This window comes from Agelaius phoeniceus, chromosome 5 (assembly GCF_051311805.1).
Source record: "Agelaius phoeniceus isolate bAgePho1 chromosome 5, bAgePho1.hap1, whole genome shotgun sequence".
Lineage (NCBI taxonomy): Eukaryota > Metazoa > Chordata > Aves > Passeriformes > Icteridae > Agelaius > Agelaius phoeniceus.
The window spans coordinates 22,853,335-22,986,714 of record NC_135269.1 but is presented as its reverse complement, the minus strand read 5'-3'; the positions used below and the strand labels follow the sequence as shown (position 1 = coordinate 22,986,714).

Genomic DNA, 133,380 nt, shown 5'->3' with positions numbered 1-133,380 from the left:
GCGTGGGATAATGGGATCTCAATTTCAGTTGCAGAAAATAATTTTCATTTAGAGGAGCCCAGGGAACTCCCTGACACCACTCTGGTTGGGATTTAGCCAGGGGATCATGGAAAATGGGGTCCATGCCAATATCTTACGGATCTGAATTTGTCTGGTGAGGAGGTCTTGGCTGCCTTTCACTGTTTTTGGTGCTTTTTAAAAATGGGAGCCCTTGTGGCAGTGACAGGCCCATCCAGTGACAGATAAATGGACTGCAGATGGAGATTGAGTGGATAGGTCTGGAAAAATAGCAGTTGTGTTCCACCTTGCTTGCTCAACAAGCCATGGCATGGCATCCAAAAAAGCTCACAAAGTGTTTGGAAGAGGTAGTGGATTTTCTGTCAAATTGTAGTTGTCCTCTGTAAAGTGACATTTACATTTTTACCAGGCAAAGTGGCTTTTCTGCCCTGCAATCCTTCCAGCACTTTGGGTTAATAGGAGCAGAGGTTGGCTCCTCATTGTCTGTGGCTCGACATTTAGATGACTATCAGACAGGGAGAGAGGGCAGTGGTTTCAGCGGTGCTTAATGAAAAGCTGAGGGAAAGGGAAGTTTTTACTTCACTGTGGATGCTGTCAGCTTATTTTTTACATTACTCTAACGAAGGCCAGGAAAGGATGGTATCCACTCATACTCCTTCCCTGGCAGAGAGCTGCCATGCAGCTTGGCATTTCAAGACCACAAGGAGTCCCAGTGAGGGTGGCAACACTTTGTGTTAGTCCCATGATGAAGTCTTTTGATGTACTGCATATCTAAGCAATTTGAATGTTTTCTTCCAGTGCAAGATGCAGCACTGCTCCCCTTGATGAGGCTGCAGGACACCTTCCACTGCATATGTTTTTTTTTTTTTTGCTGTCAATGTTCTGTAATATTTATAAAGGGCAGTTCCTGATGGAAGAGCATGCAGGGCTCAGCTGCCTACCCATGACATGTGGGAGGAAATTTCTCCTCAGGGATTCTCCTCCAGGGCTCCTCTGGGACTCCTCTCTGCTCTGTCAGACCTGCTCATACTGGCATGTTCAGCACCTTGCTGCATCTCTCCCTCAGAGGCCCCCAGATACCCCAACACACCCCCAGACCCAAACTCAAGTCATCTCACTGGATAACCATTCTCTATTGCCTCTTTCCAACTAACAATTGTCCTGGATCATGACTAGACCTGGTATTCAGCATTTCTGCAGCACCTGTGCTTGGAAGGAGCCTGAGAAGAGCACTGCTAATTAGCTCACCTCGTATCTGTCAGGTCAGTGTGATCCCTGCTTGAAAGGCTAATGTGCTGAAGCACCCAGTGACTAGCTCCAAGGAGAGACCCGAGCTCCTTGGACTGTCATCTCACTCCTTTTCTCCATTCCTGAGAGCAACTCAATGTCACCTTAGTTCCAGAGGCCAGAGACAGCATGTTTTCTGCTGGTTTAAATCAACATTGATCCACAGGGACTTCAGACCCCCACTCTGCATACTCAGTCTTGGGAGCTTTCTTAGCATAACTCAGAAATCCACAGGTGGGTCTGAATCCTGGTGTCCTGGGTCTAGGCTTCCAGTCTTCCCAGCCAGTTTCACCATGGAAGGTTGGCATAGTCAAAACACTAGGACTTATCTAGGGGAGCTCTGCAGGAAGATTTGGCATGAGGAATAAGAGAATAATATGCACACACATCCCAGTGTGATGGAAGATCCCAACCACCTGGAACAGGTAAATGGTCGGGATGTTTTGCCCCAGGTCTGTGGAGACTCGTTCACAGGATCAACCAATGGCACCAAGCCTGAAGGGAGAGAGAGTTCTCTTCCTCTGCCCCTCCCACCACAATTCATTTTTGTGCCTCTTGGGGCTAAGGAGGATGGGACAGACTGTTCCTTCCACGGAATGGGGCACATATCCCACAGAGAGTCTCTGCTGCAAGGCCACCGTAGCACTGGGTAAGCAGGAGAGCAATTGCTGACTTGCAGTCATTTCTGTCCCCCTTCCCCACCATGCCGGCTCCTCTGGGGCTCTGTCCCAGCACGGGCAGGGCTCCGTGCTGCCCGTGGGCTGGCTCCTGTGGGCTGCAGTGTGCCCGCCATGGCAGGGGTGTCGGGGCACGGTGGGGGCAGGCCGAGACCCAGCTCTCCGGGGCTGCTGGAGGGTGTGCGAGCCTCGGGCCGGCCAGATAGTCCGGCCATGGGGCCAGCAGAGGGCACTCCGATACCACCGCTCAGGCCGAGCCCTCAGAGGGGGAACGGGGCCGCCCCCGAAACCCTACGGCCCTGAGGGGCTCTGCCCTGGCTGAAGGAGGACGTGATGATGAAGTGCAGCAGCCTTGCAAGCCGTGTTTTCATCCCTGCCGGAAGGGGAAGGAAAAAATGGGTGAGGAGGATGCAAAGGAGAGAAGTCCTAGGAATCTCCCATGTCTGTCTCCCTGTACACACAGCCCAGGGTTTTCCCCACCAAGGCAGTGGCATAGCTCTGGCACGGGGCAGCTGAGTGAAAGGGCAGCTGTCTTTCACTCCCCGGAGCCTCAGGCTCAATAGTAGGACCCATCAATCCCTTCCTTTCCCAGCTGCCTATCCTGGTGATGCCACTGTGGCAGACCAGCTCTGGGCACATCCCAGCCATGCTCACCTTGCAGACAGTGTCAGCAGGACTGACTTGCAGGTGGGAAATGGTCACGGCTGGTCCTGGGCAGATCAGAGCATGACCCTGCATGGAGAAGACAGGAGCCATTTCAGCCCTGCTGCTCATGGCATGGGTGCCCACGGCCATGGAGACGAGCCCTGGTGGGTTGAGATGCCCCTGTGAGAGGTGCCTGGCAGCAGGCTCTTCTGGAGAAGTGTTTTGCACAGGCCGCAGTGCAGCAAAACCATTCAGGAGACTTGGCAAACCTCTCAGGAAGCCGAGGATCACTGCGGTGAGCCCTCTCCTGTCTCCTCATCACCTGGAAGCAGCTCAAGGAGTTCCACACGCAGTGCAGGAGGGATGGCTGGAGCTGTGCTCATGGCACAACTGACCAGCAGGACACCTCACAGATGTCACTGGGCTGCAACCACAGAGCCAGAGGTGCCTGAGTTGGCCTCCTGCTCCTGCCTGAGGTCTGGACACCTTCCCCATCATAAAGTCAGTGTGACAGCTACATGGGAAACTGGGATTCCCTGGAGTTTTGGGGGGGTGGGGGTCTCCCTGTCTCATCTGCAGAGATGGCAGGAGCGGAGCACCTTCCTACGTGCTCTGAGAGCCTGAGTGCCTTGTGGTTTTGCTGCAATAAATCTGGAGCAGCTATAAATCTGGAGCAGCTGGCTTAAGTTCCTCCAGGGTTCAGAAGAAAACACATCCAGCCTGATGTGTTTTGTTTGCCCACTCACTGTGTTTCTAATTGGAATGTTTGTAGCTTGGAAAATTGCTTCTTAGACTACAGTACCCACAGTCCTCCATTGGCACAGCCTTTTCAGGCAAAGCAAGACCCAGACATGAACTGGGGCTTTCCTTACCTGAGCCATGCAGGTGGCTGGAGGCCTTCAGTCAGCCTGCTAACCAGCAGGTGCACATACTCACTGTGAAAAGACTGGTGAGATCAGTGAGTGAGAAACATGCTGTGGCTCCCCACCTTCCCTCAGAAGCCATTTCCAGACCCTGATCCTAGCAAGCAGGGTCTTCTAAGTCTATTTCTCCTCCATTTCTGCACAGCCCTGTCCAGATTTTTTTTTCTAAATGAACCCTGAAGTCCAGTTTGAGAGAGCTCACAAGACAGAAAAAACAAGCATAATGAACCATATTTAAAATGATATTTTTTCTGCCTTTGGAGTTTGGTTAATTTATAATCTATAAAAGTCTCTGCATAATTGTATCTTGATTAAAATGGTATAATTAGGTGCTCTGGATCTCTTTCCCCTTTCCCTAAGATTATTTCTGTCTAATTGCTTTAATCTGTGTTTTCATGCACCCACTAGAAAATCAAAGCATGCTCCCATGAGGATGCGGGTGAGAGTGAATAAAGCTGACGACTCATTAAGTGCAGCAGAGAGAGGAAACTGCATCTAAATCACCACTACATTAACGAGGTAAAATAAAAAATCAAACTGAATAACTAACAAAAAAAGGAGGATTAAAAAAAAGCAACAACCACAACAAAACAACCTGACACATATTTTATTATTAATTAAGAACATACTGAATAGAAAATTGTGTGTTGTTAAAACAAACTTTCTCCATTGTTGAAGGAGAGCAAAAGGTCTGGCAATTTTAATTCTCCAGATCTGGAGGTGTTTCGTGGAGGGTGCAGAATGCAGCCGTGCTAGGGAGAGAATAAAGTTCACTGAGCAAAGGTTGGAAGACCCAGATAGGGAGGACATCAGTTCAATACATCAGTTTAACAGAAGTGCCACAATTATTCTCAGTTTGAATGAGAACTGGATTGGACTCCAGGGAGAAAGGTGATAGCTGGCTGACTGCATTGCTGGGGAGGCTTGGCAAATCCCAAGAGCTGATGAAGTCAAGTCACTGTCCTAAGACCAGAACAGATTTGCCTCTCCCTTCCAAGTGGCTTTCTGTCTTATTATCAATGATGATCAGGTACAGACCCTAGCAACTAGCTCCAGTACCCTACAAACAGGTAACTTATTTCTTTCTAAGTGAGAAGTCAGACAAACAAGGTACTTTAAAAAAGATTCTGGCTGCGTATATGATTTATTAACAAATGCTCTAGTCTCCTGAGAAGACCAAGGTAGTGCTGTCCTCTGGTCTCCTTTTGCAGAGGGGACTGACTGTGCTGTTTGCTATTTGCCTAGCTCAAGTGTAATTCCCACCTGTTGCAGTGCAGAGAGGCTGATTTGTGCCCCAAATGTGACAGAAGAGCTTTGTCATCACCTGTGCACAGCACTGTTTACTTTCAGCACTGCTGAGCAGCCCAGACAGGGCACTGTGCTGGTGCAGCCACTCTCTCCTGGGACCTGGAGCTCTGCACTTTGTGGCACAGATGTGGTTGGTGATCCAGCTGCCCAAGACATGGGTGACTACAATAATTTCCTGCATGGCAGCTGATGGGGTAATACTGAAAAAGAAAGGAGGATCAGCTGCTTTCAGCCCTTGAGTTCAAGAAGAGCCTAATCTAATTAAGTGGAGACCACTATCAAATTACCAGCTCTCTTTTAACGTAGCCATTTAAAGTGGTTTGGTGTATTTATAGCAGGCAAGTTAGGGAGGGCTTTTCTCCCTTGAGGTTATATTTGTGTGTAAGGGAGAGATGTATAATGTTAAGACTTCTGCTTTGAATTACTTCTCATCCCTAGCCTAGAAAACATTTTGCTCAAGGTTTAAGATACCGAAATCTGATCCCAGCTAGTCTCTTCCTATGCTTGTGATAGGAATGTCTGTCTGGCCTGTTCCTGAATCTTACTGCAAGCCAGCAGCCCAGAAGTTTCCTTTGGGGATCAAGCTTTCCTTAAAGCAAATCCTTGTGCATCTGTCTTGGGTCAGTTGACAGCCTTGAAAGGGCAAGAGGAGGGGCAGGCTTGCCATGGTCAGAAGTCAGCAGCTTTTTCCTGCTGAACTTCGACGGGAGTGGGCACGGACCTGTCACCAGTCATTAGAGAGTGAGTGGAGAGGCTCTCAGCCCCACAGCCCAGCACGTTGCTGGTTGATGGAGTGGCCCCAATTTGTCTTCCCCTGATTAATGTCTGGCAGCCCGCAGCCCGCTCCCTGTAATTCCATCTCTGGGGGAGCTCCTGTGTGGCAGGATCTGTGTCAGATGATCCCCCAGGCTCGAAGGAGGGAGGAGATGGGAAATGCTCCTTAGGAGTTGTTTCCATGCATAACAACAGTAATAATCCTTAGCCTTTTATCTAAAGCTTTTACAAATGTTAATTCATTAACCTCTTTCAATCACCCTCTGAGGTGAGGATTGTTATCCACGGGATTGGACAGATGGGAGAAGCTGAGATGTGGAGTGCCCAGCCTGAGGCTGTGGGACAAGACAGTCAGTGCCACCAGGTCCTCCTTTGCCCTCCAAAAACTTGTCTCTCCTCTCCTGATGAGGGGTGGGCTGGCTTCTGCAGGTCACCCTGTCTCTGACAAGAGGAAACCTGGCTGGCAATGTTTGCTGTTTGTCTCTCTGGCTGCAAAAGGACTTTTCAAGTCCTGACACACTGAGCCTCATGCCTGTGTGTTACCACAGAGTGCCACCAAGGGAGGGCTTGACCTGCACCACACCTAGGCTATGGCACTGCCCTTCCTCCAGCTGCTGAGGCCCCCAGTGTGTTCTGTGTCTGTCAGGTCACCTATATTATTGCTTGTAAGCAGAGAGGAAAAAGGAAGGAGGGGAGAGAGAGACATAGAGAAAGGGAACAAAGCAGAAGACTTAGAAGCAAGAGGACTTTCTGTCTCTTTCACCATCCCCATCTCCCTTCCAACTGGGATTTCTTCTACTCTTAATGATGTGTCTCATTCTTGATGTGAAAGATTAAAAACCAAGAGATTAAAAGATTACACAAAATGGATGAGATGGACTTTGCTGTCTTGCTCCCTCTTGCTGGGACAGACCACTGGGAAGCCTCTCCTGCTTTTCCTGTCTTGATTCCCCTCCCTTCCCCTCCCACACCTTGATCTTTGCAGATCAAAAGGCCCTTGCCTTCTGATGGTTTGAGCTGTCCTGGCCACCTTCAAGGCCACTCTCTGATGCTTGTGCAGGGGCAGGTGGAGAGAAAGGATATGTGTGAGCTTGGGGGAGCCCAATGACACAATGCTTTAGCTGTCTGTCTTCAGACATCTGTCCTCTGAGGAACACTCCTTCCCTAGGTGGTCTGTATTGATGGAGAGATCTGGAATCAGGCAGGAGAAAGCTCCAGGATGTCCTGAATCCGTTGCAATGGAAGTACCACCCATTGTGATGTGTCCCCCTTGTGGGAAGAAGGTTGGAGCAGGCCAAACTGGTGTTGGACTCCTTTGGCTATTTCTCCTTTTACAGAGCAGGTGCCAGCAAAGGTGAGGGGCCCTCTGAGTAGATCTTCAGTTCTGACAAAGTGATTTTTTCAGAAGCAAGTCTGATAGAGCAGATATTCACTCCTATTCACTCCTAAGATGTTGGGAGTGTGGAGAGGAACATTTGTTGCACTTTGGTTGGTCCCGCTGTTCTCTGCTCTTCTGTTTCCAGACTGCTTCAACAGTCTGGCTTGAGCTGTCCCACTGCAGTTCCAGGTCAGAGCTGGAAAAACCCAACACCTTTCTGCCCTTTGATTTTGTTGCTCTATTCTTGCTTGAGTTCTGTTGTTCTTCTTGACAGTACAAGAACTAGGAGAGTTAAAACTAGCTTTCTCTGAGCAACCACAGCCAGGAGAGGGAAGAAGGTCAATTCCATACCTAGAGGTGCTACTTCATTCCAGGAGAACCTTGTGTCTGCTCTGAGACCTCCTGGGGACAGCAGGGTACAGCCCTTGCCCCCTCCTCTACATCCACAGCTATAAGAAGAGAACCTGGAACCACTTCCATGCTGGAGTCTGAAAGCAGGTTAGTGTCCAATGCACTCATGGATTGAGTGCATTGTTATTTCCAAACATGCTGTCCCTTGCATTGAAAACTGGGCCCCCCTCCATTTGGCAAGGATTGAGTCATTGTCACAGCGGAGCAGGAGCCGTTCATGCTGTGCAGTGCCTGTGCAGTCCTTGCTGTCTCCCGCAGCCACTGCAACATGCATCTGCCCATGCAGAAGGAGCCTCATGTCTTTATTCCTGATAGATGTCAGTTCCTGGAAAACAATCCCTTCCCTCCCTCCTCCTGGAGTCCCAAAGCCAGGCTGGGAGGCTGGGAGCACAAGAGCAGGGAAGGAAATCTGCCAACTTCATGTTTCTCCCTGTCGCTCCCTCTTTAGCTGCCTGTGAGCGAGGTTGCAGTAAAATAATGAAATAAAAGCCAAGGACCAGAGAAAGCTGATTCATCCACAGCCCAGGGCCAGCGGCCGGCTCCAAGCAGAGCCGTAAAATCAATCTGTCACTGCTCACCGCAGTATAGATCAGCGGAGAGATTCTGACTGCAACGAGGGCAGAGCCCAGCCTTCCCCCTTGGCCTGTTTTCCCCATCCGTGGGACCCACTTGTGCCCCGGTGGGAGACGGGCAGATGGGCAGGGGAAGAGAGAGAGAGGGAGAAGGGCTGATCCGCCGGCTCGGTGAGCTGGAAGCGCTGCCAGCGAGGCTCCCCTCCCTGGCAGCACACCCCAGGTAGTGCAGGAGACTGCGTGGCTGCCTTCCCTGCCCGGCCCTCCCTCCTGCTGGGGATAAACGGCACAGGGTGATGGGTGAGAGGGGGATGGTTGGCTGCACTCCCCGCCCCTACTCCTTACCTGGAGTGTAGGTACCATCCCCACAGAACTGATAATCCCTAGGCGGGGCAGAGAGGGTTAAAAAATCAGTTTTATCATCACTTTGGAGATTCCCAGATTCTGGGCTGTTCTAGGACTTAACAACTCCCTGGCATATGTTGGAAAAACACTAGGGAATTGCTCTAATAAGGTCAGCTCCCTTGTTCACCCCTAACAGCATCTCCAGCCTTAGAGGATGTGGCAGCCCAACAGAGCAGGAGCTCAGCAGAAAGGTATAAACCAAAGTGGTTTTGGGGGCTGTTTTCATCCCCATTAAGGGGGCAGAGAGGTCAGGTCTGACTGTAGGTAGTGGTCTCAAAGACATCGGCACAAAAGAATTAGAAGGTGATTCTTTTTCTGTACCGCCGGACATAGGGAATGAGGCACCTCTGCAGCTGACTTAAAGTATCTATGACGTCCTTAGGAGGTTTTTTTTCCTCTCTCAGTGATTTTTTTTTTCCTTTTTATTTGTGAAATAAAAAACAACAGAGTTTTTCCAGGGCTTTTTGCAAGGTCAGAGCCTCTGCAAAATAAACATGGGGGTGAGCTTCTGTACCATCCAGATCATCTGCAATGGGACAAATACACATGGAGGGACTGGCTTTGAATCAGATTGAGGACCCAAATGTCCCACACTGCTGGAAATGTGGTATTTGCTTCTGCTTGTCTCTTGGGGCACTTCTGTTCTGCTGGAGTTAAATGTTGTTCCTGGGTCAGTGGGAGTATGAGCAAATACCGTTTGACCCCCAGAAGAAGCCCTGGTTGTACAAGGATCCTGCCCTAGCCCCTCTGAGTCTTGAAAGGATGTGTGCCAGCAGGAGAGCCTCTGGGAGACTCATCACAAACAGACTGCAAGATGATCCTGGAGGAACTCAAGCAGGAACAAATCCTGCATTAATTTGGAGTTGGAAACCTTTTCTCCTACTTCAACACCCTCCAAAATTAGATACTGTCTGTCCTTGGAGGAAGTAGAGAGAGATGGAAGCAAGTCTATGTTCCTTTAGCTTTTAGCTTCAAAAGAGCTTGGAGGAAACACCCCACAGTCATAACACCCCAAAGTGATAAAGGCAAGGAAATTTGAGCCTGTAGTTGCCAAGACAAGCTTCCTTCTCTGATTCTGGGAGGTGTGAGTAGTTTTGGCATTTAATTCACTGGGAACAGATGTCTACAGATGGTCCAGGGAACATCCAGAAGTGTCCTCAGAGCTGCATGCCCGTCTGCCTGAGGAATGCGTGGGTCTTTGTGTGTATTTTTGTGTCTGGGTGATTTTTCCCACTTGGGCTTGCAGATTTGGAGTACAAGAGGGCACAGCAAGCTTCCTATGTGTCATTTTCAAGAGGATTGATGGCTTGTATGTTTGTGTCTAGTGTGCCAACTTGTTTCTTCAGGCCACACAGCTGATGTTTGCGATCCTGGGCCTCCTTCTGTAGATGGGTCCTTTGTACTTGCCTGTGTTTTGAGGGAGGCAGTTCATTCCCTTGGGGCTATTTATTGTTTGCCTCCCCATGCAGAGCTTTATTGGTTTGGTGTTCTGTCCATGAGGCTTTTGCAGGCCTGTGAGAAGATTAGGGGCAGTCCTCTGCTTGCTGGGTTTGGATTTACATGAGATGATTATGCATGACCCCTCATGCAGGGGGGTCAGAAGAGCTCACCTTCCTTCTATAAAGCTGCAGGCATGAGACAGATGGAGCAATTACATTGCTCTGTGCTCATTTATTAACTGGAAGGATGGGGAGGTGGGCCACAGGTGAGCTTCTTCAGAGGCAATGGATGTCACAATATAGAATAGAATAGAATAGAATAGAATAGAATAGAATAGAATAGAATAGAATAGAATATCCTGAATTTGAAGGGATCCACAAGAAACATTTGGTCCATCTCCTGGTTCTGCACAAGACAACCCAAAAATCACACCATGTGGCTCACAGTATTGCTCAAATGCCTCTGAACTCTGTCAGGCTGGTGCTGTGACCATTTCCCTGGGGACTCAATTCAAGTGTCAGCCACCTTCTGGGTGAAAAATCTTTTCCTAATATCCAACCAAAACCTCCCCTGCTGCAGTTTCATGCCATTAATATAATATATTTAATAGCAGTGCTGCTTGCAGTGGTGTGTGAGTGTGTCAGCCTAATTCTTCTTCAATTTCTGGACTGCATGAAGAAAATCATTAGTTTGCCATTAGAGGTTACACATGTTTGTATATTCTGTACCTGAGTGCAAATGAGTGCTGAGGGTGGCAGGCTTAGATGTCTGTTTACCTAGAAGCTGTTGCAAGCATGTTGGTATTTATGCTGAGGGGAAGGTCTTCACCCAGCTGTTGCGTGTGTGTTATGTTTGTGTGAAGTAGGGGGGCAGCAGGTGTCTGTTCAGGTGGGAGTGGAGGTTTCAGGGCACTTCCATTTGTTCTTGCAACCTCTATGCATGCCCAGGTGAAGAATGTGGCCAGCTGGCCCAGGAACATGTGGGGTTGAATTGGGCCTGGGTAAATGCAGATGTTGGGGCAGGCTTTTAATTTCAATGTAGCTTCTGAGCAGGAAGCAAATAGTCTCACAGTAGTCAGATGGACCTGGAGACATTTATGAGCAAGACTGTATGATGTGGTTGCCTGGAATAGCAGGAGGCTGGATTGTACATCCCAGGAAGCCCATCCAATGTCTGTAAGTTTTTTCAGCTGTTGCATGTGTGCATGTCTCTGAGTGAGCCAGGCAGTCCCTCCACTGCCATGGTGAATGTGAGGGGTGCATCGTGTCCCTTCAGCTGTGATCTTGCTGTCTGTGCAGGGATTATTTTATGTCTGTCAGGTGTGCTTCTGCTTTCTGTCAAGGAACTGGGGAGTAATTTCTTAAGAGTGACCCTGTGTTTGGTAATTTGCTTTCCTAGCAGGTATTGCCTGTGTGAAGTATTTGGGGGCCAAGCTGTGGCTGAGTCCCCAACACTTGGTGCACATGGATGCTTGTTTCTGACTGTGAGCAAGATCTCCATTGGTCATGGCATGTGTGGGGTTGGGGAGAGGGAGATGGAAGGTCTTCCAGACGTACAGGAGGGTATATGGCTCCAGGAGCTTCCTGAGGAGCTGTTGTGTTTCTGTGGTGGTGATTTGAGGAGGTGTGTGATAGACAATGTCCCCAGAGCAGTCACATGCATGTGTTTGTGTGTGGATGAAAGGTTTTCTCCACCTCCTGTTACGTTTTTATGTGTAAATTTTTTTAGCAAATAACATAGGGGCTTGTATCCAGGTGTAGTTTCCCATGGCTGTTGCACGTACCTGTGTCAGTAGGTGTACAGCTGTTGTATGTATCCGTGTGTGTATTTGTGTGTGTGTGTGTGTAGCTCCTCAGCAGCTGTTGCTTGTAGCTGTGTGGTTCCTAGAAGCTGTTGTATTTTCATGTGGGTGACTTAATCCTGAGAAGCTGTAGCCTCTGTGTGTGATTCCCCAGCAGCTGTTGTTTGTGTGTATTCCCGGGAAGCTGTTGTGTGTTGTTTGTAGCTCCCGAGCAGCTGTTGTGGGGAATTGTGTCTGTGTGTGTGTGTTTGTGCGTGTGTGTGCAGTTCCCAGCAGCTGTTGCATGCGTGTGCTCATGTCTCCGGTGGAGGCCCACCCCTTTCCGCCTGCACCGGAGCAGTGGCTGTGCAGGCGAGGAGAGCTCGGAACTGGCTCCATGGGAGAGGGTCCTTTGCCTGTCAGAGCCTTCCCAGCCGGGAGAAGCAGTGCCGCCGGCTCTGGTCCCTGAGCCCTATCAGCCGAGCCTGTGGCGAATTAATCACTTGCGTTTTAAATGCCAATACAGCCCTTTCTGCCTTCTTCCCCCAGTGATGCGGATGCGGCGAAGGCAGCAAATCCTCCGGCTGTGCGTGCCCTCCCTGGACTGCTGCTCCATCCCCGCCTGTCGTGCTCGCGCGTGTGCATGGCTGGGAGCGCTGCCTAGGTGCGGCCGGGAATGAGCCAGCTGCGGGGCAGGGAACGCTACAGCTCCGAGGGGTGACACCAGTGGGGGACACCCCCCCGCACAAACACATCTGCAGGGCTGCAAGTTGCTCGAGGACCGGGGTCTTTTGTGCCTCCGCTTCGTCTCTGTCATGCCCCGTATGGAAGCTGGGAGCAGTCACCCCTCCAGAAGCAGGTACGAGTATATGTGTGTGTGTGTGTGTGTGTGTGTGTGTGTGTGTGTGTGTGTGTGTGTGAGTGACACGTTTTTGTGTGCAGTCCTTGTGCTGCTGCCTCGCGTGTCCTCGGCTCCCGGCTGCCGGCCGTGTTGCCTCTCGGAGAAGCAGCTGAGATTGGAAAAGGGGGAGAAGGGCAGGATGCATGGATTGCCCTTTTCCTCCAGCTTGTGCACGCACTCCCTGGGGGTTGGATGCCTCTGATCCGAGGATGAAGGCGAGGGGTGAGTGCAAAGGAGATGGGGAAGTGGCCCAGGGTGTGTGTGTCTGTGGGGGGGGGGGGGAGATTATGCCTACATGGGGTGATGGGAGGGAGGGAGAGAGGCTTGGAGACGGGTCTCCCTTTCACCGTGTGTGTGTGTGTGTGTGTGTGTGTGTGTGTGTGTGTGTGTGTGTGTGTGTGTGTGAGTGTGTGCGCGTGTGTGTGTGTGTGTGCCCTGCTTAGGATTGGGATGCTGAATAGGTTCAGGGCTTGCTGCACACAGCTGGGTTTGACCCGTCTGCATCTATTTGGACCTTGCAAAAGGAGATGATATATGTATGTATATGTACATGTATCTGTGCATATAGATATGTGTGAATAGACATGAATATATGATCTGTGTGAGTTCATGTGTGTATCCATGTATAGCTGTAGCTATAGGTGTGTGTATATACCCCCCCACACACATGCACACATGTGCATGTTCAGACAGACAGACAGTCCCCTCTGTGTATCGCCTGCAGTTATGGGACAGAAGGAGTCAGTCTCATCCCTCAGCCCCCTGTTCCCTGTCTCTCTGTAAACTTTGCAGGGGAGCCTCTGCGGACAGTGGTTGGTCTGTGTCTGTGTGTCTGTCCGTTGTGTGGTGTGTGGATATTCGCCTGGTTTGCATGCAAGGGAGTGAGTAAATCTCTCCTCTGCTCTTACACTGCTCTGCTGGGAGACTGGCTGGCTGCAGAAAAGTCATTGCGTGGTGTCTGTAGGGTGTGTGAATGTGTCTGTGCTGGTGGTGTGAGCCGGGTGTTTATGTAGGGGCCCAGGACAGCTACTCGAATGCATATGTAAGTCTATATGTATTGCCTGCAGGGTGTCTGCATGCCCGTTTATTCCACCAGAGAAAGCATGCCCACATTTTTATGCATAAGGATCTTCCTGCTTTGGGGCATGGGATGGGGGGGGAGGAGAAGCTGAATGAATGAATGGGAGCAAAAGGAGGGGGAAGGAGGAGTGATGGGGGGTGGGGGAGAGAGACGAACAGGCGCATCCTATTCTCATCCCAGGACAGGCAGGAGTGCACAGCTGCCGCTGCTCCCATTCCAGAGCTTGGATCTGGCTGGGGAAAGGCAGCATAAATCAGCTAATACTGCAGGAGGCAGCACATTCGGGAGCTGCTGTGCGTAATGCCCTCTCGCGTGTGTGTGCTGGTGTGCCCCAGCCCTGCACCGTGCATGCAGCACACGCGTGCGTGTCCCGCGTCCGAGTGTGCACAGAGCCGGGCTGGCTGTGCACAGACACCAAACAGCCTCCCCAGTGCCTCGGGAACAAACAGGGTGTCTGTGATGGGGAGGGAAAGCATCGCTCCTGTGCTGCGGGCAAATACAGCTGGCACAGGCCCTTGGGCACCCACTCTGGGCTCACACGAACACAGTAGGTGCAAACAAAAGGGGTGTACACGGTGCAGGCCGGACTTAGGAACTGCTCCCCTTCCTTCCCCCTAAAGGCTGCAGAGCAGGACCCTCCTCCCCACTCTGGAGGCACAGAGCTATAAACCAAGCTGTGGAGCAGGGAGAGCATTGCTGAGATTGGAGCGGGGTAAAGATGATGTAGGGAGTGGAGGGGGGCCCCATGCCACTGGAGGGGCCTGGGGACTGGGGAGCCTGGCTGCATTGCATGCTGCGAGCCAAGGAATTTGTCATGCACGGAGAACGGGAGGGAGTGGGAGTGTGTGTAATGTGGGGGAGCTGGGGTGGAGGGGGAGGAAGGAGGTTGTGTTGGGGTATGAGGGAATTTCTGGTGAGCCCTACCTTCTCACACCCCCCCCTTCCGGGTCCCCACACATCCCGTCACTCCTGGGTCCCAAGAAGCGCAGCCTGACAGCATCGCTAATGTAATATTCAAAGGAAGCTTCATTTGCATGGAACATGCATTATTAATATATTTAAATACAGCCCCCCTCTCGCCTCCCTGCTCTGTGCAGACCGTACCAGCAGCAGTGAGGAAGGTGCAGGGAGTGGAAGGGTGCCGATGCAGTGCCAGGGGTGAGAAGCAGACACTTTAATCCCACTGATTTCCCCAACCTACCAACCTTCCCCCCACCCCCAACCCCTTCCCCACCTGCCACCCTCCTCACGCTGTTGTTTTCCCTGGGGGGAGATTGGCTTTCAGGGCACCCATCCCACAAAGCATGCAGATTTGTCGGGCATGAAGCAAACTGCCTTCATTGCTCTTCCCCCATCAAAAACTACAACACCAAGGGAAGAACTGTGCATGCACGGCCTTTCCCACTCTGCCCCAGCTCCAGGCAAATGGGTGTTTGGGAATGTGCCGTCTGATCCACTGCACTGGTGCAAAGCTACGCTGTGGAGCAGAAGCCACTCGGAGGATAGGGAGGGCATTTGGGGAAGGGGGGCATACAGAGGTGGAGGTTTTGCTGGGGGGCAGCTTGCAGTTAAAATGGGAAAGGTAACAACTGCAGGGAAGGCAGAGGGAGGGAAGCATAGCTGTGATGATGTCCGCGGTGTTTGTTCTTACCTGGGTCATGTCAGAAGCCAGATGCAGCTCCAGGCAGAGTGCAGCTGCCTCATCTGACCCTGTTGAAGAGTGGTGAAAAGCTCTGCCCACCTGGAAAAAAGCTACTGGTCATATCAGGGCCTGTTGAAACCACCCAGTGCTCTTATCAGCTGTGTTAGAAAATATCAGCACATTTGCTGAGGAGAGAGACCTGGCTGCTCTCTCCTTCATCCTAAATACTGTGGGTTTTTTTCCCTTGGTCTCCTGTAAGCATGGACCTGGGCTAAGCTGTTTCTTTTATTAGTGTGAGGGAGGGCAAAGGACATGTAAGGAACACCTCTGTCCTCACACTCTTGTGAGCTCATGAGGGCTGCCTTGCTCTGGTAAAGGGATGTGATGTCCCAAAAAACACTTGCAGCCCTTGCCCATGCCTGTGCACCAGAGCAGACAGCAGCAGCTTAGGTGCAGAGCAAATGTGTTCCAGCAAAATATCCCCTTTTCTGGGAACAAAGGTGGTTTTACTTTTCTCCTACATGGAGGAGCAGAGCTGTCCTGAGCAGTGAGGGATCCCAGGCTGCTGGCAGCTATGGGGAAAGCTGGAGTTTGCCTGGTAGCTCTGCAGGTTCTGCTGGTGAGGATTGCCCAGACTGGAGTTACAGCAGGTGCTTGAACACTTCCAAAGGAGCACTGTGTCCCCCAGTGCCTTTCCATGTGGGAAGAGGGTGAGGGAGGACATGGAGTGAGCTACTGAAGGAGAGGCAAGCTGCAGGCATGGGAGCCACCTCTTTTGCCAGGGTAGTGGGGCACTGAAATCCCTTCTGTGGTCTGGAAAGGGAGAATGCAGAACTCAGGGAGCAGACCACAGGGCTGTGACCCACCTCCAGCCCTTTCTCTCTCCTGGGTCAGGATGAGTTTCTCACAGCTGCGAACCAGATGAGTGCTGTATTTAAATCCTCAGATGAGTCAAGCTTGACACTATGGAGGTGACAATGACTGTGGCACTGCTGTTGTGTTTGCTTCAGTGGTGAGCTGGTCTGGCAGCAGTTACAGCCCCACTTTAGCAGCACTGCATTTGTGCCCTGACTCTCCTGTGCTCCCCAGCTGGTGCTGGTTTCGTGCCTTGCTTTGCCCTGACCTCCTCTTTAAGGGTCTCCTGGGTAGTTCAGGGGTACATAGCCATTGCCTGAGATGAACTGCTTTCCTCACTAAATAATTTTCTGTCACTGAGGAGAAATGACCTCATTTTCTCAACATTCATAAGCCAAGAGGAAACCCAGTTCCAGCTGACCAGCTGAGGTACAGAAGGAGGGAAGGGCAGTTGTCACTCTTTCCCTGGCATTTTAAGAGGTGGCAAACAAGCTACCAGGAGTCAGGTTGAGGTGAGTGACTTGATGGGTTTTGTCCCTAGATGTTGCCACTTGCAGGGAGTCTTTAAAGGTCTCTAGGCATCACTGGTGTGCTGAGTCTCAGTGGCTACATGGTACCCTACAGCATAGCATCAGATGCCATGGAGATAGGCATGGGATCAAATCCCCACAGGTGAGTCTGTTCTGCTGTTGAAGGTGAAGCCCATTCTGTGCTGACCTGACTGATGTGCTGGGGCTGTTCTTTCTTGTCTGCAATCACCCTGGGGAGCACATCTCCAGCTTTTTCAGCCCTTTAGTACAGAATTTCTTTCCAGGTGATGCTCTGGGGAGCTGATGGTGCAGTATGAATTTCACAGAAATGAGAAGATGTGTCTAGGGGCCAAGAATTTGTGTTCTCTATACATTGAAACTCACAAAATGTTAATACCTGTCTGGTTTAGGTAAGCTGTAGGGGAAAGACTGTTTGCAAGAAACTGTGGGTGCTTTTGATTCCTTTGGATGTCTGATAGCAGAGAGATGGAGCAAATACATCCTTGTGAGGAAGGATCATCAGTAACATGACTCAGGGAGGGGAGGTCACAGAGTAGGAGGCAGGATCCCTAGCTCTGCCACAACTGCCCTGTAGAGAGTCCCTTTCTTCCCCTCTCTGGTCCTCAGCTTTCACCTCACTTCTGAATAGCTTTGGTGATAATGTAATCACTATGGAAGGGTCTGTAGATATGAAGACTGGCTCAGTATGATGCATGTGCTACCAGTTGCCTTAAGGCAAGGTGTCATATGTTTGTCTTCATTCTTTCCATGGCTCATAGGCTCAATCTGCAGACCAGATGGGTCAGAGCTGCCTGTGTATTTTTAGGCTACTATAAGGACTCCATGAGCTGCTATCTTTTCTCTGGGAGCATTGGTTTATGCATGAGAACATGTATGTTTGTGAGCAGGGAGAGCACCATTTTCTGCTAGACTTTGTCCTGTCCTCTTGTGTGCACCGGTTACGTGTGCATGCCCAAAGTCTCCATACACATGGCTGTCATTCCTGCCTCGTGGCATTATCCCTGTGTGTGTGTTCCTGTGTGCACTCGTGTGTGATGCAGGTCACTGGGGGTTTATTTGTGGAGTGAACACATGTTTATGTGTGTGTGCATATGTACCTTTTCCATATCCAGGATCTGATGTCTCTTCTTGAGATGTGTGAGTATGTAAGAGTTTGTAGTCATGTCCCTTGCTCAGCTGCAGGACATCTGTCCCACCTGTCCATGTGTCTTCTTCTCCCCACCTCTCATGAACCTTCTTCCTCCTCTCTCTGGGGAGACAGCCTTGAGTTATATCAGCTGGTGCCACCTGTATGAAGTGAGACAGCTTACCTGACATCCAGAAACTCAAGGACACCCAGAAACATCAAGCTTTGAAGCACTAGGGAGATTGAATTCATGTTACCTCCAAGGCCTTAGTAAGATCAGTCTGGAAAATCTAGCATACAGACCTGGGTGCTGTGCTAGCTGAAGGAAGGTGATAAATAGGAGGGAGTTCAGAGAAGAGCAATAAAAATTATGAAAGAGCTGAAGATATTTATTTATGAGGAGAGATTAAAAGAACAAAATATGTAGAGCTTGACTAAACGATGATATGTAACAATTTGTGTGTATTGAGGACTGTAAACACCAAGGAAAGGAGGAGATTGTTTAAAGTGGGAAAAAATGGGCAAAGTCAGAGGTATGGAAGAAACTGAGCAAAGAGGAGAATATTTGTCTCTTGAGAATACATGCAAGCTTCCTGCTGTGAGTCCTCAAGCTGTCTATGAAATAGTGTGGCAGGTTCATGGAGATGCAGCTGCTGGCAGCAAGGAAACATGGTGGTGGGAAGGGGTAGAGGGAACAGGCTACACTCAGCCCTTGGTGGAAGTGGAGTGAGCTGCAAGGCCTCCTCTCTATATGCAGCACTGCCAGGGAAATTCTGTGAGATGTTTGATTGTCTTTCACCTTTTATTGATTCCCTGTCTCGTGGCTGGGAAGAACCCACAGACAGTGCTGTTGAGGGAGCAGAGAGGTGATACAGGAGGAATAAGTAAACAGAGTCTGATGGAGGTGGAGGACATTATTCCCTCTACCCTCTCTGGCTGGAAAGGTAGTCTAGGAAGCAATCTCATAGAAAGTACCTGTAAGTGAAAAGGGGCTTTTCCACAACATCTTTCTAGGACAGTACAAACTGAACCTCCCAAAGCAAGGGGTTGATAGTGGGGTCAGGAGGATCAGACTTCCCTCCTCTGAATTCCTAGTCACAGATGGCCCAGAATTGGGACAACAAGGTCAGAAGGATTAATACCCCTCCCTTTTTTCCTCATTGCAGTCATAGGCCAGGAAAATTGAGCGAGATCATAATAAAAGGATTAGTGTGGAGAGCCTGCCATGAATGGTGTGATAGACAGGTCAGGGAGATGGAAGGGAATTCAAGGGGGTTGGACCTGTTACAGATGGTTTGTTTAAAGAGTTCTGTGTTTATCAACACAGGGAAAGGGGATTTAGAAAAATCTGGAAATAGGCATTGAGGGAGCTAGGGCTCAAGCAGAGATTTTATTCCCAACAAGGATCCATACTGGAATGACTGGTTGAAATGACACCTGACATCCTTCCAGCTTTTGGTCAGGGAAGAAGAAAAATCTTTCTTGGAATGAGCTATGTCATTTGCTGCCTTGTCCATCCATCTCCAAAATGATCTGATGCACCAAAATGATACTGTTACTCAGAGCTACTCTTCCCCATGACTTCTGGGTGAGCCTAGCTATGGAAAGCCATAGGAATACAAAAAGGACCTTACCAAGCCAGGTCTGTGAGCCTTACAGTGCAGTATCTCCAGCTGCAGCAGAAAAAAGGAATAGCATATAGGCAGGACAACTGTGTAGCAGCACTTCCTCTGAACACCCTTTCAGCCTCAGTATATTTGAAAGACCCAGTGCTGGAAGATCTGTTGTGCACTTTTAGTTCTCAGTGGATTTATTTCCTCCCTGAATTTGTCCTGCTGATTTTTGAGGTCAGATAAGTTTTAGCATCCTCAGAATCTCACAGTAGGAAGTGGTGCAGCACACACATGCAGTTTGTCTTGAACCTGTAACTTTCTGGTTTAATTTCCTGACCCTTGATCTTTGAGTGGGAAGAGGCTGTTAACACCTCTTTCCCCTGCCCTTCCTTTGTCATGTGTGGTGTTATAGACCTGTTTCATTTCACGGTCTCTGTTGTCTCTTTTCCTGTATCTCTTCACCTTTCATCTCTCTGCATCCTTCTTGGCTACAGTGGTGTAGCTTTTATCAGCAGGACATGGGGCATTGCTGGGTGGGAAGTGACATCACAGCAATGAGCTGCACCAGGTCCCACTCAGGTGAAAATGTTTCAGTCAGCTGCAGTGCCCATACATGGTACAGGAGGAGCTGAACAAGGTGGGCAAAAATTCTGAAACCAGCTGAAGGTGCCTTGGTCATCAAGATAGAAGTGGGCAGGCTCTGAGGAGGCTTGAAAAAGAGGAAGGGGATCTTCCATGATCTTCCCAGGCACAGAAGTGAGGCTGACAGGTTTGTAGTTCCCAGGGTTCTCCTTTCTACCTTTTTAAAGATGGGTACAGTGCTTCCCTTTTCCCAGTCACCTGGAACTTCATTTTACTGCCATGACTTTTTAGATATCATGGCAACTACACTGGGACAATTCTCTCAGGGATGCATCTTGTCAGGGCCCATAGACTTATGTATGTTCAGGTTCCTTGGGTGCCCATGAACCTGAACTTGGAGTGGGAAGCACTTTGCTCTCCAAGTCCCCATCCTCCTGTCCATCCACTCAAGAGAAGTGGGAAGAAATGTTGTTATTGAAGACTGAGACAAAAAATGTTGTTGAGTACTTTTAGCCTTTTCCTCATCCATTGTTAACAGTTTTCCAACATTTTTTATGAGATGTGTACACCTGCTTTAAGCTTCCTTTTCTGGTTAACATACCTGTAAAAGGAGAATGAAAATGAAATATCAGCCATCTTGTGAGTGATCCAACCTATTCTTCAAAAAGAATAGGTTCAGGAGGGGGAAACAGGCTCATGCCAGGGACCAAAGGGCCCTTGTGGGGTGAACAAATGTTGGAGGGTACAGAGAAAGAAGGTATTGTCACTAGTCCTTATGACATTATGACAGAGGAAATTCTGGAATGACATTATGACATTCCTACAGAGGAAAATTGTTCTGAGTAACCTTTGAGTCAAGGGCTGTAGGGGACTGAGATGGGTGGTAGGAAGTCTGTTTAGATGCTGCCAGATGTGATGTGGGCCAGGGCAAGCAGCAGGGAGAGTGAGAGCACTGTCAGGAAGGGAAGGAGATGAGCTGAGAGGTCTGCTGTGAAGGGAGGGCGAAGGGGTGGAGGAAGAAAAGTCTGAACAACTTCGTAAGCAGAGATAGTGATGACAATCTCTTTAGCAGGCACTTGTGCCTTGGGATTAGTCAGGTACCCCACTGGATGCTTCTGACAGGGCAAGGAGCTCATCTCCAGCCCCAGCACCCTGTCCCCAGCCTGGTCACACCATGGAGAGTACAGCTGCCTCGGTCTTCCTTACAGACCAGTAAAGGTGGTGGGACATTGTATAACATCATGAATGCACAAAGCTTTTCTACCATTAGTCAAGTATGGAGATGGCAAGGGAGAAGTTATTTTTCTTCCTCCCCTCTCATTTTCTGTCCTTTCTTTCATTTTGTCTCCTCCCCCATGCTGGTTGTAACCTTTCTCCCCTCCCTGTCTGCTCACCTAGCACTAGCTGCATCCTGTGTCTCTGTTTGTTTCCCCTAAATCCACGCAATGGATCAGTGACAGACCCTCACTGTAATTTTTTAAATCGTAGCCCTTTATCTTGAATTGAGCAAGGTCAGGGGAAGCTTCTTAGGGCATCTTTGTATTTTTCTATCTCTGCCTCAGAGCAACTTAAAGGATGGCTCAACAGGATTAGTAGAAAGCACAAGATTGGACAAATGGATTTGGCAGGGGCTGGCTGGTGGGCCTGGGGGAGTGGGAACTTGCTGTGCTGGAAAGTGGAAGAGCTGGGCTCTGCTCAGGGCCTCTGCTGCACCTCTGGGCATGTGAAGGCAGCTGGGCTGATGCTGAGTGCAGCCCTGGGAGAGAGCCCAGCCTGAGGCACTGCTCCTTGCTAAGCAAGGCTAGTTAGCACTGGCGGAGTGCTCCAGGGCCCAGGCACAGGGATATCACTCTGTGCTTCAGGGATCGGTTGTTCTCGGTGCAAGCCCTGCTGCAAAGCCCGGAGGGACACACTGAGCACAGTGGAGCCAGGCTGGAACAGCATGGGTCAGACCTCAGGGACAAGCCAGACTCAGGAAGCCATTCCCTGCACTTGTGTGTCCCTGAGACATGCTTCTCTCCTTGCCCCCATCCTGCTGGGTGCTGCTGGAAGCGAATTAGCAGTCCAGAGGTCCTGTCATTAGGCTCTGCTTCCTTGGCTTAGCTGCTTCTGCTTCTCTCCTCCCCTGTTTTGCCTTATGATTTTGCAAGTGCTTGTATTAGAAGAAAGTGTCATGCTTGCAATTTTTCCTGGCTGATACTCAGTGCATCTCTGACCCTTTGCTGCCCCAGCCCCTCACGGCTGCTGGCAGCACCAGTCCTCCCCTCCTCTACTCAAACCCGTGCTGGCTCTGCCTGGCCTGGGACAGGGTCTGCCCCAGACTGACCCTTCACCTGTAATGACCAAGCTCTTTTGAGCAGCCACCTGTGCAGTGAGTCACCAGCCGGTGTCAGAAGGGACCTGTCCCTTCCCCACCACATGGTCAGTCTGCACCAAGCTGGAACCCCCATCATTTATTCTCTGGTCCCTCAAATGACTGCTTCTCTCCTTCAGCTGAAGCCCCTCTGTCCTGTCCTGTATTCCCAGTGCACTGGGGCTCAGTGGTCAGAAAGGAGACTCACGAGGAGCGTTTTGCACAGCTGCAGCTGGTTCCTGCAGCCTGCTCCCCTCAGACAGATATCCCCTCCCTGCCCATGGTGTTTGAGCCATACAACCATGGTGTTATCCTGTGTGCACGCACATGGCAGCATGAATTCAATGTGCAGGGGTGCAGAGATACCTTGGCCTTGCTTTGCCAAGCCTCCCAGAAACATGGGGTGGCTGGGTTAGCCAAGGACATGACTGCTCCTTCCTGGTGCAAGGATTTGCCTCACAGGACTTGCCACGTTGTGGTCTTCCCATTGTCAGCCCCTCATCTCCCAGGCAGATGAAGGGTCATTCCAGGATCTCATTTCCTCCCCATCATCCTCCTGCAGCAGCCTGGCTGTATGCTCCAGGGTTTGTCTTTGGTCTGGGGCACCCCAGCCTTTCACGTGTGCTGCTCATGGGGGAAGCTCACGCTGTTTCTGCACAGAAGAGGATTTGCATGCATGGTGGGGGAGAGACAGCCTGGCCTGTTTATTCTTAATGCTCCATATTATCTCCATTAATAATGCCACCTCTGCCTCACATGCTAATTAAGGCTCAAGATTGTTAATGTAATAGGGAATTTGGGCAGAGACCACACAAGACTGGCTGGATTAAGTTAACCTTATGGACTGTTAATGGATCTCCTGGAGGGGCATTTCAGCCTAATGAGAATCCAGCTTGAATGGTAATCAGGGGCTCACTCTCTGCATGCCTGGTGGGGCCTGGAAAGCTGGCAGGGCTGCAGGGCAGGATGTGGGAAAAGCATCGACAGGAGCTGCTCATGAAGCTGAGCAGGGAAGAGAAGGATGCAAGGCTGGAGGGAAAGACCTCAGTGTGAGGGAAGAATTGGAGTAGCAATGCTGTGGGGCTGCACAGGGGAGAGCCCACAGTAGGTGCTGAGGCTGGTTCTGTGCTTTTCATGGTGGACATTTAAATATTAGCACAGAGGGCTATTTTCCTGGTTGTGATTGCCAGCAGTGAAAAGGTCACCCAAACTGTCTAAGCCATGAGCAGGGCTCCTCTGTAGGGAAAAAATATCTGGCAAATATTGTCCTGCCTCCTGGAGACCTGCACTGTAGGTCGTGACTACTGCTAGGCAGTGGATCAGACAGCCAGACTTTCCCAGTCTGTCGTCTTGTACGGTGTGGAGAAAACATCAGAGAAGGGATTTGGTACGGAACACTCTCATGTGTTAAGTGGAAGGCTGAATTCAGAAGAAAACTGGCGACAAAGGGCTCAAAATGGAGCTTAGAGATGAGGCTTTCAGTGCATGGGATTGAGTAAAGTTTGGGGATACCCCAGATTCAGGACTGCAGTTGAGAAAGAAACAGATGGTACTTAAGTGTGAAGGCTCCATTTCATGCTAAAACTGTATATTTCTGGTCCTGGGTGAAACTGGGTATTACTGGGAGCCCATGGAGCCTTCCAGGGAAGGTGTGCATATTTTCACAAGTGGGTCCTTTGTGCTAGTTTTGTCCTCCGGAGGGAATAGGTGCGAAGTGGGATGTAGGGCAAAAGCAAAGCCTGAAATGGAGGCCAGTTGTTTGCATTTCAGTTTGGGGAGTTGAGTAATTTAGATCAGCCTCAGAACAAACAGTAGAGCTCTGGGCAGGATGTTTGGGAGGGAGGTAGTGATCTGCAGAATTGGCTAAAGAAATAAAGAAATGTCTTTGGGGTTTTCTTCTTACTCAAGTCCCACTGCCCCAGGATGTGCTCCAAGTGGACAGGCTCTATGCTTTGGAACCCAGCCTGGAAGTTCCCCTGGAAGTGGGATCTGGCTGAAGGTTTAGCCTTCTGATAGGAGCAATAACAGAGCAGCTAAGACATGTTGCTTTGGCTCCAGAAGAGTGAGTTTGAGCTGTGCTGACTGCAATTCCTGCATGAAATTTCTTACTCCAACCCCAGTTATGGGTGATTCTGGCTGGGGAACTGAAAGTCAGACAGGTATGGCTGCAGCTGCAGGAGCTTCTCCATATTCCCAGCTACAGGGACTGCTCTCTCCTAACTCTGTTACCTTGAGCTGCCCTACCTAAGCTGTGTCAGCCTGAGATGGCTCATGGCTGACACAGCTCAGGTATGTGAGCTGAGTCTGGTTTGTAGTGTTTGGGGCTTGGGGGTGGAAGTTTGTTAGTTTGGGTGAAAAATCTGTGAGTTTTTAATGCAGTTAAGAGGAATAAGGACATGGAAAGGAAATGGGTCCAGTTCAGGTTGCCCAGTGAGTTTTTTTCTTTACTTTCTGGCTCTCAGTATGGGAAAATACCAGGGAGCTGCTAAGAAAGGAGTTCCCTCCCAGTGTGGTGAGTGGGAGTTGGTTCCCAGGGCAGAGCATGCTGCTGCCAGTGAGCAAGGGGAGCTGAGGGAAGGCGAGAAAGGAAAGCGGAGTCCAGGAGGAGAGGCAGTGCAGGAGCCAGACAGACTGTTCCATCCAGAGAGGGGATCCCATCCCTGGAACCTGGATGCTCCCAGGGTTGCTCTCCAGTACATGCACACTCCCATAGTTTTGTGCTGCTGCACTGCACTGCTTTCCCAAGGCTCTGCGGGTCTGCAGTACCACACCAGTGTCTCACCGAGGCAGAGGCTGCCATGCACACACAAGGCAGGGGGCCCACCGCCCCCTGACACCTCACAAATGCACCAGTGTTTTCAGCAAGGAGCAGACTCATACACACAGTCACTACTCAGCCTGCTCTGCAGCACTTGATGCACACACGCACATCCCAGACATCCATACCTGGCATCCACTCCCCACAGCAGGCACATGCACAGTACCAACACACAGGTTCTCACCAGAGGCCACGCATTCCTGCACACGTGATGCCACATTGTCCATGTTGCCCCCTTCCAACATTATCCTATACAGATGGGCTCACACAGGGCAGCACTCACAGACCTGTGTTTGTGTCCTCCAGGTCCCCCTGCATGCCACCACAAAACTGTGATGTGGCATCTGTTTGAGGGGAACACCAAAGTGCACATCCAAACACACATCTGCATCCCACTCAGCTCCTGTTTGCTGTGCTTTCTCTTGTTTAGCCAGTCGTAGTACTTCTTCCATGCTTCTGAAGCACAGGAGCATATGGTTTGCCAGTCAGTTTAGGATGATGGTTCCCATTTCCACTAGTGGCTCTCTTCAGCTGCTTAGGTCAGAGCTAAGTGTCTCAGAGATGAAGATCCTCCTTGCCCATCCACACACAACACCTCTGTGTCACTCTCAGCACCTATTAGAAATTCTGAGTCCAAAGGCCTCTTTAAATTGCCCTCATGACCGTACTTTAACCCAAGTAGCTCTTCAGGCCATAGTGGCTTTTCTAGGTTTGGCAGCATCTGTTAGCGTTGACCAAATGAGGCAGCTCCATCTCCACTCTGCTTTGTACATGTGCCTTGCTGAGACCCAAAAGACTCTCTCACTTGTCCCCTTTCAGCCTAAATTATTCATCTGCTGTAATGCACAATGGATGTTTGTGGGAAGAGGCACGCAGGTACAATTGAGCACAGTGCCGAGGCACTGACGTTACTAGCAAGCTGAAATTGCCTCGATGCACGGGCCATGCTTAGCTGAGAGAGACAGGAAATTTCTACTCCTTCAAAGCACTTCAGAAAAGTGAATGGTGGTGGCACTGGTGAAGGCAGAGGGGAAGAGGGGCTGTTTGGGATTGAGGTGGCAGTGGGGGCTTCCCTACATGTTTCTTCTGGCTCCTCTGATGCTGCCACATGGACATGGGTCTGGTGCAAGCATGGGGAGGTGGGAGTGTGCTGAAGTAGGTGGCCTTGAGGAGTGGAGAGTTGTCATGCCAGAATGTGGAAAGTGCACATGAACTGGGAAGGCGCTGAGGCTGCTGGGGCATGTAATGTGTGTGAGGCCATTGCAATGCATACTCCACTGACCTATGCTGAGGTGTATCCATACGTGCTGGAAGCCCGTGCTGTCCAATAGCACAGGACAAGAGCTTATGGGACTCTTTTCACACTTCCTCCATGTGGCTGGGGCTAGACCCGACTGCAACCCCCGCATTGCCTGTGTCTAAGCCACGCCTATGCCAGCCTTTTTCTGCCTGTGAGCTCTTCCTTTTTTATCTGTGCCACCACTGCTCCAATGATCCCAGTGCACCCATGGACCCCTGTGCCATATAAGCTACAGCTGCTCTTCCCCACTGCAAAGCCCATGCTTTCCCTTGCCTTTCCCATTTCCCAGGGGCACACAGGTATGCTTGCCTGCCCTGATGTCGAACCCTGATTGTTGTCCGTCATTGCTGGCAGCATCACGCTGTGACACTGCCGAGCTTGTTAAACAACCCTGGCGGAGTGCTCGCTGTGCTGTCCCTGGTGCTGGGCCGATCTCCCTTCATTCCCTTGCCCCTTCTTTCCCACCTCGGGAACCTCTTTGTCTTTCCTGGGGCCTGGGGGAAGCCGGTGCCTTCCTGGCCAATTCTCAACTTCCCATAAGGATTTATGCACTTCTTTGCCATGCTTAGGTTTTGCAGTCACATCCCCTGATGCCACTATCAGCCAATTTCAGAGCACTCGGGGCTGGTGGGACTGCACACTCTTCTTTGCATGCAAATTATGCACATCTAACACCAGAACGGAGGGAAAGAGAAGGGATGAGTGTGGCTGCTTTTGCAGGCTTTCTGCTCCAGAGACTTTGCCCCCCAGAGTGGCAACTCTAGTCCATGTACAGACACATGGGAGATTGTAGAATGGGCAGAATTAGCAGTAGTGTGGAAAAAAAGAAGGGGAATATCTTATTCATAGATGGGGCAGTTAAAGCAGATTTGGTGTGGCAGTGGAAAGTGTGTGTGGTGAATTTGCACCTGTGCACTTGCACAGAATAACACAGCTGTCTCCAAAGTGAGTTCAAGCTTCATAACTTTCAAGAATGTCTTTTTTTTTTTTTTTTTTGGTGAGTGGTGCTGGCTGCCTGTGTTTCACGTCTAGTTTGTGTTTGTCTGCCTGTGTTGGATGTTGATGAGTATTTGTGTTTTCCATGTGACAGAATATGTCTGGGGCTAATGTTTAGGATCCAGAAGGATGCTATGCCACTGTGTGGGCTGAGTTTAGGTAGGTACCAGTATCTGATACAATCAGTTTGTATGCTGCAGGCAATTCATAAGCAGAGTATATTTGTGTGTGATATACAGCCACTGGTGCTTGCTTGACTTATGTTCCTGAGTGCATGAGGATGTTTTACGTGCCCTCATTTTCTTACAGATACATCATTTGCTAATGTGGTGTTTGCACTGACATGGATGTGTGTGTGTGTGCATGGCACTTTTTCTGTTCTCTGCTATGGGAGTGGGATCATTAAATTCTGTGTGTTTGTGCAGTGAGAGTTTTGTTTAAGGGGTCAGGAGCTGGCGGTAGACATGTTTGGGTATTCCGTGTGCATTTGTGCAGTGATCACTATTTGCTGTGCTGTATAAAATGTTTTTGCTGGGTACTTATAGGAATGGTTGAATAGGCTGGATGGAGCTGATGTGGCGTTGTATGATGGTTGTCTGAGTTATCACGTGTGCATCTTAATACAGATATGCAACCTTGTAGGTAGGTGCAGGGTGTATGTGAAGAAGTAAAGCACCTCATCCTTTAGAGGAGCTCTGAGTTTTTAGGGGTTGTATGCAAGGTGGTGTGGAAAGACCAGTGAGTAAATGTGTGTGTGTGTCCAGTGCGTGTGCGTGTGTGTGTGTGTGTCCTGAGTGTGCAGAGTGTCGTTGCAGCGGGTGTGCCTGGGTGACTGTGTGGGCTGGGAGGTGATGTGTGTGCGAGTCGTGTGGCCGTGTGTGTAGGCACACTTCACCTTCTGCCGGAGCAGCTCTGTCAGCACCTTGCCCTGTGCTGGGTCAGGTGCTCTCTCCTTTTGTGTGCAGTGGGACAGCCAGGCTCTTAGCACACAGGCGAACCTCTTTCCCATGCTTTCAGTCTCTTTCCATCTGGCTGTCTGTCTACTCTGCTGCCCGTGTCCAGTTGTCTGTTCCCATAATCACCGATACGCCTTGACTAGCTCACACCCTACACTGCCTGTGGACTCAGCAGCTGTGCATCTCTCCGTCCCTCCCACACACACACATTCACACACACACACACACCCTGGATCTTCATATGTGGCATATTCAGTTGCCATTGGAAACCTAAGAAAGAAGTGAATCTACCCTCCAAGTCTTAAGCTGGTGGTTTTTTTCCTTTTTTTTTTTTTCCCTCCCCTTTCCTCCTCTCCTCACAGAAGGCGAAGTCGTTCGCAATGAATCCATGGCAGCTTCGATCGAGCGGTGAGCTGGAGCACCTACTCACAGGCCACTCCTTCATGTGACTGAACAGAGACCTTTCCCAGCACTCGCCAAGGAGAGCAGAGCCCTGGATTTACCTCCCGCGCAGCCGAGCACCCCCAGCGCAGGCACTACGAGGTAAGGCAACCTCGGCACCTCTGTCTGTGCCTCTCTCCATCCCGCCCGCTCTCCCTCCCTCTTGTTCCTCGCTCCCCAGAGGTGTGAGGGAGGAGAAGGGCAGGGGTTTCTGCTATGCTGTGAACACAATCTAGGCTTTCATCAGCACCCTCCCCACAACGGAGAGCTGCTCCCTCCCCTGTGAGCCCCTTCCCTTGCAGCTCTGCATGCGTGTGCAGGGAGGGGTTGTTTGCAGAGCAGCCGAGGGATGCACTGAGGGTCCCCCGCACGCAGTCCCGAGTGCATTCCACCCCTTTCCCACCCCTCCCTGGGCACACACCTGTCTGCTCTTCTCCATTCGTCATTTTCCTCCACCTCCCCTATTTCTCGGGAGAAGGGGCAGCCAGGCTGACTCTGCTGCAGCCTGGCCAGCAGCAAAGCTGGGCTCCGCAGCCCTGGCCTGGGTCACCTCAGGGATGCAGCTTGCAGCAGAGCAGGAGTGGGCATCGTGCTACCGGGAGTGGGCCATAGAGGGGAGGATTCCCCCTCCCTCCTCATCTCACAGATATTTTGGGGATTCCAATTCCCCACAGAAGATGCCGGCCTCCATTTCCTAGCCAGGTACCTCCTCTGAATACCCACCCAGCCTGCCACAGCTTTTGGGGTGATGGGCATGCTCTTTGTCACTGCTTATCTGCTGTCCCCTGGTGCTCCTTCTCAACTGGAAGGGATGTTTTCCTACTGGAGACAGTGTGTTTCATAAGCTGGGAACGCTGTGTGCCCTGCACAGGCAGTGAAGGGGCCCTGTGCCGAGCCTGACCCATTTTGGGGCGCAAAGCTCTTGGGAGCACCTGAAAGGGCCTCCTGCTGCCTGGGGCTGCCCTCAGTGCCCCTTTCCTCAGCTCCTCTGCAGGCAAAGCAGGAAGATCAGCTGCACTATTTCCATGCCATGTCTCCGTGCTGCTGGAGCTGCTGTGGTGTGGGGGTGGGAGGGGAGTGGGAGCAGCTGTTTCTCCCAGTGCCTGGGCAGGCCCAGACGTGCTGCCAGTCCTCAAGGAGCATGAACGTGCCTGGAGATGCCTCTCCCCAAAATAGACCCTAAAGCAATGAGCTGCTGGCAAAGTAGTGGGTAACCTCAGAGGAGTGGATTTTAAAGGGGAGGTCTGGGAGTTTGCAACCTGCCAGGCTGTAGTTTCAGGCTCTGAACAGACTCTGGCAGAGACCAGAGTTTTTCTGAGTCAGATTTTGGGGGCTGTTGTGTTTCTCTGAGGGGAAGGGATTAGCAGGGTCTGTGCTACTGTGCAGCCCCAACAGCGGTGCTGGTGTGGTGTCCCCTGAAGGAGGTGATGGGTTCCCTCCTGCCCAGGTCCCACCTGGTGATGCTGACAAGGAGGTAACTTCCACTCCATCTTCCAGTGCATCTTCCACTGCACCTCTCTGCTGCCACTGCAGGACCCTGCCATCGATTTTCCCCATCTGCAGTTCCTCAAGGCCCCCTGACCCACTACTCCAATACCTACCCTTCTACACAGACTGCTGCCTTCAACTTCTCTTTGCTGCCTCTTGCTATTGTTCTTCCTTCTCTGGGGTGCCCTGACCCCTACCTTTCCCTCTTGCCTGTTCCTTCCTTCTCCTCCTTTGTGACCACCATGCCGGGCAGAAGCAGCTTTGGTCAGCCTTGGGAAGGGCTGATGCTGCCCGGTGGGGTTGTTTCTGGATGCTGGAGCCAGCTGGTGACACTGTGAAGTGATCCTTTCCCCTGTGGTTCACACCCTCCAGCGCGCGCAGGCGTGTGTTGCGGGTGACAAGTGACCGTGGTGTTGTTGATGTGTCATTCTTCCTCCTGGCTGGAGCCTGGCAGGGAGCGTGCCCATGCAGTCACATTCGGTGTCATTGTTGAGGAGTTTGCAGAAGAAAGCAAGCTCTTCCCATATGGAGCCTCCAAAGTCATTTGGCATTGGTTAAATTCCTCAGTCCTCCCAGGACATGGCTTTGGCACTGGCTCAGGGTGGACAAGACAATAAATCCAGCTCTAGGGAGCTTGGTACTGGGTCAAAACTGCTGCAGCTACATGGTAGAAAATGCTGATCCAGTATGAATTTACTCTGCTGTTTGAGATTTGTTTAGAAAACAATGCTGGCTTAACTCTGTACTGGCAAGATTTATGTTGTGTTGGGTATTATCTGTCTGCACAACCCTCTCTTGGTGCTGGCTGAGTGCTGTTTGTGTGCCACATCTGGCACGTGCTCCGGATCATGCATGCTATGGCTAATCTGAGAGATGTAATTGCATGCTGCAGCCAGCCTAGTTCAGTCCCTCCTGTCAGGCAAGCCAGTCTGAAAGAGGGTTAAATTACAGTCTGGGAGCAAGCCTTGTCCCACACCAGGCAGATGCTGGAGAGGATGGCATTGGTTGGGAGGAGGGCAGACATCGTGCTGAAAAGGAAGAGGAAGGGGAGGGAAGCATTGTCTCAGCAGGAGAATGTTATTCTCCAGCCCATACCACTCCACAGGTCAGTGCACAGGCTCCAGGAGAGGCATTATCATTCCTCATAGGATCGTGTTGGCAGAAAATGGTGTTGCACCATGGATGGAGGCTGAGCCAGCCCCACTGGAGGCAGGTGCTCATTTGGGACAGAGTATGAGTGCAAACCCTCACTGTTATGCTGCAGGGACTTGTTCCAGGTCTGCCACTCAGGTGCTTGTCTTCTGAAGGAGGTAATTTTGTTTGTGCTGAAGGGCCAAAGGGCAGGAAGGTAGTGAGGGGTGATTTGCCTCGTGCTTTTGTGTGGATGTGTGCAAGTCTCTGGTGATTAGGAAGGGAATTTGTTGACCAGGTTAGCAGTCTGAAGTCAGTTTTACTGTAAATCCCAGCAAAATGCGCTTTTGGAGGTTAAAGTCAAGAGATGACAGTGTCTACCAAGTCACTAGTAGAGTCCTAATCTTTGCTGCTAAGGGTCCTAATCCTAGCAAACTCTCACACTGGTCACCATGCTGTGCCACAGCTTCCCCTGCCTTTACATGGAACAGGCAGTAGCCACAAACACAGTGGGAGAGAAGGGGGTTGGGGAGTAGGGATGTGAAGGAGCAGAGCTTGAGGCTGCACAGAGAGATGCTGTGGGGACAGGGAGGTTCAGCTTGTGGCCTCTGCTGACATGGCTGAGTGCTGTCATTCGCAGGGGCTGGATGCTGCAGGAGAATCCGTAATGACCAGGGGCTGCGTGCCAGGCAGAGGCAGGGATTCACTCAAGCCTCTGTTTGTTTGGGAAGAGAAAGGGAGTTTGTGGCTTGTCACTTGGGAAACAGAGTAGAGATTCAGTGGAGAAGGACAGGCTTCTTGGCTGGGCCTCCCCGAGCAGCCGTGCCACGTGTCTGTGTGTGTCAGGGGACTGAGGGGACCCTGGTACAGGCCATGACTGGCAGCTGGCCATCCCCAACCCCTGTCATTTCACCTCCCCCTTGCACCCTCTGCACAGCCACTGCCAGGCAGCTGAGGACAGCCCCGAGATACACACACATGAGAGACCAGTGCGTGTGAAGAGAGGGAGACAAGTCAAAAGCCTTGCTAGAAGAGCAGCTGAATGGGATTCGTGCTACCTCCCTGCCTGGTTTATGCCTTGTGCAGTAGAACAGCATCTGTGTGAGTGTCCATGTTACTTCATTTCAGCCCAAACAGGCACCTTCAGCAGGGCTGTGTCTGGTGTCTGGGGAATCTTGTTGGGCTAAGTTGGAAGAAGACCTCTTTCTTCCCCAAGTTCCTTCTCTGTCTCATCACAGTGTGAGCCCTGTCTTGCTTCATGGAGTGGAGACCTGCAGGCAGTGGAGGGAGGTGTTGAAGAGGGAAAGGGGAATCTGAGACATACAGAGCATGGAGAGGATGCAGACATTGAGATGAGAAAGAGGGAGGACCTAAGAGAAAAAGGATAGAAGCAGCAAAGGAAAAAAGGGATGGAAAGGGAGGCAGAAAAAGAGCAGCATGCCCCTACAGTCACAATGTGGTATGGAAGTATCTTATATTGATATTACAGACTAGACTTTGACCTGACGATATTTGTACTGGGCAGGGATGTGGTCTCAAAAGCTCTGTGGCAGGAGGACCAGCTCTGCACAGTAAACTGCTCATCTTCAACCACCGCCTTAATTAAGGGAATAGCCAGCCTGTGATTGTCCTGCTCTGAGATGCCTTCTCCTTGTGCATATTTTTCTGCTCCCAATATGGAGGAGGGAACATGGCTGAGAAACCCCTCCTCATGTCCTCTGTCCTCCTGGCCCTCACCCCACGGAGCCAGAGGAAGTGAATGTGCTGCCCAGACTGCTGAGAACTGCCTTGCTCTGTACTGGAGGGATGTTGGTGAGGCCTTAGAGGGAGGCACAGACTTGCCTTTAGATGGCTCCCCAGAAAAACTTATGGCCACATTGCCCCACATAGGCAATGTCTGCCGGGAATGAATTCAACAAGCTATACAATTTTTTCTGCAGTTTTTTCCACAATTGCCCCATCAACATGTCCCACAAGAACTGAACAGCAGCAAATAGATAAGGGGGATTTATGGAAATTTCTCTTCCTCTTTTATGAAATATACTTGAGTACGTATCTGTCAGGTAAGGTAGGAATGCCAGGTCTGTCACAGGGTAGGTAGATTTCATACAGATGTTCCAAGTGTCACTTTTGATGGGGCTGTGATGGTTTCCAGAAGCTGGAATGCCAGTGTTGGCTTGCAGGCAGGTTGACAGGTGAACAAGTATCCACAGCTGGTTGTGTGTTCATTGTGACATAAACCTGGGGGTGCTTCTTCTCCATCTCAAGCTTCGTCCCTGACTCCCCGTTGTAGGACCAGCAGAAGATATGGCTTAAAGTGAGTGGCACATCAGGGCCTCAGGACTGTGCCCCATTCTTAACTGCCATGCCTTTAAAAGCCAGCCAGCATGGTGAAATCTATGGAGAACCAGTTTGGCACAAAGGGAGAAATACTCATATAATGGGGCTGCTTATTTGAGTTTTCCAGCATTGCCCATTACATTTCATGTCTTGTGGCGGATGCAGTTGAAAGGCAATCACTGGAGCTAACAGCCCAGCAATGTTCTGCTCACCTTCTGATTTACTTCCTTTCATCCTTGCTGAGTTTCATCTCCTCCCAGGTTCATGCATCCCCCAGCACTGAGGTCACTTTCTTTTCATCACACCTTAGGCTGTATATAATCAAGCTAGCACTGTTCCTGCCCTGAATCTTCTGGGGTCAAGATGGAAATCACTATTCAGCAAGAGACCCAAACAAATGAGCAAAACTACCCTGGTTGGTCAGAACAGAGTGGATGTTATCCAAGAAAACTCGCATTGATCAATTCCAGTCACCTCCTGTGCTTAAAGTGACTCAGTATCTCCATTTTTAGGATGTTGCTGGGGAGCTGAATTCTCTTATGATTTCTCTTGTATCAGCTGTCCCTACCAACAGTATTTGTGAGATTCTTTTCCTATATCTGCTTAGATGAGGATCTGCTGGAAAATGCTCTGGTAGAATAATGGGTGCTGGGACAAAGCAACTCATGAAAAACCCACAAACCCAGTGAAAAAAAGCCCAAACAACTACAAAACCTCCACCCCCCCTTTCCCTGAACAATAAGTTATCAAGTCCAGATGGTTAAATCCGAGAGTTTGGAAGGAGCTTAAGTGATTGAGCTGCTAACAAAAATACGCAATCTCTTGTGGAAAAAAAAAAAGCTACTGATTCGGGGAATTGGAGAAGACCAAATGTTGTACCTATATTTAAAAAAAGGCTTCAGTGATGATCCAGGGAATTAAAGATCAGTAGGCTTTGCATCTGTGTCTGCTAAACTGGTGGGAATGATAATTAAAAAGCAGTGCTTGAAGACATCTGGAAGAGTGTGGTCTGATAGGGCCTATCCAGCGTGGGTTCAGCAGGGGAAAACTGCATCATGCTAATCTCCTACAACTTTTTGAATGTGTCAATAATGCAGTGGATAAAGGAGAACCAAGTGATATAACGTATTTAGACTTCCAAAAGGCTTTTGAAAGATCCTGCACTTGAGCTGCTAAAGAAGCTAAGCAGTCTGTGAGAGACGAAATATTGACATAGATCAAAAACTGAGTAGGAGACTGTAAGAATGAGGGGATTAAACAGTCAAGTTTCACCATGGCAAAAGGTTAATGTGGCCTCCAGGTTCTCTTCTAAATCCCTTGTGATTTACCTTATTGTTTAATGAATTGGAAAGGTGGGAGGAGAGATATGCCATATGGAAATCAGCAGATGAGACAAAATTATTATGTTGGCTGTGGACAGAAAGGGCTGTGGGAAATGCCTGGGAAAGAGAGCTAAGTTAAATGAACACACTGTGCTCTGGTGAATGAAACTGAATGTTGGTATGTTCAAAGTAATGTGTGTTCAGGGCACACTCAAAACTCTTTAGATACCCAAAAGGTCCTGAATCAAGAGTATCAGCCAAATGAAAGTGAGGGTGAATGTCTTTGCAGAGCTCTGTCCCATGCTGTGATGCCCTTGAGCAGGCAAATCAGCTGTTTGGATGCAGAGGCTGTGGGTAGAGAGGGCTCTGGAAGAGCTCTTGGTACACCTGCAGTGCTGCTTCATTTGGAATAACAAGCCAAACCCAGGTCAGCCTTTTTCTGAAGGGATGCTGGAGAACTGAAGGGCCTCTGAGGTGAGACAGAAAGCCTGTGAACATCCCCAAGTGAAGATAGGGAGGAGACAGGGGCTGTTGGTGTCACACAGCAGACTGGGAGCATATGGTGGGAGGAAATGAAATTATGAGACATACGAGGATATCTGTCCTTCCTTTCCTCATCACCTAGGAGTGAAGGAATGCACAGTGAAATTAAAATGTATGGGATTTAGGTTTGTATAGGATTTTAGGTTTGAATTGTGGAGGTCTAAAGACATGAGAATTTGTCAGGTCCAAGAATTTAGGAAGGCTCATAGTGGGCTTCTGTGTTTTGTGGAGAACAAGAGTACCCCAATGAGCTTTAACTAAGGATGAGATCAGTTTTGGAGCCTGAACCTGCAGGTTCAGTCTTCAGAGCCCATATTAGCCTGCAACTCAGAGCAGCAAATAAGAAAATTGAGACAGGAGTACATTGTCCCTCATTTGTCTGCTTTGATGTTTTTCCACCTCTTCTCCCCCAAATCCTAGTGATATTTTTTCTTGAGAGCCAGTGTGGACATTTCTCTGACCTGGAGTGATTGTTCCCTGTGTACATCTTACCTGCTGGGACATGAGCAGTGAAATTCTGTTCATGTCTAATCATGTTCAAGTCCATAGTATGAAGGAGAATTTTCATCCTCTGAGTTTGAACTCAGTTCTGGGGAAAACCAAACCCCATCCCTGCCACAGAAAACATGCAAACCCACCTAAATTCTTGATATTGCCTCAGATCAGAAACCTAACCTGGAAAGTTCCCAGATATTCCTGGGAAATTACACGTGCTTCCATCTTCTGCCTGAACTATGGATACAGGAATCAGTGCCAGGATAGCAGGGTATCCAGCAAACTTTCCAATTTCCAGGCCAAGCTGGAGCCCAGAATTAAAAATCTGCTGAGGCTGAAGGGAGATGAGAAATCCCTGAGCCTATGGTAACCCTGAAACCTTATTTGACTACTTCCTCCTCTCTTCAGTGTAAGGACCTGAGTCTACAAACATATCTTCCCTGTCCAGCACTCCCTACCCAGGAGCATGGTCCCAGTTCTTGCTCTTTTTATTTTCTTTTTTTTCCTGAGTCCATGATATAGGATGCTGAAATCTTCAACAGCTTGGCTAACTTAGCCTGTTTGATTTCTAGCTACAAATGCATGTGTAGCTACACACAAATCCCAGACTCTTTGTAAGTATGTCTCCTTCCTGGGCAGTCCATGAGGTGTGAGCAGAGGGACTACTTACACAGGGAAATAGACAAAAAACCACTGGGGATCATCTTTGCATGTTGCTCTTTGCTGGATCTCTGTGAGCTCTCTTGTATTCTTAGAGCTGTGATTTGTTTTGGTGGGTAGCTTGGAGCTGCACCCACTGCAGCTGATGTGGATAGAGTGGGAGCAGCCAGGCTTGTGTCCCAGTGCCAAGAGACCCGGGGTCAGTATCACACCTTTCCACGTGGGTAAAAGTTCCTGTGAGGCCAGAGGGAGCTTTGGCAGTGTGTCAAGCTGACATCACCACAGCCCCTGCAAACCTCTGGGCTGGAAGCAACACCTTCAACACCTCTCCTGGAATCCAGGAGCTGGGGACTGTGGGGGCTGAGAGACACTGACGTCATCCATACACTGTGTGCCAGCAACCCCAAGGCTTTGGAGATGGCTTGATCATCACTACTCTATTATAGCACCTGAAAAGACCTCTGGGATCAAAAGATGATTGCATCTCTCTGCTCTATTACAGCAGCCAATGAACCTCCAGGGCCAAAGGATAAATGCACCATCGCTGGAGTATTACAGCATTTAGAAACCTCACTCACTGACTCACAGCTGTCTGACCCCTCCACCACAACCACTTTGAATTTGTCTCGGCACCCAGCCACCTTCTCTGCTGAGGTGTAGCTGGATAATCCTTGTGTTTTTACAGTGCCTGCCTGTGTGCAGCACTGAGGTGAGACCACGCTTTCTTCTCACTTATTTTGGTACTGGGGGAGCACTGGTCTTGTGATGCATTTGCCAGACCTTCACACTATGAATGCAGCAAAGCAGCACTGAAATAAACCACCTCCCTTTAACACAGCATCAGTGAACCTCTGGTACTGCTTCGCTGTGAGGTGATCTGCTCTTGCCTGGTACAGGGAGGGGGCTCCTCTCAGACTGTTAGAGGTGTTTCAGAAGACAGCTCAGTCCCTGGCAAGAGCTCCGTTGTAGCAGCAACTCGAGCTTACTAATGGCAAGGGGGATACTTTGAATGTCTGGTCAGTGATCCTGGCGTTTAGAAAGCATGAATTAATTTCTCAGACACCCTAGAGAGGTGGAGTTCTGTCATGTTATGAACCTGACTTGTAGATTCTGAGGAAAATCCTAAAAGCTTTTGGTAATAGAGGTTTTAGTGAGTTTAATGCCGATGGAATTAAAAGTCTCCAGGCACTCGTTGTGAATGGATTTACATTGGGGAGATTAGAGAAGGGAAAACATTATTGGTGTCCAGGAAACTCAGGAGAGCAGCTGTCAGCTGGTTTAGATGGAAAGTTCCCCAGTGGGCAGGTGCCCTGGCAGCCAGACAATGCACACGCACCCCCCGTGGGGCTCGCTCGAACCCTAACAGGCTGGGGACACGTCCCAAGGCCACTGTGGGCATGACACATGTGAACATTCACAATAGGATGTTTGCATCCACCAGTTTTATGGATACACTGAGCATGATTTAATGCAGGAATGATCTCTTCATTTTGGCTGGCATCTCTTACACAAAGAGCCACATGCCTCACTCAGTGCTGCTGGCCTTTCCCAGCATGTTCATTACTGTGCACTCCTGCTGAGGAGCACGGAGAAGAAGTACCAGCACTCTGTGCAAAGCAGTCTCCTGTTCATGGATAGGCCTTTCACAGTCCTCCTTTCTTCCCAGCAGAAAAGCACCTGGTGTGTAGCTGTGAAATGTAACAATGAAGCACAGTTAAAGTGAACGCTGGGCAGGATCCTTGTGGAATAATTTTGTGAGGTTTAATAAATTTATAGTAAATTTTGGCCAACTCACAAAATCCACCATTTTCAACTTGTCTGGGAGGCCTGGGGAGGCATCTTTATATTGGCCAACTTCTGCTCCTTTTCCCCAGGTCTCAGTGTTTGCCACTGCTGGGGAAAGCATCCTGGAGGCAAATGATTCTTCCCTGTGCCCTTAGACAAGTAAGGCATGATCCTGGAGGGTTTGGCCTTTCTTGGGCTTCCCTGCAGAGGCTGGGTTGCTAAGGCTGTGCTCTTTGCTCAGGGATCAGAGAGGCAACAGAAGAAAAGACACCAAGAGATCTGTGGGGAGAATGAGAAAGGTTAAAGCATTAAGTACATGAGCTGGTTATGCTCCTCTCGGGAAGGCTCCAAGAGATGCTGTTCCCCTTGTTATTTCTCTCCAAAGTCCTTACACTTGTTGGTGCACCTTTTTGAGAGCAAAGATCAGGGTTCATCCACCCTGGCCTTCTCTTTAAGTGGTAGATCATCAAGCTGAGGACTCAATTAAAATCCTGTTTTGAAGATCTCTATTTCCTCTGCCACACAGGCAAACTCACTGGGTGATCAGGCTTTGTTAAGGCAGGGGGGCCCCTGCCCCAGGGAAGATGGGCAGACAGGAGAACTGGTGCCTTGCCAGGTAATAAACTGACTTTATCAACTGAGTGCCCACAATCAAGCCAAGAGCAGAGTTATACCTTCTTTGTAGGGTGAAGATAATGCCCTGTCCACAACACAGAGTGGAGTGCTGGGATTCATACCATCCCTTTTCTTCCTGCACAGCACGGATTACTGCCTGTTGACTCTGGGGGTCTGGGTGAGAGGGAAAGGCTGCCGAATGGTTGATATGCCCTCAAAAGAAGGTATCAGATGTTAAGTACCAGGGGCAGGGTAGACACGATGTCTCTGGTGGCACTCCCAATGAGTGGATAGGTGCCACCAGGGTGTCCACACACAGAGAGGAGATGGGAGAGAGGAAACAGCTAGGAAAGAGGGTGAGCAGTCTCAGTGCCTCCCCATGTGGCCCTTGTGCTGACAAGAGGTGGTGGGAGTGCAGGGAGTCAGGGAAGGAAGAAAGGGGGGGGATGCTATGTTGGCAAGCTGGCACCCCTCAAAGTGGTGGGGAGCCTGCATTGTGGTAGTCAGCCCTTGGTGCTGGGCTTGCCTTCATCAGATGGTTCATGCAGCTTGGAGAGAAGGGGGGTTTTACTCAAAGAATAGAAGCAAAAATATTAATATGGTGACTGGAGCTATGGCAATACACATTGAGTGCTCAGCAGTGATGTTTCTGCAGGAACTGTAGCTGTCCCTGGAGCTATGGGCCTAATCTGTGGTGGGGAGGCGAGAAATCTGTTGCTGTGACCACTGTTCCCAGGAAGATGCCTGACCTGGCACTCCTGATGATACACTTCTCCTGCAAATGTGTTGATCTGCTGGGCATGCAGGCACCTGCCTTTAGATGGGTGCAGAGCCAGGCTGGGCTCACTTCTGCTCAGGCTGCATTAGCACTGGCAGCACCTGTGCATATCAGCAAGGAGATCCACTCTGGAATCCGCTTTGCAACTGGCACTGCAAAAATGTTTTTGTTCTTTCTGCCTCCTATGTGAAAGAGCTTCTATCCCACCATTGTCTTTCTTAAGGCATCTCTGTTTCTGTCAATTTATCCACAAGTACAGAGAGGACAGAAGTGCAGGTGGTCCCCACCGTGCCAGACAGCCATGCTGGCTGTTGTAATCAGCTCGTTCAGGCAGGATGTGTTCACCCTCTCTAAACAGTAGTCATTGTCTATTCCCAGGCAGAACGGTGCTTCTGGAGGACATCTAGCACAACTAACTCATCATGACAACCAGCAGCAACTTCAGGCTGCTTTCAGAGGGCTGTTTGTGGGATCACCTCAACCCTTTAGTACAAGATGTACACTTGAAGCAAGCCCTGCCACTACAGAGGAGAGAGGCTTCTGTTTCCTGCGAGTCCCGTGTCCCTGGCAAATGCTAGCCCATGACCAACGCGTTCAATGCTGACAGGTCAGCGTGAGAAGGGAGGAAGGGGATCTTTATCTCAGTGGGATCACTGAGAGCAAATGGGCTTTGCAGCAGTGAGGATGTGATGAAGTTGTCAGTTGCAATAGACTGTATGTGGTCTTAAGGCCCTAGATGGGGGCAGGCTCGTAAACACATGATAGGGCACACTCACAGCTTCCCTGGAGATGGGAAAAGCTATTTGAGGGCAGCCCCTAGGATTTTCAGGATCTGTCAGTTGCTTTCTTGTGATGAGAAAACCTGGCATATTCCTGTTGGAACTGAATAGCAGAGATTCCAAGACCTTCATTCGCATGATTAACAGGGTTTATGCTCGCTGTTTTTTCAGGGATTGTCCTCTGTGTGAAACTGTAGCCTTGCCACAGAACACTGGGCTGAAGAGAGTGTAGTGGAGGCTGAGTGCACCTGTGATTTATGGGAAGATTACAACCTTGCCTGCACAGCCACGTGGATGTCAGCATGGTTTATATTATCTGCACCACGGTGGCATGTTACATTCTCACAACACGCAGAGGGTGAGAAGGGCCAGACTTTTCAGAGGGAGCTGCCTCTGGGCATTGCTATTTTTTACTTCATCCTTGGAGTTGGTGAGCCTGGTAGTGTTGCAGGGTGACATGTATGAAGAAACCTGACACCAAGCTGGAGGACCTATGAGGCTGTATCATGATATAGCCAACAAAGTGATCTGCTTGCTGTTGCTTTGATGTGATCATATGACAGTTTGATGCTTTATTCAAAGCACTGGTAACAACTTCCTTGCCCTTCTTTCCCAAGCACTTTGAGGCCAACTAATTTATTAATAAATTAGAGGGATTAAAATAAACAGTGCTTTGAAAATCATTAGGCATCCCAAATGCCTGGAAACAAACAGCAGTTGAAGTAAAAATACAAAATGCAAATAGGCTAAGAACTGGGCCATAAAATATTGTATCCTAGCCCCGGGGCAGCTCTGGAAAGAAAAACTGTGGTTTTTTTTCCCTTGTCTCTTTGGGTTGGGACAGAAAAAATAGCACTGGGGTTCTGTGAGTGAGGAATGGTCCCTGCCCCAATTCCTGCAGTGGTACAGAGCCTGCCCCACCAGTGGCTTTACTGGCTGCAGAACAGAGATGTGGGGAGATGAGGCCACAAGCACCAGCCACGGGGCTGGAGCTAAGGCAAGATCTGAAGGCTACAGACTGGGGACCATCTGGGTGAGCAGCTGTCCTAGGCAGCTCCTTCTGCTACTCTTGGTCCTGACCCTCACCCTCCAGGCACTGCATACCCAATTCTTTCCTCCTCTCAGTTCGCTGCCTTTCTTACTCCAGCTCCTCTTTCCCTCTCTGAAGACCCAGGGACTGACACAGCCAATTCATGCAGCATCCAGCTCATCTTCCTTCGGTGGTACCAAAGCTGAGTCCCTGCACTGGTGGCCACATAAGCTGAAATGCTGGCTGCTGCTAGAGCAATGCGAGACCACTTTACACAATGACCTCTCCTTGTTCTGCATCCTGGCTGGGGTGATGCATTTATTGTTGCCAGCTGCCTTTTTCTTGTCAATCCGTGCCAGTTCACAGACACCTTATAACACCACTGTCCCAGTGAGGAAACACAGTCCCTGTGACAGTGTTCACAGGGGTCTGAGGATGAGTGAAGAGATGAGGATCTGACTCCATGTTTCAGAAGGCTTGATTTATTATTTTACGATATATATTATATTAAAACTATACTAAAAGAATAGAAGAAAGGATTTCATCAGAAGGCGAGCTAAGAATAGAAAAAGAAGGAATCAGTAACAAAGGCTTATGTCTCAGACAGAGAGTTTGAGACAGCTGACTGTATTGGCCATTAATTAGAAACAACTCTATGAGACTAATCACAGATCCACCTGTTGCATTCCACAGCAGCAGATAACCATTGTTTACATTTTGTTCCTGAGGCCTCTCAGCTTCTCAGGAGAAAAAATCCTAAGGAAAGGATTTTTCAGAAAACATGTCTGTGACAAGTCCCCAAGGACATCACAAAGAGTACAAACAGTGGATGACGGTATGGGTGATTATCTGATTGCTGTGTTGTTCTGGGAGATGTTTATATGGGGATTACTTGGAAGAGAAAGCTTTTGAAAAATGCATCAGAGCAACATACATGTCTTTGATGTGTTTAAAAACTGGTGTGGTCCTGCTTAAGAAGTGGAAGTAATGAGGGCAATCAGTCTCAGCTCAGTATGATGATTTTTAGGCCAGAGAAATGTGAAGGAATCACAACTGACTGATGTTCCTGCCCAGCAGAGAACAAGGAGATCCAGTTTTCCAGGCAGTTGTTGGAGGTCCTCTGTTGGTGAATGAGATATTCACCACCTTCAAGACTGAATCCTATCCATCATTGGAGAAGACTGTGTATTTGTGAGGAGGAGCAGGGGTTCAGCTGTGAGAAGTTTGCCTGCTTCAGTAATTGCCTGGACCATCTTGAGTTTCTCTTGCGTGACGGACTTCTCAGGCATCACTGGCCAGGGAGAAAGCAGTCAGACAATGAAAGAAAGCTGGTCTAGGAAGAGGCAGAGCCTGTCTGATAATTGAATACTTCTCCCTGCCTGGCCAGCATGCTGCGAGTGGAAGGCATCATGAGGCCAAGTGCCTGCCACTGCCAAGGGACTTTTCCCCTCCACACAGCCACTGAGATTTCTAATCCAGGCTGTAGAGGACAATGCTGTCATGTTAGTAATGGTATAACTCTCTTAGCAGTCTACCGGTGTGACAGAGTCACAAAGGGAACAGTGTAGGCTGAATATGCACTCATGCTTGCTAAGCCTGTAATCCCAGCTTTGATTTTCTCTCCCTCTTTTTATGTTTTTCATTTTTATTATTTTTTTTTTTAATAATAAGTTCAAACTTAATAAGAATGATTCACTAGTTGCTTGTTTATTCGTCTTTGGCATGGTGTCCAATTTGGATTGCACAGGGCAGAAAGGTGAGGTGTAGGGGGAGAAGGAAGAACTGGGAGATGAAGGGGGAAGCTGGAGAGTGCTCCTGTTTCCTCTCTCCATGGAAACTAAGGCTGGTGTCTTTCTGTGAACCTGAATGTCTTGGCTGTTTTTTCCTCTATGGTCAGAAGAGGCTGATGATCAGCTCTGTTCTCCCATTTGATTTTGATCTTTTGTGGGTTTCCTTGTAAAGGTTCAGCAGCTGTTAGCAGCTGATGGGGAAGTGTTTGGTGGTCTGTGAGATGGATGTAGGCAGGCCCGTGAGTGCCCTGAACTTGTCTGGCCTGGTTGTTATGCTTGGATGAGGCAAGGGTCAGTGGTGAAGCTAAACCTTTCCAAGGCTGTGTCTTGCAACTGCATCTGAAACTGTGCCTATACCTCCTTGAGGTTGATCTATTTTCTCTGCAGATTCTAGCAGACCCCAGATGTTCCCAGTCCAGGCAGTTGCAAGACCTGCTGCAGGGCTGATTCTGGCATCATAATGTGTTTTTGCATCCAGCCCCCTCTTAGTTCTGCCTGCCTAGGAACCTGACCACCTCTTCTCAGAAACTGCTCAGGCTGGGCAGCAAGATTCACCATTTTCTTACTACTGCTGGTCAGTAGTAAGAAAAAAACAGGGAATTTCTGGATATGCATGGAGCCTGTTGCCCAAGAGCTGCCTTGCACTATCCTTCTTGCTCTGGGCAGTCACTGGCTTCAGCCACACCTCATCCAGTTTCACCCCAGGCGCTTCTTCCAGGGTGAGCTTCTTCCCTCCTTGTCTCCAGTGGCAGGCACAGCCCTGCTGAACTGCTCTGGGCTGCAGGTGGCTGTTCTTGTGGCCGGGTGACACTGAACATGGGAGACATGGAGCAGGTCATCCGGAATAAGCAGTTAAATGTGGGCTGGTGCATAGGAGGACAGTGAACAGGAGAGGGCAGAAAGGTTAGAAAAACTAGCTTTAGTTTAGCTAAAACTAAACAATTGTGGAGAAGCATTAGAGTGGTACTAAAAGCCTTCTGCTTCCCTTAGTTAAATAATGTGTACTTGTGGTTCACTGTGGCTGGACTGGTCCTGACTCCCAAAGTGCTGTGTCCAGATGACCCATGTGTGGTGCTGAGACTGCCTGGCATAGAGAAGACAGCTCTGTCTGAAACCAAGGGAAGCTGTGGGGCACTCTGGCAGCTTGAGGGGTGGTGAGTGATGGCAGGCAACATGCTGTCATGCAGGATCAGTGAAACACTGCTCATGTCTCAAGCCGTCTGCTTCTCTTGCTCTTTGTGAGACACTTCTCACTTCTCCTTTTCATGTGCTCATATCACCTCTCTTTTCTTTCCCTCACTTTCTCTATGTGGTGCATGGCCCAGTGACTATAATCCATGATAACTCTCTATTCTCTCTTTTCTCTTCCTCACCACCTTTCTCACTCATCCTTTCTTCGTGTCTCTCACTAACACTCTGTTGCTCTCCCTGCCAATTTATTCTTCTCTTTCCTCCCACACTGTCCCCGTTTCATCAATCTCAGCACAGTCCTGTTTCACCAGAGCTGCTGTTTCATGTTTACTCTGGTGGAGGGAGGGCAGGCAGGTGTGAGGGAAAGGTAACAGGTAGGAAGCAGGAGAGTTGAACTGAGACCTGCTTTGGTGACCATGGCTGAGTCACGTCACCCATTCTGTGGCCTGGCTCCGTTCCTGTGACAGGGGAACACAGCCACGGGTGAATCTGCAATGCTTAGAGGTGGTAGGGCCAAGGTCTATGAAGCTCCTGGAAGTGGGTTAAAGCACTTTGGGTGCCTGTGCAGTTTTTGTCTCTGGTGCCCAGCTAAGCCCTTGTGCCCAGACTGACATGATGGAGGCATGTTCCCAGCCCTGCCCGCTTTCCTATTCTCAAAATCTGCCCCACCCACACTTTCCTATGAAATAACCCCATGGGATGAAGTTGACAAAGCTCAGCTATGGAGTTTTGATCTGCAGTGATCCAGAGCTTTGTCCCTGCAAATCCCTGGAGACGAATGGCAACTCCTGTTGATATAGGTGCTACCTTTGTAATTACACCGATTTGTCTCCCCAGTTCCACCTTTTTCTTCTTTTCTTCCTCTCTGCCATGCTGCTTTTCCACCTTTGCATACTGGAGCCTGCCTTGCCTGCTGGCTGCTGAGGGCTGGCCCGGAGCTGCCAGATGCTTGCACCTTCTCAGCTCTCACGGGTAGGAGTTGCTATGGGAGACAGCGAGAAAGAAAAAGTGCCTTCCCCAGCAGCCAGAAAAAGTGCCTTCCCTAGGAGCCAGAAGTCTTCCATTGAGTGGAGAACACCCCCCTCTTGTGCTCCTTCCTCCCCTCAGCCCCCCTTTAGAGAGCACTCTGCAGAAAGCCGCCTTTGAAGCCCCTTAATTAGTGTCCCGTGTGTCCTGAACGGAGCCCTTCATTACCACCAGCAAGAGGCATAAATTGGCATGTGTTTCAGGTTTGGGCTCAGTGCCAGAATTTTGTTCCAGTCCCCTCCCTCCAAACCTCTCCAGCTTCCCCCCTCCTCAACACACATGCATGCACACACATATTCACTCTCTCTCACACACAGACACACAAACATGCATGCACAAGGGACCCTGCCAAAAAACACACGTCCCCTTTCCATCATCCCCCATTTCAGAGGAAAAAAAACAATGACAGAGGTCGGTCTGTTCCCTGCCTCCCCACGGCTTGCTCTTGGCTCTGCTGACCCTTCAGCATATGCAACTGCAGGTTGGGGGTCATTATCAGCCCCAGAGTGTCTCTCACAGCCTGTGGATGTGCTCAGAGGGTGCTAATTAGTGAGAGAAGGGCTGATTAGGTTAGAAATTAAGTGTTTATTCTATCTTTCTTTTTTTTTTCTTTTTTTCTTTTTTTTTTAAATATGTATGTGTGTAAAAATAGTGAGGCCAGATGGAGTCTCGGGAATAATGAGAGTAAAGGCAGCCAGGAGTCAAGGGGGGGGTGAATCTGTATCCCGTCTCAGATCTCCTGCACACCCTGGGTGGACAGGTCTTCTGCAAACTCACAGCATTCCAGCCACCACACATTCCCTGTGGCTCTCCTTGTTGGGATCGAGCTGGAAATCTCCTCTCTGCACAATGTTCTGGAGAAGCTTTTCATATCTGGAGAGCCTCTCATCTCCATCACCTCATCTTTTCCAGCTCAACCTTAGTGCCTCTGTTTCCCCCCTCCCCCACACTTTTTTAATCTCAGTGTCACTATTAGCAGCAGCCAACAGGTTATTGGCATCACGAGCCTTTCAGTGACACCCCTTGTCTTTGCTGGTGTCTAACCCCAAGTGTGCTGTCCTCATAGAGAAATCCTGCCTCACAGGCTCCTGCTCTGCCAGACTGAGGAAATTCAGTCTATCTCTGCCATGGACTTTGCCCTTCCTTTGCAAAAGTTGCAACAGAGGACCACCAAAGCTGATTAGGAGTCTGATTTCCAGGAGCTCCAAAGTCTCTATGCCTGAGCAAACCATGTCCTTGTCCTGTTACGTAGCCATTCTTCCCTGCACCTATGCTATGTTCAGCCTGTTATGGACTGTGGGATAGGGAAGAACAGATCATAGTAGGGCTGAATAGCAACTTTGTCTTGCCACAAGGCTGTTCTGTGCTTCCATCGCTGCAGGGAGAAGGGGGCCATGAGGGGCAGTTGAAAAACTGCCTTCCTTCCACTTAACCTAAAGCTGGTCTCTGGGGCCAATATTTTGGATGCAGTGGACATGGAGCCTTTCTCCAGAGGCCAATGTTTAGGTTGAGGATACTCAGGTTCCAGCAGGCTGGAGGAGAGGGAAGGAAAGAGGCTGTGCTTAACTGTGCTCTACAGCTTGCTTTCTGGGGTGGGAATTGTGCTGGCAGACTCATAAGTTCACACAGTTGGAGTCTGGTATCTGCAGCAGGCCACTTCTGTGACCTGAGGGCTCACTCTGATGTTGGCAAGGAAGGCCATCTCTCCCAATCGGGGATATGAGTGTTGAGAAAGGGCTGAGTTTGTTTTGTTGATCAGCTTGGGGAGTGTGTGTGGGGGGAGGTAAGAACTTGTCACTACGATGTGCTGGAGGAGTATTTGCAGGGAGGAGTATTTGCTCAGTAACCAGTGGGGGGATTGTGATCCCTTAGAATCACAGCTGACTGGGATGTGTGGGTCTGACAGCAGAGGAGATTCTCTTGCTGACACTAGGGGGGCCCTAGACTCTTAGCTGCATTTCAGAGCCCAACTACAAAGTGTCTGGTGCACTGGGGCTTTGTACCTATGAAATAAGAAGTCCAGCTTCTTTTAAGGGTGGGAGAGCAGCCGAGGACCCCCAGCTCCAGGGGTGTACTTGTGGTGGGAAGAAAGGCCACACATGTGTACTGGTGCTCCCTGGGCTGTGTGCTGTCAGTAGAACTGCATGCATGACTGGCTCTGGCATGACAGGAGGGTGTATTTGTCTGGGTACAATTCAGACCTCATTCCCTTTTCATTGCAACGGTGTTTTTTTACCATGTGGCTCCTGTAACAGCCAAACAAACAAACAAACAAACACACACACATGGGAATCCAAACTCCCTATTACCACCACATTGCAGATGCAGCCTGGTTTGGCCTGTATTTCTCCTGTTGCCACAGCAACAGTAAGCCAGGGAGTAAATCAGAATATCCTCTCTGGTGCTCAACACCCCCATATGGCAAAATAAATGGCAGTGTGGAAAGCCTGGTCTGTCTCCCCTACCTCTGCTTCCCAACTCCAGTTCAGCAGAGACCCTCCAGAGACCTCTCATATGCCAGTCAGACCCCAAGGAGACCACAAGCTTCCTCTGCAGGGGATGAGGGAACACCACCTCTGCTGTGACCAGCAATCCCGCTTATTCCCTCCTCCAGCTGCTGTGTCTCCCGTGGAGGGTGATTAGGTCGGAATCAATGTTCAATGTTCATGGGTTCAGCTCAGCTGGCTTTTAACAAGATGAGTCCCATCAGCTCCACTAAGGACCAAACAGCATCCAAACCAGGCTTAGCAACCTGCTTCTTGCTTCAGCAAACTCTGCTTACAGCTGGGAGAAACAGAGCCTTTGGAGAGGAGCAGAGCAATCAAAGCACATTTAGGACCAGGACTCCTGTCCAGCTGAGCTCAGAAATATGCTCGCTGGGACAGCTGCCAAAAGGGCTCCACCAGCTATGCTTTGTGTTGGCCTTGGGCACTTCCAAAGTCAGCAATGTGCTTAGGAGAGAGATCTGTCTGCCCAGAAAGAAGAGTCCTTGGGAGGAAAGGAGGGACACTGCCCCTGAGAACTGGCGTGGTGCAGTCCCCTGGAAGCAGGGGAGAAACTGGACTTGCATTTTCTACAGTAGCTCTTTCTATGTGCATCCTAGGTTGGATAATTCTAGCCCTGGAGGATGACCTGCATCCCCTTTTATTCCAGCAGCTGATTAGAGAGTATCTGTCACTTGTGCCTCCCCCAGCTTTGGCTGTGACTTCCTTCATTAGGAATCTCACTGTTCTTTGGCTGGATTTCCCCTGAGAATCCGATTTATGGCTCCCCAGTGATTGCTGATGTGTAAATACCGTGTGCTTCAGTATGGCAATGTGAATGCCCTAGTGCATTGGAACTGTTAACCCTTCAGCAGCTGAAGATCCTCTCCCTGTTGTGAAAGCTGCCTTGCTTGACAGGGAGAATCCCAGCCTGGGATCATGGGATCTCAGTCTGGCTCTAGCCATGCTTGCAGATTGGTGCAGGTGGGTGGACCATTGCAGGCCTCCTCAGGTTTCTGTGCAGGTGAAAGGATGAGGCAGGAGCAGCCCAAATAAAAGGCAAAAAGGGCCATTTCATGATTAAATGCTAGAGCACAGCAGCAGTGTAAAAATATACATATATCACAAGCCTTAATTAACACAGGCAAAGGGAAAAGGAGAAAAAAAGCCACTTTTTAAAGGTTTCACAGAGACTATAAACTGGCAGCACAGAAAAAAAAAATGTAATACATGCAAATTAATGGCATAAATTTAGGGTTACTTAACTTCACAAATGTTAACAAGCTCATAAAAAAAAAAGTTATTCTTTCTCAGTTTCCTGTCGCTGTTTGTTTAATTCTCTCGCTCTCTTTTTTAACTCTGTTGAGAAGATTATGTTTTCAGTATATTCCTCCTAAATTAATTCTGCCTCTCTCTCTCCCTTCTCCCTCCCTCGTCTCTGTCTCTTTCTCTGTATCTTCCTCTGTCTGCTTGCCTTCCTTCCCTGCCTATCTATCATATTCCCAATGTCCCCATCATCATAGTATCTACTCTTGGATACAGTACTGTCTCATTTCTCTCCCTATTTCCTTGCCTGGCTCTCCCCCGCTCACACCCCACCCTTCTTTGCAGCTCTCAGCCTGCTACCCTCTTCTGGATTTTTTTCCCATTTTTTCCTGTTTTTTTTTTTTTTGTTGGGTTTGTTTGGTTTTTTGTTTGTTAGGTTTTTTAAATTTGTTTGGTTTGGGTTTTTTAAATTTGTTTGGTTTGGGTTTTTTGGGGGGGCTTGTTTTTTTGGGTGATGGTGGTGGTTTTTTTGGGTTTTGTGGGGGTTTTTTATTGTTGTTTGTTTGTTTGGTGTTTTTTGTTTTTTTGTTTTTTCCTGTAGCAGTCTAGTAGTCAGTATAACTCCAGCCTGGTAATGCTATACACAACACTGCCAATTTCCAAACTTGCATTTTTCCCTGCCACTGGCAGACAAGGAAGGGAAGGAGCAAATGAAGTGGTCTCATGCTGAACTGCTCACTCCTCAGGCATTTGAGTGGCTGTTTGTCACTGCAGACTGCGTGGCTGGAGGCACAGGTACGGCTGTGTGGGCAGGCTGGCTTGGTACAGCACAGCCCCCTCTGAAACAGCTGCCACAGCTCCCCCGACACCGTCCCTTTATTCCAGGCTCTGCCTCCGCACAATGCGGGATAATAAAGGGCACGGCAGCTCCTTGCTGAGCCTGGGAAGTCATGAGCCCCTGAGGTCACCGTGTCTCTGCTTCCCGCGTGTTTCTTGCTTTGCTTACAGATAAAACTAAGTTTAGAAAACTCAGGCAATTGCCAGTTTAGCTCTGCCAAAACTCATTTCTCCGGAAAGAGGACACACGCCTTTTGTTCTGCTTCTTTTTAAGCTACCAAGGACACCCCAAGTTGCATTACTCGTGACGTAACGTGTCCTATCCGTGATGCTACAGCGTTCTGTTCTTAGGCTCTTGTTCTCATTGCTTAAAGGGAAGATGGGTAAAAAAAAAATCTTATTTTGACTTATGGACCAGACTGAGTCATAGGAAGACATCATTAAAAAAGAGAGGGGGTGGATATCATCAGCTTTGGCCACAAGCCATCCTTGGAACTTTCAAAGTCGCCTGTAAATATTGCTGCCAGCTCTGTTTCAGTATCAGAGACAGCAGTCCTGGCTAATAGCTTTTCTCCTTAGTGGCCCAATTCAGTATTTCACAATGCTGGAGAGAAGAGGGGGAAGTCAGTGTTTTATTCAACATACCAATCTCAGGAACAGGGAGGTGAAATTACAAGCTGGACTCCCCTGGCAGCAATGAAAATAAGAAAATCCAAACAAGCAAAGGAAAAAAAATGGAATAAAAGGAATTTCTCAAAGCAAGAGGAAGGATGTTGGTGAGTGGGTAACAGAGAGGTTAGGAAGAGGAAGCACAGAGGGAGAATCTGTTGTGTTTGGAAGATGTGGGAACCATCAACACAGATGTTGCAGAAGAAAGCAATTGAGAAGCTGAATGGGACTTGCATGGGTTTACGGTTGGGTGCATGCTTAAGCGTGTTGCTAAATGGAGACCTGAATGAGTGAGAACAAGAAATAATCATGAGGGAGTCCCTGTGCAGAATCAGTCTCTGTCCAGATTGACATCACAGGCTTTCCCACTGATATAAAATGTTGCTTTTCCTGGGGAGGAAATGAGTCAGGGTGACTCCGGAGCTTAGGGTTTGGACTATGCAGATTAAGAGGAGTAGCAAGGAATAAATAAAATATGGAATATGCAAGGGTGACTAAGGACTCAAAGAGAAACAAAGAACTGTGGGGAAGGAATAGGGCCACAGTGAGGAACAAGGAGGGGCTGCCAGATTAATTGCTTTCTAGGGCTACCTGGAGAGAGATTTAGGGGAATAAGCATCATTCCCTGGCCATGAAGTACCTATTAGGTGGGTTAGTGGGTAAGACATTTATGTGCCTGTATTAGCTGAGTAATGCTCCTTTGTTTTTTTGGTCCTTTCAGCCCAGAAACAGTCTGAAGCAAAGTTTGTTTCTCACTGAAAATATTTTCAGTACCTATGAAATCAGAGGCCCAATAACAATTGCAGCCTCCATGTACTCTGCTACTGACAGCATCGAAAGAAGCAGAGCAGAGAATAGGTGGGGAAATAAGATGGAAAACTGGACTGAGCAAGAACAAAGGAAAGGGTGGGGTGTTTTTTAAATTGAGCTGTCCCCCATTTTTGATTGCATCATAGCCTGAATTAGCTTTGGCCTACATAATTAAAATGGAGGATGTCAAGGTACCAGGAGGAAAAAGAATTTTGCTGGGCTATTGGCACAAATGATCTGTTCGCTGCACAGCTGCTGTAGGAAATGCAACACCATGAGTAGACATATATAATTGTAGAGATGGGGAATGAATAAACGTGTTTCAAAGAACAAGGAGAATTCTAAATGTCAGCAAAGGGGTATATGACTCACTCATTGGGAAAATACTATTATTGGATACGTAAGTAGGACTGTACAAAGCACTCAGAAGAGGGATGCTACTAGAAAAAAGAAGAATTAATAAATGAAGGTAACATTTGGGTAAGTGACAGTGAATGAATGAGGAGATGTGCTATAAATGCCATGAGCTATCACAGGGCCTGGAGTGAAAGCAGAGAGAAAATGCGGGGTTGAGGATGGCAAAGGATGAAAAGAGAGAGATCATGGACGATGAGGAGAAGCATTGCTGGAGACTGCTGAAATACAATGGAATGGATGAGTGTTTGTTATAAAACTACTTGGCTTTTGGCAGAATAATGGTGACAAAGAGTTTCTGTTCTACTGAGTTGGGATTAAAGAAATAAATGAAGTGGAACTTCATGGGAGGAGAGGAAATGGCTGTGCTGAGGAGGCAGGAGGGGGCCCAGGACCCAGCTGGAACTGGTTTCTGCAGAGGTGTGTTAGGCTGTGATGGGCATGTTGTATGGAGAAATCCCTCCCTGTTTTTCAGAAGGAAAAAGTGGTGTTTAAGTGTAACAGATGATATTGTATAGATTCCAGACATGGCTGAAAGAAGCAGTGCAGGACCAAGGTATTTTGCATGAGTTCAAGCCAGGCATTGACAATAATTAACTAATGCTCCCGGGGCAGTCAACAACAAAGTTGCAGACTTCTTGAGTCCAGAACATAATGAACTTGAAACCATTCAGTTGCCAAATGCCGGACACCATTCCAACAGACCCATCCCACATGTCTGGCTGGTCATCCTCACAGCCTGAAATGCTGTGTGCTAGTGCATCTGCCCAAGCAGAGACCGAGGAGTCCAGCCACTTCTGTGGATGGATCAGTCCCATTTACAGCTAGGGCCAGGGGATCTCTAGTCCTGGAGGAGGAGATTTCCAGAGCCTCTAATTTGGGTCCAGCTGGGAGCAGTTCTTATTTTGGTTCTGAAACCCCGAATCCCCAGCAAGCTGCTTTTCTGGCTGCCTTGGGTTGATTGAGTCGGTAGAGAGACAGATGTAGGTGGATAATGGGAAGGGGGGTGGTAAGTGGCAGAGCTATTGCCTGAGCAGAGAGAAGGATGCCGTGTAAGTACTGCCAGTCCCCATTCAGTGAGCAAGTGGTGAGTCAGGGGCAGATACTGAGTCAGCAAGAAGGCGGAGGGGTAGTGGGTGGGTAGAGCACCCTGGCTAACTCTGTGCAAACCACTCTGCTGCAACATTGCTCTCAGTTCCCTGTGGCAAAGTTGCAGGCAGAGGTTCAGGCTACTGCATCCCAGTCTCTCCCCTCCCCATGAAATTCCCTGGGGTGCTTTTCTGAGCCAGTGGGGTTTCAGAGAGGACTCCTGACCACTGCCTCTGGTGGGCACGTATTTTCCTGACGTGTTTATGAACCTGCTTGCAAGCACTGCTTCTCTGTGAGGTGTGGTAGTAAAAGAAGGGGAATGGAAACAGCTGATGAAGCAGAGAGAGCCCTTCAGCCTGTGTCACCCCAAAGATACTGCTCATGCAGTCAGGGAGCTGGTGGAATGTAGGAGGGGGGAAGAGAGAAAAGAAAGAAAGAAAAATAGAAATGAGGTAGAAACGAGAGTGAGAGAGAGAAAATATTTGAGAGATGAAAAGAAATTACCATACGGCAGGATCCTGTTATTCAACCTAATTTTCAAAGGACTGCAGCTGTCGCACTGAGATAATCTGTTAATTATAACAGTCATTGTGTTTTGGCAATGGAAGAAAAAACCAGGCTCTAAACAAGGCAAGGTAGTGGGGAAAAGAGAGGGGAGGCACGGCTGTGTCAAAATGCATGTCAGATGCTAGCTTGAAATCTAGGTGGGCGAGCCGGCCGGGAGGAGGGTCCCTCCCCAGCAGGCTGAGCTGTGCCACTGCCTGCAGGTGGAGGATGGAAGGAAGGTGGAAGCATCCGTGTGGAAACAGAACGCCCTGTCCAGTGTGAGGCTACTCCTCTTGCTGAATCTAGGCATGCACTGACCAGAGGAAGAGCTTTGAGGGGCTGAGAGTCTCATTGCCAGTGAGGGAATCTCTCTCAGGTGGCCACCCAGGACAAGGTTGGCTGGAAGGTGAGAGAACGTTGAAGGATGCTTGAATGCCAATGCCTGTGCCCTGCAGGAGTTTGCAGGCCTGGAGGTTTCCTACACAGGGCAAATGGCAGGAAGTGATTGCTGCTCCAGGACATATGTGATTCCTTAGGCTCTGAGGCCTCCCCATAAGCGACTGTAGTGAGCTGTAATTCAAGGACCATGCCCTTTTCCTACCCTACCTGCAGGGTAGCATGTTTGGGGGCCCTCTAAACTGGCACTGCTGGATTGCTGGGGATGTTATTAGCATCCAGAAATACTGGAGATATGCTTGGTTTGAGTGAGGGCATCCCTCAAATAACTTCCTGCTGGTCATAGTCAGACTGCTGAGAGCCAGGACTTGTTGAAGGAAATAGGGCACCAAGGCCAGCACAGGACAGCAGAGGCATCGCAATGACCCTGAGAAGGTGGGGGATCTTCGCAGTGATATCACATACAGCCCAAGGACCTCTCTTTGTCTCATGGCTGGACATGCTGCATAGGAGCATACAACGGCACCAGTGCTCCCACCCTGCTTGCTACATGCTCCCAGAGCCCCCACTCCTGGCCTGTTACCTGCAGCAGCGTGCACACACACTCCTACAGAACTCCCATTCCTGTCCTTTTACCCCTCAACAGCTCACAGAGAGCAGAGGTCATTCCCTGTCCCCTAGAGCAGCTCCTTCACACGTGCACATGCACATGCACATGCACATGCACATGCACAGAGCCTGCCCTCACACCCTGCTCCCTACAGTGATTCACGTCAGGGACACACACAGCAGGAGTGTTCCCACCCCTTTCCCTGGAGCCTTCTCCCAAGCACACACTGGTTGTCTCCCATGATCCCTGCACGCCCACATGCAGCCTGCACTCCCACCCCGTCCCCTGCAGCGCCTCTCACACAGCCAAACACTCCCACCCCTTTCTCCGAGGTGCCTGCTTCATGCAAGCACACATGCACACGCACATAAACTCACAAACAGCCTTTGCCTGCTTCTCCATGGCAATTCCTCCCTCCCCAGGAACCAGCACCGGTTCTCTGCTTCACAGAGTGACTAAACCACATCCAGCCCCAGCCCACACATCCACCCCATCACCTAGAGTGACTCCTCCGCACACACACCCCCTCCACCCCGGGCTCCTGGAGCCGACAGGGCCGCGTCTTTCTCTACAGTGACTCACACCCACACCAGTGCACTAGGCAGAGCCACTCTGGCTGTCACACTCCCTATGGCAGGTCCCTACAGAGCCTCACACAGACCACATGCTCCCTCCCCATGGCCAGCAAGAATTCCTTCTTAGCCTTTCTACTGCCCCATGTCTGGGTCATGGGATGAAAAGGGAAGTATGTTTCCCAGGCCTCCCTCCTGGCTTTGGAGGGGGAGAATTGAAGGCAGCCTTATCGGTGATAGTATTTTTTGTGGCACCTTTAATCTCTTGACATGCTCTTCTACCTGGAGCAGGCTATTTCCCAAGCCTACCCCCATGTACACGCTTCTGTGGATTGCTGCTGCAGGCTGTCTGGGTGGAGCTGGCTTGATGCAAATCCGCCTTAATCTTCAATAATCATATTAATATAAAAGGTAACCATTTCACTTTGGAAAACAAAAGTGGCTTTCTGGCCTGCCAGGGAACCACAGGCATATGAAAGACCTTTCTGCCAGTATTTATCACTCTAAAATAAGATTTATGCTTCTAAAGCTCTCTCTTTCATGCTTCTGAGCCGCTTCATTTTTCTCCCTTGAGCCTTCCCATTCTCTCTCTCTTGCTGCCTAACAAATTAGGCATCTAATCGCTGTTGGGAAGGCACGATGGGAGAGCAGGGGTTTTATCTACAGTGACGTGTTGGGTTTTTTTTCATGGTTAGTCTTTAAGCTGTTTGTCCCAGCAAAGATTTGGAGTCAATGGCAGTGTGTTTGTTTGAGCCTGGGTGTGTGAATTCTTCCTTCTGAATTTTTCCTTCTGAATTCTTCCTTCCCATGCCCCAAATTGGCCAAAGGGCAGGAGTGCAGAGCATCATGTCCTTGGGGCAGTTCTGCAGCCCATATTTCATCCCTTTTCTCTGCCTCTCTGCAGGGTCCTATCCTTGCTAGCTGGAATTTAAGCTTTGTGAGTATCCTTGCAGTGGTGTCCTGTGAGAAGCAGCTGTGATCTTGTTAGGTTCCCAGTGTCCTGCTGGGATCCCAGTGGTTTGGGCTTCCAGATGTCAGGGACAGCTGGAGTTTGGGATCTGCAATCTTCCTCCCCACTTACAGTGGGGCCAGACCAGCTTTCAGAGGAATGAGTTTTGTACCCGCAGGAACTGTGGATTTGTTTAGAGTGAAATGAACCTGCCCAGAGTTGAAGCATGAGATTTCTCTTGCAACAACACTCTGCCAAATTCACAGAGCCTCTAAGGTTGAGTAGACACCCTTCAGCAGGACTCATTGAATTCAGTTCAACTCCTGTAAGGGATGAAGGCTTTGTCTGGTTAGTGACATGGGAACACCTTTTGTCGCATGACTTTCTAGAGTGGCTGTACAGCTCCTTTGACCTCTGGAGTTTTGAAGCTATAGGGCTGATTTTAAACAAATGGTACATTGGAATGGAACTGAGAGATAACTCAGTTTTTATAACTTTCTTAAATTGTTCTAATTTAAAAAATTCCTACAAGGTGTTCTATGAAGATAGGGGATAAATTAGAGAAGAGAGAATGTGAGATAGAAACCTTCATTGAGACCCATTAAAGGAAAGAGTGCTGTGGAGCTCAACCCTTGGTGAACATCAGAGAATCTACAGTAGAAGGCATTCTCTCTCTCTCTCTCTTTCTCTCATGTATGCTTAAATGTCTTCCATGCCACAAAACCACCGGCCATCAGGCTTCCTGCTCCCTCTTCTCTTGGTCCCAGACTTGTCAGAGCTTTTGGAGCACCTATGGGCACAGTCACAGGTTCTTTGCTGCATGACTTGAAGGTAACTCCTGCAATAATTCCCTAGAAGCAGGGCTGAGAGGGAAGGGACTGCTATCCTGTGAGTGCCACAGCTGTGCTTCAAGCTTCTCCCATGACACTATGCTTCCATGAAAGCCAGATGCAAAAGCAAGGACAATCTTTGGGTGGTGATTTAGGGTGGCTGTAGTGATGCTCAGACCACTGTGAATTACAGAAACTACCCAGCAGACAGGGAGAGTCCCTTCAAGAAAGGCATGAGTTTTGAGTGCCAAGCACCCCTAGGACAGGCTCCTCTTTCAGAAAGTAGTTAGAGAAATCCTGGAAGGACCTTAAAGCCAAGAAGAGGAGGCAGAGTCCCTTGGAGATGGTGTTTGTGCCCTGAGGCCTGCCAGGAGCAGGCAGCACACTGAGCTGGGAAGAGGGATAATGCTCAGCTGCAGCATGAAGCTTAAGAAAGCAGCAGGAGCTTTGGCCTGGTTTCGGGGTGTCCCAAGAGGAGTCAAGAGTGTTTGGCAGGTTTTTAATGCATGCATTTCAAATGGGAGGCTCTTAGCACCGTTTAAGCAATGGTAGAATTAAGTGCTGGTTTTTCCAGTGCATGGGGCCCCAAGAGGACAAGGTTGACAAGGTCAGAATTTTAGGCCCAAATTGCAGCTGTATGTGACTTTTCTGGTTGCCTTGTATTCTCTCTCAGGTTTGGTCCTTCCACTCCCTCAGGCTCCAGTTTGTCTCTGTGCCTCCTATCCTGCCTGTCCATACTTTCACTGGCTGTACTTTATGCTGCCATCTCACTAGTGACCTCAATCCTTTTTCATCCCCTGTGCTACCTTGAGCTCCAAGTCAAAGGGATGTTTGTGGCCATTGGCACCTACCTCCTGACTCAGATTTGGGGCTTTCCACCCTCTGTTTCACTTTCCCTTCTCTTTTCTTTCCTTTGAACAATGGAACCATCCCTGTGGCCTTCTGCTCTTCTTCGACATGCTACAGATAAATGCCAATAACATTGGGACATCCATTAATAGAGAGTAAAGCAGAGGGAAATCACTTGGGAGCTGATAGGCTGGCTTTGTGCTAGCCAAGGACAGCACAGCTTTCATGGGTGCCATGTCACTCCTGTTCCTTCACGTTCACACATACATGAGGATGGCCAGGAGCCAAGGGCTTGCTGTAAATCTTGGTGACACTGAAGAGTGTGAGAACCCTACAACTAAATAAGCCCAGCACATGGAGGTGGTAATCTTGTACCTTCCTTATAAAACATATCCCATGTTCTAACTCTTTCTCTTGCCCATAAGTTCTCCACAACTCTTGCATCCCCCTTCCTTGGCTCTCTGCTATGCTGGATTTGTTCATTCTTGCTTTCCCTGTCCTGTGCCTTCTTGCTCTGTTGCCTGAGAAGCAAGAGAGGGAAACAGCCAACTCCATTGTCAGCACCTTTCAGGCCAGCAAAAAGGACAGAGTGTTGCTTCCTTGTGCTGCTGGACTCCAGTGCTGTGTGATTTATGTTCTTTTGGCTGTAGACAGTTAGAGGAGTGCAATAGTGCTGCTCATCATTCCTGGCCTCCCTTTGACTATGGATTGCCATGGTCAGGGAGCAGCTGCTCCCTAGAGGGCAGGACATGGCTGTGGTAGAGTTGGAGACCACAACTCCTACAGCAATGCTGTAGCAGGGTCTGATGGTGTTGAGCTGAGCTGAAATGGGGTGCTGGGCCATGGGCAGGGGTGCAGTAGACCATGGATTGGGCTGGATTCAGTGCCCTCAAAACCAGCATGATGGTGGGGTGACAGGAACCATTGGGAGAAGAATGTCAAGGTCTGTATATTTCTCATACATGGTTACCTTGGGGACCCAAGGGGACCAATGAGTTTGGCTTGAGGAGTGGCTTGATCCTTCCTGTGGCCTGTGGCTGAGGCAAGGCTACGCAGCCCAGGTGGGAGGTAGGCAGGAAGCAGGAATTTCTGCATGGTCCCCTTGGTTTTGGCAAACAGCAATGATAAACACCACCTTTTTTCCTATCTATCCCTAACCCATCTCTTTCCTTTCCAGGCTACTAGGACATCTGCCTTCCAAACCCTCTCTATCCTGCCTGAGTTCAGCTCCTTGAGTGGGATGGGGTGGCTCTCAGGGATTGCTGGGCTTGCTGCAGAGGAACATGGTCCTGGCCATGAGTTTCTTTCTGTGCATGTGCACCATGAACAAGCTACAGCAGGAAATGGTGACTTCAGCACACCTTTTGGAGCAGTCTGCCCTAGCAGAAGGGATCAAAGCAAGTGGGCTGGGATGTGACTGTATGGAGCTGGATATTGTGCAGAGTAATTGGTGAGGTGAGACAGGCAGGCCAGAACAGAATGCTCAGAGAATGATGGTGGCTAAAATCTCTAATCCCTAAATCTTTCCACTGCTTGCTCAGGGGGTGCCCCTGGCCTCTGCCTGGGGTGGACATACTTTGGGCACCAAAGCGCAAAAAGCATGATAGTATCTGCCACTCCTTTGTTCAGTGGAAGAAATCAGGCAAAGTGAAGGAACGGTAGAGATGAAGGTAAAGGGACAGAGATGGTGTGGGGAATTGGCTGTGTCTCTGCATGGAGTCACCTCTGGAAATGGAGGAACAAGGCAGGGACTGATGCTGAGGAATATCAGAGGCCTGTGGGTCCCAGCCTGTGGAGAGCCAGATGTGCCTCCTAGCTGGCATCTGGGGGAACAGCATCAGGAAATTATTTCTCATTGGATTACAAGGCTGAGAAACAAATCAACAGACTGTAAAAACCTCTGCCTTCTGCTTCATTGCTGGCTGAGGCAAAGCTGAGGCAGCAGCTGAAGGCTATCATGTGACAATCATAAGTGACATGAGTTTGGTGGCCTCAGACGATGAGCTGTGGGGAATTGAGGGTTTTTCTCTGTCTTTTCCATTGGTGCAGCTCTTCTCCCCCTTCCTTTCTTGGTCTTGGCTTTACTTTTTGGATTATTGAATATTTAAGTGTTTCTCTGTGACACTATCTCTGATCCCTTAATCCAGCTGGCCTGGTAATTCCACAGACCCAAATCAGCTCAGATTTCTCCACAGACGTAAGCCTTGTTCCTCAAGGGTTCACTCCTCCTTCATTTATCTTCCTTCATTTTATTTCTGCCCTTTGTGTCTCTGTGCTAGAAATTGGTTCAGCTTTTGCAGCAAAAGCTTCAGCGATATCTTTAGTGAGCAGCCTCCCCCCAAAATAAAAGGGGCAAGAGGGGATCTTTAATTTTCATTAACCAAGGATCCTTTTCTCTGTTTTTTTAGTGTTTCCTTTCTCCTCAAAATTAAAATTAATAATAATAAAAAAAAGATAGCAGAGTGCCCTACAGTGTTTTATCTACTGTATGAAATTATTTCCTCTGTGCTGCCTGAGGACACCCCTGCCAGGCTCCTGTCTTAGCACAGTGGGAGAAGGGTTGAAGCTGTAACTGGAGAGAAAGGTGCTCCAGGCTGTGTTTTGCAGTCAGAACCAGGAGCTTGCCCAGAGCCCAGAAATACTTTTGTTGTGGTTTAACAGGCAAATGTCACTTTGTCTGCAAGGTGTGTTTTCTTACAAAGGGGCAGTGTTCATAGCCCCAAAGTAGAGGTAGTAAAGTATGAAGGTGTAAACTGTGCACCACTCTTTGATGGGGAGTAGATGGGTGATGTGCTTCAGATTAGGAGTTTTGGCATTGTTGGGTGAGAGACTGGAGGCTGGTATTTGACACACTGCCTGCTCCCCACCCCCCCCACTGTGCTCAAGCCAGACTGGTTCACCTCAACAGCCTTGTCCATGCACCAAGAGTCAGGAACAATTTTTAGAGCAGAAGTGGTTACACGTGGTTTGAATTATTTATCCCTCTTGCATCAAGGAAGGAAGGAAAGGAAAAAAGTGTTTGGCTTTTTTGAGGGGGGTAGGGGGAGAAGCTTGTCTGCATTTTCCTTGCTTCATGCATTCTGTGTACATCATTTCCAGGCAGCTGAAATTTCATGGCTTTGGCTGTGCTTGGGGCTTGCCTTTGTTTACACTAGGGGTTTTGAGCCCCCGCAATAACAGCTTTATGTTTCCCACTCTCCTTTCCCTTCCCCTCTACTCCCACGCCACTGCCTTCCCCCGGGTCCCTGGCTGTGATCACACTACTTAAGGGATCCCAGATACCCTTCTGCATATCCCTGATATGACATTATACATTGTGAGGGTTCCCTCCTCAAAGGCTTATCAGCACGGCAGGCAGTACCACACCTCTCTTGCTTGCACCCCCCTTAAGGTGTCTCCTCCCCATCTCCCTCTTCTCATGAAACATTGCTGTCTATACACTTATCTCAAAGACCTTTCCAAATGATGCCTCTTCTTGTCTTTTGTGTTTCCTTTTCCAGATTCCAGTGACAGATGGATCTCTCTCATGCACACTTGCTCTTTCCTTCTCTGTATTTTTGTTTTCGACATGTTTGATCCAAAGCTCTGAAGCTTCTCAGAGGGAACCCAGGAAAGAAGGAAGAGAAGGAGTAGAAACCAAGGGAGCGTGAGCGACACAGGAGGCAGCCCTGCCTTGTTCTTCCAAATCACACTGTGGAGGGGCGGGGGAAGACTAGAGGGGGAGAACTTGGGTTTGTTTTGGGGTGGGTTTGGTGTGGGTGGGGGGTGGGTGGGGGGGGGAGAAAAGGGGAAAAAGTGTGTGAGTCGCTCATGAGCATCAAAGAAGATTCATTATCCTTGGCCTGAATTTTTGTTTAGAAAAGAAGCACAAGGTAGTTCCCTTCCGGACCAAACATCCATGGTCATAGCTTTTGGGTGTTCTGGAAGAATATTGCATGTGTTCCCCTTCCTCTATGCTCCTGGATTGACCCAGAGGGCAAGAAGAAATAATGGTGATGACATCTCATAGGACTGGGGTGCTCATTCCCTTCCATTGTTAAACCTCCGTTCTTGCCCCCTAGTTTCTTTTTGCCATTGTCCTGAGATTTGGCGTTGGTTTTTGTTGGGGATTTCTTTTCCCCCATCCTGATGAGGGCACCACTGCAGACCATGCTGTGCCTGGGGTTGTGGGCAGCTGCCCTGCTCTGCTTGTTTTCCCCTGGCACCGTGCGAGGTGACTGCTGGCTGATTGAGGGGGACAAAGGGTATGTGTGGCTGGCCATCTGCAGCCAGAACCAGCCCCCATATGAGACCATCCCCCAGCACATCAACAGCACAGTGCACGACTTGCGTCTGAACGAGAACAAGCTCAAGGTGGTGCTGTACTCCTCCCTCAACCGCTTTGGCAACCTGACTGATTTGAACCTGACCAAGAATGAGATCTCCTACATTGAAGATGGGGCTTTCATGGGTCAGTCAAACCTCCAGGTCCTACAGCTGGGCTACAACAAACTCACCAACCTGACAGAGGGCATGTTGCGGGGCATGGCCCGCCTCCAGTTCCTCTTTGTGCAGCATAACCTAATTGAGCTGGTCACCCCTACTGCCTTCTCTGAGTGCCCCAGCTTGATTAGCATTGACCTGTCATCCAACCGCCTCAGCCGTCTGGAGGGCAACACTTTCACCAGCTTGAGCAACCTGATGGTGTGTGAGCTGGCTGGCAACCCCTTCAACTGTGACTGTAGTCTCTATGGCTTCCTTAACTGGCTGGCTCTCTTCAATAACGTCACCAAGAACTATGACCGCCTCCAGTGTGAGACTCCACGGGAGTTTGCTGGGTATCCGCTTCTGGTGCCCCGGCCTCACCACAACCGCAATGCCATCACCATCTTCCAGTCCATGTGCAGAGGGGGCACCATCCCCTCCCTCTCCAGGGTCAACCCAACTCCTTACACCCCTGACTCCCAGCGAGATCTGGATGAGGGGTCAGCCATCAGCCCTGGGGATTTCCTCTCAGTCAAGCCTCCAGCCTCTTCCACCACTGACTCCTCCTTCAGTCCCAGCATCAAACTACATGACGTCACAATCACTTCAGCCATCCTGATGGTCACCATCCCCATGCCCTACAGTAAGATGTATGTGCTGGTCCAATACAACAACAGCTACGTTTCTGACATAGCAACACTGAAGAGCAAGAAGGAATATGTCACTGTCAACAAGCTGAAGGCCCACACTGATTATACATTCTGTGTGGCCTCTATACGCAACAACAGGCGTTACAACCATACTTGCCTGACCTTTGCAACCCGGAGCAAAGGCAGGGAGGATCCTATTTCCAGTACTTCCACCACTACACACTATATTATGACCACCCTGGGTTGCCTCTTTGGGATGGTCATTGTCCTGGGGGTGGTGTACTACTGCCTGCGGAAGCGGAGGATGCAGGAGGAGAAACAGAAGTCACTCAATGTCAAAAAGACCATTCTAGAAATGCGCTATGGATCAGATATTGATACCAGTACCATGGTCCATCCTTCCCAGAAGCTGGGTGAGCCACCTGTCATTCCTGTCTCACGGATGTCCTCCATCCCTTCCATGATTGGGGAGAAGTTGCCCCCATCAAAGTCAATGGACGCTGGGATGGAGACTCCCAAAGTCACCACTAAAGGTAACTACATTGAGGTGCGGACAGGTGGTGGGGATGGGCTGGAGAGAACCCAGCGAGATGAGGACCTGAGGGAGCTTGACAATGGGCAAGGCTCAGCTGCTGAGATCTCTACTATAGCCAAGGAGGTAGACAAGGTCAACCAGATCATCAACAACTGTATTGATGCCCTCAAGCTGGACACAGCATCTTTCCTGGGTGGTGGGACTGGTGTTGACTCAGATATGGCCTTTGAGTGCCAGTCCATCCCAGCCGGCTCCTCGAGTGGGCTAGAGCGGCCCAGCTTTCTTTCCCCACCCTACAAAGAAAGCTCCCACCACCCTTTGCAGCGCCAGCTCAGTGCTGATGCTGCTGTGGCCAGAAAGACCTGTAGTGTCTCCTCTAGTGGCTCCATCAAGAGCGCCAAGGTCTTCAGCTTGGATGTGCCTGACCACCCACCACTCAGCAAGTCTGACTCCAAGTACATTGAGAAGGGCAGCCCACTAAATAGCCCTTTGGATCGTCTTCCCTTGGTGTCTCCGAGCGCCATCCACCACTTGGAGGTCAAGCCTTCTTACCATTGCAGTGAGCACCGTCACTCCTTCCCGGCCCTGTACTATGAGGAAAGTGCTGACACCTTGAGCCAGCGGGTGTCATTCCTCAAGCCACTGTCCCGGTCCAAGCGAGACTCCACGTACTCCCAGCTCTCCCCCAGACACTACTTCTCGGGCTACTCCTCCAGCCCCGAGTACTCCTCAGAGAGCACCCACAAGATCTGGGAGCGATTCCGGCCTTACAAGAAGCATCACAGGGAGGAGGTTTACATGGCAGCTGGGCATGCCCTGCGGAAGAAAGTTCAATTTGCCAAGGATGAGGATCTGCATGACATCCTGGATTACTGGAAAGGAGTCTCTGCTCAGCAGAAGCTGTGACTCTTCCTCACAAGGAAACAATACAAACCAAGACCCCTCCCCCCCAACAACCAGAAAAAAAAGCCACTTGACTGTGAAAAATAAACCAACAACAAAATACTCCTGACAAATACAAAACTGACAAAACCTTTTCTTAAAGTTTACAACAACTCTTACACACACAGACACACACACTGACACACACACACACACACACGCCGAATTGTCTCTACTGTGTTACGGGGACCATTGTTCTGCCCACAGATGGTTGGGAGGAGCGCCCTGCACTGACACTGTGGTAACAACGTTGGAATGTGGGTGGGTGGGAATGGCCCGGGAGTGGGTGGCAGTGCTGGTAGGAGAAGGGCAAAGATGGACACTCACTGGGCATGAAACTCAGCTGTGAACTATTCATCTTTCTGTTCCTGTTGAAGGCTGATTTTTCTTTTGGGTGGGAGGGAAGGACTTTGGTTTAGAAAGATTCCTTGTCCACCTTGTACACCTGCTATGCCAAATCTTCCATCACTAACTTTTTCCCTCATTTTCTTTAGCAGTGGAGGCTTTTCTCTTTCTCCTGTCTCCTTCCAAAAAAAAGTGGGAATTGCTGGAAGAAGTTCTCTCCCTTCTTTTCCTTTGCCCTTCCCTATCCTCTCTGTTAAGAGTCCCTGGGCTTGAACTTCTTGTCCAGATACTTCACAAACCTCTGTCCTCCTCAGAGGAAGGAGAAGAGATGTGAAGGACCAAGGTGGGTAGGACCTGCCGTATAAGAGGCTCTGTGCCCTTGCTGCTCTTCCTCCTTCCCTTCTCCTGCCACATTGCTGTTGATGAACACCAGCAATATGGAGGGACAGGCATTCTCCAGGCCTTCTCAGAGCCAGTTTTCTGCCGGTTGGTGGGGAGAAACAGGTTGTGAATATTCTCTTTGGCATGGCAAGCCAGGTCCTCAAGGAGTGGTGGAGGAAAAGGCAGGAAGGTCTGGTCTATCAGAGATGTATGGGGTTCCCATTTCTCCACGAGTGCTACAGGTCAGAGGTCCTCCTCACCCCACTTGCCTATGCTCAGTCTGCCCTTGTCTAGTCAGTTTAAAACTCTCTGTTCATGTCCCCTTTACTATGAGGAAGGGACCTGGAGAGGACCTCAGCAGAACAAGTTCTCCTTGAAGCCTCTGCCGCTCTTCCCAACTGATTTACGCCATGGGCTGTGGGGTGGGTGTCCATGAGAAGAGTATCATCCAACCTCCTCACTTCCAGGTGAATGTGAAGAACAGGATTTCAGCTGCTCACCTTACTGGGTTGGCCTCACAAAGAGTCTTTCTCTTGTATAGGCTGTGGACGTTCTGGCATGGACAGGGGACAGCCTAGGGTGAACACAGGAGCACAGGGAACAAATGGGATGTGAGAATGGGGCCTGGGAGTAGCCCAAGAAGGATGGCCTGGAAGAAGCTCCCTTAGGTGTGCAGCCACACTGTGTGTGCCAGGATAGAGGAGGACTCCAGCATCTGGATGGCAGTGCTCCTTTGACTACTTAGACACCCTCGTGAGAGTGAGAGCAACACATCATCTCCTAATCCTCACAGGTGTGACAAACTTTTCTTAGGGATCCTGTCATGTCTTGACAAAATTCCAGTTGCACTTGCTAGATCCCAGCCTCTGCCTCTTGCATAGGAGATCTGTCACAGAGTTGACAATGAGCCTATTGCCCTCTCCACCTATTCCCATTTTTGAGCAACGCAATAAAGCACAATCTTGCCACCATCTCCCCCAGTATTTTTCTGTCAGGCAGGAGGGCTGCCTGCTGAACTTGTCTTTATGCAGCACAGTGAGCCTCCTCTCCATGATCTGCCCAACACTTGACCATAGTTCACCTCTATCAGAATGAGGGTGAGGGCCTATGTTTTGTTGGCCCTCCCTGAGTAGTTATTTCCTCTTTGAGGCACTCCTCAGAAGACCCAGTGTTTTGGGGGGCCCTGGGAGAAGGATGAGGGTGTAGGAGCTTCTCTAGGAGGGATTTACATTCTGCATGCAGAGAACTTGCCTGTTATCTGCCAGGTAGTAGCAATGCCAGCTGTGAGAGCTGGCTTCTTGGCCACACATGACAATTTCATTGTCTGTAAGTGAGGTGGAGCAGTAGGCAGAGTCTGGTGCATGAAAACCAGAGCAGGTATCCCCAAAGTGTAAACCTATGAAGATCTGTGGAGTTTCTTCCTTGTAGGGATGCTGATGGTAACAATCCTAAGCCAGGTCCTGACCCCATTGCCTCAGACTTTTTACTGCCAGCCTGCTTTCCCACAGTCAAAGCATTATTTTGCCTTGAGTCCAGAGGTGTTTGTGGGACTGACTCCACATGGTAAGAGCCAATCCAACCCAGAGGTGGGATGTGTGTGCACATGTGTGTGTGCACCTGTGTGCAGGAGGATGAAGGGAAGCCGCAAAGGGAAGTCACATCACTGCTGGCAGGTGTCCCTCCATGTTGGGGCCGTGCAGCAAACCAAGACAGGTAAATGCTGTGAGAGATGCTTAGGCACAACAGAGATGTCCCCAGCTACCACACAGGGCAGGCTCAGTGGTCTTCCAGCATGGCAACCATCCAAGAAAAGACTAATGGCTGGGGCACAGAACTTATCAGAAAAAGGGGGATGACAGGCTAGGGGGTATGGAGTCTTGTTGCTCTCCCCAACTCTTCCCTCCCTGTGCTTCTCTGCTGTGTGGTCTTGTAAACAGTTCTGCTCAGTCAGTACTTCAGGGGGAGCATTAACTTATAAAGGTCTCTACTTTTTCCCCTCAGCACCTCAATGAGGCAGAAAAGAAAGGTCAGGGATACAGCTATCATCAGGCCCTTCTTTTTTCTCTGGTGGGGTGAGGCTGGATAAGAGGGAAAAGCCATTTCTCTCCCAGCCGTAGCCCCCATTTCAAACCATTGGATGAAGTTTGCACAAGATGGACTGTTCTGTGGGAGGAAGAGGGCAAGGAAGGGGAACAAAGTGTCTCACCTTCCTTCCTCCTCCCTTCTTCTTTGTCCTGCTCCCTCCCTCAGGATGAGGGCTCACAAAGTGATGCCAGCCCTGTTGGAGGAAAGCAGATTTAACGTTCTATTTGCATGACAATTTTACTGTATTTTTCTGAGCAAACACCTGTTGTGTATGTGCCAGTTTGTTGGAATTTAACCTCCTCCCTCCAAGTCTCTCCTGTCCTTGTCCCTGTTTTCTCTGCTCCTTTCATTGATCTCTGCTGTGATTTTATGAGAGACTCTTACCAGTTTGAGAGGGAACGTACCCCAAAGAGAGCCCAAACCAATCACCCCATAAACCTCATTTCTTCTTCTTTCCAGTGTCACCCTTTCCCTTGCTCCAAACGTGGTCTCTCAGCTGCTTTTCACAGTCATGTGTGTAAAGGGGTAGGTGTTATATACCAAAGGCCTGCTCTTTCTAATGGCCATCATTTCTCCCTGTTATTGAGGAACAGGAGTGAGGCCTGTCAAGATAGATCTTGTAAGAGAAACGGTCACCACCCTCCCTTTGCCCTGGTTGCTCTTTCCCAAAAAGCAAGGTTATTCTTGAGGGAACGTGGAGTGCTTTAGCTGAAGGGAAACCTCTGATACAGTGAAAACTTGATGTGCAGCTGATTACAATCACTTGGAAGATCTCCCACCACCTTCCTCTTATTGGTTGCATAGACCTCTGGATTAGGTCTATCCTATGCATTCTCCACCCTGGCTGGCCTGACAGAGGGAGGGGCCTCAAAAACCTCTTTGTTGGGAAAATGTGGAGAGACTGCCTGATGTTTCTAAGGCCTCTAATTCTTGGCTTTGGCAAGTCCCTCAATGCTGCCTTCTCCCAGGGCAAATTGGACTTCTGGGGCCAAACCAAGACCAAACCCTTTCATACTTTATTTCTGGTTTGGTGACTCTTGGCAGAGAAAACAGGGGTTTGGCTCAGTTCACTGGACATTGTGGAGGGTGAGGAATGAGGTTGGGCATAGACCTGCCCTCTAGCCCCAAGAACAGCCTAGGGGAGAAGCCTGGGCTGGGGTCCTGCATCCAGGGGAGTGAAGGTGAGACTCTGATCCTCACAGTGGGGCAGAGCTCTTTCCCATATCTGCTGGTGCTGCCCCAGTTTATGCTGCAGTACCATGTTCCCTTCTCCCCCTCCCCACTCTTCCATACTGAATAAATCCCTCTTGAGGCAGGTGTGAAATATTCATGACTGACAAATGAAGAATTATGTCGGGCTGAGGAGGCCTCTGTGTGTTTGCAATGCTAATCAGCCTTCTTGGCTGGAGGAGGCTCTGCCTGGCAGGCTTGAAGGAAGGAGGGGAAGATGCAGGAGGAAGGTGGAAAAGGAGCTGAGAAAGAGACGAGGGGCAGAAGGGGTGAATAAGGTATGGTGGGACCAAGGAGTGGTGAGACAAGGAGGTAACAGGTAGAGGGAGATGGAGAAGGTGTAGAAGAGGGACAGGCTGAAAGGACCTGGGGAAGAAATAGCTACAGTGGAAAGAATGGGATGATAAAGGGACAAAGGGAACAGCAAGGAAAAGGATTGAGTGCAGGGGTGAAGGCTCTCTGAGAGGAGGTGGGGAATAAGTCAGCAGTGCCTGGAGAAAACAATCTGAGCAGACTTCATGATGAGCTGTGACCCCTCTCTGTAGGGCAGAGCTCAGTGCTACAGGGTGGGCAGCTGCCATATGGGTAGGAGCTGGACCCAGGGCCCCAAAAGCACACTTGCCATGCTTGTTGCTGACTGGAAAGCTCAGCTACGTGAGGAAGGACACACAGCCTCCAGGAGCCTGGAGAACATCCCTTCCACCATCACCACTTCCTTCCACACAAGATGCAGTCAAGAAGAGCCTCATGAAGTCATGTCCTCTTGCTGGAGCCAGCCTGCTGCTGTTCCACCATCTGAGCAGGAGAGAACCTCCTCAGGGTGGCTTGGTGTGGGACGGACACTTTGTGCCACCCCCCACTGGGCTATGGGGGTTTCTTGTAGGGCTGGTGGAGCCTGCCCCACCTCAGCCGTGACCTGCTCACCCTGTCTGAGCAGGTGCTCTTGGGTCCTTCCCTGGAGAAGGGACAGAGGGGAGCATCTGTTGTGTCCCCCCTATGCACGCACGCATTCCCAGCCCTGTCCCTCAGCCGCTTTGGCCTTGTACTGTGAGGGGCGTTCTCGGTCTGCCTGCCCTTGGCTGTCCCCCCACGCGCCCTGGGGACGTGTCTCTGTCCCTCTCCCGGCCATCCTACTGGGGCAGCTCTCTGCAGGGCTGCCCCAACCCACCCCATTCCTGAGTGGAGAGAGGGCATCCTCTGCCTGGCATCTCCTTCTCCCCCTTCTCCTGCTCCTTCTCCTCCCTGCCCCACCAGGGGTCGAGTTCCCTCCTCCCCCTGTACGGCCCCCTCCGATGCCCCATCCCTGCGCGTTCAGCTTGGCCTTTGCCTCCCCGTAACTACCACCGCCACTGTGAGGCCTTGCTCCTGGCTGGCCTGTCCCACCTTCCTGCTCTCCACCTTCCCAGGGGGAAGAGGAAGAGCCTGTCCGGGTCAGGCCAGACCCTCCAGGGCTGGTACGGCTGGTCCATCCACAAGCACAGCGTCTGGGGTGAGGGGGTGGGAAGGGGCGGGCAGCTGCCGGGCACAGAGAAGGGGGTGTCAGCCCGTGAATGTAAGGAAGGGCCTGGGAGGCAGCTGCTGGGACTGGCTCCTTGTGGCCTCTTTGGTGTTCCTCCTTCCGTAACAACCCTGTGACCCCCTGGTTGTGTATGGACAAATTTAAGTTGGAGTTACGTTCTTTACTTTCTTCTTATTTTTTGAATTTATTTTCTTCTTTTAGAATTGTATTTCTTTCTTGTTCTTTTCTTTCTTTTTTTTTTTTTCTCTCTTTCCTTCTTTTCCTGTTTTAAAACTGAATGGCACGAAATCGTTTTTCCTCAACTCGGAGATTCCTGTATGGAGAAAATCAATTTCTATATTTGCAATAAATTTCTTATTTAAAAAAAACAAAACCAAGAAAAAACCTAAAAAAAAAAAAAAATCAACAAGCAAAAACTATAAAAATCTGCTTCTGAGTCCTTGTGTTTCAGATTTGTCTGGTAGAGAAGGTGGGATGGGATGGGATGGGATGGGATGGGATGGGATGGGATGGGATGGGATGGGATGGGATGGGATGGGATGGGATGGGGTGGGATGGGACGGGACGGGATGGGACGGGATGGGTTGGGATGGGAGGAAACAGGGTATGGGTGAAACTGAGAGAGTTGGGTCAGGGCATGGGAAGATTGTCCCAGGCACCCAGTGGTCACTTGCTTCTCCCAAACACACTGTTTCTCTTCCCTTGGCTATTGCCTGTTTTGGACACCAAATTATTTTCACTTGGTCATCAGTTCTGTCATGATACCAGTCCTTTCCAGCACCAATCAGCACCCAGGTTCTGCCCCACCCAGGGCAGGCAGTCAGCTCTGCCTGGGTGTAAGGCAGAGCTTCCTTGCCCATGACCTACACAAGAAATCCTCTGTCTGAGCTCCAGAGCTCTCTGGAAGAAGGCAATCCAAGGCAGGCGATCCAGCCGTGGGTAATGACTGAGCAATCTGTAGCCTAATCCACCAGCAGATATCCTGATCTCAGCTCTTCCTAAGCATCAATATTTAAAGTCAAGAATACAGCCAGCAAACCCATGCCTATTGGTGCATTTATACACATAATTAGGCCAATTTGTGTATGGTGACATAGCAGCCATTCCCTTGCATGTCTTGTCTCTTCTCTGCCTCCTGTTTCTTAATGTTTCTAGTTTCTCCTGAGAGTGGTATGGCTCCTTGGCTCAGAGGGTTTCTTTTTTTTGCTCTTGCCCATCCAGCTCTGATTAGATAAATCTAGCCATGGCTTCTAGGCTTCGTTATTGAGTGTGCTTAGCTCACAGTCTCTGCTCCTTGTGTAGCAAAGGACAGGAATTAATGGTTCTAGGGAGTTGTGACTGTGGACACAACAGCTCCTGGATACATGTGCTGCAGTAGCTGATGACTCTTATTAATGCTTGAATTGATTTGAGAGCAAACCTAGGAGCAGATGCTACTACAGGCACATGCTTCACAGTCTGACATGGTCTCTACTAGACTTGGGAAAAGAATGAGCTTGGGAAGGAATGTTGCTGGGCTGTGTATCTCTGAAGGGTGGACAATGGTGTATAACAAAGAGGAGCTCTTCTGGGGTTAATCAGAGCTTCATCTGCTTGGTGGAAAGGTGGATGTTTCAGTCAAAGTGATGCTCCTGGCGTCTGCATCTCTGCAGTGCAGGGATTCAGACCTTCTGAGACAGGGAATCTCAGACCTTGGGAGGAATTAATGCATAAATTATAAAGAGGCATAATCTAATCAGTAGAGAGCCCCCATGCTGTTTATTTTGTTGCTAAATTCGATTTTGTCTCCACAGTCCTTGCATTTCATTTGGTTGCTCTGCCACAGGGATGAGAAAGGACAAGATGTATTTGCAAATGCTGTGTAGGGGGAGCAGGAAGCTTTGGGAAGGGAAGATTGTCAGGGCTGAAGACATCATCAATGTCCTGAAGCCAGGTGAGAGCTGTTGGGCTGAGGGGACATGGAGGAACTGTAGCCAGCCCTCTGGGCCAAAATGATTTATGGTGAAAGAGTTAAGCAGTACTTGTATTTAAACAGCCGTTGGTTGATTCCAGTCAGAGAGCTTAGGAGTCCTCTGCTCTGCACACTGTTGTGTGAGATGGTGTGTGTCCAGAGAAGGCATGAGGTGTGAGCTGTGTCTGTGTGTCTGCATAATTCTCTCAAGTGCCTCTGGATGTAACTGTGTCCAACAGACTGCAGTTACTGCAGCAAACCACTCTGACCTTTGCCTCCAGAACCTGCTTTGTGGACCATGATATCTGCATCATGGAGTGAGAGAAGGGCCCAGGGGTGTGAACAGGGAAGTGGCTGCAGTGTGCAGTATGAGGGTGGCCAGAGTGACTTGGGGAAGAACAGGGGTTCTTTGCACAGCCTCATTATTTGGTTGGCTGCAGACTCAGGAAGACTGTTTTGTGTTTTCTTGTGGTTGGTTTGTGCTGACATGGTTCTTTTCCACCCTTATGAAGTTCAGTGACTTATCCAAGCCATAATTTGCTGCAGCACAGATAGACTTGACCTAGCCCCAGAGCCTTTTGCTGGAAGTCATATGGGACAGCTGTCATCTCCTTGCCCATGTGGACATGTGCATGTGCCTCTGTGTTGCGGTACCAACAGGCAAGTAGCAACATTGCCCTCTTCTGGACTTACTGTAGGCACTGGAAGAGCATCCCTCATGGAATGGCAGAACAATCCTCTTTCCACTGCAGAGCTAACAACATTTCTGGGTCTTGATTTCCCATCCAAATCTTGGTGACTTTTACAATAGCCATCTTGGATTAGAAGATACTTTTCTGCAGCACTAAGTGCCTGGGCATCCTGAGCCATCATGACTCCTAAGAGAGCAGAGTGAGGAATATCTCCTCTCCAGATAATGTTGACTCCAATGGAACCAGTAACCAACAGCTCTGAAGGGCAGTGAACATGTGGTTGAAGGTGTGAGGGTCATGCTGCTGACCTTTGTTCTGAGGGCTGTCTCTCAAGGGGATGAGAGCAGTGCTAGGGAATGGTCAGGCTAACATCTTTCCCCACGTATTGGATGCCTTTTCAATTAAAACACAAATGTGTGTATTGTGCAGAGCTGGAGGACAGACTGAGAGCTACGCAGAGCCCAAGGGAATTTGGGATTTTAAGTGCACAGGCCATGCTCACCTGTAGCAGGGGAGCAGAGGAATGTCACTGAACAGACTCTACACTTTCCTTCTGACCCTTGAAGGAAACACAAACTTAGAGAAAGAAAACCCAACCAGCCTGAAAGTGAAATATTTAGGAGGGAAAGGATAAGAGAGATGAAATGTAGACTTGAATACCTATATGAAGGTTCCCTTGCACTGTTAAGATGATGGCTAGGTCACTATCACTGCTGGTCCCCTACAGGGACAAACCTGAGATTCTGCTATAGATTTGGTGGGACTATGGCAGTGTGCAGAACTGCTCCATTCCTTGGCTTTCCAAATATTCAACAGGGATCTGTGTCTTCCCTTCCCTTGTCAGGCTCCTTGGAACAGGGTCTGTCTATCACAACATGGTTATGTGATACCTCTTACAGTAGGATTGCCAGGCTCCTCAGAGACTGGCAGTTAACATGCATTCCCAAAGGAGAAAGGAATGGGATCTAAAATGAGTCCGAGGAGCTGTACTGGTGACTTCTGCTAAGCAAGGCAGAAGTAAGCAGGTGCCCAGCCAATGCTACAGTGGAAAATGAATCAAAGGCCTCATCACTTTTTAAATAAGAAACACTTCAAAAAAGAAAAGTATTCTGCTCCATCCTTCTGTTGCCAGAAAGGGCATAATTAAGAATTCATTGCAACTTCTGCACCCAATTTTCCGGCCCGGTGCCTTGTCCCACTTGTCTTGCTCCAGCTCCAAAGACAGTGGAGGCTCTGCCATGAGTATCGAGGCACAAATGGAACCTGAATAATAAGATGAAACCTGAAGAATGTCTGGGCGGATCTGGGGACCTCTGGGGAGAAGTGGCTGAAGGAGGGAAAAGCATAGCCAGGTGTGGAGCATGAGGAAGAGTCAGACTTGCCCACAGACTTGGGAGCAAATAGGCACAAACCTGCCTCAGCTGCCTGCTGTTGCCAGAACACAACACACGCCTGGGGATTTCTTTCTTCTCTGTTCTTTCCCTTCCTGAACATCTGGAGTTGATGACTGGGGATTCCTAACATCCAGAAATGGCATCATTGGACCGAGGTCCTGAGCTGCAAGACAATGATGCAGCTGACAAAGGTGGCCAAGCCAAGCCAAGCCAAGCCACGCCGTGTCATGGGGTGGATTCAGCAGGACAAGGAGGTGCAGGTTAAATCTATAAAGTCTGTGCCTGTTGTATGTGAGTGCCTTCAGATAAAGAAAGTGGCTGCTTAATGTCATGATACCTGCTTGTCTGGAGGAAAAGGGGCTTCATTTTGGGCTTTGCTCAAATTGGGCATAGGGCCAGAAGACACATGAGATTCCAGCTTCTCATCCCTTTATGATAAGTGGGGAAAGAGCTGTTGCCTCTGTTTCTCTGCTGTACATTTTCTGTCTCGTGTCACTGTCAGCCACAATATTTCCTACCTGTGACACATGTTTCTCTTTCTCTCTGCTTCTCTAGTGGCAGCCAAGGAGATAATTGGTATTTTTGACTCTGTCTGTTGAGCCCTTTGTGCCAGGAGCTGCCAGATGAAGCTGTGAATTATATAATAAGGGTTAATTAGAGGCTTTTCAGGGCCATATTATCATACCCCATGAGAGTGGTGCCCTCCTTTTTGGGCCATTGTAGGAAAGAGTGCTTATGGGGAAGAGGAGCAAGGAGGTGTCAGTGGCATTGATGGTGGTTTTGGTGGCCAGGAAAAGGATATTCTGGCTCCTTAGTGGCACTAGAGGTGGCTTGGAGTACACAACTCAGGAGAGAGAGAAGCAAGGCTGGACACAGACTGGTGGGGTGGAGGTGAGGGGTTTTTAAATTCATGTAGAACTGTGGTCTGATGTTGGAGGGGTAGCTGGGTGCCAGATCCCTCACTGGTCCTTCTTCCTCCCTCCACTGCTGCAGGGAGCTGAGCTAGAAGGTAGAACTGCCAGGGCAATGTCCAGAGAGAGCAAGGCTTGAGTGACCTCTGAAACCCCTCAGCACCTAAGACTGCCAGATGACAGCTCTGCTCCTGGATGAGTAGTCTGCTTCTCTAAGAAGGCACCATGGGCCCAGTCCTGCCTCTCTAAGAAGGTTGTCCTGCCTGTGGCTGAGTGTGCAGCAGGGGGAGAGCACCAGCCCAGTGGTGGAGTGTGAGAGAGAGAGAGGGGATGCTCCAGGTTTTGCTGTTCCTCCTGTCTCAGTGCTCCTCTGTCTACATCTGCCTTCACTCTGCGTGTGCTGGGTGGTGTGACCTTGGGGTTGATAAGGAGACCCTGCTCCCTCACGCCCTCCCAGATGCTGTACAGAGAAGGGGGCACTGATTTCCCCAGCCCTGTTGTGCAGTGTGTCTGCCTGGAGGTGAAACTGCCTGAGGCACCTCAGCCAGCCCAGAAAGAAGATTTAGATGACAGACACTGTCAGAACAGGACACAGGGTCTCCTCTCACCTCTCACCTCTGCTTTACCTTCTAGGCCATTAACTCCCTCCTCCTTTCCTGCAGACTGTGCTTTCCTCACAATTTTTAACCACTCCCTTCACAGTCTCCTTTTTTCCTGTTTTCTCTGTTCTCCACCTTCCTTCACCGACCCTCACCTCTCTGTTCACTGGGGAATAATGATTTATTCTATCTCTTCTCCCCTCCACTTTCTTAATATTTTCTCTCACCATCTTCTATCTGTTATCCTTTTCCCATTTCTCAATTTCTTTCCTTCCATTCAACCTCCTCTGTCTCCTCCCATATCCACATATTTTCCTCTCTCATATAATGTCTAATATAATTCCTCACATCTTGAGTCATCCAGACCTGCAAGGAAATGGTTTCCCACAGGGAAACAGAATGTGAGAAATATCTTTATTCACCAAAAATTAAATATTGACCATATGGGGTGGGAAAAAAAAGAAAAAAAAAGGCAAAAAAAAAAGCAAAAGCCAGCTCATTGTTCAGAAAGGGATGAAAAAAGCCAAAACTTGGGTTTTTTCACGAGCAATATTCACAACTGGGTTTAGAGCATTTCTGCATCAATGTGCACTGAAAATGCTGCTGAGGTTCTCAGGCACTGCAGTGGGGCCAACCTGCACAGCACTGGGGCAGACAGAAGGGGGAATCTGGGGGGAAGCTGAGATACAATCAGTGCATGAAACAAACTTAGTGTGCGAGTCAGCTGGATATTCTCTGCTGCAGTCATTTCTGAAGTGATGTCTCTGGCCAAATTACTCCAGCAGTGACTCTTTCAGAAATGGCTGTGGTTGTGTGCTGGAAGGGCAGGGGGCCTCTTCTGACACAGTGCCACACCATCAGACATAGGAGCCTGGTGAACACTCAAAGCCTCCCTGGAAAGTACTTCCAGGAGGGATCAAGCACCTTGCCCTACAGACACATTTCCCTGCTGGATCTCCAGATCTCTTATTGAATGTTTTCAGCTGTAACCAGCTTCTTCCACACCCTGACCCCAGAGATGACCTACTGCAGTGCCTGAGCATCACCCACAGGCTGGAATTTCTTAACAAAGACTGCAGTACAGAGGAAGTCAGATTTGGGCAGAGGCATCACCTCAGAAATGACTGAAGGAGAGAAAGTAACATACTGTTCTTGCAGGCAGGGGACAGACTCAGCACCACACATAATGACTCAGAGAGCAGCTTTGGTGGGCAGAGAAAGAAAATCTCAATGAATCCCGCAGGCCTTTCTGTTTCAGTGATCTATTAAACAAACCATACCTCTATGTACAGCAAGTACAGCCTTAATCCCATGTGATCCTGATATTTTTAGCAGCTTGCTCATGGGACTTTTTGCTTCACTAACAGGAGCCCTGAAGCCAGAGCCCAAAGATTCCTAGTTAATAGGTAGATCTCGGGTGAAAACCCAGGTCTGCCAGTGCTGCAGCGAGAGACACAAGATGTTTGATTACAAGAAAAATGTCTTGGGATCTAGCTGAACCAGCTGTTCTACAGCTGGATTTTAGGCTTAATCCCTGTGTAACCCTGTTGGGATCCATGGAGATGGGGACAACAGGCATCTGCTTCATCAGTGCTTGGGACAGCCTGTGGTGCAAGGGTGGTGGAGCAGAGCTGGATCCTGATGCACACTGAGGCTGCATGCAGGCAGGAGACTGGGAGAGGAGCTGGCAGAGGGGTGGCAATGGGATGTGCCTTCCAGCAGAGACCTTGGGAGGGTGTGGTGTTTCTCTGCAGGGCACCAGGTCTCTCCCCAGCTGATCCCAGGCCAAGCTGAGTGTTCTGGTGTGGGGCAGTCTCCAGGCCCTGCAGAGGCTGTGGCTGTGCTGCCTGTGTGAGGATCTGTGACCAGGCTCTGGGGCTACAGCCAGGCTCCTCTGCTCTGTGATGTGGAGCATGGGCTTCCCACCTGCTGTTATAAATGAGGGGATTTGGTGGGCAGGAAAGGATTCCCCTGATGGGGCAGCTCCTTCTACTGTCACCACCTGGAACCATCTGCACAGAAGAGATTCCTTGGATCTGCACCAGGGTTCCTTGGACAGCACACATCCAGAAGGCTCTTGCCAGAAACATTCCCTGCAGACAGCCATGGAATCAGGGTATCTCATCCTCCAGATGGGGCAGCCCTCACTGCTTACTCCTCCATTGCTGGGATCTCAGGCAGGAAAAAGGCCCACTGGAGGAAGGCACAGGTTTTCTGGTCTGTATGATCATCTCCAGGTGACCATCAGGCAGAAGCAGCAAATTTATCTTTGCAGGGAGCATGACCTTTCTTCAAATGAAGGAAATATTTTGTGGAAAAGCAGCAGAAAATTTGCCATATCAGCATAAATCAAAGCTGTCTGCATTTTCTCCTCCACTGAGGATTCTAAAATTACAAATGATCTGAAGAAGGCAAACAAGGCAAATGTACTGGCTATTCCTTCCCAAGTGAGAACATTGAGTATCCTTGAAATAATTAAACATCTAGCTTAAGAGAAAATTCAAGAAAAAGTATCATAGTAAAGAAATAGCTGATGAAATTCCTCGCCAAAATGTTTAAACCAAATTTCTGAAAGTCTTTGAAATGCTGTTGGCCAGTATTAAGGAGAGGGAGAACACTGGGACAGATGGACCTTCATGACAATCCAGTACATCCGTTCTTCTGCATTATTGCACATCTTATCCAACCTCTGTCAGCCTTGTGCCAAGGTCTGCCCAGCAAGGCTGCTGCAATGCTCTGACATGCCAGGTAACTGTTAGCCTGATACTAAGATCATCTGACAGACCTGAGGGGAAAAGAGCTGCATTTGAAACTTCCCAGCATTGCAGCACTGAGACTCAGAACAGAGTTTCTGCAGCTGCTCTTTCCAGTTCTCCCAGCACACCATTTAGCACTGCATGAAATTCAGATCTTAAAATTATTTGATGTGGGCCAAAAGGGCAAGTGGGATACACAGGTAGAAAAAAAGTTAAAAGGTACAGAGCAGCAATCAGACAAATGAACAGGAGAAGGGACTACATTTAGTTTGGGTTTCTTGTTGAATAAAAACATACAAGGCAGCATACCTCTGGGGACATGCTTGCCTTGGGGACTAGAGTGTCCACATAGGCAGGTGTTGTCACCAAGTCCAGGCACATCAGATGACATGAGAGAGGGACAGGCATGGCACCAGGGCAGTGGAATCCTCTAAGCAGCAAAATTTGCCTCATGACAAGAATGCTGATGTCAGTGATTGCTGACACAGGAGTACGTATGGGAAGTGGTAGGACAGAAAAACCCCAAGATTTTATTGGTGAAAATAGACAAGGAAAAAGTTGAAACACATGTCTTCATGACCTAAAGCCCCTTCTGAACCAGGGTAGATCTTGAGACAGGGAAGTCCCTGTGGGATTGATCCTGGGAGGTGTCAGGCTATGCTGGATCTGCTAATGACCTTGTTTGCAGTTGGCTGCAGGTCCTCTCTTGAGCAGATGGCAGGCACGCTCTGTACTACTCACCCGTGGGACACAGTGCTGAGTGTCCCTGAGTTAACCTCCAGGTGAGTTCCCCATGACTGTCCAGAACCTTAAAAATCACAAGAATACAAAATTATGGGAGGCAAAAGGAAGGCCTGGGAAATGCTGGCCGACTGCTAAATGGGGCACGTGCCCTGGTGAGACAGGGCATTGAAAACACTGAGGTATTGAGTGGTTTCTCCAGCTTAGTCTTCAGTAACAATACTGGCCTTCAGAAATGCCAGAGCCCAGAGACTGGGGGAAAATAGGGAGCAACTTCACCTGTGTGGAAGAGGATCAGAAAATACTTGAGCGAACTGGACAAGTGTAAGTCCATGGGCCCTCATGGGATGCATCCAGCAGTGCTAAGGAAGCTGGCTTGTGTCATTTCAAGGTCAATCCAAATAATCTTTGAATACTAGTGGTGAGTAGGAGAAGTGCCTGAGGATGGGAGAAATGTAAATGTCACTATGGAAGTCTCAGTTTATAGGAAGTCATGGAAAGTACTGTGCCAATGGGAAAGGATGGAACTGAAATTCTTCTGTGTTTTAATGGTGTGTTAGAACAGAGGGGTGATGCTGCATGCAGGAATCCATGCATTTCTGATTCCTGCCAAGTTGGAACAGTGTTAGTGAGGCAAGGTTTATAGAGGGAGAAAAATTAATTTTTTTAGACAAGCCAAATTAAATGTAAAAATGGACAAGCTCCTTTTTGGACTTGCTGCATTTACCTCCTCCTGTGGGCCTGACAAGCTGTCCATTTATTTGTGCTTGTATCTGAGCTGATCCTTCACACAAACCTTGCTGCTCCTACCATCTTCAGACATGACACTTGAGCTTAAAATATAAATTCCTAAATTCCTATTTTTACAAAGGCCAAGCTGTAAAAGCAACATTCCCTACACTCATTGGTGACCTGGGGAGAAAAGGAACCCAAAGATTAAGGATTTGTTTGATGATGTCCTTGCATACGAGTACCCACTGTGATAATCCACACGTGCAGTAAGGAAGAAGAGGATCAGCTGTTCCTCCAGGTAGTTGAACTGCAGTTCAACAGTTAATCTTTCAGAGCTGATCTTTGCTACAGTATGGCTTGTTCTCACATTGAGCTCACATGGTGCTCAGGTTGACTCATGAGCCTGTCACACGCTGGAAGCATCGCTTTCTGACAGGTAATAGAGCCAAACAGAGCAGGGTCTAAAGCAAAACCCTCATGGATTTGCCAATGAAAGCATGTCTTGGTGAATCCTAGGAAATGGGCATGTTCTTATGTTTCGGATAAGCCATAAGGGTTTGGCTCCTCCTTGAGGGAAGGGAACTGAGTCCTGAGCAAAGCAAATAGTAATAAAGCAAACCAAATGGTAATAAAACAAATCAAATGGTAATAAAGCAAATCAAATGGTAATATAGCAAACCAAATGGTAATATAGCAAACCAAGTGATAGAGGTTAGCAGGGAGTGAGATACTGCAAACAGAGTGAATAAGACAGAGCCTTGTTCCTTGAAACTCCCACCAAGGCCAAAATGAAACAGACAGAAGAAAAAAAGTTGTCTGAAAGCACAAGTGTGAGGGAGAGAGGGAGAGTGTGTGAAACAGACACTGGGGGAAAGGGATCCCATACAACACTTGAGAGACATGGGTCCTGCAGCCTTTGTGCTCATGTCAGAGCTTGTGAGAGTGTGAGACAGCTTGTGGGAGAGAGCCTCAGACAGCTCCCATGTGTGTGTGTGTGAGTGGGGGCGTGAGAGCCCAGCACAAAGAGGGGAAAAACAAAATGGAGCCTCTCCAACCTCCCCCCTGCCTGGGAAGCCACTTAAGGGGCTTGGAGTTGTGGTGGGGTGACACATTTTGTGTAAGGATGGGGAGATGCAAGAGCTATGCACTGACCCCTCTGGCTCAAATCAATGATGCCACCACAACCTCCTGTCTGAACAATGCCTTCCCTGTTTTGGTGCTTACCCTCCATCCCCACCAAACCTGAAATACCACCTGACTGCTCTGCAGGATTGAGGATGGAAGTGAAGGAGACTGGTTGACCCTCCATGTACACTGGGAAGCCAAGAAGGACTAAGAAAAATGCCCTGGCAGATGGTAGCTGCTGTCCTGCTCCCACAGCCTGTCCTGCTGCCTTTGTGTTTGTGCCATTTAAAAGCAGAGCAGGAGGCAGACAGCTTTCCCCTTGCTTGCAGGAGGCTCCTCCACAGAGCCAAATGGCCAGCACAGCATAGCCAGGTCCTGCAGCTGGCCAAACCCAGTCCTGTCTCACCACAAACTCCCAGTCTTGGAAATGTGGGAACGTAGTGCTCCTTCCCAGCACCTGTTTGGCTTGAACACATGAGCTGTCCTGTTCCTGCTGCTGGTTCTGCTTGCCATCCAGTGCTCAAAGACCCCTTAGTTTTGGTCAGGGCTCAGGCCTTTTCAAGCCCTACAAGACTGAGGGAAACATAAATGTGTTGGTAAAACAAGGGTTTCTGCAGTGCTCATGCAGTGTGAAATGCAGCTCAGCTCTGTCAGCTGGAGAGACAGCAGTGTTAGCCAGGTGCTGGGAACAGCCTGAATGCTTGAGTGGCTGTCCTCAGAGAGACTAAAAGCTAGAAGAAAGGCATCCCAGCAAAACCCTGGAGATGGGAAGTGACGCCATTGCTGCAGGTCCTCAGGAATCTAGAGGGGGAGATTCTGGTTTCCAGAGCCACTTTTAGTGACCTGCGTTATCCCAGACATTTGCTGAGTGCTGGTCAATACTAAACAGGACCTGTGGGAGATATTCTGGAGGAGAAGCTGAATGCGGGTGGGTGACCTAGCACCACACACCAGTGTTCAGATCTCTGATTCACTCCTTGACCGACTGTCCTGGGCTGTAAGATGTGGTTTGGGGGTGTGTGTTCTATTTCCCACCTGTTGGAGGTGGGGCAGTTATCTTCTGTTAATTGGGCAGTTTACTTTATCTCTTCCACAACCAGCCCTCTCTCCAGGGAGATACCTGCTGTTAATGGGCCATTGAGCCTCACTGCATGGCTGATAAAATTACAGCATCACATTGTGAGATGCTCCACCCAGGGGGAGGAGCCAAGCATTCCTACCGGGATAAAATCTGAGACTGGGAACACCACAGGCAGCTTTTGCTCACTGGATTTTCAGAGGAGCACCAGGCCCATCTACACCACCACAAGATCTCCAGAAGAAAACTGCACCATTTACAAGATCACTGCTTCAACAGAAGCAGACCTGCCACTGCAGGAAGACTGCAGCCACCATTTAATGGGACTGCTACCAACACCCTGACCCACAGGGTGTCAGGTTGTATTCTAACTCTGTCAGTGTTACTGCTTTTTTATTTAATTTTTATTTTCTTCCCTAATAAAAAACTGTTATTTCTACTCCCATATGTTTACCTGAGAGTCCCCCTTAGTTTCAAAATTATGATAATTAGTGGGGAGGGGGTTTACATTTTTCATTTCAAGAGAGACTCCTGCCTTCCTTAGCAGACACCTATCTTTTCAAACCAAGTCACTGATATAATTTGTGCTAGCCCTTAAAAGCCAGGACAGCATCAGCACTGCAGATTTTCAGAGGTACCATGAGAAATCATCTGGCAGAGCTCTTCAAAGCCCTGGTGATGTCATCACTGCAAAGTCCTGATGCAGGGCTGTTGAGCAGGTTCTTTACAGGTTATCCCAGCACCTTTCAGCTGGCTGCACATTCCCACGTACCTTAGCACTGCACAGCAATAGCACAAAGTGTCTTTCAGTGCTAGTTGGGAATATGTTTTGTGAGCTTTGATTGAGACTGATGACATAGGCATAGACACTGGCCTGCACCAGAGGCATCTCTGGTGCTGCCCAGGTACAGGTCTGTTGAAAATGCCAAGTGTCTGTCCCAGGCTCATGAAATCCCGCAGGCTATGTACAGCCCGTGGGCTTTAGGACTCCCACCCTTGCCTTAGACAAAACAATGAGGGTGTGTGTGCCAGCCCTAAGGGTGACTGAGGAGACAGACCATCAGCTTTCTAAGGAAATGGAAGCATGCTGCTTTCCTGCTACATCGAGAGACTGTGAGCAGCAACTTTTAACAAAAAGCAATGGTATTGCCCACATGAGCCTTTAAAAAGACTGAATGATGTCATCTATTTGTGGAGCAGCAAATTGTAAGGTCACTTCCAGACTCTAAAGACTGCTGAACCACTTGAGCACGATGTAATGCCCAGCTGACCACTCCTAGTAAGTAGGATGTCCCTGCAGGCACTGATAAACACTTGTTGTGATTACTGAATCAGAGCTGGCTGGGGAATTTGAGCACAGCCTTCTCATTGTACTGCAGGGCAAGTGTCTGAACACACTTAGCAGCAGGAGTGCCTCGGGAGGCAGTTACAGTCCTAGATAAATGCCTTTTAAAGCCTTCTAGAAATCACTGGTCTATGTCAGAACCATGTGGCTCTAGCTCAGCCACAGAGAACCATGGCTCTGGGGATATCCCTCTTCATCCAAACATTCATGTTGCTGTTGTCTGTGGAGTGAAGGAGTGTTTCTTCATCACTGCTTCCATGAGAATGGATAAATATCCTTAACATCTCAAGCTGGGTTGTGGGTGAATTCAGCTGGATTGAGAACTTGAAGAGGCTCTAGGGATATGCAGATGTGTCTGAGTGAAAGCCATGCTCAAATCCTATGCACAAAAAGCAGGCTGTCTGTATTCAACCCTGCCTAGTGTGCACAGGGAGGTGAGATGCTATTCCCACTCCCACCAGGCTCCCCTTGGGCAGCCTAGCACTGCCTGTGATCCTTGCTGGAGCAGTCTGCCTTTCACAGCAGCTTCCTGTTCTTGGAACCAAAAAGCAAACTGTGCTTCCAGTATTCCCTCTGGGCACTTGCTCTGTGGTGTCCTGCTCCTCTACTTCTCCTTCAGTCCCCTGCCTCCTCCTTGGTCACATTCCCATGCCCGTGACCTCCATCGGTGTTACCTGTCCATCCCCATCAGCCTCCAAGAACTGAGACAACAAACTGACAGGCACAAGCCACTGCTGATGGAAGGAGGAAGATAGTCCCCACAGCCCTCTCATCAAGAAGCCCCTCTAAAACCATCCTAATGAGATCCTCCTTCGGGCCCTTGTCAGCTCTGCCTTTCTTTGCAGGCTCCTTTGACAGACGGATGTCAGTTCGGGGAAAGCTGTTTGATGTTCTTCATCTTAATGAAAGTGATCCTCCGGCAGGCACTGTCTCCTCTGCCTCCAGGCAACTGTGGTCTAGCAGTGTCAGGCTACTCTGTGCTTTGTCATACTGGATCCTAATTAGTGGCTGACTCCTGCTGCTTCTGAAGTCAACAGGGAGAACATCCCTCTGGCAGCAGCGGAGCAGGAGGTAGGGGATGGGAAAGTTGGTGCACAGAGAAATGGCAAGGGTCTGTGTGAGTCCCTTCTCATCCTCCTCAAATATTATTGCCATCCCTTTTTCTCTCTTTCCTCTGCTCATCCAAAGACAGGGATGGGTATGTAGGCAGCTCTGTGTCTGCTCCCTGGCTGTCACTGACCTGTAGGGCACACACACATGCTGCTTTGGGTGAGAGAGAAAGGACTGAAGTTCCCCAACTTGGGGCTAGCTAAGTGCTGAGAAGAGGTGAACCTAATGGGAGATGCACTCTAGAGTGAGAAAATATAGATTATGGGATCCCTGCTCCAGACTTTTCCACCGATAATGAGTTGCATCTTTTTGATTCAAGTGGTTGGCTGATGTCCAAGCTCCTGTATTTTGTTTTCCCTTAAGGAGACATATTAACAATAGATCTAGGAAGTTCTCTGGGGACACCCTGTATGTCTGTAGAGCGCTGCTCTGGCATGTCAAAAACTAGGAGGCAATTCTTTGCTGCCCAAACCCCTTTCTTCAGGCTTTTCTTAGTGGTCCTTACTTCCTGTCTGCAGTTTCATTGTTTTCTCAGAATACACTGCTTTCTTTCCTCTCTCAAACACCGCTGTTTTATCCCATACCTCCTACTTTTGGGAAATGGTGCATGCCTATGTTTAGATGATGCCCATTAATGCTGCAAAGAGGAGGTTGATTGTGTCCTGGAACCATCTTAAAGAAAGGCAGAAGCTAAATTCATCTGATTAAAGGGCATTCGATCGGTTTGTTGCAGAACTTATTCAAAATCCAGTCAGATCGTCCATCCTCATCCACAAGCAAATGCAATCTCCCGAGCAATCATTACACCTGCAGCATCTCTTTTATTCAGGGCTGTCAGACACTCACAGCCCTGTCCTGGATTCCTCCCTGCCTCCCCAGTGGGGATGTGTGTGTGGCTGCCCAGTCCAGCATCTATTTGTGCTTGTGTACTGGAGCTTTTGAAGTGATCATTATATTGCTGTATGCAGCACAGTGCAGAACTAGTTTCTTTCCATGGCTCTCCCTATCATTTCTCTGGGATATCTGACAAAGCCTGGTTCCATTACAGCTTTGGAGGCAAGGGGTACAGTGAGCTGCCTCACCCTTCTGCCCCTATCTTGCAGGTCACTGTGGGCACATTCAGGCTGCAAGAAGATCAAATCTGACTGTGTTGTGGGCAAGTGGCCAGTCAATCAATAGGGAAGGCACTGCTCAGCTTTGGTACTTCAGGGCTCCAACTTGGATAGCTGGAAGGGTTTTGTAGCACTGCTGTAAAATTCCAGATTTCTGGAAGCTACTGGAAGGCATAGATAAACCTCTTGGGAAGCATGTGACAACCCAAATACTGTGGTGTAAGGAAAAGTCTTGGGTTAATACAACTGAGATATGGTTAGCATAATGAATTTTAAATTATATTTTGAATACTTGGTGGTTTTTGTCTTTGAGCTTTGTTTGTATACAGACTCCTTAATTCAGCCAGAACCTTCCTTTTAGTTTACAGAAGCACATATACTTTCATACATAATTCTCAAACCTCAAAATTGGGCCCTCTTAATCTGACACCAGTAAGTGGTTCTTTAAGGGGAATAGTGGTTGAGAGACCTGGAGGCAAATTGCTAGGCTTAGCAAGGGTGGTGGAGAGGGGAAGGGTAGAGAAGATTACAGAACAAAATCCAGAGCTGCTATTTGGAGGAGAGGGAGGGAGCAGGGGGAGTGGAGAGAGGGCAGTGGTTGTCCTTAAAGAAGCATAGAGTCAGGGAGCTGCTGGCCCCTCTCTGGAGGGCTCTGCTTGGCTGGGCAGCTTATTAACTGAAATTGAAAGAAAATGGAGAAGGATCAGGGCAGTGCAACAGATAGAGGGGCCAAGGAAGGCCTGACTGATGAGGGAAAATTAAGCCCTAAATGTGTTTATCTTTGCTAAGTGATGACTAAGAGGATGTGTGATAACCATCTTGCCATCTGAGAGTCATGAATAACTATGTGCAAGTGTGTGTGTGTGGGCATGATCTAGGGGGCGAGAGGGACAAGAGATTTCAAAGAGCCAGACCCCAGTGGTCACCTTGCCCTTACACAGGCTCAAGGGCAGGGAACCAAAGAGGGAGCAGTCATGCTGGGAGTGAGGAAAAGTGAGAGTAGTGGGTTTAAGTCAGGTGGGAGATGGGATGGGAAAGAAAATAAGGAAATCTTGTTGCTCCATCTCCAGATACAGTGATGTTTCCTGCCCTGCCCCTCCATTTTTCATGTTATCATGAAAACCTACCCTTTAGTTGCTCTGCCTCAGTCTCCTCTCTTCAGACTCTTCATGCTCCTCACTCCCCTCTTTTCTTTGTATTTCCTTCCTATATTTATTCTTGCTCACTCTGTTCATAATTTATTCTCTCTGTTGCACATTCCCTTCTTCTCCTTTTTCTCTTCCTTTGCCCATTTCTCTCTCCCCCCGCCCCTCCGCCCCTTTCTTTTTCAGCAGGTAGATCTGCATCTGTGATTGAAGGTTCATTTTCCTTTCATTCTGTAGGTGACAAATTCTGACTTGGATAATCATTTGTGAAAAATCAAGAGAGAAGCCAGCTGCTCCAGTGGCACAGGATCTGGCTGTGATGTTCATGAGGACCGATGGCAGGCAGGGTGAGGGATGGAGAGTGCTGTGCAGGGCAGGGAGATGTTCTTCTTTCCCTTCACAGCATGGGAGGGTGGACCAGGGGGGGTTGACATGGTTGCTGAACATGTCTATGACCCATGGGAAATTTCTTCCTCAGGCAATTTTGATCCAAATGAGGAAAACTGGAATGCATTTCCTAAGCTCTGACCAAACAGAGAAAACTGGGTTTTGACCTTCAAGTTGAGGAGAAAAGATGTTAGAAGCATGCAGGGGTTTGACTGCATTGAGAGGTGTGGGGTGGACGGTGTATGTCCATATTGCTGGCTCCAGCTCCAGTTAAAGTGCCCAGGGAGTGCTTAGGCAGAGCCCCACCTTGGTGTCTCTGGTACACCCTGCTGAAGCAAGCGTTTGAAGAGGCCTTGCTCATCCAAACTGTGCGACCATGGGCCTGCTAAGATGTCACCACACGGGTGACATCCCTTCTACAGAACACCAGCAACCTTTTAGCACTTGTATGAGTAGTTCTGACGTGGGCAGTGGTTTGTGTTCACTGAACTGGCTTTGTCAGGGTTGCCCTTCCATTGAGTTCACAATCACTGTCTCTGAGAAAATGGCTGGATGTGGAATCTTCCTTCTGCCTTGTGGGAGCTGAGTCAGTGCTGTTTACACAAGAGGGAACTGTTTGTGTCCCACAGCACAGTGGTGCTCACAACAGCAGCCATGGCCGTGACACTGGGGCTCCACAGACCAAAGATCTGGGTTTGCTGGTATAGCACAGAGAGCCTCAGTTTCCTCAGATGGAAACGCTTCTGCCTGCTTCTCTGTTCATGTAGCCCATGTGGAGTCACCAGGAAGCTGCCAAGTTCTCAAGGTGAACTTACCCACTGAAGTGAAATGTGCTTGTTTCTCCCACAGGGGAATCCCTTTTGCTTTTAGGCTTTTGTGCTTTCAAAGGCAGAGATTCACCATCTTGCTGTTGGTGAAGAAGAGTCAGGTCTGCTGTGGCATTAGGAAACCACAGTAGATCTAAACTGAATGATGCCATTGGCCCACCCAGCTGTCTTTTTGTTCTCGGCAGGTCAGTCCTCGGAGTCATCAACCTGCAGGCCCCAATGGCATGGTGGCACTTACACTCTCAGCACTTCTATTTCTGTCTGAGAAGGCAGAATGCCTCCCCTTTGCTCTGGAGGAAGCTTTCTTCCTGGGACACAGGGGAATGAATAGTGGGTAAAGACAGATGGTAGGGACAGGCAAACCTTTGGGCTAACCTGCACTGTCCCACTTGGACTTTTCTAATGCTTCTCTCCAGTGCCATGAAATTCACTATACACAGATGTGGGAGAACAAAAGTGTTGGATAAAGAGGAATCTGAGGGTAGAGGGCAGCATGACTAAAGGAGGTAAATAGAAGGCAGATCTGAGTGGGGCCAGAGGTGACTGTGGGACTTGGGCTGGTATGTGTGCAGAGCTGTGGCCAAGCAGAAGACAGAATTCAATGAAATGTGGCCCTGAGGGAGCCACAGGGGAGAAAACTCTTGAAGTCAGAGGCCAGTCTTTCCTGCAAGGGACTCCACAGTTTCACTGACTTAAGAGATCATTCTCCTTGCTCCCCTACCTGCCTCTCACCTTAACTGGCCTGCCTATGGCTGTTGGACAGGTGCTGCTCTACTCTTCCAAGAGCAGCACATTTCATCAGCCCAAGCCCCTCTGCGTCTTCTAGGACCAGATTGAGGGAAGGAGCATCTATGTTATTAAGTTATAAGGTGTGTTAGCACTTGGGGCAGTGAAAGTCACATATTTGATGTGCTTCTGGGCTCCTAATGAGAAATACCAGCACAGAAAACACCTCCTGTAGGAGACAGAGGGTGGGAGTCCTGGTGGTGGGAAAAGGAGGGCTAGCTGATTGCTGAGGGTACCAGAGCTGTCCAGGCAGGGGCCAGGGAGGAAGAGTGTGTGTGCACATGTGAGATAGGGAAAAAGGCAAGAAAGAAAGAAACAAGCAAACAAAAAAAAAAGCTGTGTGTCTTTGTTCACTCTCCTTATTGCTTTAATAATGACAAGCTAATGACTTAATGCCACTCTCCCACCGCACTGACTGCTTGGCCCTCTGCTCAGCAGCTTCCACTGATAGGGGGGAGCAGTTCCACTGAGGATGCTGGAAGGTGCTGCCTGGGCTGCCCTGGCTGTGTGGTTTTCCTTCACTCCTTCAGCCTCCCTGCTTCTCATTCACCAATATGGCTCCGATGCGGCTCAGTGAGAATTCCCATTTATATTTCAGCCTTGCCTGTGACAGTGTCCCCGAGTCCCTGCAGCTCTGCCACACGATTTCCCGCTCTCCCAAACGCTCTGCTTGGCTCAGCTGCTCGTTCTCCCCAGCCTCTTTCCCATTCCTCATCCCTCCATGCAATCTTCCCCTCTCCCCGTGACCGTCCCCGATGCTGCCACTGGTGCCTGCTCTGTCAGTTGTTCCATCTTTCCCTGCCATGGCTCAGCCCCTCTCCCCATGCTCCCAATTAGCACAGGCACCAGGCTTAGCCAGGCAGCTGCTGCATCCAGGGCTGCACGGGGAAAAGATGGGGATTTCTGCTTCAGAGCCAAGCCACATGCAGGCTCTCCGGTACCTGAGGCTGCTCTCTGGAATATTCAGCCTTGGGCCTTGCCTTGCAGGCAAGAAATCACAGCCCAGGCTCCGAGGGGGATGGCAGACTGACCCCCATATTCCTGTTCAGAGCTCCCCCCAAAAAGTCTGTCCCACACAGCTACAAGGTGACACATTTGGTGTCCCTTGCTTGGGCTGGCTGGCTGGGCAAAGGTTTCCCACAAGAGATTTCAACAGTGTAGATGTGGCATGTATAGTAAATCTGTGTTCCCCAGATTGAATAGGCAGGGCAGGTCCATACTTCCATGGGCTTTTGAAGAGTACAGGCTTTGAAATAACCTCTGGAGGATTAGTGTGACAACCTGAGCATTAGACCTCAAACACCCAGAGTTTTCTGAGTCTCCTACACAAGCGGCTCTGCTCCCACCCATACCAAGAGAGCCACTGCAGTGATTCTTCCCCTGCACCCAACATCCTGACACAAGAGCCATCTTCCAGTGGTGGCTACCTGCCCTTCTTTGCCAAGCTCCTGTTGCTCTCCCTGGAGGAGGATGCTCAGGGATTCAAATCAGGCTGAGAAGCAGATGTTGCCCTCATTAGAAGAGAAAATGTAACACATAGAAAAGGAGAGGAGGAGAGAGGGGGGAAGGGACGTGCAAGACAAATACTCTCACTGTCAGCAGGAAAAATTATCTTGGTTTTGGGAAGGGGTGGTGTCTTTCTGCCCTGCTCCTCTTTTTATTGGGATTAGAGTGGAGAACAGTCCAGGCAGGCAGAGCCTTGAGAGGCAGAGGGGTGAAGCAGGCTGTGCCATCTGATTTCACATGGCCAAAGGGATCAGGAGTTCCCACACACGGCAGGGGCAAGCGTGGCAGCATCTCTGATGGCTGGGGGAAGCAGGAGCCACTTGCTATCTGTCTCCATCCAGCCCTCTCCCCTGCTCCTGCCCTGTTTCTTGTAGACAGACACTTGTCACACACAGATGGTTTAGCCTTGGATGGAAAGGCTTCCCTTGCCTCAGGAAGCAGTCCCAGCTCTGAGAGCGGGACATTTGGCTGGAAAGAGCTGCAGATCTCACTACCTGCAGGGACCATGTGTGGTCCCTCCCTGTTCCCCCACCTCTCAAAGCAGTCACCCAAGCAGAGAAGATCAAAGTCTGCAGTGTTTTAAAATCAATTCCTCTTCTGTCCCAAACTGTGGTTCTCCTTCACTTTCCCCTTTCCAGCCCCATGCAGAGTCTGTTCAGAGGGTAAGCTCATGGGAGCAGCCCTGCTCCTCAACATAGGCAGCATTTAGAAAGTACCAGAGCTGAAATTACCTTGTGCTCAGGTCCCTTCATAGAAGGACTGATGTCACTGTGTCTGCCAGCAGCCAAGCAGGACACGTGCCCTACCCAGGACTGCTTCCACTTCCTTCCCACCTCCAGACCTTGGCCTTTTGGTATCCAGCACATCTCACTGCTCTTTTTAGCCTACCTTCTGTGAGGTCTCTAGGAGTCTTACAGGTTCTTTTTATTTCAGCTGACCTCCCTTGAAGCACCTGAAGTGCAGGTTGTATTCCAGTGCTTCCCTGGCACATGAGGAGCTCCTTTCCACCCTCAAGTTTGCATCCCAGTGACAGGAGAGGGCAGTGAGTGTGGGAGCTGCATGGTAGAGATGCTGAACTCTGGCTTTGTGTTTCCCCCAGAGAGCAAAAGAGGGATTGAGAGTGGCCGTCCAGAGCTCCTGTGGCACAGGGCAAGGCTGATGCTGAGTCAGTGCCAAAGGTGAAAAGAGAGAGGACTGGCAGCCATGCTGGGAGCTGGATACCAAAATCACAGCAGGCTGCTTTTGAAAGCCTCAGTCAAAACACTTCTGCACCTCTGAAGGGGGCATCTGATTTACAGATATTGACAGTTAAAGAGTAAACTTGGTACCTAATGAGTCCTGCACCTGCAGGAAAAATGATGTGATGAACAGGAGAGGATTTCCCTGGGGAACATCAAGAGGAAAAAAATGTAGTGGGAACAAACTTGGAAAAATACAGTGCCTGGGAGGGGAATCTGAGCAGGTGGGGGATGCAAGGTAGAGGGGGAAGGCAGCCCTTGAGGAGCAGTGGTAGAGCAGGGGACAGGGTTCTGGGTGGCTGGGGCAGGTGGGAGGAGTGGAAGACAGAGGTTCAAAGCAGCAGTGGGTGTGAGGAAATTCACAGTGTTTGTGTTTGGTGCTGTGCAGACAAAGGTAAGCAGTGTAGTCTGAATGCCAAAGGATCTGATCCCAGAGTGGAAGTAAAAAATTGATGTTCACAGGATTGTGGGATGTTCTGACATTGTTTTGCACTTAGATCACCACAGGATAGGAAATAACACCAAATCAGGCAGGTATCTATAGAAATCCCTTCTCAGTAAATTAGGCTGAGAAGGGATGAAAACAGGGAGCCAAAGAAAGGCTCTGAGAAAGGCTTAACCTGATCCCAGCACTGGCTGCAGTGAGGTCAGAGTCCTGCCTCGGGATAATGTCCCACAATCTCCACTGTGCTGCCCTGGGAGCCCACTCCTTTCTCTGGAAGGAGTGAACATTATTCTCTTCATTCATTTTAGAGGTGGCCTTTTCTGAGAACCTCTATACTCATTCTGGCCAAGGCTGGCTTGGCCTTGGGCTTCTCCTACAACTTGATGGGCTGTTTTTGACACTACTGACAGCTGAGGAAGCACAACCCTTCTTGTATGAACACTCTGAAGAGCCTTGTGCTTTTCCTTCTTTTGTCCTCTCCTGAGTGAAGAGTTCCCAAGCGGAGCATTGCTGCCTGCAGGTCTCCCTGCAGAGTGCCGCTGAGCGTCTCAGGCCATCACCTGGAGAGCACTTGCTTTCTGATTAAAGAGATGAGGCTCCATTAGTGGAGAGAGGAGCAGAAAGTGAAGGAGAGTGAGAGGCCTGCCATCAGCCAGGGTCCCTGCTCAGCACTTTAGGCTGTCCCTCTCTCAGTGCCATCCATCAATTTAACCCAATATGATGCCATGGTTTTAAGTGACTCCAGCATTAGAAACTCTGTCAGGCATGAGATTTATGGGGTGATGTGCGACAAAGCTGCTGCCTCTGCCAAGTCACACATTTTACTCTTTTTCTTTCCTTCCCAATACTTGTGGAGCTAGAAAATTATGTCTTCACTGGCCTCTCAAACTCATTTGTGAGACAGGAGAAAGAACCAGCTTTTCTGCAGTGCATTGAAGGAAGAAAGAGAGGCTATGGAGTGTCTCGGTCCCTCTGCAAGCCTCTCAAGGACCCTGGGCCAGTCCCGAGTCGGCAGACACCGGGGAGGGTAGCCCCGACACGGCCGACAGCAGGGAGACACTGTCTGTGTGTGCCCCGAGGGTGCTGAGGACACCTGGGCTGGCAGGGAGACACTGTCTGTGTGTGCCCCGAGGGTACTGAGGGCACCTGGGCTGACAGCAGGGAGACACTCTCTGTGTGTGCCCCGAGGGTACTGAGGGCACCTGGGCTGACAGCGGGGAGACACTGTCTGTGTGTGCCCCGAGGGTACTGAGGGCACCTGGGCTGGCAGGGAGACACTGTCTGAGTGTGCCCCGAGGGTGCTGAGGGCACCTGGGCTGGTCGCCTTTGCTGCAGCAGAGACAGCAGAGACATCGGTAGAAGAGAAAGGGCCGACTCTTAGCAGGGGTTAATCCAAGGTTTTATTAGGAGTCCCGAAGGAGCTCCTGCACCGAAGGGGCCTCCTGCCGAGAGCCCCCGGGAGATGTCCCAAGGTCACATTTAAAGGGAGGTGGAAACCAAAAGTAGATAACATTTTACCAACCAATAGGTATCTCTGAGGGATGGGTGCTGGGGGATAGACATATAAAACAGCGTATGGGGCAGGGCTTGGGGGGCTGACCCCTGGCCTCTGGCTGATCACTCGACGACTTGGACCGAAACTTCTGGATGGGGGGGATGGGATGCTGAGTGATTGACAGAGAGCCAGGGTGGGGGTTAGGGGATGATCTCATCCTGGGAGAGGGATAACACAGGTAAAGGGAGAGGGGTACAGTCTGGGATAAACCATTTGGGAAAAATATGGGAATACAAAACAAAACTACTTCAAAGTATTACAAAATATAAAAACGCACTACAACAATGGAGAATGGACCAATGTGGGGCATGACAGGGCCAGAAAGACTTAGAATAGACTCAGGACAGCTTTTAAGAATAATCTAGAGTGCTTTATTTTTTTTTTTTTGGCCCCTCCTTTTCTTTGCTTGCTCCAAGCCCTCTGTATCCAATACTTATCTACAAAGATGTACTTTATGCTGAGACATCGCAGCCCTTTTGAGGATCTCCTCAGTAGGCTCAAAGCTGTTAGGGTTTTCTCCCTTATTCATAGCAGGAGGCTCACCAGTGCTGTCAGGAGCCTGTTGGCTCCAACAGTGTTCTGTGATAGCTGCCAACCTGCCTGCCTCTGGGTCTCCCAGGATGGCTGAGGCCATGCGTGCCAATCAAAGCGTGGCATCAGCTGAGGATGACTGCAGTTGCCTCTCAGTTATTTTGCCAAAAGATATCCAGAGAGCCAGTCCCAATGACAGTGGAAGCTCCAGCTTTCCCAGTATCCTGACTGGGTGCTCAGTGGGGTCGCAAAGGGAAGGTACTTTGGAAAAGGATGTGGTGGAGGTGGGGAGAAAGGGGAGGAGCAATGGAAGACAGACAGGAAGAGGGGCCTGGAGAAAAGCAGCAAGCATGAAATGAGTGTGTATCAGTAGCATGTGAACCAAGAATTGTGCAGCTCTTGAGTGCTTTGCTTTCCTGATGCTCTTCTGCTTCCTGCACACTGTGCTTGTCCCCTCAGATCCCATTTCTGTCGGATTTAGCAGTGGCCTTGTTAGCCTCACACTAGGTAACCAGTTTGTGGTGAAAACATGAAGAGAGAAGCCCCCAACCACCCCTGGCAGAGCAGCTGTCAAAGTAGATTGGCTTCCAGCCCCTTGCCAGCTGCCCCCAGCGCCGGCTGTCTGTGTGAGTTAAGAGGCCTCTCCTGAGCTGCTGAGAAGTGCCAGAGCCAGCCTGTATCATTCCCAGCATGCAGGAGCATGGAGCTGCTGTCCGGAGTGCAGCTCCCCGGGCTGTGCTCAGCTGGTGCAGGGGGAGCAGAGGATATTTGTGTGCACCAGAGGATATTTGTGTGCACGTGTGCTCACACACGCGCCTCAGCTGCGCAACTGTGCAGCCGCAGCCCGCGCCGCCACCTCGCAGGCACAAACCCAAACTGCCACCTGGGCTTTCACAGGCTCACATGAGCAAATGGGCACGTGGGGAAGGAAGGTGGGCATAGGCAAACACATGCAGAGAGCATGAGCACATGGGTGATGAGAGCTCTGAGTGTATTAGGGCATATGAGCACAAAGCCCTGCGCACACGGTGAGCAAACGTGCACGGGCACACCACAAAGTGTGTTCCCCACCCCTCCATCCAGTCACTGTAAGCAAAGCTTGTTTTGTGTGGTGTGACATATGTCCTCCCTTGCCACACGATGGTTTTTATCATCTACTCTCTCAGCTGTATGAAATGTGTTGATTTGGCCCTCTCACAGCAAAACCTCCTGCCACCTCTGTATGCCCATGCACATGGTTCTGCTCCCCTTCCATACTCCTCATCCCCATCCTCTTACCGTCAGCCAGGTGTGTGCCCATGGATGAGAAGACCTGGCTCTCTAGACCTGGATGGGGTTGTTTATTCCTTGTCAACCAAAAGCCCAATTCCTGAATTCATCTGAAAGAACAAAAAAAATCCTTATGTGCTCCACTTCTCTCCCTGCCTCACACCCCTGCATTTCTCACTGCCCCTCATGGGCTCTGGCTGATGCTCTGGGCTTGAAGATGTTATTAACATTACAGAAAGGGCTGTCACTTCACAGCAGTGAGGCGAAAAACAAAAAGATGTTGCAATTATGAATTTTTCAGGGAAGCCAGAGGGAGGATACACCTATAGGGTGATGGAGAAGCAGCGGGCTGCCCTCATTGCCCTGCCTGCCTTCCCCTTTCCCCACCTCTCCTGCCCTCCCTATTACACTCACCTCTCTCCCCTCTTCTCTCTCTCTCCCCTGTGTGTTCACTCCCTGCTGCTGTCCTGCCGTGGCACTACCTGCCAGGGGCAGCATCACTGCACGTTAATTAGGTCCTGCACAGCTCTGCGGATGAATGCTGCTGTCAGCAGGAGAACAGCTTCAGCCTCCCCCACCTCTGCACACCCAGGCTCCTGCTTCCTCCCCATCCCCTGCTAAACAGACCTGTCACACAACCCTTTATCCATAATGGCTCTCTGTGATAACTAATTTTTTCTAATGGGTGCACCGAGGAAGTAGAGGCAACAGAAATGATGACCCTGTGGTGGTGGAAATTACTGCCTTGGGTGATGTCTGTGGGGGAGTTTTCTGGGAGAAAGAGCACCAGAGTAAGGGTGAGTGAAACACATGGAAGGCCCAAGGGTTTGTCTGCTGCTGAAGCCAAACCTTGTCTGACTTAGTCAGGAAATGCAGCCTTCATCCCCCAGACCCACTCTCACAGCCTGACGGTGTCTTACACAGTGATGGAGGAGGGAGGGAGCAGGGCTGGAAGGTTTGGGGGGGAACTCCCAGGGTAAGCAGGAGGCAGGAAAAATTGTGGTTGTCACTAGATGAGAGGGTTGGGCATGGAACCAGATGTGAAAGGCTCAGGAGCCTTCCTGGTGTGTTGATCACCCACTGATTTTGCAAGGGAACTCCTACTTCCCCCTGGTCTTTCAGTCTGGCAATTGGTGAGGATACTTAGCAAAAGGATGACATTGGGATTTGTTTCTGAAGACCACAGACACAATAATTCTGGGAAAAGCCCTGGATGGCTCCAGCAGCCATCACAACAGCCCACTTGACATGGTGGGTGCTTGTTCTTGCTCGCAGTGGAGGCAGCCTGGGAGGAAGGATTTCAGCTGTCCCTGTGCTGTCAGTTCCCCTCTCCTGCCCTGTTTTGACCCAGATAAGTTACAGTGTAATGAATCCCTGGCTCCCCTTGGGATTTCACAGTTGTTGCTGTGCTGCATAGCACAACTGCTCACAATTTCACGGTGGTGGCAAGGCTGACACTCGTGCCTTCCTCCCCTGGAAGAGCCCTTGGGGACAAAGGAAAGGTTCTTTAGGCTAAATTTGAGCTTCAACACGCCAGAGCAGGTGTCAGCTCTGCTGTGCGATGAGCGCCTGTCCTGTGGTGAGCCCCCACCATCCATCCATGCGCGCCTGATGTGGCAGGGCAGGGGTGCAGGTGGGCGGGCAGCCGTGGCATGCTGCACTCCCTGGCTCCATCCCTGTGGGATGGGACCAAGGCACGGGCCAGCCTGTCTCTGCAGCTCAGTCTAGATGTAGAAGGGGAGCACAACTCCCATGGATAGCATAACTGAGTCTCGGAGAGGACACAGCCTCGAGCCTTCAGAAGAGCCTGGGGATGCACAACAAACCACAGCAGGCTTGCAGACCCCGTCTCAGCCCTTATACTGAAACTTTCTGTCCCATGAGCTGGACACAGCTGGGATGGCTGTGTTTAGTTTAAGCTGGGCTCTAAGTGTGATCCCCTAAGTATAACATGGCTGGTTAAGTCAGAGATTAAGCATGACCTAGCATAATCATGTGGGAGCACAACTTTTCTTTAGGGTTAAAGGTTATCACTTGTGTACTTTGCACTCCTTAGTCCCCATTTACCTCCCATAAAGAATCAGTTTCTCTTTTCAACCTCTGCATCCCTCCTTTGTCCAGACCCCCCACCTCATTTAACTCCACCTGCCTGGACCATGTTTTTGAACCCTCCCCTGCCTGCTGCCCTGGTCAGTGCTTCACCACTGGCTGAGGACAGCCTCCTCACAGCACAGGAGTGCTTCCTCCTTACAAATTATTGACACAACTCCTTGCCTTCACATACCTGTGGACTCCTCACACCTCTCACTGCTTCTCCTCATGCTGACTGTGCTTGGCAATTACCTCTTCATCTAGCCTTTCTTTTCAAAAATTCTTTTTCATCTCACAGAAGCTTTTTATGTTTTCTTTTCTTCACGTGGAAGGGAGTAGGGAAAGAGGTGTGCAGGGAGGGCACTACCCCAACTACTGCTAGAAATACAAAGGCAGCTTGTGCACAGTCTGGCTCTTAATTGGCTGTTTCTGGGGCTTTGGGGCCTGTCCTCAGTGATGAAACAGAGATGTGCAGTTTCCTTACAGTGGAGGATATTGCAAAAGCAGAGATTCCTGTTCAAGTGATGGGAGACGGGGTTTGAGAGAATATGTCCAGAAGCCACAGCATGACCCCAGACAAACCCAGCTCTCTTGTCCTCCTACTTCACTGGAACCAGCTGTTTGCCTTCCTAGGACTTTTCACTGCCCACCCCATGCATCTGGTGAATTCTCCCAGGAGGCATCATCATTAAGTGTCAATGTGAGAATGAACAGAGAGCTGTTAATTGGCTTGCTTGTAAAAATAGCTTGGTTTCAGCTAGCAGGGGAGGTTGGACCCTGCATCTTGAGTGCCCAGCCCTGAATTTGGGTAAAGTTGTGGGGGGAGTTGGTCTGTGAGACCTAGTTCCAGATACAGCCCTGGACAGAGTCAGATTTGCCTCCTGCTGCAGCTCAGCTTGACCAGAAGCTTCTAGTGATGGACAGAACTGCCCAGGTGCTGATGTACAGCAGGGATGGAACCCCCAACCCCCACAGATGGCAGAAAGGTGCAGCAGGGCAGGGTTTAAGATCCGCCTGCCCTTTGCCATAGGTCCTGGATAAGCTCAGCCCTGATAACTGACCTGTGTGAGATAAAACTCCCTCTCATCTGTGATGCAGCACATAGCAAGATAATGACAGCTTCCTTCCTGCTTGTGAGAGACAGTTTCCCCTCACTCATACAAATGCCCCTTTAGCTGCTCTCCCAAGTCCCAGACAGGAATCCCATGTAGGGGAGAAGAAGCTGCAGCATATCCCCAAACCTTCTTTTTGGCAGCATGTGCTACCTGATGGATACTATGGCCAATCCACTAGGTAGCTTTCTCAAACCTGTAGTAAATGTTTTCAGGGAAGTGACTTCAGGATGTGACAAAAGGCAAAGTGCTCTTTTGAGGCAGTTGCACACCTGAAATGGAGAAATGAGCATTGAAATACATGCAGTGTGCCTTCCATCTGAGGACAAGAATGAGCTTGGGGGTATTGGGGGTATTGTCTCCCAAGGCAGATGAAGTTAATTAATCTGTATGTTGAATGGGGGGGGGGGGGCATTTGCAAGTGGGAAAGGGTGAGGGGCTGCCTCAGGAAGAGCGGGTTAAAATCTGGGGGGGAAAAAAAGGGTGCAAAAAGCAGGTGGGAGTTCACACCTCAGGGGATCAAGGCTGGGGTGTTTATATCAGCCCATCTTGCCTGGATTTTATTCTGGTGATGAACGTGTTCTGAAAACAAACAGAACGTTGAGGAAGAAACTTGTGGAGCAAATGACTGTTTTTTTGGTTGCTAAGCCATCTGTTCTGCTCCAGCAGCTCACTGAGGGCTCTGTGCGTGTGTTTCTGCGGGGGTGGCTGGTGCTGGCTGGCGTGGCAGGAGGGAGTGTGGGGCGGAGGGGAGGATGTGTGTGTGTGTGTGTGTGCTGGGGAACTCGAATGCTTCGAGCAAATTTGCTTGGGAGGGGAGGAGGGAAGTTGGCTGTGACAGTGTATGCAAACATATGTGGCAGAGGCCAAGCCTGGGAGCGTCTGTGTGTGGCTGTGCCTTCTGTGCCACACTGTGAGGCGTGGGCGTGTGGCCGGGGCTCCAGAATGGCAGGAGCAGGAGTGCAGTGGGGCTTGCATCAGGGTAAGGAGCCACAGCTGCACAGCTCTGCAGCTGTGCACTGCACACCTGCCCGCAGCTGGGGGCGAAGATGTGTCTGTGTGTCCAGGAGGGGCTGTGAAGTGACACTCACAGAGAACATGTGCAGGTGGGCAACAGCCACACATGACCCAGGAGGACAAGGAGGTGAGGTAGAGGCGCAGCCACCGGGAGAGGATGTGTGGCACTCTCCGTGAACGACGTGGCCGAAGTGCAGAAGGAGATGAAGCCCATGCATGTGGAGTTTATGGCCAGCCCATCACTGTGCAGCAACCCAGCTCTCCTGTCCTTATGCCTGTCCGTCCCACAGCAGCCTCCTCCCCTTCTGCCTTGCAGCCTCATTTGTTTTGCAGTGATGAAGGATGATGAATGCATATTGATTATCTTGAAGCAAGCTGTGGAGATCTTTTATCACCACACCCTTTCCCACCCCTGCCCTCATTCTCATCCTTCCCCTCTCCTTGCCAGACGAGACAGGGTTGCCATAGCAGCTGACAACTTGCACTCTCCTACCTCTCCGGAGGACAGGCAGCAGCAGTAAAAAAGACGAGTTGTAGGAAGAAACCCACGGCCTGTTTGTGTTCCTTTCTCCTGGGAAAGCAGCTGGGATGCCTTTGGTAACCTGCTGAGGCTGGTGGCTCCCTCAGAGCATCCAGTTGCCTTGCTGGGGCAGAGCTGCTACAGTACTGGGTGTGCATGGTGCTCCTCACCCAACCAGTTGTGTCCAGCTGCTGGGTTGGATTTCGTGGTGCCCCTCCTGAAAGCTAAACTGGGCTACCACAGCATTGAATACAGAATGGGTCTCCAGACTGCTGCAAGCTGGCAGTGCAGGCATGCTCCACACTGAATCCTACCTCTCCAGGCGTCTCATGTCACTCAGACATGCTGCTGCACTGCAGGGGCACACAGGGCAGCAGGTTCCACCCCAGAAGTTGCTGCATTAAAAAGTGAGCTGAATGTCTGCTCTAAGCAGCGCCATTTAGAGAATGCACTCAATTGATAGCAGAAAGAGAGCTGTTTGTACAACAGTTGGCATCTGAAAATGTGACACTCCATTTTGAGGATAATATTTTGTATGTATGTGTTTTTAAGCATTTGCCCCTTAGGACAAAGTTCTAGATTTTTGGCTTTTTCAGGCTGGGTAATTTTTACTGTGTGATTATGTCCTGATGCACCTTCTCACAAACACTTCAGTGGCCTTATTTGTGTGACTGAGGGCCTTTATAAAGGATATTTTCCCCCTCCAAAATGACAGACCCCACAAACTCCCATCCCCAACAAAAAATCCACCAAGATCTTTGCTCTGCCTGTGGGGCAAACCACATCCCACAGACGTAGAATTAGATTTGGAAGAAGGCAGTAGGAGAAGAAAATAAGTGAGGTCTGCTGACAGTGACAAGAAGGGAAAATGGAAAAAGAGTTTGGAAGAAGGAAAGTCATGAGAAGCAGAGGGAGGTGAGGCGTGCAATATGATGGGTTCTTTGTTTAAATAGAAAGTGCAATAATCTCTCCATATTTAGGTGGTGTTTGAGAGAACCTGTTTGGGATTTATTAGAAAATAAAAATGCCCTAATTGAAAGTGAGTAGAGACAATTTGTATTAATAATGGTAGAAATCATCAAATAATGGAATTGTTCAAAATCTATTAGTTTGTTCCATGCAGTGAGAGGAACGGGTTGATTGTCTCACAATAGGAAATATTAAAAGGAGAGCCCAGTCTGCTGGTCCTCTATGCAGATTAAATACATAATTTATTGAAGCAATTTCTTTTCTGTTGGGAAAAAGGGGAAAAAATGGAAAAATATGATAAGAGCTGCAATCAAGTCTTGGATTCTTAATTTGAAGACCTACCTCTTATCTGCCTTTTTTCAGTCATTAGGAAAAAATTACTCATTCCTTCAGTGGGTTTAAAGCTGCAGGAGCAGAGAGGGTGGCTGGGGAAAAAAATAAGATCTCATGAGGGGGCCTGTTATTTACCTCTTGAGTTTTATATTATTGACAGCAGTTGCTTCAAATCCAAGGCAAATCAACCTTGGGCTGTCTGGAGTAGCAGTAGGTAGAGCTTAGAGGTCAGCTCCGAGGTGTTGCCTGTCTAATCCTTCCCGAGGACTAAAGGAACATGTCGCTAAACTAGAGGTTAATTCAGAGCTGCTTAATTCATTCATCCTGTCTGTCTGTCTCTGGGCTACTCTGGCCTTTAAAAACCAGAGTGAAGGAATGACAAATTACTTTCGTTTTCACAGTTACAGTCCTTTCCAATCAAAGGGAATTCAAGTGCCTAAAGAGGAATTAGGCACTCACAGAATCACAGAATGTGCTGATCCTGAATGTCAAGTCCAGCTCCTGGCCCTGCACAGGACACCCCAAGAGTCACATCATGTACCTGAGAGCATTGTCCAAATGCTTCTTGAACTCTGTCAGGCTTGGTGCTGTGACCACTTTCCCGGGGAGCTGTTCCAGTGCACCACCACCCTCTGGGTGAAGAACCTTGGGAGGGAAAATTTTTGGTCTGTCCCAGGGGACTTGAGCATACCCATATGCAGAAGAAGCAGTTCCAGAATTTTTGCAATCCCAGGGATTTTTCTGTTTGGTGCCTGAACACCACGTTGATAGGAGGCATTGCAAATGCTATCTCATGCTCCTAAGATAAATAGGATTCTGCCTTTAAAAACAGTAGACAGGGTAGAATGAAGACATTGAATTGCAATTTCAAATATTTTAAGAAAGCTATCTTTGGATTCAAGATGAACTTAGTACAGCAAAGACCATGGCTAAGAGTCTTGTCTATAGAAATCCATTACGTCCTGTAGAGAGGATAAAAGCCATTAGAGAAGGCATAAAGATAAAAAGTAGAGGTGTGGTTGGAGTAGGTCTAAAGCAGGGGAGACAAAAATAAATGCACACTGCTAAGAGAGTTGTGCTAGGTGGAAATTTGTGGTGTGGGTCAGAGGTGGGGTCTTAGTCCCAGCCTGAGCCACAAAGCAAGGTTAGGGTCCATGACAAGAGACAGCCTAGAGTTGCCATGGTATTGGGGCAGGGATGGAGCTGCCAAAGCACTCTCTGTTCTGCCAAGAAATTTCTGTGCGAGATACTGATTTTTCACACCTGTGCTTTGCTGTGGAATTATTTCTAAATGAGAACACCTTTGAAAGACTTTGTCTAGCTACTTATTTCATGTGTGCAGCTTCCAATCAGTTCTTCTTCTGTGATTATTATCCTTTCAGACATCTGTGCATGCTTGGTACCTTAACACACACTCATTTCTTCTCTTCATTTTTACCTCTTTCTTTTACCTCTGATCTGCATAGGGACAAGGTGACAATGTCCTCTGCCTGTAAGGAGGAAATTTTTATTTCCTCTATTTCCCACTGTGAGAACTCCCTAGTATATCCTAATAAAGGAGGTCTCAGACAAAAACATCTCCCCATATTCAAGAAAACACAGTCTTCTTTTCCAACTTCCTAGCATGGCTGCAAACTCTTTGACCATCTGCCCAGCATCTTTCTAAACAGGGGTCACTCAAGCATATTTGTCCATTCTAGTACTTGCCTAGGTACACTGATGGACAGCTGCTTTGATTCAAACTCAGCCAAATACAACAGTTGAGACCAAGAAATTAAAAGGCTAAGGCTTGTCTTTCTGAAAAAGATTCTCCCATCATTAATTTATTTAAAATGGGACAATCAAAGTGGTAAAAATAACTCACTCATACTTTTAAGAGCAGACCAGATTACTGGGGGAGTAGATTGAGCAGCTCTGTCAGCTGCAATTTTTTTTTCCTTTGGATTCAGTAGTCACACAGCTTCATATAAGTATGCACAGATACACCGGGCATGTATAAATCTCTTCATCACAAACACAGGCTCAGATATATGGTGTAACTGCTGCCCACCTACCCCCAGTGACACTTGCAGTAACCAACACACCCAGGGCATGGCATTCAGTGGTGTTAAACAGGGTCAGGGCCCTAAGTGCACTAATGAGCCTCAACTGCTCTGCTGTGGCTTCCACTCACACATCCTCTGCCCAGGCCCCAGAGGTTTATTTCAGCTCAGGCCAAGGCACCCCCTTCTGGGGCACTGTAATTGTGTGGCTCCGGAATGGATCTGAGGTCTGCTTCATCCTCGTGGTTTATTGGAGTTTGTTAATAGTTCTTGTTGCTGCCACCACCCCCCGGTGACTGCCCTACCCATGCCTATGTTACTCTTGGCTCCTGATCCATCCTTTTTCATGGACTGTTGTTCAGCCTGGAGAAGAGAAGGGATCCCCTGAACAACAGGGATGCCTTATTGCAGCCTGCCAGCACCAAAACAGAGACTTCAAGAGAGCTCTAGAGGCACTTCTTACAAGGACATGTAGGGACAAGAGGGAATGGTGGTAAACCGAAAGAGGGCAACTGAAAGATCTTCATCAGACATTAGGAAGAATTCCTTTACTGTGATCATGGTGAAGCACTGGAACAGGTTGCCCAGAGAAAGCTGTGCCTGCCTCATCCCCAGCAGTGTTCAAGACCAGACTGGAAAGGACTGAGCAATCCACTCAGGTCTAGTGGAAAATGTCCCTGGCCATGGCAGAGGGGCTGGAATTAGGTGATCTGGAAGCTCCCTTCCAACCCAATCCATTCTATGTTTTTATAGTTCTGTGATTCTGTTTTTGGGTGCTCAGTAGCCAAGCTAGTGGAGGCATGACAGGGGTGGCTTTGACAACTCATTTTCACAGAGCCTCAAAACCAAATCTTGGCAGAGGATTCTGCTGAGTCCTGCAACGCAGCCAGGAGGGAATGCCAGCATTTGTATTTCAAACTTCCTTCTTCCTTTGCTCCATTTAGTGCTTCCTATCTGTTTCTTGGAGGCAGAAGAAAGGAAGTTTTGCCTTCTGTCCTTTTCTAGGTATGTGTCTGGATATTGGTCCATGTGCATTGCACGGAGAGATGCTTTCCTCAAGATACTAAAATCCTTGAAAATGAGCAGAGTAAAAGATGGAACTGACAGATTTGTTGAACAAGGGGGTTGGACCTGAGATGACTGATGTTGTCAGTACTGGAAAGAGCAGTCAGGCTGGGCTGGGGAGACAAAAGGAGGGATAGTAGGGCTGAGGCTAGGGATCAGGGATGGAACAGTCCATGTATCTTAACTAATGCTCTCTGGCAGAGTAGCAGCGCTAATGGATATTAAAAGTGTCAGCTTCAAGATTTAGCAAAATGGTACCTCTCCTGATGCATCTCATCCTGGCACACAGAGCCCAGAGCAGAGGAAAAATTAGGGCCAGGAGGCTGTATGCACTGAGTGCAGGGTTGCCCTTTCCCCTTGTGAGGGACCTTACTCCTGTGACTCCACACCTCGTGATGACAATCCTGTGCTGTTTGCTAACAGCCTGCCTGTTTCTAGGTGGGGAACCACTGTCCAACACCCACACAGACCTGCTCCCCTTCTCTATGCCCAGAGGTGCCTTTCCCTTGAGAAGAACAAAGGGAGACATGTCCATCCCTCCAAGGGAAGGAAGAAGCTGGCAGGAGTGGCTGGATGCTGGCTGAGCCCTGCTGGGTATTTCCAGCCTGTTCTGGTGGCAGCACCATCCTCAGTCAGGTATGACTTGCCTCTCTGCTCTGTGGCAGAACTCAGGAAAAAAGACACTGTGATCCCCAGCCCTTGGAGACTGTCTGTGGAGAGGTGGTGTGAGAAAGGGATTCACCTGCCTTTCCTCACTGAGCAGATGGGAAACAACTGCATGTGGGGTACCACAAGGAAAAAGGGAAAGAAAAGAGCATTCAGGAAGAGGTAGAGCACTGTAGCCTTTGCTATTTCCATGCATTCCCCTTAATCTGCTCTGCTGTTCCCTTGTATCTGTGGTGGATCTTTTTTTTGGCACAGAACTGGTGGGAACTGGTGTCTGATTTGGCTGCTGGAAGGGAAGGCTAATGTAGGGTTAAGTATGATGCCCTGACCCTTTCCTGCTGATAGGAACATTAGGTTTCATTCCCATCTATCCATACTCCTGCCTCACCCTCCAGAGTGCTGAAGAAATGGAGTTCTGTCCTTCTGCTGCTTAGCAGACTCAGCCTGGCCTCACAGAGTTGGCCTCCATGTCCCTCTCAGGTTTTCCTTGGCTGCATTCTGCTTTGATCCATCTTTTCCTCAAGTGGCTGACTGCCACGCTGCCAGCACTGGAGATGGAAGACCTTGTTACCCAGCCAGCAGGGAGCATTGCCCCTGGGGCACACGAGTTGTCAGTGACCCAAGTAATGCAGGTTTTTCACAAGCTTACTCACAGCTGAAGAGCAAGTCCTCAGGTCCCTTCCTCTGGGCTAGAAAAGAACAATGTGCATAGAAATGTCTCACAACTTTCTTGAGCTAATATCCACTGTATCAGAGGTAATCACCCTAAAACCTCCAAATTAGTAAATTATTGCCACTGACAGATCTTCCTTTATTTAAGTCACACCTCTTTCACTTCCAGTCAGGCTCTTCTGCACCTGAGCTGCACCCCAAAGTCAGCTCTGTGTGACAGAGACCACAGCAATGCCTGAGGTCTTCTGAGCAAAAACACAGAGAGTGAGGCAGGAACGGGTGCACTACCTGGGTTTCTCCTCTATCATGCAAACCCTCACACTAGCATTTTCCTCCTGATGCAGAGGGTTCTCAGGCACTTGCCCTTTGTGTTCCCCTGTGCCAAGTCTGGGTCTCACCAGAAGACTTGAGTGGCTGTGAGTTGGTCAGGACACAGGCCTGGGAGGGAGCCCCAGGCTTTCCCTGCCTTCACCTCTTCAGGGCAGCTGCAGAGCTGGGCAGATAGCACAATCCACCTGGGACTGTAGCACACAGACTTGGAGTCCCAGGCGAGACGGATGTAGGGCTCACTTGTGCATCCATCTGTATTTCTCATCTTTTCTTCCCTCTAGGTATTAGAGCCTGAACAGGGGAAGGAGGCAAGGGATTAAGGTCTCTGCAACAGTAGGGAAACAGCTTTGCTAAGTGTTTGTCCTTCAGAAGGCATTTGACCTCCTCACCTCCTCCAGGGCAGAGGATTTAACAAGATGAACTCTCTTAGGTGCTTTGCAGAGGAGAGGCAGATCCAACAGAGCAAATCCCAGATTCCAGATTACAAAGTGGATTTTTATAAAGAGAATATACCTTGTGGTGCATATATCCCCTCTAAATGCCCACCACCCTCCTCGTGCTCTCCTGGCAGCAAATCCTTGTACAATCCCAGTGCCTGTCCTCCCATAGCTCCATCTCCTGGCTACACTTCCTCCCAGATCCCTGTCCACATCCTACTTATTCTGAAGGCATCCCTCCCCCAAACCATTCCCAGCTCTTTCCCTGGAGCATCCCTCTTCCTAGTTTTCCGCCATGCCCTTAATTTTTGTCCCATCTGACACTTGACCTCTCTCTTCCCAAGTGTCCTTGACCCACCTTCCCAGAAACTCACTTTCTGTCTCCTCTTCCCAGGAAGCAATTTTGCCTTCTCTCCCTTGCTGATAATGTATTCCCACCTATAAATTATGCTTGGCACACTCCTAAAAGGAGCAGATGAAGAAGCCAACACGCCTATGAGACTTGTGTGGTGCCAAGAGACAAAGTCCCCCCTTCCTCCTGTACAGACAGACATTCTTCTAAAGCCTCATGGCTGGGACAGGCACTGCAGGTGCAGGGAGGGGGGCTGGAGCAACAAGAAGGTATTGAGAGCATCCCTGACAAGGTGACATGCTGAGCTGGTCTGGGTATTCTGGTCACAGCAGCATGCAAAATCCCATTATGGCTTTACTATGGTGAGTTTAATACACTGAGCCTTCATCGTGCCAGCTGCCCCTGCCAGGCATCTCTGGAATTCACAGCAACAAGTTTGCAATCTCTCAGCAATTCCTGCCTCATAGGAGCAGCCTGTCTGCCCTGAGGAGGGAAAATACACAACAGCTCCCAAGCCTGCCTAGAGGACAGAGGCTTTCCTCTTCTCCTTTTTCCCTTATAGCAACAGTCCCCTGGATTTGCAGAGGGTTCCCAGTGCCCCATGGATTCACCTGCAGTTCTGGCTGCTCAGGCCAACAAGCCTGGCTCTGAAGGGTGTGAGATAAATGTCACCATGGGGCAAGACAAACATGACCTTTCCTTGAAAAAAAATACAAACCAGACCAAAACACAAGGGTATTTCTGTGTGTGATTGCAAAGGACTAAGCAGAGCTGCACGTGGTGCAGGGATATTTGGTGCAGGGGAACACAGGAGGGCAAACACTTGGGGAGATGTAAGGACACACCTAACAGCAGGAGTAGAGCTGGATGACGAAAGCAGTGCATGGAAATTATACAGATTCTCACCATTTTCTCCTAAGCATCCTAAAAATTAATAATTTCCTTAAAGCTCCAGCACCTGGAGTCAAGGTAATGAAAAGATAATTTCAATTCTCAGACCAAATATGAAAAGGAATGAGGGAAGCCAGATTCTTTCTCTTCTCCAGACAAACAAATACTCCCAAAATATGACTAGGCAACATTGAAATAAAATCTTGGGATTTTTTTTCACAGTTCAGTTTTATGTTTGTGGGAATTGATGATACTTTGACTAACTTGGGAAAGATGATAGTCAAATGGTAAATGGGTATAATGAAGTACTGTAGTGGAAAAGAAATGTGTTCATATGTGCATGTGTTTATAGAATGTTTTGGTTTGAAAGAGACCTTTAAAAATCATCTAATCCATTCCCTGCTGCTGTGGGCAGAGACATCTTCCATTAGACCACGTTGGTGAAAGCCCCTCCAGCCTGGCCTTGAGCAATCCTGGTGATGGGGCATCCCCAGCTTCTCTGGGCAGCCTGTTCCAGTCTCTCACCACCCGCATCACAAGAAGTTTCTTCCTTATGTCCCGTCTAAATCTGCCCTCTTTCAGTTTAAATCTGCCACCTGTAGAGAGCCCTCTGGATGGCATTCCTTCCCATGGTGTGTCAGATGCACCACTCAGCTCAGTGTCACCCACACCTGCTGAGGCTGTACTCAATGCCACTCTCTCTGACATTAATGAAGATATGAATTCATGTGGGTCCCAGGACAGGGAAACCACTCAGTACTGGCTATGGCTGGTTGACTGCTGGTGGTCCACAGCCCCCAGTGTGCTGCCTACCATGACCTGAATTCTCCCTGCATCAGAGTAGAGGCACCACTGCAGGGGCACCAAGCTGTGAGGGGTGAAGCTGTGCACGCCTGGGCTTTAGGGCCAGCTGGCATTCCCAGGAACCTGCAGATGTGCATTTCTCCCCCACAGCACATGGCTCTGAGCTGCCTGCTCCCCTCTGTCCCTTTCTGCTGCCTCCCTTGAAGTCTCTCTAGCTTTTCTCTGTGCAAAGCACACTTTCTTCTGCTGAATGCCCTCTGGAGAGGGGACCAAGCAGGCCATTAGCTCCTGGATATTGAAATCACAGCTCCAGGTGCAACTGCTGAGGAAAGTGGAAGGATGCAGCAAGGAAAACAGAGTTTTACACAAGAGAGCCCCTGTGCTCTATGATAATGACTTCAGACTTGCCAACCCTCCCTTTTTTCCCCTCCCTTCTCTTTCCTGCCCTGTTACCATGCAGTTTATTCTGGGTCTATTATTGGCTCCCACTTTTGGGGCTTTTTTCTCCATCCTGCCTATATTCACTCAAGGCCAAGCACAATACCATGAGAAGAAGGGGATATCTCTGATGAAAACTCTGAGGATCTTCTCCCTCCCAGGCACAAAAAATTCACAGCATCCTTTCCATGCAGAAAGTGAAAATGTGCAGAACTGTCTCTGTCCCTCTCCCTCCACTGAGGGTTGGAATTTGGGGTGTTTTTCTCAGTCAGAAGGCAGCAGGCAACAGGCAAATCACTGTTATCTGTGTGTCTTCCTTTTCAGGGAGGGTTGAGTGTCTTTTTCATTTAGGTAATAACAGGCTTTTGGCAGCACCTCCAATGCAAACCCAAGCTGCAGGTGAGCAGCAGGAGCAGAAGAGTTTGGCTGAGGTTTAACAGTTCACATTCCACTGGATAATAGGGGGTTTTCCCAGAGCTCTGCCAAGGCAGGCTCAGTCTGTCCAGGGAGCAGGAGGGCAGGAGAGGCAGCATCAGGAAAAACAGGGATTTGTTAAGGCAAGTTTATGGAGAGGGATGAGCAAAGCCCAGAAGGTGGAAGGTACCTTGGGAAAGAGAAGCCAGATGCAGAAGTGAGGTGAAAGAATTTGAACAGACAGGAGATAAAGGAAGAAAATGGAGGATTCTGGGAAGCAGCATAATTTTTGACAAAGTTGAGAACAGTCAAAATTTCTGATGATGACAGAAAGACCCCAAAGTAGTATTTTTTGAGGAAACAAAATACTAGCTCTCTGCACACTTTATGCCATTTTGGGGGAAGGGTCAATTACAAGCTCTGAGAAATTCCTGACTGTTATGTGAGTTTTCGCACAATTGCAGGGGTTTATATTTCTCTCCCTTTTATTTTCTCTCCCATGTTGCAATAGAAGATAAATGAGAGAGCACACACACAAAAAAAAACTCCCAACAAACAAAAAAGCTAACAACCAAATCCAACAAAACCAAAAGCAAACACCCAGGCTCAAACTCAGCCATGTGTTGTTTGTTAATATATTCAGACTATTTCAAGGTGTCTCTCCCTTGAAAACAAGTCAATTTTAAAACCTCAGTTTTTCCATCTCCCTAAAAAAGGGTTGAATAAAGTTTTCCATGTTCACAATGCACATGTGCCTCCCATGTGCTGCTGGATGGTGATACCATTGTGAGCTTTTGCCCCACTGGGAGGTCTGTGACCCCCAAAGGAGGCTCTGACTTACCTGTGAATGTGATCCCAATCAGATGGGGCTTCACTGTCACTCAGAAGCTTGCTGACTAGCAATAAATATTCATAGAACTGATTAGATGTTAATTGCACAAATCACCACCTCTTCAGCCAACTCCAGGAACCTTGCTGCCACCCACCACAGTTAAAGAGGCAGCAGAAAATGTCTCTTCTCCAGGTTCCTTAAGGTTAATCTGGTAGCTCAGATGGAGGTGAAATGAGTCACCCTGCCATGTTCCTTCACACAGCCACAGCAGGGCTTCCCTGGTTCTGCCCCAGCTGTGCTCCTGCTAGTGCAGCCCCCAGGTCCCTCAGAGACATCTCTGCAGCTGTCCTGCCCCCCTCTCCCCACACACTGCTTGCTGTCCAAGCCCACAGGGATTGCCCTTCCCTGCTCCTCTGTTATCCCTGTTCTTCCCATCCAGACAGTTTTGCCAGGTCCCTTCAGCAAGGTACAGGAGCAGAGCATGCTGTGCTGGCAGGACAGGCCCTGCACAGCCTGTGCCTTTGAGGGCCCATATGTGATGGCCGCCTGGCACCATCCCCACTGTGTCCCTGAGGTGTTGGGCTGGCACCTCTAGTGACACAACTGTCCCCATGGCAGAGGACAGCTGTCAGACACGAGGTGGGGTGGCACAGCATCTGTGGCAGAGGGTGCAGCCTGCTCAGAGGGTGTTTGTACCTTGCATCCTCCTGACATTTGTGCTGCCCCTGCTCTGGAGCTGAGGTGGAAGCCCTGTTCTTGTCACTGCCAGCCCTTCCTCGGTGACAACCCACAGAGACCCAGACTCCTGCACCCTCCCTGAGTCATTCCTTGCACCCCTTTGCCCCACCATGAACAGCCTCCTTGAACTTGGCCCACCAGCCTCCAGCAGCAAGCTGCTGTCTGTACACAGGCTCACACACATGGGAAGGTGATAACCTGGGACAGGCAACATTCATCTTCATTGCAGAGAGGCAGCAGGATTGGAAATGGCATGGCAAGATGAGACTGCTGCATGCCCCTGTCACAGGCACTTAGAGCAGAGACACTGCAGATGTGACAGCAGTGACACTCCAAGAAATCCTGGCCAGGTCTCAACCCCTGTCTGCCTGGGCTTCCTCCAGCCCTCCAAATGGGCCCTCTGCCAGGCTGGAGGCAGAACTGATCCAGAGCGAGGTGCAGCAGAGAGGCCATGGTGCCTTTAAGAGCCATCCTGCTCTCTACCTTTGTGCTCTGGCCTTTCTGTGTGAAATGCACGCTCAAAACAAAAAAAAAATTAAGAAGGAAGAAGTACCTCAGTACCCCTGCCTCAGTGGGTCCCCCACCCTCAGGTACTGAGTAGCTTTCTAACCACCAAACATAAGTGGTGGGAGACAGGAGAAACTGCTCCTGTTGGACTCACAAATCTGACTGCACCATTCCAACCAGCTCCAATCAGTGGGGCTGTGCTTCTTTCCATACAAAAGACTGGCTCCTATCCCTCTGAGGCCATTGCAATAGCATTTCCAATCCTATGGATTTATGGTATGAGCTGACAGAACTGCTGTCCCCTCTTGGTGTGAATCCCTGCACTGCTGTGGAGGGGTGAGGCACAAGTGCTCACACAGAGGGAGTTAAAAGGCTGGCAGTCCTGGTACATATAACCCTGTTTAGCTGACAGAAAACAGCTCCTTGATTTTCCTGTTGTGCTGAAGGCTGTGTGATGCACAGCTGAGCAGTTTCAGGCCTGACAGGAATAGCGACTCTAATGGGTGCTCTCACCTTGCCACTGAACACCATCCTGACCAACTTGGATTCAGTCTTGCCTCTATTTGCTCCTGAGCCCCCATCACCAAGAGCATTCAGCCCCTGGCAAAGGACACGTTCAGCTAATGTCCTTTGATCACTCTCACTCCATAATTCAGCCCAATGTGCCTCCATTTGTACTGTCCTACCCCTCCACCTCACAGAGATTTTCTCTACCTAAGCTGTACTGCAGGAGGTTGCTAGCTCTCCTCACAGCTGCTCCATCTCCATCAGTGCAAACAATTTCTAGAATGCCTTTTAAAAATGTATTAGCCTTCCAAAAAAGGAGCTAATAAACAGGGGATAGGAGGACAGGAAAGAGTGGGGAAGAGGCAGAATGCAGCAATGTGGTCTATTCCATACATCTGCACTATTCTCCTCCCAGCCCTTTTATGAAAATAGATGGACATTTATTATGAAAAAGAATGGCTGGGTGTGTGCAGGAACCCTTAGGCAGGCAGGGAATAAGTGTCAGTCCTCTGCATGTATGTCTGTGTGAGCCACACGTGCTGGCTATGGGGAAGAGAAATACCTCTACCATGCAGATAGCAATCTGTCAGATTGAGCACCTGAGGGGCTCTGGGTGTGTGTGCCTGTGTGTCTGTACCTGTGTGAGCTGCTGCAGCTGCCCTCAGCACACAGAATGTGTGATGGTGGTCAGCAACACGTTCCCTGGTGATGCCATTTGAGTTGCACAAGTCATTCCTCCCATAAATGTCTAAGGGCTCCAAGAGAGTCTGTCAAAGCACACAGACATGAGTGGGGGGGTCAGTTTTAGAGACCTGTCCTCAGACACGCAGGCCAACACCAGACACATGAGTACTCAGCAGGCATGAGGTCAGGCCACACTCAGAGAGAGCACGTGTTGCATTGCCGGTGGGCAACACCACGTGCCACTGTGTTCATGGCACTGAGGAGGCCAGGGCATCACATAGCAAGGAGTTTAGAAATGCATTTTCTCCACTGGAGCCAAGGAAAGGCAATGGAAACCCAAATTTACTGTCTGTCTCCCTGCCTCAGTTTCTAGGAGAAACAAAACACGGTCCAACCCTTCCTGACTCTTGTGGTTAGCTTGACAGATGGAAGTTACACAATTGCCTGTCTCTGTGCATTGTTTTGCTTCTCTCAAGTTGTACTTCCCACCCTGTAACCCCTGGGAGTAATTTTTCTCTGCAGTATGGGTATCCAGGGGAAGAAGGGAAGAGAAAGGACATATGAAGCCTGAAGAGAATTAGAAGGGCTGGGGATGAGGAGGAATGGGGAAGAGCTTGGATAGACCCTGCTGCCACAGGAATGATCCAGGTAAACTGTAGGGAAGGCTTAGCCTGGATTCCCACACCAAACACCAGATAATTGTGGGTAGAATAAAGAATCCAGACTTCATTTTGATGGCTTTTGTCACACAGAGTATAAGCCTGAGAAGCACTAGAACAGACATTTCTCACTCCAGTCCTGGGCTCTGGGGCATCTCTCACCAACCAAATGCATATTTGTAGTTCCCTTACATATATGGGAGATGTGGGCCAAGATAAGGGGCCATATTCTGCTTTCTCTTCCACCTCTGGACATGAGCCTGCCTCTGCACTGAACCCAAAGCAGGAGTGACTGTGTGTGTGCAAGCACGTGTGCTCCAGAGCAGTGGGCAGCAAACTCACTCTGCATCACATCAGCAACAAAGAGATTCAGTGCAGGAGACATTTGCAGGCATGAGCAGAAGAAAACCTTCACGCTCCTTCTCCAGGGTGAGCGCGTGCTTCAGCTCTGAGATACGCTCCCTGCCTCTTGAAATTAATTCAGCATTCCTGAGGCTTGGGCAAAAAGAGCTGGAATGAATAATCGGGCTCTGCTGGCCTTGCTGCAGATTGCCTGGTAGATACAGCCCTCTGCAGGAAGGAAAACGCCAAGAGACTGCAGCAGTGCTCAGGCTGCTCTGCTGGGCACAGGAATGTGATACTCTTATCTCACATCCTCTGACTTTATCATGAAAATGACCACGTTACCCTCAGTTTTGGACTTGTTTTAAGCACTTTTATTTCTCTCTTTACACAAGAGACAAAACCCATTGTATGAAGATGGGAATGAATGCCTCTATGTGTGTGTGCTGGTGGGGAGGTAGGTGTATGTACCTCCATTTTTTCATGCCATCTGACTGCAAAACTTTCAGATACAAAACCCAGGCCTCTGAGCTGCTCAAGGAACCAATCTTTGTCAGGGAGCCATCAGCCAGGAGGAGAGCTAGAGTTTGGGTTTCTTCCCTAAGGAAATCTGTGGTGGTCCCTGAGTATCAAAAAAGAGAGACAAAACACCCAGAGCTGCTTTCCTGGTCCCACAGCATCTCTATGCTCAGTTAGCCCTTATGTTGAATAGGGATTATAGGATAATAGGATTCAATTATCTTTAACTTTTTAACATTTATGGCACAGTTACAGAGCAGGGACTTCCCAGGATTACAGCCCTCACTACAGGCTTTAGGAAGGGGGAGAGAGGGATTTCTTCTGAACTGAGGGCTTCTTATCTCACCTTGACCTCTGGTTTCACAGCGAGTTTCTAAGTATCAGTGGCCTCCACCCCACAATCTTTACACATCTGTCCATGGAAGAGAAACCACTGGGGCCTTTCTGCTCTGCAACTGACTGGGAGATGCTCAGCTCCAAGAGAATCTTGGACATGGTCCCTCACATAAAAATACCCTGGCCTGGTGTGACAACAGGAGGGGCTGGAAACACTGTGCAGACATTTCTTTTTCCTCTCAGATTCTGTCCCACATGTCTGGGGCTACATGGGAGAACCCAAAGGCCAATTTTTGTTGAGCCTTTATGTTCAGACATGGGCAACCCCCTGCCCACAGCTCTGAGAGTCCTCAGCGGATTGCAGCCTGCGCCTCTGCCTTCAGTTTGGAAGGGGAAGAGGCAAAGAGGGCAAGCTGTCCTGTCAGTCATCAGCCTGCCAAGTGGGAGGCAGATGGAACCAAAGCTCCCAAATTTCTTCACTGGAAGAGCCCAGTGTGAGAGGGAAGCTGTCCAATAACCTCCACCTTTCTGATGCCGTGACCAGGTCATGGTTCAGTTTTTGCTGGCAATCTTTTTCTTACGGGCAGAGACCAGATCATAGAAAGGATCCTGTGTGATGCTGGTCCTGGAAATTAGAAGAAATGGGAGCAAAAGTAAGATATTTAATGATGGAGAGCAGCACAGACAACCTAACTAAACTTGCACAGAGACACCACTTATCAAAATGTAGGACTGGAGATCTGCAAACTTACAGCAGAGAATTTAGCTGTGGCTAGAGATTCTCCAGAAGGGACCTCAAAACTCTTTAAAGTCAAAGAATACCATAGCTGTTGTACTGCAAACATTTCTTTCCACCCCCCTTTTCAAGCTCTGATAAAAGATAACCAAATAAACTTTGTGACCACTTGATCCTAGGGCTGAAAAAAGGCAACTCAAGCCTCAAGCTCTCCTCACCGTATTGCCTCAATCCACTCATCACGCTCTGCTGGAGTGGCTGCTGAGATCTTGTAGGACTGATGCTTGCCTTCAACCACCTTCCCATCCCCATCTGTTTTGCAGGCTTTGATCTTCTGCCCTTTGCAGTTGGGAATGAAGAGTTCAAAGCAGTTCTGACGGAAAGCAAACAAAGTGGAGCAGTAGGATTAGACAGGGGACCAAGAAGACTGCTGCCTTCAACCATGGGTAACAGGCTCAGAGAGCTTTCAATAGGCAGGAGTCTCCAAAATTTAACAGACCTTATCTTCCCCCATCCCAAAAATTTCCCTATGAGTTAGATGACCTTCCTTCTTAGGTAAACACACCCCTCCTCTGAGCAACTGGACACTAAACCAGGCTTTATGGAGAGATGGGGCATCAACACTTATCAAAACACACCTTCTAGGATCTGTCACTCCACTCCACTCCACTCATGAAAATCCCTCCCCCTCTTAAGTAGATGCAACATCCTCTTTTCTGCCTGCCACCACGCAGATAGAAGGCACTTTTCCCAGAGCCATGACACATTGAAAAGTGGGTATCCACAAAAGACACAGAAGAAATGAGTCACTTCCTGGGCAAGTTCCCTAACACCAACAGTTCTGTTTGGTCTACATGTGCTGTAACTCATTATGGAGAATCCCGAGGAGAGAAATTAAACCCACATCTCCTGGTGCAAAATAAGTAGGGAGTCAGCTGTATGCATTCATCTCTGCCCCCCTACACACACATACACACATGAAAACATACAATACAGTCAGCCAAAGCACAGTTCTCTACTCACACCAAAAACATAAATTAAAAACACAGCCGTGTCTAGATGGGGGCACAAGGCAGTTTGCAATGGCACCTTCCCTCTGAGAAGCAAGTAGAACATGAGCAATTTGTGTAGGGTAGGAGTAATCTGTGTGCATCTTCTCTTCCCTCCAACCATCTGATAGCCTGTGTTGGCAGAGTGCCAGCCAGTGGACACTTACTGGCTTTTTGGGATCATCCACCTTCCGGACTGATAGATTCTCCAAGGGGATGATGCCCAGAGGCTCTTTGTCCTGAAGGCAAGGAAAAATGAATTAACACCCAACATACTCCCCAAATGTATGCCACTGTTCAGAATCTCTCTGATTTCCCCTGTGTGGGCCTTTGTGGAGGTGACAAGGGCAGAATAATGCCATAGGAGACCCCTTCCATTGACACAACGGGAAGTTTAGTCAAGAGGAGACCACAGCTGCAGTGTCCAGCCTCTCTCCTCCTCCACAGGAGAGAGTGGAGGTGTGAGATCAGTCTGGGAGCACAGGGTAAAAGGGGGAGACTTGCCTCCTACCCTCTGCTCCTCCCTGGCCCCTCAGAGGCTCATAACCACCCAGCCATGAGTTAAGCCCTTACCGTGGTATATTCAAAGTAATACAGGCAGTTATCAGTCAGAATGAACCAGCGGCGTTTCCAGGTTTTCACACGTCCTCCTAAAGGCAGTGAGGTTCAGGAGCCATTAGTCACACATTTTTCTGTCCTTCCCCCAAGCTCCTGACATGCACACAGTCACACCCTCCCAGCTCTCCCTGTAGCTGAGCCCCAAGGAGACACCATGGCACCACTGACGTGATGCTGTGTGATAGACACTCACACGCAGAGCCAATTTTGCTCTGATGGGTCTGGGAATGGGGAGGGCTATGTTTCTGAGTCCCTTTTTGAGCAGACAGAGGCTGCAGGAGCTGGGACGAGGGAGCAGGCAGCTGGTTTCAACAGCAGGTGTCAGCCTCAGCCCGCTGCAGCAGACAGGAGCGAAGGACAGCAGAGAAGAGATGACGGTAGGCTCCCGGGGCAGATTTGTGGTGGGAGGCAGGCAAATGGGGAGTCAGAGGAGCTAGGAGAGTCCCCCCCCTTACCTAGTTTCAGCAGCCAGCCTTCACGGTTAGGGTTGAAGAAAGTGTGGGTGAGGTCGTTGCCATCATCCTCTGGTATGGAGAACGGCTCGTTCTTTATGCTCTCAAACAGATTCTGCCACAGAGCATGTGTGGGGAAGGACAGAGAGAGAAAGGCTGATTTCTGATAAAGCTTGTACACGCTATCCTAGGTCCATCTGGTCCACCACTCTGTTTTTACAAGGCAAGCTGGGTGAAGGGCAGGAGAGCACACGATGAGCACTGGGGGTAAAACAGTCCCCAGTCTGCACCTCACAGGGTCTCCGGGGGGGTCACCAGCTCTTTTCTGCATCTTGTGCCATAAAAAGAGTCTCAGTTTGGAAAACCACAGCCATGAAATGGTGCTCCCGTAGCAAGACAGGCTGCAGTGAGCAAACCCAGCATGTCACAAGTGCTGCTGTGGGTAGTATGAAGGCACTAGGATGGGACTCAGCAAGGCAGAGGTGCAGCCCCATTTAGAATCTGGGTTGGTGGTGCCAAATGCTGCCAGGAGACCAGCACGTAGACCTACATGGCCACAAGGAGGCACATTTCACAGAGCCAAAGCTTTGGCACCGAGGGGCACAAAGGGTGACATTCATACAGCAGCGACAGGGAGGCAGGTTACTGCTTTCAAAGGATACTGAAATGTTGTTCACATCATTATATCTGCCACCATTTACTACACAAATCCCAACCCAAGGGGGAAAAAAAGAGACTACAGGCTCCTGCACCTTCCCTAAATTGCCTGAAAGAAATAACACTCTGGAGTAAGATCTAAAGCCTCTACCCTGAGGGGCTGCTGCTCAGCAAAGCCCAGGTGTGGGATGTAGGCGGCCCCTTTGACACAAGACAGAAGTTTTTCTGCTCAGGCTCCTTGGGTGAAGGCAGACACATCTAAGCAGGCTGCCCACCTCTACCTTGCCTCACAGGGCAGGTCCCATGCCTGCTGAGCCTTCAGGAAAATGCCAGCTGTAGCTTTGCTAATGGATGCATTTCCTGTCTCTGCACCTTTGCTTCTCAGTGGACCCAGGGGATGAGAGAATGGGAATTCCTCTTACCTTTAGAAGCTCTTCTGGCAGGTCCCCTCCATTGTCAATGCCTCTGTTGATGGACACAAACCTTTCAAAGTGGGGTTTGTCTTTCACATTGGGGTTGTGCAGGCTGGTGTTAAGCATGATGATAGAGAAGGAGAGTACATAACAGGTATCTAGCAATGAGAAAGAAAATCAGCATGAGTGGAAATTGTCTTAGAGGGCAGATCAATCCACACCACAGGTGGCTTGGATTTTAGGCACTGAAGAAGAGAGTCATCCTCTCATTTGTAGGAGAAGAAGGGTTCCCTCTGCTAGGAGAAAGAGGGACACAGTTGATATCCTATGAGGGAGGTGATTCCATGCCCTTAGGATAATGGGGAATGTTGGGCAGATGCAGTCTAATAACAGCTCTGCCAGCAGGAAAGTTTCTGCAGACCTACATCTGTCAGTGCTATCCCTGCTGGGATGAGGTAACACCTCATGTGAGGCTGGGAGCCCTTCTCAGTCTGGTGCCCATCAGGAGGGTCTGGAGCACGGTAGCAAAAGGAGGATTGAAGATGCTCAGTTTATTGAAAATCTTCACAAGAACTGAGCTGCCTCCTTTAGCTTAAGGAGAAACACACTTCCTAGTGATGCTGCCTGTGCTTTGTGAATGGAAAAGGAAGGCTCCTCTCCCTGGCAAACAGCCTAGCTCAGCTGTACAGGCCTTCGTCCCCTAACTACCTGTGGACTGGAACACTCCTGGGTTGCACTTGCAGTACCAGTTGGCAAAGGCCTCCATCATCCTGTCAATCTTCTGTGCTTCCCCAGGCAGTCGGAAGCTCCAGAGGAACTGTCTGTCAGGAGCAGAGTGTCACAGCACCAGTCAGATAGGGTCCAAGGGACAGGGATGCCTCCCCTCAACCCGCGCCACACCACAAAGATAAGAGAAGTCACCCCATCACACTGGGGAGACAACACAGGGCATGGAGCAGGAGCTCTGCTCCTCTCTGGAAATTGCCTGGATACATCTCTGTCCAACACCCTGAATGCAGGAAGGAGAACTAAGGCTCCCAGAAATCACGGCTCTGCTCCCCTAACGAGAGCCCTGCAAGGCAGCAGAGGCCTCAGGAGAAAGAGGCTTGCCAGGAGGCAGCCTTAATAAAACAAGTGCCCTAAAATAGAGTCACTTTGTTATTGATGTAAGGGGGACTGAGGACAGATGTTTCCTGCTGCCAGAAATAACCTTTTTCATCCCCCAGACACTGAAACCACAGTGACCCACTCTTCTGCACATGGGCAACCGAATCAAGGGGCAATGAAAGTGTTTCCCACCCCCCTGAGAAACTGTTGACACCTCACAGAGTAACAGCCCTGGAGCCAACACACACAGCAGGGCCTTGTGAAGCTCCCACTCCAGCCCAAGAGGGCTTCCTGACCTTCCTGCGTGGTGAGAGCCAGTGGCTGAGCAGGTTCCAGCACTGTCCCCTGCACGCTCACTCACCTCAGTGCCTGCACCAGGTTGAGGTTGGCAAATTGGTGACATGCCACAAAGGCCTGCAGGATCTGAATGTTTCTGGGGTTCCTGGGAGAGGATAGAGGGAAAAGGTCAGAAGAGAGCTTTGACCCTGCTCTGCCTGGATGTCCCTTGGTGTGACAACATGCACCTAGCTCCATCCCAGTCTCACTTCCCCTCTGACCAAGAAGAAGTCAAGGTGCACGCTCCATTCTGGGATGACTGATCCCATTACAGGCAGGAGAAAAGGTAGCCCATACAGACAGCCTTAGTCACATTCTAAAGACCCTCCCAGGGGTGTCCAGCCCACCCAACCCACTGTGGTTGGAGATATGCTCAGTCTTGGCACCTGGATGAGGTCTGCCATAGGTCATACAAAATGGTAGCTCAGAGGGGCCAGGCAGGACAGGGCATCCAAGAGGTCTCCTCATCCTGGGTTGCTCACCTCCCACTCAGGTAATCCCCAATGGCTGTCTTGTTCAGGCCTTCACCCTTGTGGAGGAATCTGGCAATCTCCTGCGGGTCTGAGGACAATACCTGTTGCTCTCTCAGGTACTGGATCCCCTGGGAAGGAGAAGCAAGATGGGGAAGTAAAGCAGCTCTATGGTCTATTGAGAAAACAGGATCCCAACACTCTGGTATCAGCCTTCCTTAGCTTTAGTGTACTTGCTCCTCTCTTACTCCCCACTCCCTTCATAGGAAACCACAGCCATGTTCTCATCTTCATTCAATCCCTCTTCATCCACTATGGGTTGTCAGTCCCATTTTCATTTCATCCCTAGATTTGGCTAAATGTTTCATTGCAATGGAATCTCAAACAAAATAGGGCAATGTAGATTTAAAGTCCAAAAAGGAAAAGTCAAAATAATAAATTTTAATATTTTCAATCAAAATGTCTTCGTGTTCCTTTCCTAAATGTCTTTTTTTCCCCCTAAATTAACTTAACTTAAAAGAAAAATTGTTTATTTTAAAGAAGAAGGCATAATAAAAAAAATGTACTCAGACAAAAATATGGGCTTGAAACAACTTGAGAGAATTTTTTATTAGATTTTTCTTCTATGCCACAGAACAGAGAAGTTTGCAATCTTTTCAGCTTCATCCCTCCCAGACAATAAGGATGGAATATGCCTTTTAAGGAATACAGAGGTTGTGAGTTGGGTGGTACAAAGAGTCAATATCCTATTTTAGAGAGAATTTCATGACTTTTAAAGACAGAGAAAAAGTTGAGGCTTTTTTCAAAAGATTCTTGACAATATCTCACAATGCTGCAGTTCTCTAGACCACACTGCAATTCTCCTTGCAATATACAATAAAAGAATGAAAATTGTTTTAGATCCATCAACATGTTCTACTTCAAGAGAATAATTTCACTTTCTTTTGCAATATATATGAAACTATTTTTAAAATGCCCCAAAGAAAAAGCAGTTTAAAACAAAGAAATCAAAATTTTTGTGAGATTTTTTCCACTCTATTTTCCTTTCTTTTCCCCAGACAGATTTTCAGTAAGATCAATTTAATTTTGAAAAACATTGCAGTGATGATGGGACCCCATTTTCCAGAAGAAAATGTTTCTCCCCAAAGCTGTTTATCAACTGGATTCCTAATGCTTACCTCCTCCAGCCTCAGGACCTTTCCATGGGATCTTGGAGAGAGGAACTCATTTATAAGTATCAGCATTGCATGGATGGAGTGTAACCTTAGAAAGGAGGGGCAAAGAAATTTCCTTGCATTGCAGCACCTCCCACTCTATGGCATGTAGCAAGAGGGAGGCGATAATCAGAGATCTGCATTATACAGACACAGAGGCTGTAACATTTTGACCAGTCTGATTGGCACTGAGCTCAGAAAGCTAAACTGGGGCTAGAGTTAGTTTAGGCATTCCTGCACAGCATGGTAGAGAGAGATGCCTCAGGGGCTGCAAACCAAGGTCAGGCAGAGAGGCAAAACAAAACCAACTCTCACACAGGCTCTAAGTGCTGACATAGCTGCTCTGAGACAACTCCACTGGCTGAGGGACGTCCAGGGGACTGGCAAGCACTCCAGCTGGGCTGTGCACCCTGGGGAAGGCACCTTGGCGCTCTCAGCAGGGCACAGAGGAGGCATGAAGAGCTGTCACACAGAGCAGCAGCCACTCAAGATGTTGGCTGTGGTGGTGAGCTGATGATCAGCTATTGTTTGATCACAGCTTGTAGTTTTCCTCGAAGAGCTCAAAAAATGCTCCACTAATGAGAAGGAAGGAAGAGGGAACTTTCTTACATCTTCTCTAGTTAATCATGATAGTTTTAGAGCTTTCTGCAGAGGGCTGAAGGCTATGGAGCCTTGACACCAGTCAAGAGCTCCAGAGCTCCAGAAAGTGGAAGAGCTATGTTCACTCCACAATTCAACCAAAACTGTTTCCAAAATGACAGAGGCATTCTGTCCTCTCCTGTTCTGAACGAGCCCAGGAACCTGACACACTCTCAAAACTTCTCACCTTCTTAGTTCATCCTCCTTTATCACATTATAGCAAGCTCCTAGCCTCTGACAGTCAGAAGGGCTGTGCTGAAGGAAGGCCAGCTCTCATGGCATGCTGGCAGTGTCACAGCATCCTCCCTTTACTTCTCTTAGGTTTGGGTTGAATTGCATGATGTGGCCTCTAAGCCCAAGGTGGGGGGAGGCAACACAGCTTGATCATATCAGAAGACCTCAGTCAGGGGCAGGGTGGATGGAGGCTGCTCCCAACAGGAGCCTCAGTGAGGCAGGAACCCATCCCCACAGTGCCCTGCCACAGTTCCTTTGACATCAGTGGCTGCAACTGGAACAGCAGCCAGCAGAGGCTCTTCCTCCCAGCTTTACCCTCACAGGTGAAAGGAACAAATCCTACCTTTTCAGGATCCATGTTGAATTTCTTCCGGCCCAGGGACAGAATTTTATCCCTCTGTGACAGCTTGCTGTGAACACAAAAAAGAAGGAAAAGTCAAACTTAGAATAAAGGACCATGTCATTTCACTCACAAGGTGAGATATCACATGGACAGGTGTCTGACTATCCAGGAATAATGAGAAATCTGAGAATAGAAGGGCCTCATTTCCCTGCCCATTTCCCTGACGTTGTTGTGAACCAAATCCAATCAGTGTTTCTGTTTTTTCAACTTATAAAGAGAGACTTTGTAAGCAAAGGAATACTCATTCCACTCACCTGATCTGCTCTCCAGGATTACTGTCTGCCACTTCCTTCTCCTCTCCACGTTGGAAACACTCAATCTCTGCAAACACCTGAGCAATCTCCTCCTTCAGCTTCTGCAAAAGCAATATCAGGAAGATGAAGGCAATGGAGGGGAAAACAGCAGACACAGCCTAAGGAAGCGTAAGAGTATGTCTAACTTCTTCCCTCAGTCACAGGAAAAGGACAGGTCAGGTGGTCATGACCAGCCAAGGATGCCTACGAAATGGGCACTGCTCTGGAATGACCCTGCTGGATTCCAGATGAAAGCAACTGGAAAGAGAGGCAGAAGGATGTTCTCATGCCTATTGCCAATCAGGACTGGAAAAATCAAGCTTAATCAGTGTGGCAAGTGTCAGAGAACTCGCTCCACTGTCAATTCCAGTTCCTCAAACAATGTCAGATGCAAGAATCCTTCCATTGTGCCCAGTCCTTTTGAGCTTTTACTTTGCATAACCCTGCTACACATCCAGGAAAGGAGAAGTGGAACTGGCAACTGTGCGATCAATATGAACCTAAAGTGGCTGTATTGTGAAACACAGAATTTTTAATGTACCTGTCATTTAAATACCATTGAGAAGACAACCCTGTTCAGTGGAGAAAAAAGAGAAAAGGAGTAAAGGTAAAGTAATTACTGCCAGATTTTAAAAAATCAATTGTGGAATTTACTTTCCTTTAGGCCCATGACAGACCATGGCTGCCTTGACTGGATATTCTGTGTTACCATGGAAATGAAAGTGTCTATATCTCCTTGTTTCCATCCTGCAGTTATGTTCTACCTCAAAGCCAAAGTGCACCACAGCTCTCTTCTAGGAATCACCCAAATTCTTCCCCATACCAACCAGAACAGGCAAGGGAAGAAAGGATCTGTCATAAAATAACCTTTCTCATCAAGGAATGAGGATGTGGATCGAGCACATAATCAGATAGAGAAACTGAATTTCTGCAATATTCCATAACTTAAAAGAGCTTCTGGGTTTCAGTTTTGCTCTGGCCACCTTCTGTTGTGCTTCATTGGTCCCCAGAGCCGTGAGTGATCCTTACTAAGTTTTAGGTGTTGCACAAATGTAACAGAACCATGATCTCAGCTCATTACTTTCAAATTATTATCAATTTTGTTATTTTATTCACTGCTGTCTTTTGGCAGTGTTACTGGCAAGCCAAGACCCATCCTCTTTTCTCTTCCCCCCTCTCCTTCCCCCAGATATGCCCCCAAGTCTTTGTCCTTAAGGGTACTGATAGATACATTGTGAAAAAAAAATCCCCTGGGGAAAATGTCTCTTGTTCTATGGCACTCTTTTCACCCAAACTCACTCTGCTCCACTGGCCATTGTGTATTCCATTGCTTAATGGCTATGGGTTTTAAAGCATGGGTTTGTGCAGTCTAGCAACCTTTCTCTGTCCATAGTGGGCAAAAAAAAAGTAGTATTCCTGTTCAAGTATCCTGCTCTTATAGTGCCCATTGCCTGTTGTGAAAACTGAAGAGAAACAAACACACACAAGCAAATCCCAGGCACGTACATTCATATTCTGTTCTGCAGAGGGGGATGAGAGACCATTCTGGTTTGCAGCAGAGAGAGGAGTTCTGGAAGCCTAAGAAGTAACATGTAGTTTGGCTTAATCCTTTACTCCATTCCAGGAAATACTGCAGCTATTCCCTAGGCATCTGGACAGCTTCATGTTGTGGAAAAAAATCAGTCCAAGTCCAATGATTCAGTGCTATAAGCTCTCTCAAACGGGAAACCACATTTCATGGTGGAGGCAGAACGGAATAGAAAGGGCACAGCACCATGCAGGGCTGTGATGCAGTCTTAGTGACTGATTTTGAATCTGTTACTTTCAGACATTTTAGGAGCTGCTGGAGAAATGGTTGAGTCTGCTAAAAAAAAAAGAAGGAAAACAAGTCCCAGCCACAGACACTTGTGTGGAAGGTCCTGCCATGAGACCTCTTTGGAGACAGGATCCTTCATGGAGGATTTGCTAGAGGTCCACAAAGCAAACAAAAGTTTGATAAACACAGGGGGATGCTGCAGGTAACTAGGACTGATATGCCATTAGCAGGTAATCAGTAATTAAAAAGAATCATAAATGCTGAGCCAGATGCCTGCCAGTACGACTTAGTGAAGACATTTCTTTACTCCTACATATACAATCCCAGCTCAAGATTGCTCAAGCATCCCATTGGGGCAGCTGATGATTCATGCAGCAGAGAGTACCACAGGCTGGATGTACCCTGGTGGCAAACAGGCCAGGGCAGCTTGAAGTTTAAAACTGAAGCTGGATCGTGACTGAGAAAATGTCTCTTTAGCAAGAACACTTCTGCATGGCCTGGACTGTTAAGCAAAGATGCTCCATGGTGAAGATACATTTCAGAAGGCTAGGCAGGCACAAGGGACAGGATGGTCCTTACCGCAATGTCATCCAAAAGCTCCTGCTTGTGCTTCCTGATTGTCTCTATTTCAGCCTCTTCAGCCCCAGTCAAGCCAGTTGATTCTGAAAGAAAAAAAGATTCCTGTGAAAACTCTACTGGGGCCAACATATCATGGAAAAAGCTGCCCCAACCTCTCAGCACTTACCTTCTTCTAGGGTCATTCCACAGCAACTCTGATTTCTGTGCTCCCTGCTGTTGCAACCACTGCACCTCACCTTTGCCTTGCAAATGGTTCTCTCCAGAGTGTGCAGTACAGACCATACCCCCTCTCCTTGCAGCCAGAGGCTCTGCACAGCCCTCTCAGCTGACCCTGCAGGCACCCACTGCCTATTCAGCCAATTCTGCTCGCCCTGAGCACGGTGAAGAGGTCTCACTAAATGCTCTCTGGTGATTATGTCAGTCATCTTTAGGTACTGAAAATCTACAACCTAAAAACTTCATCTACATCCAAACCTCCCAAGGAAACCACTGGCTTCATGAGTTGATCTGCCACACCTAGAGTCAGAAATTGCTTAGGAGAGAAAATCAAGGTTTTTCAAGTATGAGGGCAGGATCTAGGGGATGAAAGCCTTGCTGAAAAAGGAATGTCTTTGAGTGGCTGCTGTTCTGTGAACAGTTTTCTGTGAACAGAAAATGCAGAAATATGAGTAGGCTTCCTTGTAATGTACAGGAATTTAAACAAATAGCAGCAAAACCAAGGCAACCACAATATGATTCACAAAAGACTTAAAAAATGGGGTGACAGTACTGCTGCTAAATATAATCCAGGTGAACCACAGCCTCTTCTGTGAGTAGAATGAGAAGGCTGTAGCCCTAGAGGGGAGACAAAGCAGAAAATGAGGCCCCAGGAAAAAAGCAGAGCTTGCAGAAGGCTGAGAGCACTGGAGATCACTGGTGAACTTGCAGACAAGGTCCTTGCTGCACCTAAGCACAGCAAGATAAAGCGTCCCCAGGAAGCCAGGTCAAGTCACTGGATGCCCTGTTCCACTGTTTCATAAAACAAAATCCCCTGGGCCTCCTGTCTTCCCAGAAAAAGGGGAAGTAGCACCAGTTGCATTGGAAATTCTCTTAGTGTGGATCTCACATGCAAAACAACTGCTATAAATGTGAGTGGAAGAAAAAAAGGGAAGGAAGCAGCCGTGACAGACAGAAGGAAAAGCAACAAGAGCAATCATCTTAGTATGCTTCTTTCCTGTCATGGCCACAACAGCTCAGAAAGACTCTCCTTCCCCAATCCTAATCTCTCCCTTATCCTCCTGGCTGGTTGGGTTTCCATGTGCTAAGTATGTTCCTGTTACTTTTCTCAGACTTCAGCCTCTTTCCTGCCACTCTTTCTGATGGTTTCAAGCATTGCATTCCCTGCAGAGAGGCTGCTGAGTCTGTGGGGGTAAAGCACAGGATAAGGAGCCAGCATGAAGCCAGGCTGGGAAGGACCCACGTGCCCTCCCAGCCCTGCAAGCAGCCCTTGTGAAGAGCAACAATATTGATGAAGCCAGTCAAGAGGGAAGGAAAAAGGCATCCAAAAGCTTGCAACAGCCAATCTGTAGGTGAGGGGAAAACCGAAGCAGGCAGGAAGGTTAGCAAACAACAAACAAACAAATGAGAAGAAACCACAAAGAAAATCAACCAAAAACATGCAGTGGGTCTGGTGGGTTGCTGCCTTTCCTTTAAATGTCAGCCCTACGCCTCTGAGCAGTGCCCAGGCTCTTCAGCTTAATTTCTGTATCCTGCAGTTGTGGTGTCTGCAGGAGATCAGGCCAACCTCTCCCTCTCTCCAGCTGTATCTCTCTCACTCCTGTCAGGGCTTGTAATCATGGAATCACTGGGGTGACTCCTTGACAAATTACAACAAAGACCTTTTGCCCTGTATTTCTTTCCACAAAAGCACCATAGGAGGACAACCCTGAAGAACCTTACCTTCCCCGCCCCATCAGCAAACTCTGTGGTGTGGCTGGTTGCTTTGCTTCAGTTGTTCTGTGTCTACTAAAGCATCTCAAAGAGTCATGAGGCTCCCAGGGGATACCATCTCACCCACACGACCCCCAACAAGGCTGTAATTAATGCAGGCCCCCTTCCTCCTGAACATCTGAAAACCCCAACTCCCACCTGCCGAGTTTGTCAGAAAGAGAAAAGTGTGGGAAGGACTGTGTGTGTGGGGAGGGCAGGGGAAAAAAAGAAGGAGTCATAGAGAAGGGGAAGGAATCAAGAGGTAAAAACGTAGGAAAGGGTGACAGAGTTTGGAAAAAATGGATGGATCAAACTTTTAGGGCAATTTAGACTGAGCTGCAGAGACGGTCTTTGTCAGGTTTCAGATCGTCTTTGTCAGCTTAAGTCCTTGGTTGCTTTAGAAAATGGTCCATGCCTTGTCAAAGTCCTCAGTACCACCTCAGTTCTACTTCCCTCTAGGACTAGATCAGCACACAGATGAAGCATAGCCCTGGTCAGGGTTCTCTGCACAGGGGGAAATTTCACCCTGATGAAGAACACACCACAAAAACACACGTGGGTTTCAGAAGGCTGCTGTCAGCCCAACCAACACTGAAGTTTTCCAGTTCAGACACACAAAAAATGGCTAGTATCCTCTCCAGAGAGAACATTAGGTTGTTATTTGGAATTTATATTCAGAGAGCAAATGTTGAAAGGAAAGTGCATCAGCATCACATTTGTGGGTCTTACACCTACTCCTGAGATTGTTTCCCCACTCTCAGGGCAGACCCACATAGAAGGACCTGCCAGTTCTTCACAAACTGACCAGGACTGTATTTTCAGTGCTGTCACTCAGGACACAAACTTCAATTCCAGTTTTGTGGTTTATGCCTTCAGCCTCCCCATCCAGGGGGCAGCTCAGAGTTGCCCAAACATCTGGGTACTTGTGTGGCGAGCAGAGAGTTCTGTGTTTGCTGATTTCATTTCCCATTGCAAAAGGCTGTGCTGAACCACCCAGGTGTTCAGTGGCTTTCAGTTCCAGGGAAAATTATAGGAATAGGGAGATGGCTTTTGAAGCACAGAGGTAAGTGGGAAATGACCACCCAGGAGGGCTGGAAGGATGAACTGCAGGAGCAGCAGGGGAAGGTTAAGAAGAACGATTGTATCTGTGTCACCGCTGCAGACCCATGTTACACACTGGTGGTATGAGAGCAAAGGTTCATCAGGCTCATTTGCAAGGCACTGGAGGGCTTTGAGTATCGCTGCTAAAGGGTTTGGGCACCTCCACCCATGGCAGCACAAAAGCAGAGCAGCCCAATAGGCAGCTTCTGCTTGAAGGAAGCTCCCTGGTAGAAAAATTTCACCTGAAATTCATTTTCTTTTTTGATATGGCTGCTGTGTAATCTCCAGTACAGACCACCACCTCCACAGATAGGTACCAGTCTAGTAGCAGAGAGATGACAAAACCTTCCACTCCATTCCCTCCAGCCATGTGCATCTCCCTCCTGCAGCACTCCACAGTTCTCTGCCAGCTCGTGTGAGAAGAAATTCAATATAAATCCCAACAGATTTAATTTGCACATTTCAGCCATGGGGAGAAAGCTGAGAAGAATAATTTATATTGTCTACTGGTCCCCTTATCTCACGTGACAACTTACACCCATCCTTCAGGATAGCTTTCCGTGACTTTTGACTATACATCCCAGCACAGGACACCACAGCACCAGTCTGCTCTCCTTTGTGTCATACATCCAGCTCAAGGGCTTGGCACACCAGCTCTGTGGCCTCACTCAGACTGAGAGGGTTCTGAAGGAAGCTGGAAGACGAGACACACTGCAGGGAGAACAGCCTCCCCAAGGCATCAAGCCTTACTTGCAAACAGATGTGCACCTAACAGGACCATCACGTCTCCAGGTACCAGTGGCCCCAGAGAAAGGTGTACAGGCACCTCTGACCTTCAGGACAATCATGCCACAACTGAGCAATTCCAAATGCATTCAGTACTCTAAAGCTCACTGGAAAATGTTTCTGGTGGCAGCCTTGGCTCCCAAGGGAGTTCAAGCATCAAACAAACCCACTTTCTCACCCAGCTGTGGAATGACAGGATGGGATTGAGCAAAAACATCAGTCAGAGCCAGCACATCTTTCCAGGCATTGCCTGTCTCCTGGCTCTGCCCCTACCCAGAACTGAGCAAACCCCCACGGTGCCTGACTAGGATTGCATTCTGCTATTGCAGTGTGCATACTTTCTTGAAAGTACACTTGCTCGAATGTGTAACTTTCAAGACATAATTAATACAGTAACACATACCAGTTAGGAGACCCCCAGTTTCTGTCAAAGGCACACCCCAAAATAAATAGCAAAATATCAGTTATCCATCCTCCTGCCCAGTTTGTCCTGCAGAACCTTTGTCCACAGCTGCTTTCAGATAGTGAGGGCTGGGTGATCAGAAGAGACCCATTTTCACCAACATTCAATACCAGTCAGATGCTGGCAAGGACTCAGCTCCTACAGGTACCACCAATTTCCCTGGCAAGCAAGGCTGGTATGTGGTCTGAGCATGCCCTTTCCTTGGCTACGCACCTCAGAGCTAAAAAGTGCTCAACAGTTGTTGAAACCAGGCACTGCTTTTTGATTCACTCTCCATATCCTATACATAAAAGCCTGAGGGGACAGAGTCAGAACGAGAAGAGATATTGCGAGGTGATCCTTTTTCTTCCTTTGTTCAGCCTGTTCCCACTCAGCTCTCCCTCTCTGACACACTCAGAGCTTCCTGAGCCAGAAGCTGGAAATGTTTGGTCTGGTGGCATGCCTTTCCTTGCTGAATCCCGACCACTTTATCCACCACCTGCCAAGGCAGGAAATAAAACCTAAGATCTCTCTCAGTTCCTCAGATGAGGTTCATTTCCCCTCACTCACATCTGCCCACTGAGATTATTTCAGGACAGGCAGGCCCACCTGCAGATCACCTGGAGCTTCCAGAACCCCAACACAGTTGTCTACCTCTAACATGGCCAAAAGCAAGGGAGGCCCCAGTACCAAAAGCCTTGCACAGGTGTTACACTGGGATACCCAACTGCATGAGAGGCTCTGCAAAGGCAAGCCAGCTCCTGGCATCTGTAGGGAAACACCAGGGAGGAGCTTGCCAGAGTTCAGTGAGAGCAGCCAAAGCCTACAATGCTCACCTCAGGCGTCACATATGCCATGGACACCAAGGAGTCAGCTCCCAGCTCAGCCCAGCACCGCTGGCCCAAGGAATCAGAGCAGGAACACTCTCAGCACAAAGGCCATTCAAACCCGTGGGGAAATTCCTCCCGATGGGAAAGGAGAGCAAGTAAAAAGAAACCCATGCCTAATGCTGAAAACTGACAAGCAACTAACTGTACCACCAGGGACCTTCCAGCATGTCATTCCTCCAGCCACAGCATCCACTCTGGCTGCTGGGATTTCATGGTGTGCTCTTCTCCATCAAACTGAGCACAGAGCCCTCACCCCAAAAAAGACACACAATGGTTGAGGCTTACCAGCAGGACAAAGGTCCATCCTGAAGAGCACGATATATTTGCAACACAGCTGGTGTTCCTCCTTGTATTTGGTTTGTTCAGATGCTTAACAGAACTGAAACAACTTGGAGGCAGCAAACACAACCGCAGCAGCTTTGGGGGGGGGGCGGGTTTCCCTGTGACTCCTCCTTCCCCTCCTTGTCCTCCCCCCGTCATATGTGACAAGCTTGTGGCAGGAAACTCCGTTTCAGTGAGCCAACAGGGGCTCATCATTTACTTTTAAATGCGAGTGCACAAATGCATTTCCATCCCAGCAGCTTTTTGGGAATCTTTGTTTGAGGAGATTAAAGTGAAGGGTGAGAGGCTTTGGCCTGAGATACTCAGAGGAGAGAGAGGGAAAAAGGAAGTTCTTGATTCAGAAAACCCATCTGCTTGGGGAAGTGATTTCATTTTAAAGGGAAGATTCTTCCTATGTTAATTCAGCAGCAGAGAGGGGAGGGCAGGGACGGGAATGAAGGCTCCAGAACTGGAGGATGGTTGATGGAGAGCAGGATAAGGTTGTCTGACTCTTCTGCCTTGCTCAATGCTCAGTGTAACTTAAAGGCTTGCTCCCTTCTCCCCCCAACAAAGTGTTTTTCATGTGAAACCTTGTAAGTAAAGATAGAGAGAACTAAGAAGAAATGCAGTCCTCTCTCAGGTTTAGCAATATTCCTGATGGTGAGAGAGCTGGAATTAGCAGCCATTCAGGAACAGGAATGAAATATTGAAATTGGAGGACAAAGCTGAACAAACACTCCAGAAAGGAAATACTGTCAACCAAAAATGAAATTGAAAAATCAAAAAAATTTGAAATGGCGTAACTACAACCAATGGTACTGAGATGAAGCTAGGTGTAGGGAAATAGACTAAAGGTGCCAAAATTATGGCACATTTGAAATCCCTAAAATCAGGCAAGAAAGGTAAACAAAGAGACAGAGGAAGAAAAGGGAAAGAAGAGAAACAGAAGAATTGAAATAATAATAAAAAAAAAACCACCTCAAAACAAAAAAATTACCCCTAATAGGATGTGAAAACCAGAAAAGCCAACAGGATGACCTGAAGTGCAGGAATACAGACCAAAGCCTACCCAATTGATCCTCATTTAAATTGCAAGATTCCATTCCCTTTCCTGAACGAAAATTCTTCCTTTCAGGAAAGGGAAGGAAATCTTGAAATCATAGGTCAGAACTTGAACAAACACTCCCAAAAGGAGATATGGTCAATCAAAAATGAAATTGAAAATACCAGAAAATTCACCCAAATGAAATTGAAGAATCCAGAAAATTTGAAAGGAATGACTACAACCAATGGTACTGAGATGAAATTGGGTGCAGGGAAATAGAGCAAAACACGCCAAAATTATTCTCTTTGAAATCCCTAAAATCAGGAAAGAAAGGTAAACAGAGACAGAATTGAAACAGAAAAATTGAAATTAAAAAAAACCAAAAAAACAACCAAAACCACCACCAACAAAAACCTGATAGGATGTGAAAACAAAAAAAGCCAATGGGATGACCAGAAGTGCAGGATTATGAACCAAAGCTTGCCCAGTTGATCATCTTTGAACTTGCAAGATTTCATTCCCTTTTCTGAAAGGAAATTCCATTCAGGAAAGGGAATGAAATCGGAGGACAGACTTGAACAAACACACACAAAAGGAGATATGGTCAATCAAAAATGAAATTGAAAAATCCAGAAAATTTGAAATGGAGTGACTACAACCAACGATACTGAGATGAAATTGGGTGTAGGGAAATAGAGCAAAACATGCCAAAATTATTCCATATGAAATCCCTAAACTGAGGAAAGATAAACAAAGAGACAGAATTGAACCAGAAAAAATGAAATTAAAAAAAACCAAACCACCAACCCCCCCCCCCGCCCCGCCAGGATGTGAAAACAAGAAAATCCAATGGGATGACCTGAAGTACAGGAATATAGACTGAAACTTGCCCAATTCATCCTCATTTAAATTGCAAGATTTCATTCCCTTTCTTGAAGGGCAAAGGAATGAAATAAGACATTTTGAAAAATTTAAAACAAAGAGACAGAAGAGAAACTGAAAAATTGAAAACTAAAAAAAAA

The 133,380-nt window shown here is 49.0% G+C and overlaps 2 protein-coding genes and 1 long non-coding RNA gene across 5 annotated transcripts in view; 2 read left to right on the top strand and 1 right to left on the bottom strand.

The window, feature by feature from the left end:
* Positions 1 to 11,947: 11,947 nt before the first annotated feature.
* LOC143694115 (uncharacterized) lies at positions 11,948 to 61,851 on the top strand. The gene is made up of 3 exons (XR_013182345.1): positions 11,948 to 12,477; positions 28,755 to 28,935; positions 61,627 to 61,851. It is a non-coding gene; the product is annotated as an uncharacterized LOC143694115 (long non-coding RNA).
* A 56-nt stretch (positions 61,852 to 61,907) lies between these two features.
* ELFN2 (extracellular leucine rich repeat and fibronectin type III domain containing 2) lies at positions 61,908 to 67,840 on the top strand. The gene has a single exon (XM_054631978.2). The coding sequence runs from the start codon at positions 62,255 to 62,257 to the stop codon at positions 64,679 to 64,681; it is 2,427 nt and encodes an 808-aa protein (XP_054487953.1). The 5' UTR covers positions 61,908 to 62,254; the 3' UTR covers positions 64,682 to 67,840.
* Positions 67,841 to 114,285: 46,445 nt separating this feature from the next.
* Positions 114,286 to 133,380, bottom strand: part of CYTH4 (cytohesin 4) — a 38,674-nt gene continuing 19,579 nt past the window's right edge. The window contains exons 1-13 of one of the 3 annotated variants that reach the window (XM_054631831.2): positions 131,278 to 131,393; positions 125,806 to 125,888; positions 123,372 to 123,472; positions 123,058 to 123,124; positions 120,640 to 120,758; positions 120,183 to 120,263; positions 119,423 to 119,535; positions 118,724 to 118,872; positions 117,648 to 117,759; positions 117,148 to 117,224; positions 116,742 to 116,813; positions 115,744 to 115,898; positions 114,286 to 115,414 (exon numbers count right to left, since the gene is read on the bottom strand). In XM_054631831.2, the coding sequence (XP_054487806.2) occupies positions 115,342 to 115,414; positions 115,744 to 115,898; positions 116,742 to 116,813; positions 117,148 to 117,224; positions 117,648 to 117,759; positions 118,724 to 118,872; positions 119,423 to 119,535; positions 120,183 to 120,263; positions 120,640 to 120,758; positions 123,058 to 123,124; positions 123,372 to 123,472; positions 125,806 to 125,888; positions 131,278 to 131,296 (1,221 nt within the window). In that variant the 5' untranslated portion in view covers positions 131,297 to 131,393 and the 3' untranslated portion in view covers positions 114,286 to 115,341. Of the gene's footprint in view, positions 115,415 to 115,743; positions 115,899 to 116,741; positions 116,814 to 117,147; positions 117,225 to 117,647; positions 117,760 to 118,723; positions 118,873 to 119,422; positions 119,536 to 120,182; positions 120,264 to 120,639; positions 120,759 to 123,057; positions 123,125 to 123,371; positions 123,473 to 125,805; positions 125,889 to 125,971; positions 127,003 to 131,277; positions 131,394 to 133,380 lie in introns of those variants that run through there. The other 2 variants (XM_077178548.1, XM_077178549.1) reach the window with 2 other exon arrangements.

What these genes read in the sequence shown, in the direction of transcription:
- ELFN2 (XM_054631978.2), top strand. Translation starts at nt 62,255, where the DNA reads ATGAGGGCACCACTGCAGACCATGCTGTGCCTGGGGTTGTGGGCAGCT.